General features: G+C 40.0%; 2 protein-coding genes, 2 long non-coding RNA genes, 1 other non-coding gene and 1 pseudogene across 11 annotated transcripts; 2 read left to right on the forward strand and 4 right to left on the reverse strand.

The window, feature by feature from the left end:
- Nucleotides 1–23,443: 23,443 nt before the first annotated feature.
- Nucleotides 23,444–29,037, reverse strand: LOC125965424 (uncharacterized). Of its 2 annotated transcripts, XR_007479284.1 has the most exons (3): nt 25,821–29,037; nt 24,865–24,945; nt 23,444–24,653 (listed from the first exon to the last, which is right to left on the reverse strand). It is a non-coding gene; the product is annotated as an uncharacterized LOC125965424 (long non-coding RNA). The 2 variants fall into 2 exon arrangements; XR_007479283.1 differs by lacking the exon at nt 25,821–29,037 and having other exon boundaries at nt 24,865–25,655.
- A 13,962-nt stretch (nt 29,038–42,999) lies between these two features.
- TRNAE-CUC (transfer RNA glutamic acid (anticodon CUC)) lies at nt 43,000–43,072 on the reverse strand. The gene has a single exon. It is a non-coding gene; the product is annotated as a tRNA-Glu (tRNA).
- A 6,824-nt stretch (nt 43,073–49,896) lies between these two features.
- NAMPT (nicotinamide phosphoribosyltransferase) lies at nt 49,897–97,407 on the reverse strand. 4 transcript variants are annotated; one of them, XM_033439101.2, is made up of 13 exons: nt 97,250–97,407; nt 87,338–87,726; nt 86,637–86,740; nt 80,328–80,484; nt 78,267–78,370; nt 75,961–76,089; nt 70,484–70,642; nt 69,775–69,911; nt 64,892–65,117; nt 63,026–63,145; nt 59,370–59,510; nt 58,060–58,194; nt 49,897–52,555 (listed from the first exon to the last, which is right to left on the reverse strand). In XM_033439101.2, the coding sequence occupies exons 3-13, from the start codon at nt 86,691–86,693 to the stop codon at nt 52,445–52,447; spliced, it is 1,476 nt and encodes a 491-aa protein (XP_033294992.1). In that variant the 5' UTR covers nt 86,694–86,740; nt 87,338–87,726; nt 97,250–97,407; the 3' UTR covers nt 49,897–52,444. The 4 variants fall into 4 exon arrangements, with proteins under 4 accessions (XP_033294992.1, XP_033294983.1, XP_004263410.1 ...); XM_033439092.2 differs by having other exon boundaries at nt 86,637–86,795; XM_004263362.3 differs by lacking the exon at nt 97,250–97,407 and having other exon boundaries at nt 86,637–86,795; nt 87,338–87,853.
- Nucleotides 97,408–115,108: 17,701 nt separating this feature from the next.
- Nucleotides 115,109–115,969, forward strand: LOC101275721 (la-related protein 1B-like; annotated as a pseudogene).
- A 9,482-nt stretch (nt 115,970–125,451) lies between these two features.
- LOC101282862 (all trans-polyprenyl-diphosphate synthase PDSS1-like) lies at nt 125,452–126,898 on the forward strand. 2 transcript variants are annotated; one of them, XM_049714923.1, is made up of 2 exons: nt 125,452–126,303; nt 126,483–126,898. In XM_049714923.1, exons 1-2 carry the CDS (start codon nt 125,469–125,471, stop codon nt 126,611–126,613), a joined length of 966 nt encoding a protein of 321 aa, XP_049570880.1. In that variant the 5' UTR covers nt 125,452–125,468; the 3' UTR covers nt 126,614–126,898. The 2 variants fall into 2 exon arrangements, with proteins under 2 accessions (XP_049570880.1, XP_049570879.1); XM_049714922.1 differs by having other exon boundaries at nt 125,452–126,287; nt 126,369–126,898.
- A 2,965-nt stretch (nt 126,899–129,863) lies between these two features.
- Nucleotides 129,864–135,486, reverse strand: LOC125965428 (uncharacterized). 2 transcript variants are annotated; one of them, XR_007479290.1, is made up of 2 exons: nt 135,314–135,486; nt 129,864–132,760 (listed from the first exon to the last, which is right to left on the reverse strand). It is a non-coding gene; the product is annotated as an uncharacterized LOC125965428 (long non-coding RNA). The 2 variants fall into 2 exon arrangements; XR_007479291.1 differs by lacking the exon at nt 135,314–135,486 and adding an exon at nt 132,909–135,307.
- Nucleotides 135,487–144,179: the final 8,693 nt, after the last annotated feature.

The following is a 144,179-nucleotide window of genomic DNA, read 5'->3' on the forward strand; positions in this document are numbered from 1 at the left end:
GTCTTTTGTATGGATCCACATTTTCACTTGGCATCATTTCCATTCCTTTACCTCCTCATTCTTACCTTTCCGAAGGACTTTACCATTTATTTTGTAGTGTGGAACTGCCAATGAGAAGTTCTTATCACTTTTATATGCCTCAGTGTGTTTATTTCACTTACGTTTTTATTTATTTTATTAAAAATTTTTTTATTCATTCATTTTTGGCTGCATTGGGTCTTCGTTGCTGCATGCTGGCTTTCTGTAGTTGCGGTGAGTGGGAGCTACTCTTCCTTGCGGTGCGCCGGCTTCTCATTGTGGTGGCTTCTCTTGTTGCGGAGCATGGGCTCTAGGCATACAGCCTTCAGTAGCTGTTGCACGCAGGCCCAGTAGTTGTAGCTCACAGGCTCTAGAGCGCAGGCTCAGTAGTTGTGGCACACGGGCTTAGTTGCTCCACGACATGTGGGATCTTCCCAGACCAGGGCTCGAACCCATGTCCCCTGCATTGGCAGGCAGATTCTAAGCCACGGTGCTACCAGGGAAGCCCGCACTTACGTTTTTGAAAGATACTCGCACAGGGTATAGGTGTTTTTTTTCTTTCAATACTTTAAAGATGCTGCTTCATTTTTGGCTAACTTGTATAGTTTCTAACATCTTGCTTATTTTTGTTCCTCTGAATATAAAATGTGTTTTTTCTCTGTCTTGTTTTAAGATTTTCCCTTTAACACTGGTTTTCAGAAATTTGATATATTATGTGCTTTGGTATAGTTGTATTCATATTTCTTGTGCTTGTGCAAGGAGTTTGTCGAACTTCTTGGATCTGTTTATAATTTTTGTCAAATTTTATAAAATTGCAGCTATGATTTATTCACATAGTTTTGTTTCTCCCTCTCTTTTCTCTCATTTGGAGACTCTAATTATATGTGTATTAGGCCGCTTGATGTTTTCCCACAGTTCAGTGATGCTCTGTTTATATTTTAGTCTTCTCCCTGTGTTTTATTTTGGGTAACTTCCACTGCTATGTCTTTAAATTCATTAATCTTTTTCTTACAATGTTTAATATGCTTTTAATCTCATTTTTTTGTACCACAAATATTGTAAGTTTCATCACTAGAAGTTGGATCTTTTAAAAATATCTCCAATGTCACTATTTAACATGTTCAATATATTCTCCAGCCTTCTGGACATAAGGAATATAGTTATAACTACTATTTTATAGTAGTTATATACTGTATTCCTGAAGTTGTGGCCTGTATTTTGAAATTATAACACATCTCTGTGAGGTAAAGAATCTGATTGGCTCAAAAAAGCTTAAGCCTTTATCTCCTATGTAATATAACCTTTAAAAACCTCTAAAGACCTTTTGTGCTAATTGGGCTGCAGGGCAGTGGTATTCAAATTGAGAACTGTTGCTTTATAAGTTATATAAATGGTCGTTTTTCTTTGTCAGACAAAAAATCCTCAGACTCCATGTTTGTATCTTCTCCCTTTATGCGCAAGGCAAGTATATCAATAAACGTGATAAATTCCTTGCCTTCCAGAATGTTGCTAGAGATGTATTATTGGCAAGAACAAAAATGGATCTGAAGCATCAAGTTCTAGGGTATGAGTCTACACACAGAACCAACAAAATAGAGCAAATGGATTTGGGTGACGGAACCTGGAGACATTTGTTAGGATTCTGGCACTGGAGGAACGTGTACTTCTTGAAGGTACATCTCAGCGTGTCAGAGGGGCTGGAAGCCACAGGATTAACACACACATTGTGGTTCATCAATTTTACATGTTGATAAAAATTTATAACATGGTTTAAAAGGAAACAGATATATTATGATATAAAATGAAAAATTTGCAGGATTTTAAGGTAAAAATCAGACTTAGAAAAAGTATTGAGCCTTGGGTTACCTTAGGCCATGCCCTCAGAGTTCAGGAGGCAGAGGAGGTCTTGATTGTTCTCCTGCATGGATAGGGCTATTTCAGTGGAAGAATTGAAGAGGCTTGCTCTAAAACTTCAGTACCCCTACAAGGAGGAGAGAAGAGCCCCTTATGGGAGGACTGCCACTGTGCAGGGGGCATGGAAAGAGATGTTGATGGGCTGAACCCATGCAGATACCCTGAAGAGCTACCAAAATGGGGACAAGATCAACTCACTCACCCATCCATCCCTCCTTCCCTCCATCCACGTATTGAACCATCTATCCCTCCTTCCCTCTCCATCCACCCACCCACCCACCCACCCACCCACCCACCCATCCACCCATCCACCCATCCACCCATCCACCCATCCACCCATCCACCCATCCATCCATCCATCCAACCGTGCATCCATGCATCCAAGTAATCAACCAACTATCAGTCCATCCATCCATCTTATAAGCCTTTATTAAGTGCCTCCTGTGTATCTAAGATACTAATACTTGATGAAAACGAAAATGGATAAGAAATGGACTCTGATCTCAAGGAATTTAATGTCTAGGGCAGGAGTTCTCAAAGTTCTTCCTGCTGCAACATATATAATTACAAAATATCTGCTAAATTTATGAGCAGTGCCAGATATTGTTCAAAGTGGTTGACATGAAATAACTCATTTAATATTTACAACAACTCTTTGATTAGGTACTATTATTATTTCCATTACACAGCTGAGGAGCAGGTGGACTGTGTTCTCTGGGCTGAGAGTCATTGTCTAGAGGGACAGGCATGTTTATAAATAATTATAATGCTATAAGTGTAATTGGAACAGAAGAATAGTGAGACTAATTGTTTCTAAAGAAGCAGGGATCCCTGATTCCATATGGAAGACCAACTGAGCATGGAAACCCCAACATGGAAATTCCTTTTCTTTCCCGCTAATTATCACAGAATCACAGAATCTTGGGCCTGCTACACGTATACCTTGTTTTATTGTGCTTTGCGTTATTGCACTTCACAGATACTGTGTTGTTCACATATTGAAGATTTTCCCCGCGTTGAGCAAGTTGGTCAACACCGTTTTTCCAATAGCATCCGCTCACTTTGTCTCTCTCTGTCATAATATTTTGTAATATTTCAAACTTTTTCATTATTATTATAGTTGTTATGGTGATCTGTGATCAGTGATCTTTGATGTTACTCTTGCAAAAAGATTACGACTCACTGAAGATTCAGATAATAGCATTTTTTTAGCAATAAAGCATTTTAAAATTAAGATACGTACATTTTTTAGACATAATGCTATTGTACATTGAATAGACTACAGTCGGTACGCGGGCCTCTCGCTGTTGTGGCCTCTCCCGTTGCGGAGCACGGGCTCCGGACGCGCAGGCTCAGCGGCCATGGCTCACGGGCCCAGCCGCTCCGCGGCATGTGGGATCTTCCCGGATCGGGGCACGAACCTGTGTCCCCTGCATTGGCAGGCGGACTCTCAACCACTGCGCCACCAGGGAAGCCCTAACTGTATAACTTTTATATGCACTGGGAAACCAAAAAATTCATGTGACTCACTTTATTGCAGTATTTGCCTTATTGAGGTGGTCTGGAACTGAACCCACAATATCTCTGAGGTCCGCCTGTTTGTGACTTGTCATAGCATTTGGCCTGTTTTCAAAAGCTTCAGTGGCAAAGCACTCCTGACCTCACAAGGCCTCCCATTTTGTCTTTGGCCAGGCCTGAATGGTGGGAAATACTGTGTTTTATCAAAATCTACCTCCTGATAATTTCTGAAAACCAGCCCTAGTTCTGTTTCTTAGGGCATTTTTTTCTTAAGTTTCTGTGAATGGATTGTTAATAGACATCATATGGGAAATAGAAGAGAGTTGTGTACACAATAGATATGGTAAATAAATTCTAACACAGGTTTCTATATTAGAGGATTTTCTCAGAATCTTGTTTCCTTTTGTTTGTGGCTGTGCCACACGGCCTGTGGGATCTTAGTTCCAGACCAGGGATCGAACCTGCGCCTGCTGCTTTGCAAGCGGGGAGTCTTAATCACTGGCCCACCAGGGAAGCCCCAGAATCTTTTGTATGCTAATGTGCTTTGTGAATGTAGGAGGGAGATTGCCTTTGAGGCATTTTCCAAATTTATTCACCCTCCCAACTCTTTTTTTTTTTAACATCTTTATTGGAGTATAATTACTTTACAATGGTGTGTTAGTTTCTGCTTTATAACAAAGTGAATCAGTTATACATACACATATGTTCCCATATTTCTTCCCTCTTGTGTCTCCCTCCCTCCCAGCCTCCCTATCCCCACCCCTCTAGGTCACAAATCACCGAGCTGATCTCCCTGTGCTATGCGGCTGCTTCCCACCAGCTATCTATTTTACGTTTGGTAGTGTATACATGTCCATGCCACTCTCTCACTTCATCCCAGTTTACCCTTCCTCCTCCCCATCTCCTCAAGTGTGTGCTCTAGTAGGTCTGTGTCTTTATTCCCGTCTTACCCCTAGGTACTTCATGACCTTTTTTTTTTTTCTTAGATTCCATATATATGTGTTAGCATACGACTCTTTTCTTGATAGGCCCGTATTTACATCCCATTGGAAACAGCTGGGGAAGTAAGGCTCTGATGTCTCTCAGTTAGAATTAGCCTGATCCTCCTTTCCCAGGCCAGCTTTTCAAATGCTTGGGCTTGTGCTCCAAAGATAGTATTTTCCAAACTAAACATCTCTGCAACTTTCAGCTTCCTTCATGGTTAGGTTTTCAGACCTTTCTCCCTCTGGTCACCCGTCTCCAGTTTGCCAATGTCCCCCCTAAAGTGTGCGGTTCACAACTGAATATAATAGCCCTGTGCTAGTCTTTGGGTTGGTTCCATTGGACACAATTAGAACCCTCAGAACACTGTCATTCTGCCGTTTTATTTTCGACCTGACTGGTGGGGGGGTGAGGATTAAGTGACTCTCAGCACAGAAATGATGGATGCCAGGCCAAGAGGAGCTTTTGGAATTTGGAGCTGTTCAAGGAAAAACTAGAATGATTTTTATTTTTTGAAGGTTTGAAACGTCCTAAATAAGCACAGGTTTGAAAGCCTATTATGTGCAAGGCGCTATGGAGGGTAGAAGAGATGTAAGCCATTAGTCTTGCATGCAAAAAGCTGATTGTTGAACTAGGGAGATGGTTAACGGAAAAGGCCCAAAATGCAAAATAGCATCAATTATGCAGATTAAGTAGGGTGGTAAGGATTTGAGGAAGATTCACTGTTGGCTGTTTTTGTATTTTCTCCACAATATCCCATATATCCAGTGAGGGTGAGTAAACATTGCTGATGGGCTGAAAGAGACATGCCTTGCTTTGAAGAGTCTATAGCTTGGTGGTGAAGTGAAGGTTTGATCAGTGACTATTTTTTCCCGGTGATATTCTATAGTATTAGAAATGTGTTTTCTGGAAGAAAATAATGTTTACTCCAAGTCAAAAGTGATGTCCTGAACTGGAGTGAATTTCTAAAAAAGTACTATGTGTAAGAGCCAAAACAGAGAAGTTTTTTTAGAGTACAAAGTATTGCTCAGAATAAGCTAAGGAACACAAATATTTTCTTCTCAAGGCAACTCCCGCCCCCAAGGCAGCGCAGTGTGGTGGCTAAGAGCACAGCCTTTGGAGCCAGACCGCCTGGTTTCCACTCCTGTCTTCCACTTCTTAAGAGAGTGACCCTGGCTACGCACTTAATTTCTCAATGCCTTGTTTTCTTCCTTCCCTTCCCTTCCCTTCCCTTCCCTTCCCTTCCCTTCCCTTCCCTTCCCCTTCCTTCTCCTTCCTTCCTTCCTTCCTTCCTTCCTTCCTTCCTTCCTTCCTTCCTTCCTTCCCTCCTTCCTTTCTTCCTTCCTTCCTTCCTTCCTTCCATATGGGTCTTATCTCACAGTATTGCTGTGAATGTTAATGAGGTTCTATGTGGAAAACAGAAGACTCAGGATATCCCTTTTTATTTACTTACTGCTATAAAATCCATCACCCCAACACTTAGCTTAAAAACCAGAATCGTCATGTACTTTCTTTCATAGTTTCTGTGGATCTGGAATTCGGGAGCAGCTTAGGTCGGTGATTCAGGCTTGAAATTTCTTGTTCAGGTGCAGCAGATGTCTTCTGGGGCTGAGGTCATCTGAAGGCCTAATTGGAGCTCGAGGATCCACTTTAACTCACGTGGCTGGCAAGTTGGTGCTGGCGTTGGTGGGAGGTCTCCACCCACCTTCAGGTGGGCCTCTCTGCAGGGTCGCTTCAGTGTCCTCACAACATGGCTGGAAGCTTCCCCTAGAGTAAGAGCTCTAGGAGACCAGTGTGGAACTGCAGTGTCTTTTTTTTTTTAATATTTTATTTATTTGTTTGTTTGTTTGTTTAGGCTGCACCGGGTCTTCCTTGCAGCGTGCAGACTCTTAGTTGTGGCATGCATGTGGGATCTAGTTCCCTGACCGGGGATCGAACCCGGGGCCCCTGCATTGGAAACGTGGAGGCTTACCCACTGGACCACCAGGGAAGTCCCTGCAATGCCTTTTATGACCTTTATGACCTAACTTTGGAAGTCACACACTGTCACTTTTATTCTACTCTTATTCAATGGGGAGGGGACTACACAATGGCATGATTACTAGGTGACCATCGGTGGGGACCATCCTGGAGTCTGGCCGCCACACCCTTCGAGGAAGTACCATGTTCTACTGTGTGACTGATATTAGGTATAGGATACTTAAATACATAAATTTTTTTAAAAATTATTTTTGGCTGCTTTGTTGCTGTGCGCAAGCTTTCTCTAGTTGCGGCGAGCTGGGGGTTACTCTTTCATTGCGGTGCGCAGACTTCGCACTGCAGTGGCTTCTCTTGTTGCGGAGTACAGGCTCTAGGCATGCAGGTTTCAGTAGTTGTGGCACGCGGGCTCAGTAGTTGTGGCTCACGGGCTCTAGAGCGCAGGCTCAGTAGTTGTGGCGCATGGGCTTAGTTGCTCTGCGGCATGTGGGATCTTCCCGGACCAGGGCTTGAACCCGTGTCTCCTGCCTTGGCAGGCGGATTCTTAACCACTGCACCACCAGGGAAGCCCTTAAATACAGAAAATTTTAACATCATGTAGTCCATATAGATACTCAGCATTGTTTTCTCAAATGAGAGTTTTGTTAACATGACTCCATTGCTATAACTCACGTTATCAGGGGTTTTGGTTTGCACTCCCCTCAAAGTAGAGCCTGAGACAAGGACTTGGGTACCAGAAATTTATTTGGGAGGTTATTTCAGGAAGCAGGAGGGAGGGAGTGGGGATGTGAGGCAGGGAAGAAGGGAAAGCCAATATAAGGGTGTGTTATGGAGGTTGCTTGCTATGGTGAATGTGGACTTGATTCCTCTGGGACCTGCTGAGTAGCGTGCAGAATTCCTCCCAGCATTATCCTCCTGAAGGGAGCATACACTAGCTTCCGACTCCACTGACTGAGGGTTTCCCCTGGGAGGTGAACTTCCCTGCATGTCAGATCTGTACCTGCAGTCAGGCTAAGAGGCCCCTACAGTGTTAGGGAAGGCTCTGAGATAAAATGGAAACCTCAGCTCTTACTGGAGGTGGGATGCTGTCAGCACAAGGTGGGTGTGAGCTCACAGGTGGGCTGAGGGATGTGAGTGGACCCCAGAGGCGTTTGCTACATCAGGTTAGCAGAACCTGGGGATTAAGTGGATGTGTTAGTTCAGCTCCCCCAAGTAGCAGATGTCAAGAGAGGATTAGATGTGCAAGGAATTTAATGGGAAATATGCCTTGAGGAAGATGGGGGGATCTGGAAGAGACTGGGAGAGCTATCAGACAGTAATGCAAGTCTGAGCTCTGGGGAGGAGAAGGGAAGGAAGAAAGGCTGGGTAGAAAGAGTCTTAGATTGTGGGGCAGGATTAAGAACGGTTCAAGCCAAAATCTCCCATCAAAAACATCCTGGGCTTCGCAGGATGCCTGTCCTGGTGTCTAGCCCGTGTGCAGCATGGCCTCGGGTTCACCTTAGCTTGGGCATCAGGCAATTATGCTCCGTCAGTCAGGTCTCAGGCATGTTCTCCTGGCAGCCATCATTAGTTTTGTGCATGGACAGCACAGGTAGTTGCAACAAGTCTTGTGCTTAGGGGAACCAGAGGTCACTCACACTGAGATACTAAGATCTATCCTTCCTCCTTTGTCTGCCATAGTGTCTGAAACTCCTCCATAAGAAAGGAATCCCCTTGTTTAATTTTTGCCCTCTCTTCCAGCTCAACTCTGAGAGGAGTTACATACTGAGTCACTAACACTTTAGTATGAACAAATTATCCTAGTTATTTTATTCTGTGACAGACAGAAAGAATCTGGGACAATATGAAAGCATGTAGGATTTGGGTGAATAGCACTTAAGGGAAGGGACACAAATGTGAGGGATAGGGGACCTCACTGGGTCCACTTTCCAATTCCTGCTGGGAATGGAACCAACATTCAGACTCTGCATAGTGAAATAACAAGAGAAACGTGCTTTCAGCAAGTGTCACCGCTCTTTGCCCAGCACCACTGTCCCCTACCGCCTTAATATTTTGAAGGAGGGTATATTTTTCTGGGTCGTTGGAGATATTAAGTGAATGTTGTCAAGGTGGTTGGAGTATTTGAGTTGGGAAGGAGGGAAGAGACTCTGAGATTTTTCAGAAGTTGGTCCATGAGTCAACTCTATCAGAATACCTAGAGCTCAGTAATGGACATTTCTTGCTTTCCCTCCCCACCCATGTCCCCCAACCCCAAACTAATTGAATTAGATTCTCTGGGGATGGGGCCCAAGAATCAGTATTTTATAAGCATTTCTGGTGATTTTTGTGAACACTAAAATTTGAGAACCACAGGTTCAAGGGGACTGTAGCTTCTAACACATAATCACAGCTGACCCATATCTTCTCACCTGAATTCCAGACACCAGCTGCCTCTGACTTCCAACTGTGTCATTGACATTCTTTCTGAGATATGTACTGGGCTTCTCAGACTCAACATGTCCATAGCCAAATGCCCAGTTGCCTACCTGGCCCTCCTAGGAGGCTTCTCCACCAGCCTTAATAGCACCACAGTTAATGGCAACTCCATCCTTTCAGTTTGCTCAGGCCAGATGCTTCCTGCCTTCTCCCTTTCTCTCTCTTTTTATATCCATCCAACTAGCTCAGCTTCAAAATACAGTTGACCGTTGAACAGCACAGGGGTTAGGGGCGCAGGCCCTCTGTGTGGTCAAATATCTGCATTATAACTTTGTAGTCAGCTCTCTGTATCCATGGTTCCGCATCCTGGGATCCAACCAACCGTGGATCCTGTAGCGCTGTAGTGTTTACCATTGAAAAAACTCTGCATATAATGGACCCAAGCAGTTCAAACACGTGTTGTTCAAAGGTCAACTGTGTAGCCGGAATCGTTATACTTCTTTTCACCTCTGCTGCTACAGCCCTGTTCTGGTTGCCATAATCACTCCTCTGGCTTTGTATGATAGCCTCCTAAGGCTCTTCCTGCTTCTGTCTTTACGAGTTGTCCCTTCCTCTCACCTCTAGGCTATTCTCAGCAGTCAAAGTGACCCTGTACTCAAATCCACACCATGGATCCCCATCTTTCAAGCAGGAACCAAAGTCTTTATAGTGGCCTACCCTGGACCTTTTCTTCTACAACTCTCCTCATTTGCCCCGCTCCAGCCACGCTTGACTCTCTGCTCTGCTGGAATGCATTAAGCATGACCCTGCCCCAGGACGTTTGCACTGGCTGTTCTTCCTGCCTGGACCACTCTTCGCTCAGATATCTGAAGAGCTCCCTCCCTCACCTTCTTTCCTTAAAGTTACCTTCTCAGGGAGGCCTACCATGACCACTCTATTTAAAGTTGCAAACTTTCACATTCTGGATCCCCTTTACCTATCCCCCCCACTTTTATTGAGATATAGTTGGCATATACCACTGTATAAGTTTAAGATGTACAGCATAATGGTTTGACTTACATATATTGTGAAATGATTACCACAGGAAGTTTAGTTAGCATCCATCATCTGATACAGCAAAATAAGAAAATATGAAAAGAGAAAGCAAAAAAAGAAAAAAACATTTTTTTTCTTATGCTGAGAACTCTTAGGATGTACTCTCAATGCCTTTCCTTTATATCATACAGCAGTGTTAACTACAGTCATCATGCAGCACGTCACACCCCTAGTACTTATTTATCCTGTAGACGGGAAGTTTGTACCTTTTGACAGCCTTCCTCCTACTCCCCCTTCCTCCACACCCCAGGCTTGGGTAACCACAAATTTGTTCTCTTTTTCTATGAGTCTGAGTTTTTATTTTTTTGTATGTTTTAGATTCCACATATATGTGAGATCATATGGTATTTGTCTTTCTCTGCCTGATATTTCATTTAGCATAATGCCCTCAAGGTCCATCCATGTTGTAGCAAATGACAGGATATCCTCATTTTTAATGGCTGAATAATATTCCATTGTGTACATGTATACATATATATACGTACACACAATGGAATATTATTGGATATATATGGATATATATATATGGATATATAATGTTTTCTTTATCCATTTGTCTCTTGATAGATGTTTCCATGCCTTGGTTTTTGTAAATATTGCTGCTATGAACATGGGGGTGCAGATATCTTTTCGGGTTAGTGTTTTTGTTTCCTTTGGAAATAGTCCCAGAATTGGGATTGCTGGATCATATGGCAGTTCTATTTTTAATTTTTTTGAGGAACCTCCACACTGTTTTCCATAATGGCTGCACCAGTTTACATTCCCGCCAACAGTGCGCAAGTGTTTCCTTTCTCCACATTCTCACCTGCATTTATCTCTCGTCTTTTTTTTTTTTTTTTTTTTGCGGTACGCGGGCCTCTCACTGTTGTGGCCTCTCCCGTTGCGGAGCACAGGCTCCGGACGCACAGGCCCAGCAGCTATGGCTCACGGGCCCAGCCGCTCCGCGGCATGTGGGATCTTCCCGGACCGGGGCACGAATCCGTGTCCCCTGCATCGGCAGGCGGACTCTCAACCACTGCGCCACCAGGGAAGCCCTCTTGTGTTTTTGATGGTAGCCATTCTAACAGCTACCAAATGGCAGCACCAGAATTTGAGCTAAAGCTGTGTTAGTTCAGAGGCCTTGTGGTTAGCCAGTACATTGTTGCTTCACAGTGTAGACATTCCTAATGATTCTTAACCGCTGTCCTATGCCTCTTTAAAAATCAGTTTACAAGCTTAAAGCTGTGGCTCACACACTATTTGTTTTTAAAAAGGTTTATTTTGATTTTACTACTATTACTTCACTGTTTATTTAGCTAAGGGTTTCTGTTGGCAATGATGGGAGCGTGTGCCCCTTATCCTTGGGCATTTCTGAGATTTGAGAATCTGCTGATCTGTTGGCACCGCCAGTTCTTAAGGCTGGTGGAAAGAATCCTTTCTGTAACTTCAAAGACTGTTTCCTCTCTCCTTCCACTGGACTTCTGTGACTCTTTAGCGGTCCCTCTGAAGGCAGTCAGCAGGGCTGCCTTTTTTTTTTTTTTTAATTTATTTTTGGCTGCGTTGGGTCTTCGTTACTGTGTGCAGGCTTTTTCTAGTTGCGGCGAGCAGGGTCTACTCTTCATTGTGGTGCGCGGGCTTCTCATTGCGGTGGCTTCTCTCGTTGCGGAGCATGGGCTCTAGAGCGCAGGCTCAGTAGCTGTGGTGCATGGGCTTACTTGCTCCGTGGCATGTGAGATCTTCCCAGACCAGGACTCGAAACCGTGTCCCCTGCAACGGCAGGCGGATTCTTAACCACTGTGCCACCAGGGAAGTCCGGGCTGCCTTATTATATTCTACTTAATTCAAGACCGCGGATTTCTTGAATATTTCTGCCCTCGGCTCTGAGGGCACAGAGGATTAAAAACATGGTCCTTGCCTCCTCGGCTCATGGTAGAGCCAGGGAGAATGATGGAAAATGACACAGCAGCAGAGACAGTGTCTCCTGGGCTGGCAGGCAGGAGCTGAGCCCTGCTGCGGCAGAGGCTGGCGGGACAAGTCTGCCCAGCATAGAGAAAACTCCCTGGGGAAGGTGAAGTGCAGGGTGCAGGTGGGAGGGGAAAAGCAGCAGCAATTCTAGCAGTAAAGAAGAGAGCTCGAGATAGGGCTGGGTACAGTCACATGTGGTTTATTTGGGGGATGCTAGAGAACTCAGTGTGGGCGGGGTGTGCTGCAGTGATTGGATTCCAACTGTGAAGAGCCAGGGATGACTCTGTAACCCTTATGGAAGGTTTTGAAGGAGGGGATCCACGACCTGCTTCAGATTACAGTCTGCAGGTGGGGGGTGGCAGGGGTGGGTGGGTGGGGATAAGGGCCCATTAATCCGTCTAAACCGCTTTTCTGGAAGGAAATCTCTGCAACAGAGCAGAGCATTTCTCCTTGTGTGCTGGCTAGTGCCCTAAGCCTGTCAGTGCTCTGCTTAGAGTAGACAATCAGTAAATACACAGTGAAAAAAATGTTTACATACACACCCCCCAATTTATATTTCTCTCTCTTTTTTTTTTCTTTTAAGTAGGGCAATTAAGAATAGATTCAGACAGCAGGAGGAAGTTCTCTGATCTCACACTGACTGCAGAGGGCTATAGGCTTCAGTTTCTTTGCACATTGAGGGCGCTCATCGTGAGATGAAAGCATTTCCTCCTCTTCCTTTTTCATGGGTTTTATCAAAATTTTGACTGCTCCAAGCATCTTCCTCATCAGCACAAATGCATTTGGTATGGAACTAATAGTAGAATATTTTAGGGGTGCATTAACACGGAGATCCTAATGGCTAGCTATCTGGGTTACCAATGCTACTGCCTGCATACAGGTAAAGGGGAAAAGGTAAAACAGATTCATTTTTCTTGCATCCTGGATTTCTTTTAATTTTCTCAGACATAATTCATAAATTCAAATAGACCAAAAAAGTATATGCTTTAAAGAAAAATGGGAAAACAAGAAAAATCCCTACCAACTACAGTTTTGAAGAATGGATTTTTTTCCTTGACTTAATTAATATTCATTTTTAGTAGAAATGTGAACACGTGCCTACCACATTTTGTTGATGCTTGTGGATTTATTTTTAGGGAGAGGGAGAAACAGAGAGGAAGTTAGACTCAGAGACCGTCAGACATTTAGCTCCTTATCTACATTAGAGAGTTTATTGAGATTTAGAATAAAAATTAGCAAGAAGCAAATATTATCCACAAAACGCCAAAGCTTAATCTGTGGCCAAAAGACTTGGCCTGGCACTTAGAGGTAAGGTTTAGCCCCTTTCTCCATATGAAGAAAGCACATCTATTTCCTATTCTTTTGGCACCATTTTCCCAAAGCACACACACTCATTAACTGATGGTTGTGATGGAATTCTGTCCTATTTAGCTTCAACCGCGAGATTCTTAACCATTTAAAACTTATTCAGAAATAAAAACCCGCTCTAGTCAATGGAGAAACCACTTTATAGGTCTGTATTATGCTCTGTTTATATTTATTAAGTCCTCATTGATCCTGGGAAAATGATGAAGTCTTACATTTTTGCGTTGTTTTATTGCTTACAAAGCATGTTTCATTCATTACCCTATGGAAATCTTAATACTCTAAAAGGAAGACATTTTTATTTGATAACACAGTTAGGAAACCAGAGATTCTGCTATCTCTTGAGATCACTGGGCTAGCATTTCACAGTGTCAAGGTTTGCTCAAGAAAAAAAAAAAAAGAAGGAAAGAAAAGAAAAAAAGGACTGACTATAACACTGCAGTAAACCTGCGAATCTTAATAGGGAAATCAGTTGTGTTCTAATTTCTAAGTACTTGATTCAAGCAGAAATTGAAATAAAAAGTATAAAATTTAAAATGAGCCACTCACATTTATTGATGACTTACTTACCATGTGCTAGGCATTGAAAAGTACATGCATCATCTCATTTAATTCTCCTGACAACCCTAAGAAGTGGAGAAATACAGTCGCTTCAGATTTTCTAGATGAAGAAAGAGTTGAGAGAAAAACAATTAAAAATAACGTTTACTGAGGGTTTCCTCTGCGTAGTCATAGTGCTATATGTTTTACATACAATTTCTCAGTTGTTCCTTAAATCTGTGAAGGAGAAACCCATTTTATAGATGGTACAACCAAGGCACAGGGAAGTGAAGTATCTTGTCCAGGTTCACGTAGCTAGTTAAGTGGCAGAGCTGGGATCTGAACCCAAATAGTATTCCGCCCAGAATCTGGGCACTTCCCACCTAGCTAATGCTGCAGGCCAATCTCTTCTCATTCTGTTTTGGTCAAAGGTTGGGAAGATGTGTGTCATTCAGGGTACTCAGGGCTCTTGGGCATGTCACGGGAGCAGCATCATACCTTCTCGGACAGGCTGGTAATGAGCCGCCTTTTCCTACAAGAAAAGGAAGAACTTAATAGGAACTTTTACAAAGACTTTGGTGTGGGGAGAGTCTGTCTGGAAATACCACATTATTGGGGCTTGAGCAGTAAATATGCTTCAAAGATTTTCACCGTAAGGCAGGGGTTTGGACCAGTTAGAGGCGTGTTTACTCCCGTGAGTCTGAAGAGAGAACAAGGTTAGGTTAAGTAGATATCAATAACAGTTGACGATAAGCAAAAAACAACAACTCTGGGACCGTGGTTGTCACAGTCTCTTAAATAGATTATCAGGCTAATACTTACTACTTGTTTATTTTATATTATTTGTTATTGGTTTCAGGTGCACAGAATTGGATTACTATAATCCTGCTTTATAACACACTGCACTGGTCCTTGCGACTTGTTTATACTGGTCATTGTTTTAAATAATTCTATTTTAAAGCATAGTTTAGTGCTTCTAGGTACTTTGGACCCAGAGCTACAGCTCTGGCGCATGGTTCATCTGTGGAATCTTTTCCCACATTCTGGACATAAAACCTAGAAGGAAGTAGCTTTGGAGAATCAGCCCTGAAACCCAGAGGGTGGGGGCAGTGACCCTGCCATTGGTAAGAAGCTTGTCTCCTTTCCACCAGGGGTTAAGGTCTCAGGGCAGGGTCAGCCAGGGGCTTGGTAAAGACAGAGTATTCATGACCTCCTCTGCACATTCCAAGGAGATGAAACAAACAAGTGGTCATTTTCCAGGAAAATTGAGGCCATGCTTCCAGTGCCCTGAGAATCCTCATACTCAGCATTCATGTGCCAATTAAAAAAGTTGCTCATACACTCAACCCTTTTCCTTGGGAGGGCCAGCTGGGGTGAGGCCAGCACAGCTGCTTCTGAAGGGCAATTGGGGGAAATGCATCTTGCCCGTGGCCTGGTTAGAAGTCTAACCAGGCATTTACAGGGAGAAGTTGAGGTTGCCTTGCAGAGAAATTTCTTCGCATCCACGAAGACTTTCATACTTGTCTCTTCCTTCCTCATCACAACTTCTTCATTCTGTGTCTATGGAAAATATATTTGTTCCAACTTCCCTGCCCCCAAAGTGGATTTTAATTGTGATACCAAAGTGGGACATTTTGCGTTTCTAATGGTTGAGCTCATTGGAAAGACTGTTCCTCTCTCCAGGGCATTGGGGTTAGTTTTTTTTTTTCGTTATTTGTTTCCAGTTTGGCAGCACATTGCAATGGCCAAGAGCATGAACTCTGCAGTCATGTTTACCGGTTTCAAGTTCCAACTCCACCTTTTTTTTTTTTTTTTTTTTTTTTTTTGCGGTACGTGGGCCTCTCACTCTTGTGGCCTCTCCCGTTGCGGAGCACAGGCTCCGGACGCGCAGGCTCAGCGGCCATGGCTCACGGGCCCAGCCGCTCCGCGGCATGTGGGATCTTCCTGGACCGGAGCACGAACCCGTGTCCCCTGCATCGGCAGGTGGACTCTCAACCACTGCGCCACCAGGGAAGCCCCCAACTCCAACATTTAGTAGCACATTTCTTTTAAACCTTTGGCAACATATTTAAGTTTGCTAAATTTTAGTCTTTTTCTGAGATAATGGGAACTATCTCATAAAGTTGTCATGCAGATAAATTAAAGCATCCTTTGTAATTCACTTAGCACAGCTCTCAGCACATAGTAGGTCCTCAGTAAATGTTAGCTGTAGATGCTATTAGGAAACGTAGGTCTTAATATACTTGTACTTTTATTTCTCCTGGCTGGATGCCCCCAAGTAGGATTTTTGGGTTCAAGAGTGTGTGCATTACACGTTTTATTTTATTTATTTATTTTTAAAATTTATTTTATTTTATTTTTGGCTGCGTTGGGTCTTCTTTGCTGCACACGGGCTTTCTCTAGTTGCAACGAGCAGGGGCTACTCTTCGTTGCGGTGCGCGGGCTTCTCATTGCGGTGGCTTCTCTTGTTGTGGAGCACGGGCTGTAGGTGCGCGGGCTTCAGTAGTTGTGGCTCACGGGCTCTAGAGCACAGGCTCAGTAGTTGTGGCACACGGGCTTAGTTGTTCCACGGCATTACACATTTTAAATAATGGTGTCTGATTACTATCTAAAAAGTTTGCAGCAATTTATAGTCCTATTAATTAGCGAACAGAGTAACCTTCTTCTCCAAACCTTACCAACATTGGGAGATAAGGAATCATCTCAATTTTGGCTAATTTGATGGGTGGAAACGGTTTCTTATTATTTTAATTTGCGTTTTCCTGATCTTTAAAGAGACAGTGCATCTATACGTAGATTTATTGGCCATTTTCGGACTCTCTTCTACATCTGAACAGTCTGGTTTGTTCACAGCTTTTGTCTATGGGATTTTACAAATACTGCTATTTTGAATAAACAAATATTACTAATTTGTAAGAAATCTCCATGAATTAAGGATATTATCTGTGTTGAAAATATGTCTCTCATCCTATTATTTGTCTTCCTTTTCTCTTGTGATCTTTTGTTATACTGCCATTTACATTTTTTATACAGAGTGATGTAACCATTTTTCTTTTATGTCTCCTGGGTCTTCTCTTATTTATCAAAGATGTTTGAGTGCCGTGTATATCCTAGAATCATACTCTTGTTCTCATTTCACTACAGCAATGGCTCTCAGTTTTCTGTGGGCATCAGAATCACCTATGAAGCACTTTAAAACTGTGTTTTCTTGGGCTTGATCATAGGATTTCCAGGAGTGGAGCTTGGATGCATGCTTATGAAAAAGGAGAGTCTCATTTTGAAAAATGAGTCCTTCTTAAAAGTAGGTTCTTTGTTTCCCCCATCCCCACCCCAAAAGCAGGTTCTTAAATTGGCAAAATGTTGATATAGTTGTTGAAGTTGGATGCTGTTATTGGGGCCTAGTAGGTGGCCCCAAGATGTGCCTCAATGGCATACTGATAATTTTGAATGAAAGTTATTTAAGAAATGGCCAATGCAAGAGGGACACTGTGACCCTCTGCTGTCTCCTCCAAAGCAGGAGATCAATCTCTCATGTGAAAGGTGTACTCCTTACACCTGCAGGTAGAAGGAAACCCTTATTTCCAGAGGTAGGGAGTTTGGGCCCAGAAGCCTGTAAAAGTAAATCTTGTTACTTCTTTAATTTACTACCCCAAGCCCAAACTCTGTTTAGATTTTTCACTAATTGAGCACCTCAAACCCAAGTTTCTTTGTTGTGTCAATTCCTCACAAATTTGTTGCTTCTTTGTCTAAAAAGTATAAAAGCTGCCTACTTTGGCTACTTCTTAGGTTCCATTTCTATGAGACCTCTGTGCACACAATTAAAATTAGTTTCTTTTCTCTTAATCTGTCTTGTGCCCATTTTATTAGTCCAGCCACAAGAACTCAAGAGGGGTAGAGGGGGAATTTCCTCCTCCCAACACTATAGATGGAATGTTTGTATCCACCTGAAATTCATATGCTGAAATGTTAACCCCCAGTGTGATGGTTTTAGGAGATTGGGCCTTTGGAAGGTAATTAGGTTATGAGGGTGGATCCCTCCTAAATGGGATTAGTGCCCTTATAAAAGAGACCACACAGAGCTCCCTAGCCCCTTCCCTTCCCCTATGTGAGGTTACAGCGAGAAGAGGACTGTCTGTGAACCAGGAAGAGAGCTTTCACCAGAACTCAACCATTCTTATTTTTTTAATTAATTAATTAATTAATTAATTTTTGGCTGCCTTGGATATTTGTTGCTGTGAGTGGGCTCTCTCTAGCTGTGGCAAGTGGGGGCTACTCTTCATTGCGGTGCGTGGGCTTCTCATTGTGGTGGCTTCTATTGTTGCGAAGCACGGGCTCTAGGCATGTGGGCTTCAGTAGTTGTGGCACACGGGCTCAGTAGTTGTGGCTCCTGGGCTCTAGAGCGCAGACTCAACAGTTGTGACACACGGGCTTAGTTGCTTCACGGCATGTGAGATCTTCCCAGACCAGGGCTTGAACCCGTGTCTCCTGCCTTGGCAGGTGGATTCTTAACCACTGTGCCACCAGGGAAGTCCCAGAACTCAGCAGTTCTTGCACCCTGATCTTGACCTCCAGCTACCATAACTGTGAGAAATACCTTTCTGTTGTTTGTAAGCCACCCAGTCTATGCTCTTCTGTTACAGCAGCCCAAATGAACTAAGACACTGGGTGATAGGCACTTGAGAATTCATTATCTGTTCTCCTTACTTTTGAATATGTTTGAAAATTTCCATGAGCAGTAACCTTAAAAGAAAAAGTTCTGATAGCGTGTGAAGCTTATCAAAGTTGCTGTCCTAATCAGAGTTGGCTAAGCAGCAGAGATGTTACATCGAAGGTCAGCTAGGAAGGGACGTGGCCTCCTCATGGTGATGTTGAGCAATAGTGCAGCCGCCCATGTGGGCGCTGAGCCAGAGCACGAGCAGCCTGCCAGGGCTGTGCTGGGTCCTTGGACCCTGAACAGTAGGGCCTCCTTTCTTTCCGATTGCTTCTCAGCTTCTCTCTCAGTTCTGCAGGACCCCGTGAAGAGGCAGGAGCAGATATTTCTGTTCCTTGGAGAGGCAAGTAAAAAATGGAAGTCAGTCTTCAAGTCTCTCTTTGGGAAGGTAGCAGCAGATGATGGGAGTGGTAGTGTTCTCATTTGCCATCAGACTGGCCTCTCTCTCCCTCCATTAAAAACCCTTTGTCAGTCATCTTACACGCACTCTAAACCTTCCATTTTCATCTCTCTCTCTCTTTTATCCCCAGCATGACATTCTTTTCCTAGTCATGGTAACTTCTTGGTCTTGACTGTGATTTGCTTACTTATGCAAATCTGCAATGAAGTGTTAGGAACAGTATTAAAATAGAGGCCCTACCGCAGTGACACTTCCCTGGAGCCCCGTACAGTACCTATTATTAACAGGACGCACAGTTGAAGGAGGGGATAAACACAAAACACACATAAATCAACCTGGGGTGCTTCACCCAGACTTTCCCAATCCCTAGTCCTCACCTCGTGCAAAATACTACTCAAAACACAGCTCAGGGGAGGCCCAGGACAAACTGGCTGTCCATTTGTCAATGTGTAAGGCTAAAGATAACCAGGTAATTAAAGGGAACCATCAGTGCAAAGGAGGAGTTGAACCGTGAAGAAGCAGAACAACCTTCTGCTAGGGGAAAACGAGATAATGCTGGGGAGGAAGAGAACTTTTGAGGTGGTCTCAGTAGAGATGGGAGAGATTCAAGAGGACATTATATCCATAAACTGAAAGCAAGTTGCCATTGAAAGGGATAGTCAGAAAACTAGAATTCTTGAAATTGAAATCTTGACAATATGATTATCAAAATTAATTTCAGGGACTTCCCTGGCGGTTCAGTGGTTAGGACTCCATGTTTCCACTGCAGGCGGTGTGGGTTTGATCCCTGGTCAGGGAACTAAGACCCCACATGCTGTGTGATGTGGCCAAAAAAAAAAAAATTTTTTTCAAAATTCCACAAAAGTCTGAAAAATAAAATAGATGCAGCCAAGGACTGAATTCGAAATCTGGAAGATAAAGTTGAAAAAAGAAATCTTCTGAAACTTAGAGACATGATGTCAAAAGAGATAAAAGAAGGTTGGGAAAAGATGGAAGCAGTTTGCCCTCCAATTCCTCTAATAGGAGTCTCGGAAGACGGAAAGAGAACACGGAGAGAGGATGTGACTTTTCTCAAAAGAGAGAAATGACTTGGTCTTCAGATTGAAAGGGCCCATCTCGATACATATTGGTGACACTTCTGCCCTACAGGGATAAAAAAAGAGTATCCTTAAAGTTTTCAGAAAGAAAACATAAAATCGCCTGACTAAAGCCACAATGGCTCAGAAGACTCCAATCAGCAACACTGGACGTTAAAGAAAAGGGAGCACCAAGTTCCAGGTTCTGAGGGAAATGATTTGAACATATAAATATACCCCAGCTAGGCGAAGCCTAAAAATACCTTCAGACACAGGCAAGGACTCTGAAAGATTGTCTTCTCTATCCTTTTTCTAGAACAGCTACTCAGCGCTGTACTAGAGCCAAGCAGAAAAGGAACCCAAGAAAGAGAAAAACATGGGCTCCAAGAAACCAGTCTAGGAGGACAGTGACATGACATCCCAAGACAATGACAGTTGCGTCGCACACCTAGACAGCAGTGAGTCTAAATTAGAACAGAAAGTCAGAGGGCTCCATGGAAACAGTTTTCAGGAAGAAAGTGGGTAATATAACACAAGTCTTGTGATTAGGATCTAGAAGTCTCACCACAGCCTTCGATCAATGAGATGGTGGCAGAAGTCTTTTTTTTCTCCCCCCACAACAAGAAAAAGAATGGCCACTAGATATTCTGAGAAATAAAAGGAAACACTCTACAAGAAAGTCATGGTCTGAATATGAAGCAAGTCAGATTTTGAGCAGTTAGTGTATATGAGAAATAGTGATACACCCTCTGAATTAAATAGCAATACAATCTGTCGATACAATCTGTTTGAACTTGTAATGGGTACTCGGTATACACATTTGCCTGTGTTGAGTGTGCTTTTTTATTCCTGAAAGTGGTTTGCCATTTTTATAGCATATTTTCTTTACATATCAGCTTTTCCCTAATAATTTTTTTGAAGAATCACCCAGAGAATAAACTTAGGTGTAAATTTTGTTCTCATTGTTTCTCTTTCCCTCTCAAAAAAAAAAAAAAAATATGATTTTGTGGTTTTTAACATAGTATTGGTGACTTTGGATTTGTTTTTTTGTTCTCATGTCAAAGCTTATATTTATTGTCTTTTATATTTTTTATTTTTTAAGTTAATGTTTATTGGAGTATAGTTGATTTACAATGTTGTGTTAGCTTCTGCGGTACAGCAAAGTGAGTCAGTTATACATATACATATATCTACTCTTTTTTAGATTCTGTTCCCATATAGGTCATTACAGAGTATTGAGTAGAGTTCCCTGTGCTATACAGTAAGTTCTTATTAGCTTTCTATTTTATATATAGTAGTGTGTATATGTCAGTCCCAATCTCCCAATTTATCCTTCACCCACCATTCCCCATTGGTAGCCTTAACTTTGTTTTCTACATCTCTGACTCTATTTCTGTTTTGTAAAGAGGTTCATTTGTACCGTTTTTTAGATTCCATATATAAGCGATATCATATGATATTTATCTTTCTTTGTCTGACTCACTTCACTAAGTATGACAATCTCTAGTTCCATCCATGTCGCTGCAAATGGCATTATTTCATTCATTTTTTATGGCTGAGTGATATTCCATTGTATATGCATATCACATCTTCTTTATCCATTCCTCTGTCCATAGGTATTTAGGTTGCTTCCATGTCCTGGCTATTGTAAATAGTGCTGCAATGAACATTGGGGTGCACGTATCTTACCTTATCTTTTATTTATTTATCTATTTATCTATTTATTTATGGCTGCGTTGGGTCTTCGTTGCTGCGTGCAGCCTTTCTCTAGTTGTGATGAGCAGGGGCTGCTCTTCGTTGCAGTGTATGGGCTTCTCACTGTGGTGGCTTCTCTTGTTGCGGAGCATGGGCTAGGCGTGCAGGCTCAGTAGTTGTGGCTCGCGGGCTCTAGAGTGCAGGCTTAGTAGTTGTGGCACACAGGTTTACTTGCTCTGTGGCATGTGGGATCTTCCTGCACCAGGGATTGAACCCGTGTGCCCTGCATTGGCAGGTGGATTCTTAACCACTGCACCACCAGGGAAGTCCCTGGGGTACATGTATCTTTTTGAATTATGGTTTTCTCTGGATATATGCCCGGGAGTGGGATTGCTGGATCATATGGTAGCTCTATTTTTAATTTTTTAAGGAACCTCCATCCCATTCTCCACAGTGGCTGTTACCAGTTTACATTCCCACCAACAGTGTAGGAGGGTTCACTTTTCTCAACACCCTCTCCAGCATCAGTGGTTTATAGATTTTTTTTTTTTTTTCAGTACGCGGGCCTCTCACTGTTGTGGCCTCTCCCGTGGTGGAGCACAGGCTCCGGCCGCGCAGGCTCAGCGGCCATGGCTCACGGGCCTAGCCGCTCTGCGGCATGTGGGATCTTCCCGGACCGGGGCACGAACCCGTGTCCCCTGCATCGGCAGGCGGACTCTCAACCACTGCGCTACCAGGGAAGCCCTGTAGATTTTTTGATGATGGCCATTCTCACTGGTGTGAGGTGATACCTCATAGTAGTTTCGATTTGCAGTTCTCTAATAATTAGTGATGTCGAGCATCTTTTCATGTGCCTCTTGGCCATCTGTATGTCTTCTTTGGAGCAATGTCTGTTTAGATTTTCTGCCGATTTTTTGATTTGATTTTTTTTTTTTGATATTGAGTACATGAGCTGTTTGTATATTTTGGAGATTAATCCCTTGTCGGTAGCTTCGTTTGCAGATATTTTCTCCCATTCTGTGGGTTGTCTTGTTATTTTGTTTATGGCTTCCTTTGCTGTGCAAAAGCTTTTAAGTTTAATTAGGTCCCATTTGTTTATTTTTGTTATTTTCATTAGGAGGTGGATCAAAAAAGATGTTGCTGTGATTTATGTCAGAGAGTGTTCTGCCTATGTTTTCCTCTTAGAGTTTTATAGTATCAGGTCTTACATTTAGGTCTTTAATCCATTCTGAGTTTATTTTTGTGCATAGTGTTAGAGAATGTTCTAATTTCATTCTTTTACATGCAGCTGTTCAGTTTTCCCAGGACCACTTATTGAAGAGACTGTCTTTTCTTCATTGTATATTCTTGCCTCCTTTGTCATAGGTTAGGTGAACACAGATGTGTGGGTTTATCTGTGGACTTTCTATCCTGTTCCACTGATCTATATTTCTGTTTTTGTGCCAGTACCATACTGTTTTGATGACTGTAGCTTTGTCATATAGTCTGAAGTCAGGGAGCCTGAGGACTTTGGATTTTGATTGGACAGTCAGTTAAGCTCAGCATCTGGAAACTTAAACTTATGGACGTGAAGAAGCATAAGCTTAAAAAAATACCCATTAACCTTAACGTCGGACTCATATTTTTGTAATCTTTTTGAAGTGTTCCTTAGTAACTAATAGGTCTTGTTTTGAAGATATATATATATATATATATATATATATATATATATGTATATGTATATGTATAAAATTCAGCCACTCCTCTAGTTTCCGTTCACTTTTTTCTGCTAACTCCAAGTAAAATGAAATGAGAGAAGTTTTTAGAAATTTTATTTTTTTATTGAAGTATATTTGACATACAACATTCTATTAGTTTCAGGTATACAACATAATGATTCAACATTAAAGAAATATTTACAGCAGTTAAATATTTGTGGGATTATTTGGGTTGTGCGATTGGAATGGTGTGTGTGTGTGTGTGTGTATAGTTTCCTTCTTGATGCCCCACTTTCCACCAATCATTGCCTTCACACTTGCAGACTCTCATTTTTTTTAAAGGACCTCACCTACTTACTGATAGCAGGTGTAGGTTTTCTTGTTGAATGCTCCTGCCTACAAGATTTTAGTTTCTCAAGGACCAGGCCTAGGCCTCTATCCTGTTCCTCTTCCTCTGGCCTGGCTCGCCCAGCCTCAGGGTGCCCCCACCAGGTCCTGGAGGGTGTCCTGGGCAGATGAGAGCCTCTTGGCCCTGTGCCCCTTGATCCCTGCACTCTCATGGGCACCCCACATGGGGTGAGGGAGAAGGGGAGGCAGCTGGTCCAGGTTCAGGTAAGCATGGTGATGGGAACCCACATCGCAAGAGCCTTGAGTTCTCTGTACCAATCATTAGACTTTCAAAGTTGCATAAAGTATAAATCAGAGGCCCAAATGCTTACTAATGTTGATTCAGCACAATAAAGTAATCAATAAACAAAATAGTCTGAGAGGAACAGACTAACCTCAGAGCCTCTTCCCATGAATAAGTATTTGTGGGGACAAAGCATTTTTGGAGAAGTGAATCAGCTCATTTATTTGTAGAGATTTGGGGAATTATCATAAGAGCCTGAAAGGGTAATGAACATAGGAAACTCTCAATGTTGGTATCATCATGAAAAAGCCTTTCATGGAAGGGAGAGAGACTAGCACAAAATGTGTTTCCTCCCCTTAAACCATAGATTCTTCTCCTTGCCATGCTTTCCTGCAGACAAGGAAGGCCTCTAGCAGAGAGAGTGAGAATAGAAAGGGAAAGGAGAAAATGGAGAGAGGACATGGGAGGTGGTAGTGAGGATGAAACCCCGAGAGGCAGTGAGTACTTCAAGCTGGACCATGAGTCATAGAGTGACACGTAGGTCTGTGGGTCAGTTTCCTTTCTTTGCCCCCAGATCTTGGCATTATCTTGACTTTCATCTCTATGTTCTGCTTGTAGCATCTATATTCCAAAGGGCAAGGCCATTTTTAACATCTTCATAGCTCGTACATGCTTCCTGTTGGAAGGCAAACTCGTTAGAATATATCTACGTCCCAAATTAAATATAGTTTTTTGGTAAACATTTTTGACAGGATATTACGTTGAACCATAGGAAACTGCCATTTTTACAGACCCCCACAGCAGTCACACATTAGCAATTTCATATTGTTCAGTCTAATAATTTTGTCTTTGAAAGTATTTGGCTGTAAGTTATGCCTTTAATTTACCATTATTTGGAATTCCCTGGTGGTCCAGTGGTTAGCACTTGGTGCTTTCACTGCAGTGGTCCTGGTTGGGGAACTAGGATCCTGCAAGCCAAAATAAATCAATAAATCATAATTTACCATTAGCTAAGATTTCTCTGCAACTACTACATAGAGGCTGGGAATTTACGTAAACTGAGAACTTGTAACCTACAGATTATTATTCGAGGTAATGACACTTTAGATGCTCATAATACGAAAGGGAATAATTAATGGAGTTGACTTAAGTGGCATCTGTAAACTGTCCTTTAAACATTTATTAGCTAAAACCTCCTCGTTGTTTTTATTTCGGGGCTGTGGCCGGTTGGCTTCTGGTGGCAGGCTCTGATGAGTGATTAGTGTGTGGGAGGTTTATTCGAGGAGATGCTGGGCTAGCACCCATGGGGGAGGGGAAGGAGCCACACTGGACAGAGGCTGGGCTGTAGGGTTGTCACAACCCGACTCAGCAGCCGCATAGAGAGCTCGGAGCAAGGATGGTCTTCATGCTGTCCGGTTTGGGGTGCCGGTCGCTGGAGGCAGGCTGCCATCTGCCCTGGGAGGGGGCTGTCCAGAGAGAGCCAGCAGCTGAGGGCTTTAGCCAACGATGTTCCCAGTAGCTGGGGAAACAACCCTGTTGTCCCGACGTGGAGATCTAGTTAGCAAAACACAGCATCCACGACAGTGCCATTTTTTTTAAGGTCTTCTCGTAGCACCCTAGCACTGGGCCTGTGGGGCAGAGGGATCAATGGCCTGTGTGAGAAGCTGATGGGGCTTGAGGCTTTATTTTAAATAGACTTTTGGCTTTTAGGGAGAGAAAGGCTTTCAAACAGACTTAAGAGGAAAAGGGAGGGTATTGGGTGAGACTTGCCTGCAGATGTCAAGGTGGAGGGAGCTCTGGGTAGGGTCCCGAGTCCTGCCTGTTGGATCCTCACTGGTCTTACCTGTGAATCAAGGCGGGCACAGACCTGATGAACCCCATTTCTTCCTCCAGCCCTAGCACTGGGCAGTGCTCTGAGTCTCACCCCAGTGATCCCAAAGTAGAGCAAATCAGAGTCACTAACAGATTCAGATTTGAATTAGGCAGTTTGCTAATCTTTTCCTCGTTCCTTGTTCGCTCCTGGGGATTGGTGAGGCAGGGTCCAAGCCAGGCCATTTTACAGACAATCACATTGCTTTCTCCTTCGTCTGGCTCGGGACTCTGCACAGGCACATGTATGAATAGGACAGTCCGTTTCATTACTGAGGAGCAGGCAGCAGGTCACAGAAAGAAAAAGAAGAAAGAAAAATTGGAGAGGAGCCAAGAATTAGAAAACCAGCGGCTGAGTCGCACGCCCACTGTGCTCACTTGGGCAGCACATGGAATAATACAGAGACAAGTAGTGTGGCCCGTGTGCAAGCATGACACAGCAACGCGGGAAACATCCTGTATTTTTTCAGGGGTGATGAAAACGTTCTGGATATGGATAGCAGTGAATGGTTGTACAATAATGAGAATGCCCTTAATGCCAGAGAACTGTGCACTTAAAATGGTTAAATGGTAAGTTTTAGGTTATGAATATTTTGCCACAATTTATAAAAACCAGACATGGCCATAAGGGATGGAGGGTTGGATAAAGATGTCATAAAGTAAAAGTCATGCAATTACACTGATGAAATCAATTACAGCCAAAAAATAGCAGATGTCAAAACCCACGTGCAGGCAGTGACGTGCACACCCCGGTATAAATACAAAGTAGTGGAAAGAGCCAACCTGGATATCAGCTGGGTTCAAAGCCTAACTCTGCCACTTCCTAGCTGTGTGACCTTGGACAAGACACCTAACTTCTCTGAGCCTGTTTCTTATTTATAAAATCAAAATGATGACATTGGGGCATCCCTGGTGGCGCAGTGGTTAAGAATCTGCCTGCCAATGCACGGGACACGGGTTTGAGTCCTGGTCCAGGAAGATTCTACGTGTTGTAGAGCAGCTAAGTCTGTGCACCACAACTACTGAGCCTGCGCTCTAGAGCCCGCGAGCCACAACTACTGAAGCCCACGTGCCACAACTACTGAAGCCTGCGTGCCTAGATCCTGTGCTCTGCAACAAGAGAAGCCACGGCAATGAGAAGCCCTCGCACTGCAACGAAGAGTAGCCCCCGCTCGCCGCAACTAGAGAAAGCCTGCGCACAACAACGAAGACCCAACGCAGCCAAAAAATAAATAAATAAACAAAATCTATTAAAAAAAAAATTCAGGATGCCTGGGCTTTAGTCATGGTTCTGCCACTGTGAAAACATGGGCAAGTCACTCACCCTTCCTGGATTTTGATTTTCTTGTTGTGAAACAAGAGTTGTACTCAATGACCTCTATGATTAGTTCCTGCTCTAACTTGCTTTTGAGCTTCACAATTTCAGAGCACTCCAGACCTTTACTGGAAAGTGTGTGTCCAGGAGAGGTGAAACTCAGAAGAGCCAGTTCTGTTAGTCTGCTAGGGAGACCATAACAAAAGTACCAGGAACTGGGTGGCTTGAACAATGGAAATTTATAGTTTCATAGTTCTGGAGGCTAGAAGTCCAAGATCAAGGTGTCTGCAGGGTTGGCTCCTGTGAGGGCTTTGAAGGAGAACCTGTCTCACACCCCTCTCCTAGCTGCTCGTGGCTTACCAGCAGTCCTTGGCGTTCTGTCTTCTCTGCCTTCATTTTCATGTGGCATTCTCACTGTGTGTCTCTGTCTCTATGCCCACATTTCCCTTTTTATAAAGACACTGGTCATATTGGATTAGGCCCACCCTAATGACCTCATTTTAACTTGATTACCCTTGTAAAGACCTTATTTCCAAGTGAGGTCTCACGCTGAGGTACTAGGAGTTAGGATTTCAACATATCTTTTTTGGAGGACACAATTCCGCCAGCCCGTAACAGCAATCACAATACGTGGTTAAATATTTCTGTATGGAAGGAATGAAGAAGTGGACTAAAAATAGGTTTTTGAATTTTTTCAATTAGGTGATACCTTTTTTTTTATTTCTCTGGAATATACCTGAAGTTGAGTTTGTCAGGTATTATCGGGTTTGAGATGCAGTGTCCTTTCAAATGGTTCCCTCTGAGGAAATTTTACGCGTTCCTTTTTTTTCTTCTCCTCCCTACTTGCTTGTTCCCCTCATTCTTTTGTGTCTCCAGCTCTCATTGCATTAATTCTTACTCCCTTCTCCTTCATCGCCCTACCTGGATCTCAGAAAATTAGGGAATATCTGTTCTTTATTCACCCTGCAGAGTAAAAATGCAGCCATCATTCTCACTGAATCATGACGTCTGCTTTCAAAGCCTCTTTTCTTCCTCCCCGCTTTTCCAGGGACTCAGAAACCTTGGGCCTGGAAGGGACCTGAGATGTTTTCTGAGCCCAGAGGTGGCTTGGGTCTCCTCGAACGGCCTGTATTTTTAGGCTGGGCATGACCATCTCTCCACTTCTCAAGTATATTAGATATCTCTTTCTTATGTCAATTTAAAATCCGTTTCCCCATTCTGTCACCAGTGAGCTCTCTAGAGTGTGACAGAATGAAGCCATTGCATCTCCCATGGGAAGCCCTTGGAAGCAACACCAGCTATGCAGGTTCAGACTCCTCGTAACATTTGAGAGGTAGTTTTCTCTGGTTCTACTAGTTATTTAACCAGTCAGCTTCAGGGTCTGTGACTAATTAGTTGAGGTAACTTGGGTAGGTGATATAACCTCTTTGAACATCAGGGTCCACATCCTTGAACTGAGTTACAGCTAAAAGACTTGAATTTAAAGGGCCTGCTTTCTTCCTGTCTAGATTCACTTTTCTGAATCTCAGAAGATCATAGTACTGGGGGCTTCCCTGGTGGCGCAGTGGTTAAGAATCCACCTGCCAATGCAGGGGACACAGGTTTGAGCCCTGGTCCGGGAAGATCCCACATGCCATGGAGCAACAAAGCCCGCGAGCCACAACTACTGAGCCTGCACTCTAGAGCCCATGAGCCACAACTGCTGAGCCCGTGTGCCACAACTACTGAAGCCCGAGCGCCTAGAGCCCGTGCTCTGCAAGAGAAGAGTAACCCCCGCTTGGGGCAACTAGAGAAAGCCCGCACACAGCAATGAAGACCCAGTGCAGCCAAAAATAAATAAATAAAATAAATAAATTTATAAAAAGAAAAGATCATAGTACTTACCTTTCCTCATGGGACTGCTGTGAAATCAAAGGTGATAGTATTTGTCAATTTTTGTTGTTGTTGCTAGTAACTACTGCTGCTGCTGCTACTATAAAGGGCCTGGCAGGAGTTCCTCTTTCTAGGCTGGGTTAACAGCAGAAGTAAATGAAAAACTTTTGCTGCAAGTCACCCTGAGCTTATAGGAAGTGGTTGGGGACAGGATGTGTGGGAAAGCCAGGAGGGTTATTCAAAGAATTATTTCCAAAAAAAAAAAAAGAATGATTTCCAACCTGTGACCCAAGTTATGATTGTTAGCCAACTTCTAGAGCTGTCTGGGAAATGGCCAAATTCAGTTCTTAGAAGATCAAACCTGGGAGAAGTGCATTCACTGTTTTGGAACAAATTAAGCAAAACACAGGATGACTGGCATCCTTTTGATCCCCTCCCTCATCCGTATCAAGAGCTAGCTCCCTTTGATTTCAGAGACTTTAAGAAAAAAGGTACAGAAATGAGTTCTTTTGTTAAAAAAAAATCACAAAAGAAAATAATAGGGGTTTGTATCTTCCTGGCTGGCCCTCTTTTTCACACATTTCTCTTCTGGCGTGAAGCAGAACAACAGAACTCTGTGTGGACAGATTACAGTGCACTTACCAACAGAACTGAATGGGCCCTCCCTCGTGGATGTGGCTCAGAGACTCCCACTTGGTGGCACTGATGGCCAGTTGGGTCCTTTCCATGGAACCACTGAGCGTTATTTCATCCTTGGGGTTTGCAGGGTGAGTTTGCAGCCATCCTGGGCTTCTTGTCGCTGTAGTGTCTAAGAGAGCATCTGGTGGTCTTTTCAGCCACTCTAATGAAGAGAGAAGAGAGGTTGCTTTCAAGAGCCCAAGGGCTTCGCATCTGTCATGCTTACACACGAATGATTTTAGTATCCGGAGAATCACATCAGGAGCTAGTTAAAGCCATTCCTAAATTATTTATCTGGGTCAGATTTTGGTTCACTCTCTTATTCAAGATAAAGAGACTGTTGCTCTGATACTATCATAAAACCTCTTAACGAATCTTCCATGTTTGCTCGGTGCCTTTCTGATACCCTAGTGATTGTTAATTTTTGTTTGGGACCTGACCTTGGTATAAAAATCTACAAAATTTACCCAAATCTTTATTACCTCTACGTGTAATCAGCTGAAAACTTGTTATGTAGCATTGGTGAAACCACCTGGTAGTGGTATGAATGTATATTTGGAGATGACAGAACTAAGGAATTTGAACCTTTATCATTAAAATAAAAACCCTAAAGTAAGCAAAATATATACATAATTTTTAAAAGATTAAGGTGCCCATATTAGATCAGTCATTCCCAAACTTTTCTATTTATCAGGGTTACTGCAGTAGCTCCTTGGCATAGCCTTTCAAAATCTGTTCTTTAAAAACTCCACTGATGATTCTGATAGGCTCCATTCCACAAAATAGTCTTTTATATTTTTAAATTCAAACTGTGTCAGCACTGGCCCTTGTGCTGTTAGTTGTTCTCACTAACCCAATTAATTCCCTTCATTTTAGTTATAAACCATAAGTTGAACTTATTTATTGCATACTTTTTTTTTTGCTGTACGTGGGCCTCTCACTGTTGTGGCCTCTCCCGTTGTGGAGCACAGGATCCGGACGTGCAGCCTCAGCGGCCATGGCTCACGGGCCCAGCCGCTCTGCGGCATGTGGGATCTTCCCGGACCGGGGCATGAACCCGCGTCCCCTGCATCGGCAGGCGGACTCTCAACCACTGCGCCACCAGGGAAGCCCTATTGCATACTTAAAAAAATATATATTATTTATTTTTGGCTGTGTTGGGTCTTTGTTGCTGCGTGTGGGCTTTCTCTAGTTTCAGCGAGCAGGGGCTACTCCTCATTGTGGTGGGCAGACTTCTCATTGTGGTGGCTTCTCTTGTTGCAGAGCATGGGCTCTAGATGCATGGGCTTCAGTAGTTGTGGCATGTGGGCTCAGTAGCTGTGGCTCCTGGGCTCTAGGGCTCAGGCTCAGTAGTTGTGGCACACGGGCTTAGTTGCTCCGTGGCATGTGGGATCTTCCTGGACCAGGGATTGAACCTGTGTCCACTGCATTGGCAGGCAGAGCCTTAACCACTGCACCACCAGGGAAGTCCCTATTGCATACTTTTAAAACATATAGACTAATTTACAAAATCTTAGCTAAGGAATTCTATTGCTCACAAAGTAATTTCTCCTTCATCCCTTGTTAAGCTTTTTTGTCTTTAATCCTCTTCCAGCTAAAAACAAAACAAAAAAACCCCAAGAAAAACAAGAGGAGTGAATAATTTGAGAAAAATCCTTTAAGTGGCCATGTACATGTGTTTTCATGCATGCAACTGTGTTAGCCTGGGGCTTTTGGGGTTGCAATATCAGAGTCTACCTCAAATGAGCTCAAGCAGAAAAGTGAATTTATCGGCTCATGGAACTGGAAAGTCCAGGGATGCAGCTGTGTCAGCTTGATTCAGAGAATTCGAATCACCCCAACTTCCTTCATAATCTGAGCCTTCTTTTCTCTCCTTGGACATAGGCTTCCTCCATGTGGCTAAAAGCAGTGTCCACAAGCGGCCTGAGATTCACAAACCCATAGCCAAGTACCCTAAAAGAAAGACCTCTCTTCTAATGTCTGCTTATTAATTCTATGGAAGACTCCATTTATTAACTCTGCTTGGGTCCCATCTCATTGCTGTGATGGTGCACTGTGACTGACAGCACCACCTAGACTATATGGAATGTGGAGGAACTCTCCAGAGAAAAAGTTACTCTAGAGTAGAGGTTAGCAAATTGGTTTCTCAAGGGCCATAGAGTAAGTATAGTAGGCTTTATGGGCTACATAAATCACTGCTGCACCTTCTTTTTCTTCTCCTACTAAGCTTTCTTTCACACTGAGGAAAAAGTACTGGGAGTAGGATCAAAATTGAGCAGAAAAAGGAAAATAGGGACAAAGGAAAGCGGGAATGCAGAAAAAATGGGTGAGGGTAAGAAATAGTTTAGAAAGTATTAAGGAGCATAATTTAGAAAGTATTAAGGCCATATTCCTTATTCCAAAAGAACAAAATGAGCTCTAGAGCTGTGAGGCTAGAAAAATGATTATTGGCAGCCACCCTTTGTGAGAGTAAAAGGAAAATTCATTTCACTTAAATAGGAGCAACTGGAAAAGACTGTGGTCAATGTCCATACAAAGTTCTTATAAGAAAAAATATAAGGAGCAGAATAACGTTCCTTCAGATGATGAAAGCACACAAGAAGGACATGGTCACGAAAGAGATGAAAACCATAAGCTAAATTAAAAAAAAGCTAAAATGAAATAAGAAAATGATAGAAGCGTGGAAGAACAATATAAATCAAAGGTACAGAAACTCATACGTGAAGTATTTGGAAAAATAGGAATATATGAAAATAAAGGTGACAGAACTACCTCAGACAAGTATTGGAAACTTAAAATCATTTCAGAAATAAAGATTAAACTATACTGAATACAAGAGCAAATAAACACATATAATTCATTTTATTTATTTTTATATATTTATTTTTGCTTTTTTTGAAATATAGTTGATTTAAAATATTATATTAGTTGCAGGGTACAACACAGTGATTCAGTATTTTTATAGACTATAGTCCATTTAAAGTTATTATAAAGTATTGGCTATATTCCCTGTGCTGTACAGTATATCCTTGTAGCTTATTTATTGTATACATAGTAGTTTGTACCTCTTAATCTCTTACCCCATCTTGCCTCTCCCCCCTTTCCTCTCCCCGCTGGTAACCACTAGTTTGTTCTGTATGAGTCTGTTTCTGTTTTGTTACATTCGTTTGTTTTATTTTTTTAGATTCCACACCTAAGAAATGACATACAGTATTTGTCTTTCTCTGTCTGACTTATTTCACCTAGCATTATACACTCCAGGTCCATCCATGTTGTAAATGGCAAAATTTCATTCGTTTTTATGTCTGAGTAATATTCCATTGTGTGTGGGGGGGAGGGTGGGGGGGAGGGAGGGAGATATCACATCATCTTTAGCCATTCATCTGTTGATGTATACTTAGGTTGCTTCCATATCTTGGCAATTATAAATAATGCTGTGAACAGTGGGGTGCATATATCTTTTCAAATTAATGTTTTTGTTTTCTTTGGATATATACCCAGGAGTGGAATTGCTGGATCATATGGTAGTTCTATTTTTAGTTTTTTAAGGAACCTCCATATTGTTTTCCATAGTGGCTGTACCAATTTACATTCCCACCAACAGTGCACCAGGGTTCCCTTTTCTCCACATCCTAACCAACACTTATTATTTCTAATCTTTTTGATAATAGCCATTCTCACAGGTGTGAGGTGATATCTCATTGTGGTTTTGATTTGCATTTCCCTGATTAGTGATGTTGAGCACCTTTTCATGCACCTGTTGAGCCTCTGTATGTCTGGGAAAATGTCTATTCAGATCATCTGCCATTTTAAAAATCAGATTGTTTGGGGTTTGTTTGTTTACTACTGAGTTATATGAGTTCTTTATATAGTTGGGGTATTAACCCTTATAGGATATGTGATTTGAAAATATTTTCTCCTATTCTTTAGATTGTCTTTTTATTTTGTTGATGGTTTCCTTTGCTGTGCAGCAACTTTTTAGTTTGATGTAGTCCCACTTGTTTATTTTTGCTTTTGTAGCCTTTTTGCTTTTTGTTGCCTTTGCTTTTGGTGTCAAATCCAAAAAATTATTTCTAAGACCATCATCAGGGAGCTTATGTTTTCTTCCAGGAGCTTTATGGTTTCAGGCTTTATGTTCAAGTCTTTAATCCATTTTAGTTGATTTTGTGTATGGTGGAAGATAGTAGCCCGGTTTCATTCTTTTGCACATGGCTGTCCAGTGTTCTCAATACCACTTATTGAAGAGAATGTCCTTTCCTCAGTGAGTGTTCTTGGCTCCTTTGTAATAAATTAATTTACCATATATGCATGGGTTTATATTCGTGCTCTCTATTCTGTTCCACTGATCTATATGTCTCTTTTTGTGCCAATACCGTCCTTTTTTGATTACTATAGCTTTATAATATAGTTTTTAAAAATAAATCTCACTTTATTTTTTTATAAATTTATTTATTTTATTTATTTACTTTTGGCTGTGTTGGGTCTTCGATGCTGTGCACCGGCTTTCTCTAGTTGGGGCGAGCAGGGGCTACTCTTTGTTGCGGTGCGCGAGCTTCTCATCGCGGTGGCTTCTCTTGTTGCGGAGCATGGGCTCTATGTGCGCAGGCTTCAGCATTTGTGGCTCACAGGCTCTAGAGCACAGGCTCAGTAGTTGTGGTGCACAGGCTTAGTTGCTCCGTAGCATGTGGGATCTTCCCGGACCAGGGCTCGAACCCATGTCCACTGCATTGGCAGGCGGATTCTTAACCACTGCGCCACCAGGGAAGCCCCTATAATATAGTTTTAAGGCAAGCAGTGTGATGCCTCTAGCTTTGTTATTCTTTCTCAACATTGCTTTGGCTACTCAGTCTTTCAAGGTTCCATCTGAATTTTAGGGTTGTTTGTTCTATTTCTATGAAAAAATGCCATTGGAATTTTGATAGGAATTGCATTGAATCTATAGATCACTGGGTAGTATGACTATTTTAATAATACAGATTCTTCCAGTCCATGAGCACAGATGTTCTTTCCATTTATTTGTGTCTTCCTCAATTTCTTTCATCAATGTCTTACAGTTTTCAGAGTATAGATTTTTCACCTCCTTGGCTAAATTTATTGCTAGGTATTTTATTCTTTGTGATGCAATTGTAAATGGATTGTTTTCTTATTTTCCCTTTCTGATAGTTCATTATTAGTGTAAAGAAACATACTGATTTTTGTATATTGAGTTTTGTATCTTGCAACTCTAATGAATTTATTATTTTTAACAGTTTTTTTATGGAGTCTTTAGGGTTTTCTATATAAAATATCATGTCATCTGCAAATAGTGACAGTTTTACTGCTTCCTTTCTGATTTGGTTGCCTTTTATTTCTTGCCTAATTGCTCTGGCTAGGATTTCCAGTACCATGCTGAGTAAAAGTGGTGCGTGGGCATCCTTATTTTGTTCCTGATCACAGCAGAAGAGCTTTTAAGTTTTTTCCCATTGTGTATAATACTAGCTATGGATTTGTCATATATGGCCTTTATTATGTTGAGATATGTTCCTTCTATACCAACTTTGATGAGAGTTTTTATCATGAAAGGATGTTGTTGAATGCTTTTTCTGCATCTATTGAGATGATCATATGATTTTCATCTTTCATTTTGTTAATGCAGTGTATCACACTGATTAATTTGGAGATGTTGAACCATCCTTGCATCCCTGGAATAAATCCCAATTGATCATGGTGTATGATCTTTTTAATGTATTGTTGAGTTTCGTTTGCTAATATTTTGTTGAGGATTTTTACATCTGTGTTCATCAGGGATATTGGCCTATACTTTTCTTTTCTTGCAGTATCCTTGTCTGGTTTTGGTATCAAGGTAATACTGGTCTCATAAAATGAGTTTGGAATTGTTCCCTCCTCCTCTATTTTTTGGTAGAGTTTGAGAAGGTTTGGTATTAATTTGTCTTTAAATGTTTGCAGAATTCACCAGTGAAGCCATCTGGTCCTGGACTTCTTTTGTTGGGAGGTTTTTGATCACCAAATCAATCTTCTTACTAGTAATTAGTTGGTTCAGAATTTCTGTTTCTTCCTGATTCAGTTTTGGTAGGTTGTATGTTTTTAGGAATTTATCCATTTCTTCTAAGTTGTCCAATTTGTTGGCATATAATGGTTTGTAGTAGTCTCTTATGATCCTTTGTATTTCTGTGGTTATCAGTTGTAATGTCTCCTCTTTCATTTCTGATATTTATATGAGTCCTCTCTCTTTTCTTGGTGAGTTTGGCTACAGGTGTGTCTATTTTGTTTATCTTGTCCAAAAACCAACTCCTAGTTTCATCACTCTTTTCGATTGTCTCTCTTTCTCTTTTTATTTGAAATCTTTCTCATTTCTTAATGTAGGCATTTATCGCTATGAACTTCCTTCTTAGAACTGCTTTTGCTGCATCCTATAAGTTTTGATATGTTGTATTTCAATTTCATTTGTCTCACAATATATTTTGGTTTCTCTTTTGATTTCTTCTTTGACCCACTGGTTGTTCAGTAGCATGTTGTTTAATCTCCACATATTTGTGAATTTTCTACTTTTGTTCTTGTAATTGATTTCTAGTTTCATACCATTGTGGTCAGAAAAGATGCTTGACATTATTTCAGTATTCTTAAATTTATCAAGACTTGTTTTGTGGCCTAGCATGGGATTTATCCTGAAGAATGTTCCATATGTGCTTCCAATAGACTGTTTTGTTTTGTTTTTTCCTCCCCTGTGCTATGTGGCTTGAGAGATCTTAGTTCCCTGACCAGAATTTGAACCCAGGCCCCCTGCAGTGGATGTGCAGAGTCCTAACCACTGGACAACCAAGGAATTCCCTCCAACAGACTTTTAAGAATTACAAGACAATTGAGGAAATTTGCACACTGACTAGATAGGTATTTGATGATATTAAACATTGTTATTTTTAGCTGTAATGAAATATATTACAAACAATGAAATTTGGGTTTCATTTAGAATGGGGTGAAAATGAATTCCTTCTCAATTCTGATATTCTATCATAGGAAGCAGCTCATTGATTATGCTAAAAATTTGTTTGGAATAGATGCTACTATTCCTCATTAAGAAATGTGCTTATAGATATATGGGTTATTTAAGTGTCAAAAACTTTTGAAAAGGAGCTAGCTCTGAACACAAACATATAAATCTTCAGATATGTGATAAGCTGTGGAAACAAAAAAGAAGTCATCGACTATGCTATAGAATGCTATCTTTCTCACATTACTCTGAAAAACAGAGATAGGCTGAGAAACTAGTTCTTTTTAGTCTACTTAAATCAAAACAGAAATACTAGTTCAAATTATTTGGAAAGACCTGATTTGTTCTTTCGGGCTAGAGCTTCTTTAAGCAAATGTGTAAATTCATACACTGAAAGACAGTTTTTCCGCAAAGTACTAATTATCACTCCTAATGTGGGTCTCTTAGAGTGAAAGTGTTAAGTATAATCTCTTTGAATATTCTATATATTCCATATATCTCTGTATATCTGTACTCTCTCTGCATATTCTTAAACCAGTCAATTTAGAAAAGTTTTCAAAAATGAGATTGGATCAGGATATGTGCTGAATTGGCACCTGGGCAGTTAGATTGCTTTGAGTATTCCAGTCTGAGGAAGGACATATTCCGATCAAAGGGATCTGTCCTGTGTCTAATAGGCTCAGCCCCCTTTACCGGGGTGTGAGTGCAGGATCTCCAAGTGCGCAGTCTACACAGGTTGCTCCCAGTTTCCCACGGTACCACGTACACTGGAAAACCTTTGAGAGCTTAAGGAAGAGGTCAGGGTGGAGAGCCCACCTCTAGCTCTGTTCATGGTTTTGCTCTTACGGGTTGGTTGGTTGCAGATTTGTTAGGGTGCCCTCACCTCCCTCTTTATGTTCTTTGCCCTCTTTTCACCCACAGCCCGAGCTGGCTGAGGTAGCTGTCTGGATTGTTGGTGGACCTTCTGGATTGCCTGCTCTTTCTTTCCCCACTTGGAAAGCTCTGCACATGATTTCTTATTTTTCACCCCTTGTCCCAAATCTGCAGGCAGTCAGCTGCCTGAGAAGTTGTTTTGATGAGGTTGATACAGCCCTTCCCAGCTCCGACCGGCTCCTCAGTGAACAGCCTAGGTCAGAGTCAGAAGGAACTAAAAACAGATGGAAATGCCCTAGCTAGTCATCCTCAAGTAGCTGGGTCATATGAGGCACCCGAAGAAAAGTAATAGAGACTGACGTACAGCCCTGAGACCTGCAGGCGCTGCTTGATGGAAAGCCGGTGTGTGATTCTGGCAGCAGAAGAGCAGTAGACACGCACGCATTCACACACACCCATACTGCACACACTTGACCAAGCACTGCAGAACCTCGTGGAAAAATAAAGTGGCAGTTGTACGTCTAGAGTTTGGCGGAGAGTGGCTCTTGGAGGGGCCTTCCTGGAGGAATGATAGCAGGCCAGATCTGGAGTGAGATGCTGCACGTGGACAGGCACAGGGGTGAGGGAAAGAAGGAAGGACTCTTCGTCGTGGCTGATGTAGTGCAGTCAGGAAGGTGAGCATGGTGGCTTGTGGAGTCGCACAGCCCTGGCTGGAAGTCTCACTCTGTTCCTTACTAGCTGGTTACTTTCTCTTTGTTTTCGTCAGTTGTTTCACCTCCAAAGTGGGGATGATGACTACCACAGAGAGCTGCTGAGGGGGTTAAGGAAGGCCATTCACGCAAAGTACCTAGCATAACATAGAGTACCTAGCATAACATAGAGTTAGTGAGCGTAAGTTTTCATTTCTTTCTTCACCTAGGAAATGGCACAGTGAGAAAGTTTGTTTACTCACCACATTCCTGAAGCTCATCTGGTTATAGTTGGGGCCCCTAAGTTTGGCTTAGGAGCCCACATGATGTGGGGCTTCCTGGAGAGCTATGATCTTGTGCATATAAGACCGGGGTGGGTGATGCTGTACTGGGTCCATTTAGGCCAGTGGTTTTCAACTGCAGGTCATGACCATTAGTGGTTCAAGATCCCAATTCTGTGGGCTAGAACCAGCATTAAAGAAACCCAGTAGAGTAGGATATAACCAAACAGCAGATTTGGCTGTATCAGAGGGCACTGCACCAAGTAAGGGTTTCAGTAACATACGTATACGTGCGTGACGGAGTTGCAGTATGAAATGTGTTTCTTACTGAAGGTTGTTGTCAAAAAGAAAAAAACCACCAAACAGGCAAAAATTATGGTGTGGAGGATCAGAGATTTTATTTAGGGAGTTCTGACTACCCTGGGAGTTCAGTCCTTCTGACCAGTGAATTCCTGCGGAGATCTTTGTACCATTTGTAGTAATCTGGGGGTCTGTTGGGGAACGATCTCATTTGACCATTTTTTGCATAAAGCAGCTGGAAATTCTAGTCTGGAATTCCCCACAAGATGCAGATGAATGAGGGCTCCTTGAATGGTTGACCCATTCCCACTGACGTTTTTGCCTTAAAAAGCATGAGTATTTGGCTTCAGGTAACGAGGACCTGGGGGCACGGAGTAGGAGAGGCAGGTGGAGGGGTGAGATGTGGCTGGACCGTGAGGGATGGAGGGAGGAATAAGTGAGTGCTGTAGGATTATGAAGCGCCATTCGCTCAGCAGGTACCTGGTGAATGTCTTCCGGGAGTCAGGCCCCAACTTAGGCCTGAGACAGGCATGCGCGGCTAAAAGGTCAGGCATTGTGCCTGCCAGCACAGAGCATAGCATCTAGTGGGGAAACAGATAAGGGCCTGCCAAAGTAGTTATTTATTTATTCCAATGAGCTATATTTTTTGCCTATTAAGAGTTAATGTGTCCCTGGATATAACATGGCACTGAAATAGCTTTTTAACTGTTTGTGGCACATATATTACTTTGTTCTCTCTTCCTAGTTTCAAAACTAGCTGACAGGGAATGAGGTATTTCTCCCTCTCTGTGCATATACATACACACACACGTGCACACACACACGTACACATACGTACACAATGCTAAATGAAGTTGCTTGTGAGCTTTGGGATCCTGTTTTTTTCAATGGGCTAGTGACTCCCAGTGGCAGAAAGCTCTCCTCACCTACCTCCAGCGGCTGGAAAAACTCATTTCCAGAGGAGTCCTGGGCACCTCGCTGTCCTGGCTGACGAGGCCAGCACTTGTAATTCTGTTTATCAGAAATGCTTTTTGTCATTTCTTGGTAACAACAGCAATACTTGCCCCTTGTGGAGAACATAGATAGCATAGACCTAGATCTCTTTTGTACATGGAAATTATTGTTAGAAACCTCTTTAGAGGTTAATTTTTTCCAGGTTATCATATGTGAAGAGGAGAGGAAAGAACATTTTAAAAAAATGAAGCATAGTTGATTTACAATGTTGTGTTAGTTTCAGGTGTACAGCAAAGTGTTTTATATATGTCATCTACTCTTTTTCAGATTCTTTTCCATTATAGTTTATTACAAGGTATTGAATATAGTTCCCTGTGCTCTACGGCAGGATCTTGTTGTTTACCTATTTTATATATAGTAGTTGGTGTCTGCTAATCCCAAACTCCTAATTCATCCCTCCCCCACCCCCTTTCCCCTTTGGTAACAAGTTTGTTTTCTATGTCTCTATTTCTCTTTTGTAAATAAGTTCATTTGTATCATGTTTTAGATTCCACATATAAGTGATATCATATATTTGTCTTTCTCTGACTTACTTCATTTAGTATGATCATCTCTAGGTCCATCCATGTTGCTGCCAATGGCATTTTCAGTGTTTTTTTCTGGCTGAGTAATAGTCCATTGTGTCTGTGTGTGTATATGGGTGTGTGTGCATAACACTTTTGTCCATTCATCTGTTGACAGACATTTAGGTTGCTTCCATGTCTTGGCTATTTTAAATAGTACTGTTATGAACATTGGGGTGCATGTATCATTTCAAATTAGAGTTTTCTGTGAATATATGCCCAGGAGTGGGATTTTTGGATCATATGGTAGCTGTAGTTTTAGTTTTTTAAGGAACCTCCATACTGTTCTCCACAGTGGCTGCACCAATTTACATTCCCACCAACATTGTAGGAGGGTTCCCTTTTCTCTACACCCTCTCCAGCACTTATTATGTGTAGACTTTCTGATGACCATTGTATTGACAGATGATTTGTAGACCATTCTGACTGATGTGAGGTGATACCTCATTGTGGGTTGATTTGCATTCCTGTGATAATTAGTAATGTTGAGCATCTTTTCATGTGCCTACTGGCCACCTGTATGTCTTCTTTGGAGAAATGTCAATTACGGTCTTCTGCCCATTTTTTAATTGGTTTGTTTGTTTTCTGCTATTGAGCTGTATGAGCTGTTTGTATATTTTGGAAATTAAGCCCTTTTCAGTCGCATCATTTGCAAATATTTTCTCCCATTCTGTAGGTTGTCTTGTTTCGTTTACGGTCTCCATTGCTGTGCAAAGGCTTCTAAGTTTGATTAGGACCCATTTGTTTATTTTTGCTTTTGTTTCACTTGCGAAAGGACACGTTTTGCTGTTACTAGATGGAGGTGGTTTGAAGTCATTGTCCTCTTTCCTCCCTGTAGGAAAAATGCTGTGACCTTTGTTTCCTCAGGCAGGCTAGGGTGGTGTCAAGTTGTATAAACCTCACAGAACCATTCTTGGCCATCTTTCACAATGCCCTGTTCTCTAAGCAGAAAGGACACTGCTGGTGAAGTTTTAGGATGGAGGTAATAAGGTTTGTAAAGTGCTTATAGTTCTGCATCAATATTTGGGTAGTGGTTTATATAGAGCAGTGAGTCTCAACCAGAGATGATGGGTGTTTATGAATTCTCTGGTGGTTTATCCAAACTACACAGACCTGCTGTACAGCACAGGGAGCTCAGTTTGGTGCTCTGTGGCGACCTAGATGGATGCGATGGGGGTGGGGTGGGAGGGAGGTCCAAAAGGGAGGGGATATAGGTGTACTTATAGCTGATTCACTTCATGTACAGCAGAAACGAACACAACATTGTAAAGCAATTATACTCCAATAAAAAAAAATTAGAAACAAACAAAAACAAAACAAGAAACAAACTACACAGACACTTGTAACTGTCATATCCAGGAACGTATCAGATGTTCAGGAGTAAGTGTATGTTTCAGAAAAGCCCCACAGGTAATTCTTACCCTACCCTCTCCTACTCCACCTACTGATGCAAAGGGGAATGCATGTAAACACTGCTCAAAGATACAGACAGTAGAGTTGAAAAATACAAACATGGGAAGCTAAAGGGTTCAGGACAAAAATAAACAGGAGGCACTATTTCTCAGATACATCTTTTCCTGCAGTAAAGCGTCCACTGACATCCCTAAATGTGGCTTCCTGGGCATCAGCATAATCTGAGGGGAGACAGCTCTTTGCCAGAGGTACATATTATCCCCAAAGCTTGGTAAATACAGCTCTGAGCCAGAGCAGGGAGGCTCTCTTCCTTGTGCCACACTTGGTTGGCACGGCTTGGGAGCCCAGTGATGTAATGTGTAGTTTCAGCCCGCCTTGTTCAGAAATCCCAAGCAAACAAGTCCTCTGATTTAAAGGTAAATAGCAGCAATTATTTTCAGTAAACTGTTTAATTAAAAAAAAATTTTCATCCTTTTGGCATCTTATACTTTAGACATGTCTCTTGTAAGCAGCAAATAGTTGGATTAAAAAAAACATTCTTTCAACTGATTGTGTGTTTGTGTAGGATATGTTTATGTACTATTGACATATGTTATATATATTGAATGTATGTAGCATGCATCCTATTATTATTCTTTTGCTGTTTTTGTCCCCCTTGTTTTTGTTATCTTTTCTCTCACTTTTGGCCACCTTTTGAAAAATTTTGATCTTTTCCTGTTAATTTGAAAGTAACATACTTTGTTCCTATTCCTACTAATTCAATATACATACTTAACCAAAGTCTAAAATTGATCAATAAGTTTAACCACCTTCTGACGATTCAAGTGCCGTAGAACACTGAATTCCATTTACCTTGCTCCTGAGTTATGCTATGCCTATAGATTTTAAATATTTAATTTAAATCCATAAGACACCATCGTTGTTTCATACAGTCAATTTTGTTTAGTCGCCCCATATATATTTACTACTTCTATTGCTCTTCATCCATCTCTTAGAATTTTCTTTAGTGAAGGTATGCTAGGGACAGCCTTTGAGTTTGGTGATCTGAAAATGTATCTTCATTCTTGAAAATTATATTTCATGGGAGTAGGGTTCTACGTTGGTAATTATTTCCTCTTAGGTCATCGCATTGTCTCCTGGCTTCCACTGCAGCCTGTGGCATCTTAGCTCCCTGACCAGGGATCGAACCTGGGCCCTCAGCAACGAGAGCACAGAGTCCTGACCACTGGACTACCAGGGAATTCCCACAATCTCTTTTTCTCTGGCTGCTCTTAAGACACTTAGTGTACTATTGTTGATTTGCACTTTCACTATAACATGTCTGGGTGTGGCTTTTTAAAATGTATCTTGCTTGGGATTCACTGAGCTTCTTTAATCTTTCACTTGTTGCTTTCTATCAGTTCAGGTAAATCCTGAACCCTCAGATCTTGAAATATAGCTTCTACCCCATTTTCTTTCTTCTTCTTCTAGAGCTCTGATTAGACATACCTTAGGCCCTTCCCCTCTCCCATGTTGCTTACCTTCTTTTTGATTTCGTCCATTTGTTTTGTGTTGTGTTCGGAATAATTCCTTCCAACCTGTCTTCCCTTTGGTTCCCTCTATGGCTGTCTAATCTGATAATCTGTTTCTGTATTTTTTATTTATACAAGTTCCATTAATCCCTTTTTCAAATCTGTTATTAAAAAGATTTCCTATTCCAAGTAGCCTCAAGCTATTTCATTAACAAAAATATTATGCATATTTTATGTCTCATAATTTCCGTATCTGAAACTTTTGGATTTTTTTGGTCACTCTCATTCATGGTGTCCTGTTTCCTTGTGTGATTACTTTTTGAGTTGCTCTTTTTCCTTAGAATATTATTTTGGGAGTCCTTTGAGGCTTAGGATGAAACAGTATCCTTTCAGAGGATCTGCATTCTGGCCAGCATTTAGGGAATTCCCCCAGTCCAGTTTAATCTAAATTTACAGCTTGAGGCTTTTGTAACATGTACAGGGTGTGAATTTGGGTTGCAACTAGGTGCAAGGGCTAGCTTGCAGTGACAGTTTGTCAGAGGTTTTTCTTAACTCGGTCTGCCCAGAGCTAAAGCAACTTTTCTTGCAGGGCCCTAGTGGTGTTGGGGTAAAGGTTTACTCCTGGTTCACCATCATCCGGAAGTAGCCCTTTGCAGGACCTGCTTTATAAAGGGTCTTTGATTTCTGTTCGCATGTCCCGTCGGGCCCTGGAAACTGAAGCTCATACTCCTCAGGTTTGGTAGATGCCCCGGGACAAAAGTACCTTCCGTACTTGCTTCTCTATTCCACATCCCATTTTCACTTGGATTTTGACCTAGTCATTTCTTGCTGATGTTTGTTAGTTCAATACAAAAAAAAAAAAGTTACCCATTAGTTTTTGTTGGCTTTTAGTGGAAGGCAGTCAGAATTACCTAGTCTGTTTACATTTCTGGAAACAGAATCGTCTAGTTATAAAAATACAGAGAAAGCTTTTGTCAGAAGTTTGGTGTTGCTTGGTTTACAGAGAAGATTCTGCTTCTCCATCTGTAAAAGAGACATTTAAAATAGCCACCAATTTTGGAATCTGCATCAATGAAGTCTGCAGAACCCCTTGCGAGTTGAATTGAAATCACATTTACTTACTTTGCCTTGTTACAAAAACAATTTAAGGTGATTAAAACCTTAAAATTTCTAAGAGCACCAGTAGACGTTCAAATAAAGAGGGAAGGGCATTTGGTAGAGAGCACCCTTAATCTCTGCTCTGCAATTACAGGCATACATCATTATTTTCCTGTGCTTGTTTTTTTACAAATTGAAGGTTTGTGGCAACCCTACATGGTCAGATGATGGTTAGAATTTAGCAATAAAATATTTTTTAATTAAGGTATGTACATTGTCTTTTTAGACATGCTACTGCGCACTTAACTGACTGCAGTATAGTCTGAACATAACTTTTATAGGCACTGGGAAAGCCAAAAGCGAGCCAGACTCGCTTTATTGTGACGTTTGCTTTTTTGAGGTGGTCTGTAAGTGAACCCGCAATATCTCCGACGTCTGCCCGTAACTAGGAGTTCTCATGGTGGAGTCTGTGTAGCAACCCCCTTAAGTTATATGCAAAATGTTTTATTTGCAAATAAGAGTTTTTCTCTGAAGAAGGCCCACAGCTGTAAGCACAGTCTCAGAGGTCTAAGGTCCAAGGAAAGTTATGAACTACTTAAGTACATACAAGGAAATCTTAGGCAAATAATTTATCCTCTTTATATGTTAGTTTTCTAACCTATATTTTGATGAAACAAACACTTCTTGAATTTACTCTAAGGGTTTTCCAAAAAGACAGTAATATGTGAACATGCTTTGAAAAAGTTATCCGTGTTTAAAAAAACAACTTAGTAAAACGTTCTACTTGTTTTTTTTTGTTTGTTTGTTTTTCAACACTTATTAAAGTGTTCAGGGTACTACAAAGGGTACCAAAACACTGTGGAAAAGTGTTCATCTTAATGACATTTATTCAACAAACATTTAAATGTACTGAATGCAGGAGATACAGATGAATAAAACACCATTCTATATTCCTCATGCAGGACCCAGAACCATGGATTGTAAGAGCTGTTTTAGAAATACACTCAGTACCTATGGAGGCCAGAGGAAGGGCATGTGGGGTGGGGATGGCAGATGAGCGAGCTGTTGCATGATTCTTGGGGGTGTTACCACCTAACACCTAAAATGAGTTAGTCAAATGCAGCATAAGTAAGGAGAGGAGTGGGGAAATGGTGTGATGTGTGTGCACGTGCAGGAGTGTGTGTAGGCAGAGCAAGTAGGTGATGCTGGCACAGAAAACAGAGGGCAAGACATGAGGCTGCGTGTGTGGCAGGGGCCAGATCAGGGAGGGTTTTGTGGGTTAGGTTGGATTCTGAGCATTATCGTGGGCTAAAGACAACACCAAATGCTTTAAGCAGGGGACTGAAATGATTCGATTTTGTTAGAACACTTTTTTGGCAGTACACAGCAGCGGGGGGAGGCGGCTAAGGATGTAAAATCTAGTTAGATATGTTTTGTATTGCTTCAGGAAGAGATTTGTGCGCCTAAAGTGGGAGTGGGAGAGAAGACAGATTATAACATTATTTAGTAGGTAAATCAATAGGAATGTGTAATTGAGGACATGTGCAGGGTAATGGAGAGGGAACTCTCGCTCGGGCGGTTGGCTGAACCCCCAAATGAGGTAGAGAATCAGGAGGAATATAAGTTTGGCCTCGTCGTATGTGAGTAGGTATCTGGGTGGAAATGCATCACAGGTAGAAAAGTCTGGGCTAGAGAGAGAAATGCGTGGAGGCTTGAATAAACAGGTGATTGCTGAGAGCAGGAGTGGCTGAGATCAGCCGAGATAAATAAGGAGATAAGCAGGACACGCCAAAATTGAAAAGGTAAGTGTGTGAAGAAGAGCCCCAGAGAGAGAAGGCACCTGAACTGTTCCAGCACAAGATGAAGCAGTTTCAAGGACTGAATTACTAACAGTGGCAAATGCAGGGGAGATCCTCCGGTAAGATAAGAACTAAACATATTCGTTTGACAATCAAGAGGCGTCTGTTTTGTTTAATGAGGGATGAGAACCAGATGGGAGATGAACAGCAAGTGAGGCAGTAAATGGAGAGGAAGTGTACACAGAGTTTGGATATGAAAGGGAGAAGGGCGACTAAGCTGGTGCTATCAGGGAGTGACTTTTTTTTTAAGGACTGGAGAAACAGGAACATGTTTGTTGGCTGAGGAGGAAGGACTAGAAAGGGAGAGGGAGAAGATTAAGAGTTGTTTTTTCCCAGGCTCAGAGTTCAGGCTACTTAGGAAGAGCTAAAAAGAACTAAATTCGTAGTCAGTCCATCAGGAGGGCTCCTCAGCCCAACAGCTGATCCATCCATCTTAATAAAAACTGCAGAACGTCTTCCCTAGTTTACCTCAAAGAAGTAACAGCTCAGTAGGCAATTATAATAATTAGATAAGAAAATAAAGTAAGTCAGGATAACTATATTTTTAATAGTATTTTGCTGCCAACAAAAGAAAGATGCTTCTTTGGGATGAACATAAATCAATGTAAGCCAAAATTGTATTTTTCTGCAAAGATTATGCTATAAACTGGTAGAAAAGTCAATTGACAGCTTATTCTACTCGCCAAGAGAACAGTATGAGCCCTGAAAAGTGGTAAAAAGATCCCTTGTGAATATACCAACTAAGTCACCAAGAGTCCTGTATATACCAATAAGGTGAGGGGTCAGTCAGCCCACGTGAGAGCACGCAGGCAAAATTCTCGATTACCAAGGACCCATTTTCATGTTAGTTAAAAAAAATTTTGGTGAAGTTGGTAATTGGAGTGAGTCTAAAATTCCATTCAAGAATATATTTCTCTTTGCTGGAATAACAAATAAATAAGTTTTAATGGAATGAAGAACTGTGAACCAATTAAGATAGAGTTGTCTCTGGGGGGAATAAATAATAATTAGAGAAACTTTTGAATAAAATAATTTGAGGTGGGAATAACCTGAATAAGAGGTGACCGATTTTAACTGGCGCAGAATGCTTTGGTTTCTTTAAAAAAGAAAATGTGACTCTTAAAACATTAAAAACAAAAATTCAAAAATGTATTTAAAGGCTGGAACACTGGGCCCTATGTCAGTTGAAAGGGGATGCTGCAGCAAGCTAGCAAAACCAAGAAATTTTAAACCGAGATCATTCCTTCCTTCCGTCTATTCATTAACTCAACAAATAGTGCTTAAGCATCTGGTAAAGGACATCAAGCCTTTGGCAATACACAAAGCACTTTTTAATCAGTTTGTTACTCGTCCACGCATGTTTGGACCCTTCCAGGAGGCAGAGCTCCTCCTCTTGCAGGCTTGCCTGCGTCAGCGGTCTCCACTGCCTGATCCCTTTGAGGCTCACACCCCTCCTTGTTGCTGCCCCCTGCTCCCTTCCCTTCATTCACTGAACACACTGCCACCTGACTTAGTTTTCCTCTCCACTATGACTCTGGATGATCTTAATGTCCACCCGTCCAACCCACTTGTCTTTTTAGGCTTTGTGATCTTGTTTTGTCTCCAGTGATCTTCCTTAACTTCATGTAGCCACTGCAAGGTCACTCCTTGGATCGTACTACACCACGAACTTGCTCTTCTCAGATCACTAATCCAGGCATCCTGGTCTCAGGCTAGCATTTTCTGTCCTTCCCAAGCTGCTTGCTCAACAACTCCCAGTAGACCAGAGCTGTCGTCAGACTGTCCATTGGGCTGTCTACTGTCTTCCCAACACTGTGTGTTGCCTTGACGTCCTTACCTATTCAGTGTAAGTACCGTAGGACCCTTTTCAACAACTCAATTTTAATAATTATTCAGTTATTGTCCTTTGTTCTAGTCAGACTTATCTGGCAAAACTCCAAGTTATCTCTATTTTCTGCGCGTCTGTACCTAGGCATCAGGGTGTTACTAGGGAGGGCAACAAAAATAAAACCACAAGAGGCAAATTTTCAGTGTAAGTTCTCAATCACCAACTAGTTGGGGAACTACAGAATGGTGTGGGGGACCCAACACCTCTGGGCACTTTACTCTCCACAATAACTGTTTTAAAACTTGCATTTTCAACCATCTGCCCTGGTCTCAAATTTCAGAGAAAACCAAAGCCTGCATACGCACTAGCCTCTCCTTTCTTCTAGATTAAAAGCACTCTGTCCATCGGAAGCCAATCCTTTGGACCCCATCCTCCTCCACTTTCTTTGGAACCCAGTACCATGCTGATTCTTTTGACTCTCTGGTCTTCCACTTCTCCCTTTTTCCTGGGTCCTTCTCAGAGATAAAGCAGTACCTAAAAAGGGAAAGGGAGACACACTGTTGTCTCATTCTCTCCTCCTTCACACTTCCAACATTTGGGAGCTGTGCAAAGGGTAGCTTCTTTCTGACATCTACCTCCTCTACTACCTGGAAGGGCATGTCTCTAAGCTGCCAGTTATTTCCAGGAGGTCAAATCCAATCGATGCTTTCAAATCCCTCACTCTACTTGATTTCTCAGCAGTATTCAACACCTGTGCAAAAAAAAAAAAAAGCCCTTCCCTGGGCTTCCATGACTTTCCTCCTCCTGGTTTTCCTTTCTTTAGCTACTGCTTGTCAGTCTCCTTTGCCTGCTGATCTGCCACTTAAAACTTTTGAGAGTGCCTATGGTGTTGCCCTGGGCCCTCTCTTCTTTATAGCAGAGATCCGCACATTTTTTTTTCTTTAAAGGGCCATATAATAAATTATTCTAGGCTTTGCAGGCCATAAGGTCTGTCACAACCACTCAACTCTGCCACTGTGACATGAAAGCAGCCATGAACAATAGTTTAATCGACATGGCTCTGTTCCAATAAAACTTTATTTACAAAAACAGATGGTGGGTTGGATTTGGCCTATAGCCTGTGGTTTGCCATGCCATACTCTATACTCTGCCTAGAGAAGCATCCTCTCTTGAGTCTCCAATGACCATCTATACATCACATTCATATCCAAATCAGTATCTCCAGCTACCTAAAATCCACATTTAAATGTCTCAAAGGCATCTCAAATCTTACCTGAGGAATTGTGCTCTTTGCCCCCAAATCTGATCTTCCTCCAGTGTCCTTAGTAAAAGGCACTGCCATAGAGTGCACAAGGCAGAAAGTAAGGCATCCTAGATGTTTCTCCCTCTTTCATTCTCTAATTCTTTGAACTGGAAGAATACCTAAAAAAGGTATCTCTGTAAATGCCATTATTTGAAGCACACAGTCAAATTTAACATTTCACTAATAGAGCTAAACTTTATTTCCATGTTTATTACATGTTTATCTTTGATGTTGAATACATATTAGATTGATTTAACATACAACTTGGGAGAAAAGCTGACATTCTCCATTAGATGGGTTAAAAAGGAATGTAAAACTACAAAATACTTGTTTAAGTTTGAATGCTAAATTATGGCAAAAGAACAATAATTACCTTGCCATTTTTCTCTTTCTAGTTTTCCAAGATGGATTTCATTTTAAAATGTTTTTCATGACAATTTATTTCAAGAAAGGAAATAAGGGATAATCATTAAAACCATTTTACTTTAAGTATAGAGTACAAATAAAGAGTCTTAACGCAGAACTCCTATCTCCTATTTAAAATACAAATAATACTTCAGGATATTATGAACTGAGGGGGACTGACTGTTGTAAACTGCAAATCTAATGACTTGAGCAAACCCACACATGCCATTTGCTTCTGTCTGCAAGAGTCAGGCTAATTTAAGGGTGACACAACAGAGTCCTATTTGATATCTATGTCACCCAGTTTCTACTCAGAATGGGGATGGCCAAATACTAAGTGCTTACGTGATGGAGATTCAGGATTCATCAATTCCAAGTGGCTAAGAGCTAACAGAGTTAATCATTCCATCCCCCAATCTATGGCCATGTACAAGTGTACAGATTTTAGCATTCACTGAAAGTTTTAAAATAAAACTCCTCTAGATACTCTGAAACGGCTGAAATTCACAGTGTATAAAGACTGTTATCTGCAGTATAATTGCAGTGTTTCAGCAAAATCAAAATTATGGGTGGTTATCAAAGTTGTTATTGGTAATAGTTTCTTCTTCTTCTCTATAAGCCCCTTAGCATATTTTGTGAAGAAAGGTGTGTTCTTAATACTCCTACTCTTTACTTAGATTTAAAAAATAATAAATCAGCTTAAAATTATTTTCTACCAGGGATTACAGGATGAAAACTCTTACTAGAAGTGTGAATGATGCCTACTGTTCTCATTAGACAGGTGTTTAGAATCATCTGCAAAATCCCATATTCTTCTTAATAATGCATATAAAAGATGTTTAATAAAGATAACTCGCTTCTAATTAGGTTACTCTAGTGATAAAATATTTTCTCATGTAACTGTTTAGGCCAAATGATTTATGGCTTTTCCATTTTTAAAATTTCACTTTTAATGTCATGTTGTTAAAGCTTTTCTAAATACTCTTCTAATATCAGGTTCTTAAATGAGAAAAAGACAAAAGAGCGAAAAACTCCGTCTCAAGGCACACTCCTTTTCTTACAACAGGGTTGACACACTTTTCTGTAAAGGGCCAGATAATAAACATTTCAGGCTTTGTGGGTCACAGGGTCACTACTGCAGTGACTCAAGTTCTGCTGTTCTTGTGAGAAAGCAGCCATAGACAATATGTATTTATAGAAAGAGTAGTCCGAATTTGGCCTGCAGGCCACAGCTGGCCAATCTCTGCCATAGAACAGAAAGGACATCTAAAACATCCTGGTCTCTAGTCCAATGTGATGACTGACTCAGAATCTAGCAGTTTAATCACTCTAGAACACGTTGATGTTGAACACCGAATTTAGCCAACTTTCCGCTTCTGGTTCAGATTATTCAAACTCATGTCATCATGCTTTTCATTTGGGATAATTTATCTTCATTTAAGAACTTGCCTGAGCATTATTTATTGAGGGATTCAGTTTAAAATTAATAAATGATGTCCATAAAATTGAATATCCAATTTAATTTTTGAAAAAAATGAAAAATATAACAGAATCAAAACATTAAAAATAAGTACACTCACTACCCATTCCAGTAATTCATTTAAGTCATATCAACTATAGAATAGGAAAAATAAATTCAGAAGTGTAATTACTTTAAAATACACTGCTTCCATTTCTGTCAATATTTTACATTTATGTATATATTCTAGAGTGTAAGCAGAAATTCTCTCTAAAAATCTCCTTAAAATCTTGAGGTGCATATTAGAGCCACAGGCATTATCTGACATATAACATTGCAGTACAGGCCTTTCAAATTTGGCATTTCACTGGTACAATACAATGACCAACGTGTATAATCACTGTACAGTGCCTAGACATTCCAGTAAGAACCATTATTTCCTTTAATGTAGAATGATTAATACATATTCTACAAGGGGCAGTGAGGTTTAGTAATTCTATTGGGTATGTCCTGACATAATTTTCAAATTGTACAATAAAACAAACAGCTTTGTTAAGGCCATGTTTTATTTGCTGATTAATGGACAAAAGGCAATGTAATTTATTTTCAAGTATTTTCTTGAAAGTCTGTGCTCATAAAAATCATGAAAAGTTGGAAAGACTGTTAAATCACTGAAACTTTAAATATATCTTACACAATCTTGTTTGTACAAAAATACAAGTTAAATATAAACATAAAGCAATCATGATAATTTTATGCAAATCTGTTTTATGTGATCTTCAGTTATATATAAAAGTTTCTTGGTTCTGTTTGTGAAAAGATCAATACCAGATTGAATTACTATCTATTGGCAAAGGGCCCTAAAAAGCTTACTTTAGCAATTATCTTTTACATGGTTAAGAGCATTTCCTAATTTGAGATCACCTAAACACTGGAAAAAAGAAAAAATGAAAAGGGCAGTATGTCCATAAACCAACAAATAATGTGGCTGAAATGTATCATAAAACACAAAGAAACCCCACACATCTGTACAATAAACATTATGTATTACATACTCACACACACAGGTGTATACGTGTGTGCATGCACGTAAACACACACACACGCACACGCAGGCACGCACACACATACCCAGTCATAAAACAAAGCTTAATGAGGTGTTGCTTCCAGTTCGATATTCAGCTGTGCATTTTTTCTTACTTCATCAAATGAATAGCTTTTTGTCACCTTCCCATTCTTGAAGACAGTATGGAGAAGATCCTGCACAAATATAACAATATTAAAGTTTAATGATATTAGACTATCAAAATTCTTAAGTAATGCTTTGATGAATGAGGTTAGTTAAATACACAGAGATGTTGATATTGTTCAAATTATGAAATGATTTTATTCACAAAGAATGCTGGTAGAGCAGGCATGATCTAAAATGGGATGTAGAGATATTTAACTTTTATGGAAAGGAATGATCTGAGTAGTACATTCTTAAAACAGTTTTCCTTAAAGGAAAAATGAAAAAACCTAGTTGACCCATCTCTTTTTTTTCAGGTGGAAGATGCTTACTGCTTTGGTTGCCCAGAAGAACTATGGCTGTCACTGATAAGCATGACTGACAGATCAGCAAGGAAAGCCTGCCAGACCTTCCCTCATTCCTAGCCAAGACTCAACACCGATTAAACTTCTCAATTTGGAATTTACTAAACTTTCTAATCACGAGTTTTGGCCTTAAAGAAGCAAGCAAGCAAACAAAGCCAACACTGAAAACAAGCAACCAAACCCAGAACAGAAACATAAATTGATTTCTTGACTAATGCACAGCCACTGATTTTAAAAACTCTGTGTATATTCCGGAAGTCACTGATACGTGTAATCCATTTGATCCACACAAGGATAAAACAAAGACCAATTACGAGAATTAGGACTAAATTCCCTTTCGAGTCTGGTAAAGCCATCCCTGTCTCACTAAGGAATTATCTGCCTCTAGTTTTTCCTGAAAAATCCACAGAAGTAATCTACTATGCCGAAGTTTTCCATCTCATCGGAAGGTGAGGAGCATACAACGTTATCTAACATTTTTGTCATTATATTGTTTCCTTTTAATCCTATGTTTTATTTTTTATTTAAAATTTTTTTATTGAGGTATAGTTAATTTACAATATTAGTTTCAGGTGTACAACATAATGATTTATTATTTTTAGATTATAATCCACTTAAAGTTATTATAAAATATTGGCTATATTCCCTGTGATGTACAGTATGTGTAGTTTCTTTTTTTCTTTTTTCTTTTTTTTTTTTTTTTTTTGCGGTACGTGGGCCTCTCACTGTTGTGGCCTCTCCCGTCGCGGAGCACAGGCTCCGGACGCGCAGGCTCAGCGGCCATGGCTCACGGGCCCAGCCGCTCCGCGGCATGTGGGATCCTCCCGGACCACGGCACGAACCCGTGTCCCCTGCCTCGGCAGGCGGACTCTCAACCACTGTGCCACCAGGGAAGCCCATGTAGCTTATTTATTTTATACACAGTAGTTTGCACCTCTTACTCCCCTACCCTGCCCCTCCTCGCTTCCCTCTCCCCACTGGTAAACACTAATTTGTTGTATCTGTAAGACTGTTTCTGTTTTGTTATATTCATTTGTTTTATTTTTTAGATTCCACATACAAGTAATAACATACAGTATTTGTCTTTCTCTGTCTGACTTATTTCATATAGCATAATACCCTCCAGGTCCATCCATGTTGTTGCAAATGGCAAAATTTCCTTTTTTTTTTAATGGCTGAGTAATATTCCATTGTATATATGTGCCACATTTTCTTTATCCATTCATCTGTTGATGGACACTTAGGTTGCTTCTGTATCTTGGCTATTGTAAAGAATGCTGCTGTGAACATTGGGGTGTATATAGGTTTCAAATTAATGTTTTCATTTTCTTTGAATATATACCCATGAGTGGCATTGCTGGGTCGTATGCAACTCTATTTTTAGTTTTTTGAGGAATCTCCATACTGTCCTCCCTAGTGGCTGTATCAGTTTACACTCCCACCAACAGTGTAAGAGGGTTCTTTTCTCCACACCCTCTCCAGCATTTGTTATCTGTAGACTTTTTGATGATGGCCATTTATTCTGACAGGTGTGACGTGAAACCTCATTGTGGTTTTGATGTGCATTTCTCTAATAATTAGCAATGCTGAGCATCTTTTCATGTGCCTGTTAGCCATCTGGATGTCTTCTGTGGAAAAATGTCTGTTCAGTCCTTCTGCCCATTTTTAGATTGGATTGGTTTTTTGGATATTACGTTACATTAGCTTTTTGGATATTTTGGATATTAACCCCTCACTGGTCATATCATTTGTAAATATTTTTCCCATCAATGTAGGCTGTCTTTCTGTTTCATTGACGGTTTCCTTTGCTGTGCCAAAACTTTTAATTAGGCCCCATTTGTTTATTTTTGCTTTTATTTCTTTTGCCTTGGGAGACTAAGAAAATACTACTATGATTTATGTCAGAGTGCTTCGCCTATGTTCTTTTCTAGGAGTTTCACGGTATCATGTCTTACATTTAGGCTCATTACTGCTTTTGACACATTCTGTATCTTTTTTGTTTTGTGTATCCCTGAACTACTTATAGGTGATTTTACTGTTTGTCTTTTAAACTTCCTTAGTATATGCTTGATTTGCTACCTTTACTATATAACTGCCTTTACTGATGAGGTATTTCCTTTTGTAATTATCATGTTTACTCCTATTAACATTTCTTATAAAGCTGGCTTGGTGATGCTGAACGTTTAGCTTTTGGTTGTCTGTAAAACTTCTGATATCTTCAAATCTGAATGAAAACCTTGCCAGGTAGAGAGTATTCTTGGTTGTAGGTTTCACCCTGTCATCACTTTAAATATATTGTGCCATCCCTCTGGCCAGCAGACTTTCTGCTGAAAAGTCAGATTATACAGCCTTATTAGAGTTCCCTTGTAAGTTGTTGCTTTTCCCTTGCTGCTTTTAACAATCTAATTACAGTCTTTCTTGGTGTGGTCCTCTTTGGATTTGATCCTTTTGGGGCTCTCTGTGCTTCCCCTTCCCAGGTTAGGGAAGTTTTCAGCTACTGTGTCTTCAAATATGTTCTCTGCCCCTTTCTCTCTCTTCCTTCTGGGACTACTACAATGCAAATGTTAGTTGCTTGATGTTGTACTAGAGGTGTCTTAAACTGTTCTCATTTTTTAAAATTCTTTATTCTCTTTAGCTTAAGTGATTTCCACTACTTTGTCTTCCAGTTCACTGATCCATTCCTCTGTATCATTTCATCCGTTGATTCCTTCTAGTGTATTTTTAATTTCAGTTATTGTATTCTTAATCTCTGGTTCTTTATATTTTCTGACTTTTTGTTACAAACTTCTAAACTCTCACTCTGGTTAGCCAGTCTTTTCATGAGTTCTTTGATCATTTTTAAGATCATTATCTTGAACTCTTGTACGTGGTAGGCTGGTTATGTTTTCTGACCTTTGAGAAGTTGCCTTTTGTAGAACTCCTCTGTGTCCCAGCAGTGAATCCCTTCTGGTCACCAGAGCTATATGCTGCTCTAGGGCTCCTCCTATGTGGGTTGCTTGGGTCCTTCTGTTGTGGAAGACTGACTACAGCAGGCAGTCTGGTAGATGCAGCTGGCTCCCAGTCTTGTTGGTTGCCAGGCCTTGTGTGTAGACTGCTCGCGGCTGGTTGGTGGGGCTGAGTTATAAGGCTGCTAGCTGTGGAATCCTGGGGGTGTCCCGGGGCTAGTGTCAGCCCACTGCTGAGCAGAGCCAAGTCCTGAGGGCTGGTGTCAGACTGCTGGTAGGTAGGGCCAGTTGCTAACAGCTGGCTGTGGGGTCCAGGGTGTCCTGAAGCTTGTGTTGGCTTGCTAGTGAGTGGGGCTGGATCCAAGAGCAGCTAGCTGAGGGGCCCAAGGTGTCTCCAAGGTCAGCTACTGGGTCTGACTCAGGCTCCTTTCAGACTACTGCTTCTGCCCTGCGTCTCAAAGCATGTGTAAGTTTGTGTGTGCCCTTTAAGAGTAGAGTCTCTTATTTCCCACAGCCCCCTGGGTGTCCCGAAATAAGCCCTGCTGGCTTATCTTCCAGGTGCAGGACCTGCCCCAGGCTGGAGAGGCTGAGGTGGAGCTCAGACCCCTCACTTCTTTGGAAGAACCTCTGAAATTATATTCTTCTCCTGTTGATGGGTTGCCCACTTGCAGGTGTGGGTCTTGACTATACCGGGACTCTGCCCCTCTCACCTGCCTCGTCATAGTTCCTTCCTTATAGCTTTAGTTGCAGATCTTTCCTGGTAGATTCTGGTCTTCCTCGTCAGTATTTGCTCTGTAAATAGCTGTAATTTTGGTGTGCCCGTGAGAGGAGGTGAGCTCAGGGTCTTCCCACTCCACCATCTTGAAACAATCTTATCTGTCCTTGTGTTGCTTCAAATCACACTGCTCTTGCTGTGACATTTTCTTTATAAATTTAACTTTAATCTATTGAGGAAAGGTGGTTCCTATTAAATCAAAAGGTCTAGATGATCATAAGTTGATTAGTGACTCAAATGTTCTCGAGTATCACTCACATACTCTTAAAATCAATGCCTTGTTTTACTCATAGTTATGAGCATGTCTAAAGTGACTTTTTTGTCACTTTGCCAATTCGGCAAAGTCTTGGTAGTACAAGAGTTAAGTGAAGGCTATGCAAAGAACTGCATAACAGGCTATATAAAGGAATCTAATTCTAAAAGTTTTAGGGACTTATATATATTTTTCATTAAACAGAAAAATCATATTGTATTAATTCTGGCTCAAAATCTTCAAAGAATAATAAAAGTAACATAAGCAAAATATGTGATGTGGTATAAAGGATCAAAAGTTAAAAAACATCTAAAGTAATAAGTTAGTGTATTTATGTTTAGTGTAAACCCTCCTCTGAGAATATGAATATTCATGAGTAATTTTCCTCTAAAAAAGTATTTTCTTTTTCAATCTGGTGGCTTAAAAACAGAAATTTTATAACTATTGAGTTCAGGAATATAAGTGTACTTTTGTATGTTAACGAGCATAGAGACTACTTTAGCATACTATAAATGTTTCTAGTTTGGTTGACTAAAATCAGAAAACTTGGTTAAGTCTAGGTTTCACCATTTATTAGTTATATAATCTGAATCAAGTCTCACTGTTTTCACATCTTACACTACTAAGATAACGTAACTTGCCTTTTTTAGTCATTAGAGCTGCTGGGAGAATCAAATGAGACTAAAGAAAACCATCTGAACTGGATTCTATTGTTTTGAAAAAGGGAATTGTCTTTAACAACATTTTAGAATTTGGATAGCCCTTCTTTTATCTAATAAAATTACCAAAGTTTTACTATAACATAAATAGCTATGAGCAGTCTAAGAAGAACATCCTTTAAGTATTCTTAACTATTCCCGTTCAGAAACGATTCACTGCTAATTGGCAATAAGAGTAAGATCAAATATATGCAAACTCACTGAAGCTCACCAATCACTCCCTGCTGATCACTATGTAGAAAACCATAATTTTTTTTGGAATGTTACAAAATATTTCACCCAATGTACGTGAAAGTCTCATATTTACTATCTAGCCATTTCTTGCTTTTCATCATATTTTGGAAGGCTAGGTCAGCAACTGTAAACACTTTTTAAATAAAACATAAAAGCTTCCTTTCTTAATTTGAAGAGTCAACCTACTACTGTTTAAAAACCAAACCAAACCAAAAAAAAAAACCCAAATCAGCATAGATACATACATGACCATATTCTTCAAGGTCTCCTTTTCCTTCCTCAAGTGTAACAAAATTCCCTGCTGGTGTCCTATGCAAAGATAATCGGCCCTTTTTGGACCTTTTGTTGGGATCAGCAACCGGGTCCTTGAAGACATTAATCTGGAATCCAAATTAAGAAAGTTGGAGAAATACAAGACTAATCATCAGAAATGTTCACTCAACACCCATTTAAAAAAAAAAAAGTGTGTACCTAATTTATATAAATTTTAAGGCAGTTTGTACGTATAATTAAACCAATCCACACCTGGCTTTTAGAGACAAGACTCTAGCCTGTTTTGGAGGACAGAGTCCTCTGTGATGAAGAAGGTATGAACAAAATCCAAATCTTGGATATCCTTTCTTGCCAGTGTAAATACTAACACTCCATCTGTAGTAAGTCTTTGAGGTTAACAATGTGACCCTTAAGGTATCTCCTTTTGTATTATGCCTTGCCCTTAAACTGATCTAAGTACAGCACATGTGTGTTACTGAAAAATCAATCTATGTCAACTCAATTATATAATCTGCGGCAAGGGAACGAGGAGTTTACTATGATAAAGCCTTTCCTATTTCATAACCTTTTCCCTTTTGTTACTTTTTATTCTATTACCTTGTTACTCTCAGAAGCAAAGAAGACCTAGAGAACCTAGAGCACAATGTTTCAGGATCAGAAAGGAAGAAGCAACTGGAGATGGCTATAAGAAGAGAAGCAGAAGAGGCAATCCCAGAACTCGCCAAAGAAAGATGGTGGTGAACTAAGGTAGGGAACCAACCCCTGTGTTCTTAGGATCCCCTACACACACCCTTTAATACACAGACTCTCAAGAGCTTATGAAGAGCTAGGGAGACTGTTGTTCAGCTGCTTGCAGCTTGGGTTCCCTTGTTTTAAGGCTACCAGAACACGATTCTAGTAACACAACTCACACGTCATAGTTCACCTTCCTAAAACATTCTTTGACAGTGTTTACATACGTGATGGCTAGGTTAGCTGACATTCTCGTTCAAATATGGTCAACTTTTTGATTCAAAGGTATATACTGAAGTAGTGGAAATGAATTGACCTGCATCATCTCTCTTAAATAAGCTCTCATTTCCCCAAATCTCCATTTTTTTCTGAAGTCAAGTTATCACCCCCTGTCTCTTTTCCTTCTTTGTTTCTGCCTCAAGGTCAGGGGTACCTGACAATACAGTAACAGTTCAGGACCATATTATACTTGGACTATTGTGTTCAATAAGTACATTCAACATACACACATAAATATTAACAACACAAGAGTAAAAGTTCAATGACATACCCCAAGGCCATTGGTTACAACATAACTACATTTAAAGGAACAATTCAGGAGATCTCTTGTTAACTTCTGTAGCAAAGCTCCACCAGAACCAAAGGAAACATTTTCTATGCTCCATTTTTTTTGCTTCATGCCTTCCACAATCTAGATTAAAAATAAGATATAAATAAATAAATTTAAGCCAAGTAATTTGGAAGAGGAAGGAGCTAATTATCCATGAGCCATATTGATGAATAAACCATCCAAAGCTGTTTTATAACACAGTAAATAATAAGATAAGAATAAGGTCTACACAAAGTTACATTCCACTCTTTTCTTTTAAAAGACCCACCAACCCCAAAAAAGGGCAGCCCAAGGGATAAGTGTAGAAGGAGGGGATTTCATTCAAAGTTCCTGAATTTGTGTTGTAGTCACAGTGATTGTGGTTTAGGTTGGGGGAATGGAGGAAATGAGAGGGAGAAAAATAATAGCTATAAATACCTAAGGTTACTTGAGTAAACTCTCATCTACCTCTTGCAGTTACTGCCCAGATGCCAGTAGCACAAGCAATGGGGCCTGGATGTTTGCCCCAAATTACTAGATTCTAGAAATGACACTCCTCATCACTAATAAATCTCAATACATGTTATCACATGTCATATGTAATGGGGCATTTAAAAGTCAACGGATATTGGTGGTAAAACAGTATAAAACACCCTCTCCTGCGTAACAGTTGAGACACTGGCAGTCATCTTACTCTGGCTGGTACTCCAGTGCCGTAAGCAAAATTATGAACTGATTGGGTGTTAAGATTTATCATTGGATCATTTTTGGGAGAATGATCATCTAAAAGCCAGAAAGAGAGACCTATATGAACAGAGAGTTCCAGCAACTAGAATAGTTAATTTAAAAGTTGCATTAATTTATTAATCTACATTATTATCATCATTTGTATTTCTTTTTCCTAAGCAGGACTTATTTACCTAGCATTTGTCTTATTTAACATATTCCATCACTTTTATGGTAGAAGGTGGCAAATAAAATTTAATAACCATTTTTAATTTTATAAGAATAGTCGAAAGGAAGTAACTGGAAAGTCCCGTTTCATTTTATTTAAACAGAACTTTCAGAAGTGATCAGAAAACCGTAAGCAAGTCTAATAGTTTTAAGTGAATCATTAATATAAAGTTGCCATATTCCTCCCAATACCAAAAGTCTCAAACTGACCTTTTATCTATCCTTATTTTCAACCTTGCAAGACACAGATAGATAAACTCCAAGGACCTTCATCTTTTAACAAGCCCACACTTAAAAAAATATCTCAGCCATCTAATTCTCCTGGTATATGTCAGGAATCAAGATGGAAACATATACAATTTATTTTAAAGTGATTCCTTAGGTTGTACATAAACCCAGTCTCATGTCTTTTATTACTATACCTGAGCCCAAAAGTACTCAAGGGCCCTGAATTCAGATTTATTTTTCACTGAACTAACTGTAAACTAAGTATAACTAAAATAATAATAAAAACCTTATAAGACAACACAAAATTAAGGCATGTTCTAAAAAGTGCATTTCAATACTGAAGAAATACAAGGAGTAGAACAAAAAAATGGGGGAGAAGAAAAAAAATGGGGGAGAAGAAATGGAAACAGATAAAGATGGAGGGTAAGGAGATTTGGGTAAAATATATAGAGAAAATAGTTTCAGAACTGTCACCTGATTTTAGGTAAGCCTCAGAAGCACAAGAAGGAGTAAATCACAAAGAACAGTATCACCTAATGTCATATCTCTGTATTTTAGGACCAATAAGATATTCTTCCCATATAGCTTTGCCAAAAGTTGTGAAATTTAGACAATTTAAAGTTTAAGTGAATTTTTCTATTGTTACAGGAAATTATGGAATTAGAGTAAAAATTACTGTTTAAAAATATTTGCACATACAAATCAGAAGGAAATCTGACTAGACATAGCAAAAATGCTATATGAATTTCCTTTTCTTGCTTCTAAAGACTTACTTTGACCCACCTACAGTATGAAGAAAGCAGGTAGCAGGTATTACCCCCTTTAGGTGAAGAGTGCATCTGCATTAATACCAACTATTCATTCTCTGACCATTCTGTTTAAGGTTTCACCAATGCCAGAGAATATCTGTCTCAATATTTAACTTCTTGATCATGGAGTTTAAAAAAAAAAAAGTTCGAGTTCTGAACTGATTCTCAACTTTAAAAAAGAAAACAAAAAGAAAAAAAGGAAAGCCAAAGAGCTTCAGTTTTTAAAGGGAAGTTCAAATACCTGATGGAACAACCGAACTTAAAGAGCTGCCCCTAAGAACAAGTAAGGGTAGGTATAAGCAACGGGAAGCGTACTGGGCTAATGCGTATTCTGATATACAGTACCCTGCCCACATTTCTTCATTTGAAAGGGGGATAAGTATGTGTGAGGGTACCCGCTACAATGGAGGTATGCGTACTAGTTCTTAACTGATACCAAGGTCAGAAACCTTCAATTCAGCTGAGCGACAGGACAACTGCAATTAAACATGCCAGCTGAGATTTCTATGCTCAGGTCCTCTTCCTTGCTGCAGATTTTTCTTCCTTCCTTTTCACATCAAAGCCTTAGAAGAGCTGGGGAAGTTTCTACTTTTCTTAGGCAAGGCAGTTTGGGAGAGTTGGTAGAAGAAACCTCATTTCTGTTATTGCAAGACATCTATTCCAGACATCATTTTCAAACTCTAAATGCATATCGCCACGGAAGTACTGATAGTGATATGCAATAGTTCTTTTATTTATTTAGTTTAATTTTTTTTTGTTTTTGGCCACCCTGTGCGGCATGTGCAATGTCCCCGACCAGGGGTGGAACCCTTGGCCCCTGCAGTGGAAGCATGGAGTCGTAAGCACTGGACTGCTGGGGAGGTCCCAATAGTTCTTACTTCTAAATGAATCTTTGGAAAACAAACTATTTATAATTTGGGTACTGACCTTAATCTAACCACACTGAACTCTTTCAAACAGAAGATTCCATCTGAAACTATATACATTAAAATTTCAGTGCTTTATAGTAGCTGACAGTCTACAGCGTGGTATCGCTGATAGTCTTTAATACCCAAAATACTCCATAAAAATTGAGTTCCTTAGAAGCTTATCCGAGAAACAAAAGAGGAAAAAGTTTTAAGATAGCATAAAACATACGCTATTTGGCTAATAGTGGTAACAGTCAATGTTAAAATTTAGAAGAGGTGACAAACCATTCAATAATTTTTGAAAAAGCACAGATGAATATCATTCAAGTTTCACACTGTTAGAATGAAGCTCCATTCTATTAAAACTGAGACCTATTTGTACAGTGTCAAGACTTTTTGTTGTATATACAAAAAATATTCCTTGACTGGCATTTTCTTGTTTCCTAGTGACACTTCTTTGGGCTCATCATCCAGGGCGGCCAATGAGGACTGGCAGTATGGTTTGGCCGGTACTTCTGTATTTTAAGTTAATATATTTTAAATATACTTCTATATTTTAAATTTTAAGCAATTAACAGAAAAGACATAAACCATCTTAAACACTTATTAAAAGAATCACAGCTGTACTTAAATTATTAATGTGTTCTTTATCAAACTAATAAAAAGGAGTTTAATTATAAGGATTGCTTTATTGAAACTTTTAATATAAAATCCGTACCTCTTGTAAAGTATTAATATCCACTCCATCCCCTTGAATAACTCTAAGATAAGGTGGCAGCAACTTGTAGCCCTTTGAGTTCTCAGTAACAGGGAACTTCTTACCTAAAATATCCAAAACCTGTATGGAAAAATACACAGCCAAACACAAAATAACTAATACTGAAAAAAAAGTGTTAAAGCTTTCCAAAGTTTAAAAAAACCCAAGATTGTTAGCAAAGCAAGGTCGAGAATATAAAAATTAATCAAATTAAATTTTACAATACTATGTATAAGCCTTCTAAAATTTTGTCTCAATTCCTTTTGATTATGTTAGAAACAGGCATGCAATTTTCTACCAAGTCAACTTATACTGTAAAGTGGCTCAGAACACAAGTAGTTTTCCCTCACATTTTTCAAATTAGATTCAGGAAAAAAAAAACCTTTAACATTAGGAGCTTACAGTGGTAAATATAATATTTTTCAAAGGTATATAAAACATCATTTAAAAAAGATGATTATACTTTTGATTTGGATTTTTTTCTGCTTGTGCCCAATAATTTAATTTGTCTGACATAAATAATTTGTCTGACACGAATCCACCTGAATTACAAAGTTCAAAGAAATCATGATACACAGATAAAGCTGGAAATGAAGCATATATAACCCGTAGTTTCTCTGAGGTGCTTCTCACTTAACAATGACACCCATTTTTAAAACCAAATTGCTTAATATGCCAAGTTGTCCCACTTATTCATTAACTACTGCAAGTTTGGGAGCAGCTGAAATACCTCAACACTGACTGAAAATTTCTCAGAAAGCTTGGTCAGAGATTCCAAAGATCTACCCAACAATCACTCCCTTTTCCTAAATAAATTGTTCTAACAATGAAAACATTCCATACTGATAACTTTGTTGATTCTTGAAACTAGGTTTGGATATTTTTATTAGGTAACAGGAAAAACATGCAACCTGTTCAGTTTGCTAAAACCAAATCTGTTCATATTTCAGGCTAAGATCAGACCTTCAGATGGCCTATTAACAGGATAGGAAAAGACCTCCTTGATTCTACACCCCACTTTCTTAAGGGGTAATTCATCACCTAATCATCAGCTGGGAAACAGTGTGGTAAAGAGGGAAGGTGACAGCCACAAAGACCTACGTTGGATACTTGGCTTATTTTACATGTCATGTGACCTGAAGCAAGTTTATTTTAACCTCTCTAAGCTGGTCTCTTTGTCTATAAAAAAGAGATTGTAATATTGATCATAGGATTTTCATAGAGATTAAATAATGACACAGCTAAAGCAAAGCACGCACAGCACTATACTTTCCTAGTAGTAAGCATCAATAACCTGCTGTTATTAGTGCTTTTCAGAGAAGGTAAACCGACTCCTAAACACTAAAAACAATGCAACAAGGCTATATTGAGAATCAACAGTATCTGTAATGAATCTCTACTTGAAAACTATTTCCAAATTATTTTTATTCCACATTACATTGCACATATTTCTTTTGCACTAAAACCTTCAAAGGTACTGCAATGATAAAGGAAAAAGAAAGAACCCACAAACTTGGTAACCAAATCACAGGACTGGTTAAAATGTTAACACTATTAATTAATTTTGAAGGTAAAAAGAAAATATCTATTCAACAGTACTTAACTGTTTCTTTGACAGTATATAAATAATCCATAACTCTGGATATCCTTTCTCTGTTATTAATGCGTGACCTTGGGCAAATCTATTACTCTCTGGGTTGCAACTCTAAAATAAGGGGACTAGTCCAGAGAGTTCTGAAATGGTGTGTGTATAAATGAAATTAAAAGTAGTGTCGATGCAGCTGGTCTATAGGCACTTTAATAGTCAACTTACGTATTAAAATTTACCTTTAATACAGTGTCAAGAGGATTTCCAGAATCAGGTCTGATTATTAGTGGTGCCTCTGTACTTCTTGATACTATTAAATGTCTTAGATCTTCACCCCAGATTTTCTCACACGCATTATAAATGTCATAGCTATCGCTGACCACAGATACAGGCACTGATGAAAATTGTGTTACTATATGTTCAAAAGCATCTTTTTCATGGTCCTTCCCCCAAGCTGTTATGGTACTAGAAAACAAAATGAAAATACAGATTTACTTAGGCAGACACATTATATGTTCCTGAATCATATCTCATGTTTACTATACTACACCTTCAACACTGCAGAGAAGGTGAGTGATTTAGTTTAATAAATGCACATCAAAAGGTTAACTGAGTATCTGAGCCAAACCACTCCTTGGCCAATTTTTAAGACTATAAGTAATCTCATTCCTCTCCAATAGTTATTTAAACTCTTAAGTCATGTTCAACCAACTATAAAACTACATTATCTTCTTTTTTAGTATTCCTGAACCTACCTCCTGAACCTACCCATTTAAAATGAGTGAGCTAAAAAGTACCTGCTGCAGACACTTTCTACGTTACACTGAGATGTTAGAAGGAATGAACACATACTCCCATTATTCTGCTAGGCCATGCAAGCATTTGGCTCCCTTCTGTGCATTTTCAAAACCATATACCAATAATAGAAGGGACACATTTTATCTTTCTTACATTTCAAAATCTTACACTTAAAAGCAATTACTTAGGCAATTATTTATACTACACCATGCATAGATACAGTAAACTAACTCTTTACCTGTTATATCTTCAGTTGGCCAGTAACAGGTAGTCATTTATTTCACTTACAGATTATCCACTAGTACTTAATATATGCTCCGGGAATAAGAATTATAATATTTAGTTTCAGCAAAACATAATTAAGATGGGAAATAAAGCGTGTGAGTTTCTATTAGGCAAGTATTATTATAGTGATTTTTACAGTCCTCAATAATGGTGGTTCTTTTTGAACAGATTAATGACATGTAACCTAAGTACTTGCTGGTTAACCAATATATAACAAATTTTTTTTTCAATTCTTAAAGAAAACTTCATAATGAATTTTAGAATTGTTACCATTTTCTCATGCCAAGTAGTTTTTCTTTCTCCCTAATTTGCTAGTCTTTGCCTCTACCCCATTTTCCGAAGTAAAATGATGGAAAGTAAAACAACCCATTCATTTAACCCCATGCAGATATAAGATTATCTCAAAACTGTTTGAAAAGTCATACTAATTTATTTTTGAAATTGTTGTTTTATTCTTATTTTTTTTCTAAAGGACTGAAGTAAACAACTTTTCTTATGCGGGGGATGGCAGAGCATGCACATTTCAGGGGTGTAAAGACTTAGCTACCCAGAACTACTCTCATCTGAAATGGGGAGAGAGCATATTTATATAAAACTCATTTTACAGTGAACAAAGTAGCTATGATGCCAACTCTCCACTTAATGCAAGTATCTGCAGGCTAAAGGGAAAATTAACACATGGATAAAGAGAAGCCCCTTCTTCATATCAAGAATTGCTATGGTCCCCTTTATAAGGGAGAGAATTAAGCTCAAAAAGTACCAACACTGGAGAGCTTTGCAATGTAAGAACAAACTCTTAGAGTTAAGAGGTCACTGTTTATGCCCTTATTTTTTACTAGCATTGTATCAATACAGTCAACTAACTCTGCACATCTAGCAAACTTAATGGTTCATTTTTAGTCTTTATCTTACTTGCTCTTTGGCATGTGAACTTTCCTGAAGCTTTCTTTCCCAATGACTTCAATGACATATCCCATGTTTTGATTTTTTTCCCCATACTTCTATGGGTCCTCTTCAGTTTCCCCTAGATGCTCTCCTTTCTCAATGTGACCTGGGGCACTGGTCTCTCTCTATACCTCACTATGTGAAAAACACTCAAAAGCTTTTAAAATGATTTTTTTTTTTTTTTTTTTTCTGTACGCGGGCCTCTCACTGTTGTGGCCTCTCCCGCCGCGGAGCACAGGCTCCAGACGCGCAGGCTCAGCGGCCATGGCTCACGGGCCCAGCCGCTCCGCGGCACGTGGGATCCTCCCGGACCGGGTCACGAACCCGTGTCCCCTGCATCGGCAGGCGGACTCTCAACCACTGCGCCACCAGGGAAGCCCAAAAGCTTTTAAAAAATACCTTTGTAGTGAGAGTTTCCAAAATCTGTACCTTAGCCCAGGTCTTTTTTTTCTGGAATACAGATCCATTTTGTTAGGGAGGAAAATGAGTTTCTTCATCTCATCGTCCCACAGACATTCCCCATAGCACCCTCCACATAATCTAATCATAATAACATCTAGTATAATATTTGGTATATGGAGATCATAAATATTTGTTCAATGAATTCTACTTAATTTAATTTGATACCTTTCCAAAGTCTGAGGAAGCGTTATGTAATTGAATATTTTCAAGTCCAGATTCATATATTCTTTAAGAAAATATTTATAACAATAATGGCAATGTTCTAAATTTTAGTGTTTTCTTATTTTAAAGTTATCTTGGATGTTAGTTCATTTTCCCTCAATGACCTTCTGATGTAGGAGATGTAAAATTTTAGCTCCTCCTGCATGGAGGAACTGAAGAACAGAGAGATAAATGACTTGCCCAAGGCCACCCAGTATGTCAGCTGTAAGGTCACTCAGATTTCCCAACTTTCAGTCTACAGCTCTTTTCACTATACTTTGCTATTGTTTAAATGACCTGTCTATTTAAGAACATCTGACACATTAAAGAGTCAAATTTGCAGGTGTAGTAAATATTACAAGACTATAAAAATACAATAGATTTTCAACCTGTTTTAACATAAAGCCCTAAAGAAGATATCACCTTTATTCTCAGATGTATAGTATCATACTCATGATGTTATTACTCTGAAACAAAAGCATCAATGAAGAGTCTAATATATGGGTACTACAAGAAGTTTTTTAAAAGGTGTACATATATCTAAGACCAAAAATAAAAATACTGCAACCCTAAAATCCTGGTCTGTTAATGTCACTCTTATTTTCCCAGTTTCACCAGTCTTGAAACTTACATGTGAAAGTATTCATGTCCCTACTAATAAAGCAATGCTAATATATGTTAGCTGAATGTACCCTCTACTGAGCCCCAATTCAAATCATCATGTTCCAGCAATTTCATCTCCCTAGCCAATGCTCATGTTTATCCCCTTCTTTCCATTTATTTAGCCACTTGGATCTGAACCTCATCATCTGTCAAACTTATTGCAACAGCTTCCTATAAATCCTCCTAACTTTTCATTTCTATTTTTCAATTCATAAGATAGCCCATTATTACTCTTTCGACAGTATTTCTCTGATGACATCACTTCTTTGCTCAAAAACTTCAATGCCCACTCCCATTTGAAAATGGAATTAGAATAATCTAGCATGATGAGCAAATAGTTAACATTTCAATATCAAAATAAATTTGAGGGTGTTTACTAACCTGTCTTTCCACTCTACCCTACATTCCCTACAAAATGTCCCTACAAAATACATTTCAGCCCTTATTCCCTAAACACATCCATATTTGCCTCTTTCATCCTTGCTCTTTCAGGACAATGCTTAACACATGGTAGGCATGTAATAAATACTTAGAGAATGAATAATCTAATGTCTGCCATTAAATTTTACCAATCATTCAAGAAGTCAAGATTTGCATACCATCTCTATAAAACCTTTCTTGATCCAACCCTATCAGTGGAACATGACCCTACTTCTCCTTCCTTTGCACTGCTAGAGCACTTTAATTGTACCTCTTTAAAAGCACTTAACAGAGCAGAACGCTGCTAGTGTACTATTTTTAATCCAAAAGATAGGATTAATTCTTTACATCTTTCTATCCCTTGTAGCACCCAGTAGACTGCCTGAGATCAAAGCTCAGCTTTATTCACTGCTGGTTTTAACACCCTGCAATATTCAAGTATGAGTAGAATTTAATAAACTGCCCCGAATTAATTACATTAAATAATTTTTGTTATAAGAACCAGAAATAAGGTTTGGCATACATTTTAAAAACTCCACTAACTTTCAATAAAATTAACTCTAGGATCAGAGCAGCTATAGCCTAGATCATAATTGTCTTCTAGTTTAACTTGAGATGCTTTAGTAAAATCAGATAAGGAAGCGTAAGAAGACTCTAACACTCTTCCTTTCAACAAAAGGGCTAACTTGCGGGCTTCCATGGTGGTTGAGAGTCCGCCTGCTGATGCAGGGGACACGGGTTCGTGCCCCGGTCCAGGAAGATCCCACATGCCGCGGAGCGGCTGGGCCTGTAAGCCATGGCCGCTGAGCCTGTGCGTCCGGAGCCTGTGCTCCGCAACGGGAGAGGCCACAGCAGTGAGAGGCCCGCGTACCGCAAAAAAAAAAAAAAAAAAAAAAGGGGGCTAACTTGCTCATCTATAATTGAGGGTACTGGGTTCAGAAGATAACTTCCAGAACAAAGATAAGTGAAGTCATGTAGAAAGCAGGGAAAGGGAAAACAGTGACCAGGTTTCACAGTGAGGGCTTCTAGACTTAATGAATACAACCTATCTGCACACGGCAATAGAGAAGCTAAAAAAATCCTTACAATAAAACCTACAGAGCAATATATATGAGTTGGAAAAAAGCTCCTAAATTGTTTCTATTAGGACAGTTACAAGTTCTCTACCTCCCCGAGACCAGTCTTTATACAGAGTATGAATACTGAATTAGTATTGCTTAAATTCATGAAGATTTACTGTACTACCTGGCTCTGTAGTTAAACAAAACATCACTGAGTTACCAGAATGAAAAAATTTAGTTATAGAAAACCAAGGTTAGATAATAGGAGGATGAAAACAGAATTTTACCTGTGTTCTGCCGCTGGAACAGAATAGCCTGGAACAGGATCTTTCGTTCCATAGTATTTTTTAATTAAAGCAATTCCTGCTACTGTATCTGTTCCTTTGAAGTTAACCAAATGAGCAGATGCTCCTATGCCAGCAGTCTGGAAAATAAACCATAAACCAAAATCCAAAAAAAGAAAAAGAAAAGACCCATACTTGAGGTATAGAGCATAGCCCCCAAAGCAATTATCGTCTTCAGTTATTCCTAAAGAGATATTTAACTATTATCAGAGATAATAGTTTCTTATGACAAAGATCCAGTTTTTCCTAAATATTTAAGGATTCAACTGTTGCCTCCTCAAAGAGACCTATTTAATAGCGATCCACCCCCACTTCCCATCACCTCCTTTCCCTTACTCTGCCTTGGCTTCCCTGTAGCATTATCTGACATCTGCTAATATTTATTTTATCTGTTTATCCATCTGTCCATCCATCCATCCAATACGTAAAGGACAAGGATGTTTACTGAAGGCTGTATTTCAGGTATTTCTAAAATAGGCTAACACATCTTAGGTATTTAATGTATATCTCTGATTGAATCTCTGGAATTTCAAAATGTGGCCTGCTTAGAAGCAAGATCAATCCCAGTAACTTCCCAAAAACTTTACAGTGGTAACCGTAACCTAACCGACAATCCACATTTTATTAATTGAAGTTCACTTCAGTTTCTTACCTCTTGGGAAGAGACTCCTCTGTAGCCAAAATCATGTAACTTGTACTCCAGACCATCTAAGTTACCAGACGTTTCTAACAAATATTTGGCCAATATTTTCTTCTGCTCTCTAGAATTTGTGGCCACTGTGATTGGATACCAGGACTGAACAAGAATAGTCTGTAGTAATAAAATCAACCACAAACATTAATACATAAAAAATTGGGTTCTTTCTGAGGAAAATCCTAGCTTTCTCTGGAGGTATGTCCTGGACTTCCATACTACTAGAAATACCAATTGGACATTTCAACTGTATGGCAGGACGCCTACCACATGCATTTCAGATACAGTGCCGAGCTCAGCTCTCAAATCCGCAACACAGAGGATAAGCAAACTCGGTCCTTAACAGTAAAGAATGTCAAATTACCTATTTTCCATCCAAAGCTCCAAAGAAGCAAATAATATTTGGAAAGACTATCTGTGATGAAGAACCAATGTATTTTTTTATTTTCAATCTATTGTGGACCAATAGTTTTATAAAATATACTCACACTTGGATGTTGAGGCAATTGCCATCAAAGTTTCTAAACGCTTATCCTTGATTTCCGTATTTAATGTGGACCTGCATCAAACAGTTCATGGACCAGCACTGGTCTTAATAGTCTACATCTTAAATAGTCTACATCTAAGTAAGTTATTTATTTACTCCTCTAGGTAGTACTGGATCTAATTTTTCCTCGGATCTAACATGACTACTGGTAGGTTATGTACTTGAGGTATTTTTGTGTAGCACTAGACAATTCTATTCATTGAGCTATGCTTTATGTCCTTGGCTTTTATCAAAAGTCATTATAAGAGAGCCACATGAAACATTTCTGCATATGCTATAAACTTGTGAGGTCGCTGTCTATTTTGTAACTCAGTTCCTATTACACAGGTTCCCAAGTGAGGAAATGAAAGAATTGCTGGGTTCCTACTTTCTGCTAAGAACTGTCCCTTGCTTTCCCTTTTTTCCTTGGCTGCCAGGAAACTCCAAAGAAAGTCTGATGCTTAATCACAGCAACTATACTAATTATTATAGCTTAGGAATTCACTCCTCCATTCTAGGATCGTAATTTTCTATCTTTTATTTTGTAAACCAGATAGTCTGCTATTACAAGCAGCTTCAAATTTGTTTTAGAAAGAGCTGCTAAGCTGACAACAACATCTGTGCTCACTCAAAAAGCTATTTACTTCCTTAATTAAATTTTACAAAACAATCTTTTGCTGAATACCAGCTAAGTGACCAATAAATAAAATAAGTAAAAACAAACAAAAAGATTATTTAACCTTGGACTTCCCAACTCAGTCACCTAAGAAAAACTGCAGCATTGGATTCCTATGATTGATTAACTATGGCTCCAAATTCTTTGCAGCTCCTCCCATCAAGAGATGGAATCTATCTCTTCATCCCTTGATTCCAAGCTGTCCTTTTGATTTCCCTTTGACCAACAGAATGTAGCAGAAGCCATATTTATGACTTCCAAGCTTCTGTTTCAAGAGGTTTTATAGCTTCTACTCTCATTTTCTTAGAACCTCGAGACTGCTGTGTTATAAAGAAGCCTAAGTCATGAAAAGAGGTCCAGCAGTCCCAGTTACCTGAGCTGAGGCCCAGACATGGGAGTGAGGCCATTTCAGACTGTTTTATCCGAGCTGAACCCTCAGCTGAACGCAGACTCATATAAGTCCAAGCAAGACCAGCAGAGAACCATCCAGTCAACCACAGAATCATGAGAAATAGCAGTTGTTTTATTTTGGGGTAGTTTGTTACATAACAGTAGAAAACTGACGCAACTCCTAACTTGAACTCTATGACAAATCACCTCTGTCTAAGCATTCCGCTCCTGAAATTATTCTTTCGTAATTGCAGTGATTCCACTGCCAGTGCCCATGATTATCCTGCTTCTAATCTTTAGCTTCTCTGACTTACTCTTTATACTGCACTGGTTATCCTTCTCAAGTTAAGAGTTTTATTCAGGTTTTGCCATTCCTTAAAATCCTTTAATGGCTACCTATTGTCCACAGAGGAAGACAGCCAATTCGTGTTGAAATTTGAGGGCTTTTACAAACTTGCCTTGTTTACCATCTAAAGATTTATCCCTTATGGTATTTTCCACTTTTATGCTATAGTCTCCCTTGGGCTACTTGCCATTCTAAGAATACCTCACCTTTTCCTGTCCCTTATTAAAAGCTTATTTTCCACTTCATGATATCTTAGACAGAATTCCCTATTTTTGCTACCAATTCAGCATTCTTACTTATATTAGTGGTTAGTTAAGAATAAATTGCTCCTCCTCCAAAGGCCCTTAAGTAAGACATAACTTACTCTAATTTCTGTGCCCAGCAATTTTTGGGTATATAACTGTAATCAATACTCATTTGCTGAAGTTAATTCAATCAACTCTCACATTTTTAATTTAACTTAGACTGATATTATCTAGGAGTATGAGAAAGATAGAAAACATAATGTGAAAAACTCTAGTTGAGTTATAAAGGTAGAAGATTGACCTTACCCCTCGAAAAATGCCAGGGAAGGAGAGAAATAACTATGAGACACAGTGATCCTTCACATCACCATTTCCTTTTCATAGTCCAACAAAATCAGCTTAAATTATACTCTTAATAAAATCACTCCCCTTTAAAAAAGATCACTGTAGGTGTAAGCAAGGGAAAAAAAGGCAAGTTAGTTTGGGTTAATTCAAGGTCTAACAAAGTGGCCTTGTTGGAAACTTCTGCAAAACAGCAATTTGCCCACACAAATCAAGATAAAATTTTTAGCTGAAAACTAAGACTAAAGTAAATGAACCTGCAAGTTTTATTTAAGAAGTGTTCATTATAATGTTACTGTCCAGGATAAGGAATTTTAAAGAATAAGAAATGGTGTGGTATAGTCGAAAGGGGACTGGACCTACACTGTTAACTAGCCTGTTCACCTCTCAGGGCTCAATTTCCTCATCTGTGAAATGAGGGCATTTGATCAATGTAATACTTTTAAAGTCTTCTTTTTAACAGCAAAAAGGTATTGTTTTGTTTTTTTGGTTGGAAGAAATGGTTAAGTTTAGCCCAATATGTTCATTCTTCAGCCCCTCACAAGTCTGAGACACCTCTGAAGAACACTTAGACTCTCTTAAACATGTTTTAAAATCTGATTTGAGGGCTAAGGTTTCTTCTAGCACCGATACTAAAATTGATAAAGCAATTCAATAATTTTAGTGGATTTTAAAATTCAGTGTACAGTGAATCAAAGAATGTTATTAATAACTTTGCACCGGGAATTCCTTGGCGGTCCAGTGATTAGGACTCAGCGCTTTCACTGCCCGGGTTCAATCCCTGGTCAAGGAACTAAGATGCAACAAGCTGCGCAGTGTGGCCAAAAAAACCCACAAAAAAACACCCCCCCCCCCCCCCCCCACACACACACACACACTTTACACATACTGGCAAAGGGAACTGGAAGGAATACTACTTAGTACTGTTATTTAAAATGTTTTAAATCAAGGATTTCCTGAAGAAAATCTCAAGTTTTTAAATAACAAGTTTGTTGGATTTGGTAACAGATTCCATTTATGAGGTGGTAAACTTGGGCTGGAGATGGATAAGAGGAAGATGAACCTCCTCTAACCCCACACAGAAACCCATGAAAGAGGCAAAGTGACTCTGAGAAAGCGGCTTCTGGAGACTCGGTATTTAGATTACACACAGTTTTTTATAAAACATAGGCTCTGTCACAAAGGGATTGTTTCAGAACATACATTTTTGTGCCTTAGATAAAAATACCTACCAAGGAATGAAATTATTTAAATAATATACATTAGAATAGGAGGTAAACTCAATAAGCAAATGAAAACAGGGAATTTTTTTTCTGCAAAATCTAACAGCCTCATATTGGATTTTATGTTTAATAATTTTTAAACTAAAAATATTTTTATATTTGCTAACAAACTGCTGTTAAGATGGCCGTATATAAACTTTTTTACTTTACGGTTTTTTTATAGTGAAATACACCAAAATAACGATTATTAAAACAGGTAGTTAAAAAAAAACTTTTTTTAAGGCTAGTGTTTTTCACTTTCTTAAGAGGATAAAGTAAAACATACATGAAAAGCAAGGCAGACTTGGAACTAGTTCTCTGCTGAACATCTGCTTTATGAAACTCCAATTCAACACAGGGGAAGAGTACTTATTGACTAAATCCTCAATCAGAAAACTAAAAAGAAAAAAAAGTGAAGCAAGGTGATTCACAAATGATGATTTTCAAAATAAGATTTATCTGTGTGGGACCTTTTGGCACTGAGCGTAAAGGATACACTAGATGATGCGGTTCAGAGCTCTTCTACTCTTTATAATGCCTTCCCCTCAAAATAAAACATCTGCCAGTAAAATAGCATGAGAACTGTTAATAATATGTTTCCTTTTACTCTGAGTTCATGAGTTAATTCAAAGTTTTAAGACATAGAAGTAAACTATTTTAAATCTTTACTTTAGTTAATTGTTCACTGTTTCAGAGCCTGTTAGGCTATTATAAATTGATGGCCCACCCAGAGTCTAAAAAGAAAGTTCCTGTCGACTTAGCAAAAATGTATTTCAAAAATATTCCTGACCTCTTACTTTTTCTAAACTTTTTCCAGTCTTTATAAATGAACCTCAAATGTATTATTTTATAATAGAACAAATTAGTTTAACCAATACATTAATAAGACAAAAAGTACCAAGCACTAAGTAAACACCTCTCAGATAGTGGGGTGACATTATTCTACGGTTACTTCCTAGGATATTTCTTCTTATAGATAAAAATCTAAGCTATTGATAATCTAATTAGATTATTAATGTCAAAGCGATGAGGCTGTGAAAACATGATTGCTTAAGTACAGATACCAGGAAAGCAAACAAAGCCCTGTAATATAAACTCACAGCCTATAATGTACTCTCCTTTTGAGATTAGAAATTAAAACCATCAGTGAATCTTGAATATATTTAAATGAGAAATACCAGGTGGTAGAGTCTAGGCCCTAAACTGATTAGGTAAGAATAAAGAAAACACTTACTAAGAAGCTGAACAAAATTCTTTTAGTCTAACTGGAACAGAACAGCCATAAAATGTCTTAAGTTACTAAAAATACACCTGTGCTGTTTTTGTAATCTTTCTCTATGATGGTATATATTTAGGATTGCAACAAATAAGATGGAGGCCAACTGAGCTTTAACAGTAATAATTCTTTACAATTTGATTTTAAGATCTCAGAAGACTAGATTTTACTGGAAGGAAACTTAAAGATTATTTAGTCCAACTGTCATTTTATAGGTGAGGAAATTGAGGCCTGGAAAGGTTTAGTAAATTTTAGGAGGTTACATAACTTTATTGGTAGCATTTTTTAAACTAGAATCCCAGTTGAATGGTTTTTACATCTACAATTAATGTTAAGTAAAAGTGAAAAGCAAAACAAAACAAAACAATTCACCTCAATCCAATTTGTAAGCCAGTAACACTCTGGATCTGTGTTTTCCACTGTGAAGAGAACATTTCCTCTGGGAATGACAGAGCCCTCAGGAACAGCTTTTACTTCTATTGGAAGATGCCCATCATATTTCTGGTAAGAGACAATAATGAAATTATTAATTCAGCAGGTGGTATGCCATTACCTGTTTAAATAAGGTTCTTTATATTTTACAGAAGCTAAACTTACTGTCATAGAAATTGCAATTGTAGATCTTATTATATTGCTAGTAATCTGGTCAGAATATCCTTATCCTCCTGAAATAAAATTAGCTAAAATGATTAACAGTTTAGTACTAGCATTAAGTTTTAAATTTTATGCTGTAAAAGTACTTCTGCTAAGAAAATTTGTCACTTGAAGAGAATTTCAAACTGATTTCAAAACAAAAAAGTTGCTTTCCTATTCCTTCCAAAAAAAGAGTTTATTCCAACATATTCTAAGAGGACTATCTCTCTTCTAAGTAGGTCATTTTCATAAAAGAAAGGCTAAAGACTGAAAGATAAAATAATGGACTGCTATTAGAGAGCACAACAAAATGAACAAACAAATAAGAAAAAGAGAGCACTCCTTGCCAGTAGAAGAATCTTAAATAGGTTTTCTCTATACTGGTAGTAGACCTGATACCATTTTGGTAGTAGACAGACCAATCATAAGTATACTTTCTAGAGCTTTGGCAGTCAATATCCAAGTGCAACAATTCTCTCCCAAATTAGGCTGAGGATATAGTGGCTACATGGTATGTTACTAGATATTTAATTACGCCTCCCCCTTTTTAAAGTTAAAAGCTGTGGCTAACTTTTGGCTAGTAAGGTTTATTTATGTGATTTGGGACAAGGTAACTAGAATAAAAAAAAATCATGTTACAGCAGAAAGAATAATGCCTTAAAATCCTAGCTTGGATGCAAAAGCAGGTAGGAAACTGTGGGCAAGTAATTTAGAATCGCAAGGTCTCAGACTCCATGCTTGTAAAAGGGGTTACACAAGATTATCTCTAGGGAATCTATGAATTCCTAAGATTCTCTGAATATAAAATAAAAAGGTTTACCACCCTGACCACTGAGAATTCTATTACTAAGCACAGCACTTAACTTACCTATAACTATAATCCTCACAACAAACCAAATGGGTTAAGTGTCAACCAAATGAGTTAGCCAACATAATCAAAATATGTTAGCCAACATATTTTACTGACCTTACTCAAGATATGGGAAAACTAGCAGCGTGCTTACTCAACTTCTTCAAAGACCAGTAATTACCAAACAGTAAAATTCAATATTACGATACAGGCAGGAAAGTTAAAGTATTTCTAATTACTTTGTGTTTGATAGTTTACAATGAAAAAGACATTCATTTTAAAGATAATGAACACTTAACATAGCAAGATGCCAATAGATCCCATTCCCAACCTATCTTTGTAACAGAGAAAACCACCAGGGGACATTCAACACTTATGACTCAATTCCCATGTCTTTGGATGCCCAAAAGTTTAAGCAAGGAATCCAAACATGTTAGGTAGGAATATTACAGTACAATAAAGAATGAAAATTAACTTCATAGATTTGCACCAAACCATTCTTCTAACTATTCAGTAAGGGAAATGTCCTAGAAGTATTGCATAGAGACAGACTCACAGCATCTATTTTCTTAGATAATGTACAGTCCAGAAAATAGGCTTAAATTTTCAAATTGCCAAATAATCATGCTCTTTCTTAATTATAATGTATTTTCAAAGAAAGGATTAAATTACCTTTCTGAAAAATGTTATTTAAATTATAATACATATTACAACAAATTACTTAGATATGCTATAGATTTTAGATACTAATGATGTGTTACCAGGAAAAAAAAATTAAACATTAACTTTTCACAACAATGTCTAAATAGCCATTATATTTATAGGGTCACAGACAGAAAAGAGTTACAATTACAGTTGACCCTAGTACAATGCTTGTGTTAGAGGCACCCACCCTCCTCTGCACAGTCAAAAATCCATGTATAACTTATGGTCAGCCCTCTGTAACTGTGGTTCCTCTGCATCTGTGATTTTGCATCTGCGGATTCAACCAACTGCAGATTGTGTAGTACTGCAGTATCTACTACTGAAAAAACTCCACATGTACATGGACCCATGCAATTCAAACCTGTGTTGTTCAAGGTTTGAATACCTGTGTTGTGTACAGTCTAATCTTCTATTCAAATTCCATGGCAAGAAATTCTGAACTAAAAGCAAAACCAAAATACATAGGTCAAAACATGAAACCATTTTTTACCTCAAGAATGTAGTTCCATCCCTTTTCATTAAAGACATCGTCTTGGAAATGCTCTTTGTACACCTCTTTGGCTTCCTGGATCTTCTCTTTGGTCACTACTTTACCTAAAAAAATAAACATCTCCTGTTTACATTTCTAAAGGCATGCTGTGAGTTGCTGAGTTGTCATAGGATTAATGTCTCTAGCTATTTCGCCCATTCTGTGGATTTAAAAGACAAGAACTGAGGTTAAATGATTCACCCAGAGTCAACAGCAGAGTCAGAAAAGGAATTTGCACTTCTAACCACTCGCTCTAAGCATAAATGTTAATTTCTTATTTGAAAAGCAAATTTGCAATAGAAGAGATTATTACATGTATAGTATTTTTAAAAAATCACAGTAATAAATTAACTTTTGGGAGATTTTTTAAAAATCTCTATTAATTTATACAGTCTTCAGATTTGAGAGTAAGCCTTTGATAGCTGGCTTTCCAGGTGAATCTGCTCACTTGATTCATAAAGGATGTCTTTGGGGCTGATAATCCAATAATTTTTACAATGCCTAAGTTTTTGCCCCCCAAATATACTTTTAGCTAACTTTATCTGTAAAATGAAGATAATAGTAGAGTACCTACTTTTAGAGTGGTTGTGAGGACGAAATGAGTTAAGACATCTGAATTAAAGCACTTAGAATAATGCTGGCCTATAACACACAATATATTTTAGCTGTAATTAATAACATTTTATAAAGTTTTTAAGCTGTAGAAAATTGAAGTGTGACATTAGTCTTTGGTAACTTTCTCTAAATAAGATCGCTAGTAAATTCATTTAAAATATCTTGGGTAATCTTGTTGCAATGAAGTACTTTGGATATCCAAGTAGGTTTTCAATAGTATAACATATCTGAACTATCTGATCTTAAAATTGCCAAGGTTACAGAAAAACGTCATCATCTGCATAAAATTCAAGTTATTCTGTATTCAACTCTGAGATTACTTTTATGTGAAAAGGTTAGAAATGAAATTTTCCAAAATGTATAAAAAACTTGGGCACTGTTTCCCCCCTCCAAATACCATTACAAAATAAGACTAGAAATGGACTTTCAAATAAGAAAGCACAGAAATTATTTCAGGGATTTTTTTCTTCTTTAAAATGCATTTGAGGGACTTCCCTAGTGGTCCAGTGGTTAAGACTCTGCCTTCCAATGCAGGATGCAAGGGTTCGATCCCTGGTCTGGGAACTAAGATCCCACATGCCGTGGGGTGTGGCCAAAAACTTAAAAAAAAAATGCATTTGAGACTAAGTCCACCGTTACAGGTAGTTTTGAAAAATAGGCCTTTAAGGTAAAACTGACTAGCAAAACATATTCTAATTATAATTGCTACCACAATTCAAAATGAGTTCCCAGGTCAGTAACAAATCCTTTATTTTGAATTAATGACTAACGTCTATTAACAAACCAGATTAGCCTCAGAAAATTATTCACTTTTCTAAATTTATTCCCAATCTTACTAGTTTCAGAAAATCTTTGTCCTATTTAGAACACCAAGCACATAAGTCAAATTATAAAATTTAATGCTTTCAAATTAACAGATTTCTAAAAATTCCAAAACAACCCCTAAAATAGTTAGGGTAATTAAATAAACATCAAACTAGGACTTCCCTGATGGCGCAGTGCTTAAGAACCCGCCTGCCAAGGCAGGGGACATGGGTTCAAGCCCCGGACCGGGAAGATCCCACATGCCGCGGAGCAACGAAGCCCGTGAGCCACAACTACTGAGCCTGCGCTCTAAACCCGTGAGCCACAACTACTGAAGCCCGCGCGCCTAGAGCCCGTGCTCCACAACAAGAGAAGTCACCGCAATGAGAAGCCCGCGCACCGCAACGAAGAGTAGCCCCCACTCGCCGCAACTAGAGAAAGCCCGCGTGCAGCAATGAAGACCTGATGCAGCCAAAAATAAATTAAAAAAAAATCAAAATTAGACTATTCAAAAAGGTACTTAAAATAATACAACAATATAGGAGGAAAACTATGATGAGGTATATAAAAGCAGTGTTTTAAACATATTAGGAAAAACAATACCTTTTAAGTACTTATTAAGAATGTACTGCAACCCATAAAATACTGTTTCCTCATATTTCACCTTCCTTATTTTGGAGTTTTCTGTCTTCTTTTCACGGCATTCAAAGTAGGAATAAACTTTGCTTGTATTGGGTGGGTACTGTTTATAGTGAGTAACCTATATGAAAGAGAAAATACCTGAATTAGAAAATACCAGAAGAATAGAATGTAAATTATGATAAAAAGAGCTTGAAATTATTTAAAACCAGAGAAACTATAGCAGAAATACAAATCAATAAATTGTTATTTTATAAATAGTTCCTGCATTCACAAATATATAGTCTGTACCAACTGTGTATCAGGCCCTGCTTCAGATGCTGAGGATGGGGAAGTAAAACAGACCGACTAGGCCTTCCTCCCATAGGGCTAGTGAGGGCTGAGAGATCATAAACAAAATAATTTGAGCTAGATGGATGCTATGAAAAATTAAAAGAAAATGATGGACTAGAAGGGGCCTGGGAGACTAAAGAGGAGGCCAAGAAGGCTTCTCTGAGATAGTAACATGTGAACAAGATTTACTGACGAGGAAATAGGAAATATCTTGACTTCAGGGACGAAAGAGAATGAAGACCACTGTGGTTGGTGCTTAGAGAATGGGGAGCGGCACATGGTAAGGTCAGAGAGAGAGAGATGCACAGACAAGATCATGTAAGGCTCACAGGCTACCAAGGAGCCTGAATTTTACCTGAAGTGCAGTGGGAAGCCATTAGCATGCTTTAAGCTGGAGTGAATATGATCTGATTCACCTCTGACAAGGATCAGCTTGGCAGAGATGGAGAATGGATTATGGGGTGACCAGAGTGGACACAGAGCATTAAGAGGCTACTGCCAAAGACTAGGTTAGGTGAGAGACTGGCTCAGTATCTTTGGAGAAGTAGGCTGATAGATTAGATTTGGGAATAAAGACGGGAAGGAATTAAGGATGTCTCCTAGATTTTTGGCTTGACAACTGAGTGAATAATGGTCCCATTTACTGAGATGGGGAAAGCCATTGGAAGGACTGGGTAAGGAAATCAAGAGCTTAGTTTTAAATATGTTAAGTAAACACTAACAAAAAGTTTCATAATATTCAAAATTAAAGTGACCTGCCAAAAGGGAGCCCTTAAATCATGTTTTTTTCAGCACTGCTTTGACTTACATTACTAGAGAAAATAGTTGTACAATAAATTTAAAATTACTTATAAGATGAAGAGAAAAAAAACAAATTTCTCATAATATCCTCAGCTAACATTACCCCTAAAAATGTTTCCTCAAGTGGCATAGCCTTCCTGCAACTAACAGAGTACTGCCAGTACTTAAATATATGTGTGGTAAGAACAGAGGCACAAAGGAAAATGTAGCTCTTCTAATAAAACTTAGTTTCACAGTTAGTTATGTGGTTGATTTACTTCATGAAAAAATAAGCTTCTAAAAACTGCAATCCCAGATATCCCTGTATAACAGTTCAAGAGAGGTATGAGAAATATTTAAGTTGCATAGAATCTTTCTGTGACAGCGAAGTATAATTTTCTCCTGAGCTTCTCTGGATTTCCCATAAGGGTGACGTGATATATTTCCAAGAGCTTTCCTCCCACAATGGGATCACACGACCAAAGGCAACTACTACTAACCACCTTTTACAGTTTAATCACTAAGAAATAATCACAAGCCAACATTTTAACAGCACCATGTGTATGGAAGAGCACGTGGAATAACAGACTCAAAGTCACAAACTAAGCTATGTTACCTATGTAATATCTAAGGGCACTCATAAGAGGAACTTCCATTGGCTAAGACTCTCTGCCTCTTCAAAGGTGATGTGCCAGAAACAGCAAAAATCATAACTGATTCTTTCTTCTTTTCAATATTATTCAAGATTTGTCAAGCCCTGGACTTCTGTTGCCCCAGAAAATAATTCATTGCTATTTGGCTTTTGAAGTAATAACTTCAAAATACAACTTAAGGATTTTTGGATTACATTATTTTGGTGAAGGTGATAAATTGTAAAACCAGCCATTATCATTATGCTGCCTCTTCCCTTAAATCGGGCAGAGTTCCTGGCAACTTGTACCTTTTTTTGCCGCAGCTTTAAGAGAGATTTCATAAACTGACAAAAAGGATACCAGTTTCTGGTATTTTTGTTTTGCAAGATACTCTACAATCATTACTGACCTAATCCAATCTTCCTAGGAGGTATGTTCATGATTTACATGCAGGATTTTATTTCTGTTGCCTGAGTTTTTCCTATAATTTATAATATAAAACTTACTGGAAAAACTCTATCCTAAGAATGAACAGGTACTCTCTGACATACAAACTGCAGCAGGACCACGTGTCTCACAAGGCTTAGGCTGCTGCTGTGACCATACTTAAGTGCCTGTTCAGAAGCGGTGAAAGAGAAGCAACTATGAAAAATAGGAACAGCTCAGAGGAAGACACTGCGTAGCTAAAAGTCCAAGGCAGGACTAACTTGCCCATAAGATTCTCATCTATCCCCAAATCTTTTCCTCCAAAAAGCCCCAAATTAAGATTTGTTATTCCACTACTAATGAGGAAGCAAGCTCTTCTTTAAAAAAAGCTAACTTGGGTGCTTAATCATCATACATGAATTATACAGCCTCTTATAACTTTTCTAAAATCAACTTTCACCCATCTTAGATTGTAAGGGACATCTTTCATATTTTATAATATGTAGTAGGTCTCCAATATTTATTAAATTAATGCATGAAAATGTGCTGAGTTCTAGATAACCATTTTTAAATGACCTTTTGAGAAGCAACCCACACTGGACGGCACATTTCATAACTAACATGTGATGTGGTTTAAACTGTAAATTGCTTAGGGATTACTTTCTTGTGCTATACATTATCTTTTCCAACTAGGGCTCAATTGACAACATCATCCATTTTAATCTGCTAACAGGTAAAATGTTCAGAAATGTTAAAATGATTCTCTGCTGTAGTTTGTTACAAACATTATCTACATAGAAGGGGAAGGAAGAATGGAACAGAAATGAATCTTTTAATGATCCGGTTATTCTGAAACTGATCAATGGCTATCCCAGAAATAACTGAAAAAAATGACCTGTCTCTTTTACAAAAAAACGTTCCAAATGCTTTTTAAGCACTGCAATGGCTAAGGCCAGCCCAAACGCACCTTTCTCTAGCTGGCTTAGCACAATGTAGATATAACACAGTAGATAATTTTACTTTAAACCATTTTGAAAACATAAATGGTTAACACTTAAGATTAAGTGTCCTTTTCATTTGTAACAAGAACCCAGGATAAAAATAGAAGAAACAACCACATTCACCTATTTCCTTAGTTCATCAATATGTATAATAAAGTATGAGATTACAGAAATGAGTATGTATCTTAAATGCCTCTCCTTTGGCCCAAATTGTCCTGATCCCTCTGGAAAGGATACAAGTGAAAACAAAATTCCCACATGTTGTCATGCACTTGGACACTATCCCATCTACTTGCAAAACACCTTTCTCTAGTGCCTAGACAGCCAATTATCCTTGCTTCAGTTCTAGAAAAAATAAATCAACAATATCCTGCTCTCTTCCACCAATACATCTAAAGCTGTTAGCTCCCTACTTTAACTGGCCAACAGTATGTAAGTACTGATAAGGATATGCATGTAACATTCTCATGTAATTTCCTAATAAAAGTGTAATTTCACTACTTCTAGACTCAAGATTACCATTTCTGTCTCCTCTTCATCTAAGAAGATAAAAAGCTGAAAATACTAAAGAGGCTATAAGGACCACTAAAAGTGTAAGGAAAATGAAACTTAAACGACTAAATTGTGAGTGTGCAATACACTACTTATTTTACTGTATTGCTGTAAACCACTGGTATAAAACATATCATCCTGACTGAATCCTCTTGAGGGTTTTTTTGTGGGGAAGGGAGGGAAATGAAATATCTTACGCAGGTGATAATCTTCTTAAAAGGTTTTATATTCGAAATGGGATAAAATACACCAGTCTGACCTGAAAATGTACAGGAATAAACTTTACTAAATAGATGCAAATTCTGATAGTGTTGTTAAGTATGCCTTGCTAGCAAATTAGAAAACTTTAAGGTAACCACTCTTACCTTTCATCCCAGGAAATTGATGTTAAAGCAATTTACATTCCTTATATATAATGGCTAGAGGAACTACAAACGAAAGAAGCTTGCACACTGTTTTGTAATGTTTAAACCATTTTGAAAATATAAATGGTTAACACTTAAGTGTCCTTTTCATTTATAACAAGAACCCAGGATAAAAACAGAAGAAACAACCACATTTACCTATTTCCTTAGTTCATCATTATGTATAATAAAGTATGAGATTACAGAAATGAATATCTATTTATTTAAATTTATTTATCGTATTTATTTATTTTTGGCTGTGTTGGGCCTTCGTTGCGGTGCGCGGACTTCTTATTGCGGTGGCTTCTCTTGCTGCAGAGCACGGGCTCCAGGCGCACGGGCTTCAGCCGCTATGGCTCGTGGGCTCTAGAGTGCAGACTCAGTAGTCGTGGCCCATGGGATTAGTTGCTCCGCTGCACGTGGGATCTTCCCGGACCAGGGCTCGAACCCATGTCCCCTGCATTGGCAGGCGGATTCTTAACCACTGTGCCACCAGGGAAGCCCTGAATATATACTTTAAACGTCTGTTTTGTTTTTTTTAAAAGTTGGACCAATCAACCTCCGTTTATATTTCCCATTTTCAATAAAATAAGTTACATTAAAAAATCTGAAAATTATTTTAAAGATTTAGTTAAGGACAAAGTTCTAGAAAACTATGCATGAGACCATTCTAAAATCACTATTAAAAATACTCAAAACACTATAATTGAACTAAGAGACCACAAGAGGAGCACAAGTAAAAATACCCTTGATAGCACCATGATATCCTTGCAATTGTGTAGATTTCCACTTTAAAATTCCATTTAAAAGACCACTTGTTAAAGAAACTTGGTTCTACTTTAAATAATAACCCACCTAAATTATCATAAGTAGAATCTTAAACCAGCTGGGAAGGAAAGTTCAACAGAGAACTTAAGTAAAATGGGATTCTCCAAAATACTTTATTGGAATATTTAAGAAAAAACAAAAAGCAACAAAAACCACAACAAAAACCAAAATCTGAAAACATTATGCTTTAATCACTATATTCCAAACTACCATGCTGCTCAAGTAAAAACGAAAATTTATTCTGTGAAAGTGGAGTTTCCAGTCTGACATGTCATCTTTTAGGTGTCCTGGCTAACAAAGCTTGTTAGCAAAGTATAATCCAGTTTATTTCATATAATTTGGAAACTAGGGGAAAGGATATTTGCCGGATTTCTCTTTAATCACTCTTCCCTTTACTAATGTGTGTGAGTTTCAAATAAAATTAACGGGTCAGCTATACATGCAAGCGTCCAATAGCCATAGTAAGAGAATGTTGCGTCGCTTCTCTCTCAACAAGTTCTCCAAGGTTAACTACAGTTCCTTTAACACCTCGTGTTTCACTTTCCTTTTCACAGAAACCTCACAGGGATCCTAATGGAATAAGGGCAGATCGGCCTTTCCAAGAAGAGGTACGGAGCGTGAGTGATCACCAGGAGCAAGGGAGTCTGAAACGGAGGCCAGTGGAATGGGACGGGGGATCCAGCCGGGCCACAGGCACAGGAACGTGGCTGGCTGCTCTGGCATCCCTACTAGGACTTCGCCCACCCGTTCCTCGGGAAGGGGCGTACCTGCCGGCTAAGGCGTGAGCGCGCTCGACTCAGCTCCGCGGGGGAAACCCCACTTCTCAAACCCGGCTCAGTCTTTCCACCGTGGAACCCCAGGGGCCGTTACCTAACTGACCCGCTCCTCGGGCGAGCCCTCGCTCAGCCCGGCCCGGGGCCAAAAGGCCGTGCTCCTGCGGAAGGCGTGAGCTCGGCCGGTGACGCCCCAGCCACCCCGGCCGCCGGCCCGCTGAGCCGAGCTGAGCCGCCCCGAGCCCCGGGCAGCAGGCGAGCGGCACCAGCTCGGGCCCGCCTCAGCCCCTCGCCGCGCCCCCCCCAACCACGCACCCCCAGGCCCCGCCTCCTGCCGTCTATCCCTCCATCCCTCCTCCATCCGCCTCCTCCCTACTGCGGCGCCAGCCTCACCTGCCCCTAGTCGCCGCCGCCGCCGCCGCGCCTTCCCTCGGGGCCGCCTCGCGCCACGACCCCAGCCCGGCCGCCCCTGCCCCGCAGCCTCGCGCTGGTCCCCGACGCGCCCTCTCTTCCTCCGTCACCTGCCCCCGCCCCGAGCTTCTACCTTGTACGAGTCGGTGGCCAGGAGGATGTTGAACTCGGCTTCTGCCGCAGCATTCATCTCGGGCCGGAGTGTAGGGGCCGCGCGCCGCGGGCTGCCCGGCGCGGCTGCGAGGAAGGAGAAAAATGGGCTTCACCGCGCTCCGTTGCTTAAGTCACCGCTCTGTCGGAGAGGGAGGGTGAGAGGAGGGGGAAACGGAGCCGGGAGGAGGGACCAGAGGAGGGCAGGCCTGGGAGCCGTGACGCGGCGGGGGAGGCGGCGCGCGCGCTCGCAGTCTAGGGACTCCGGCGGCCTCCTCACCCCGACTCCCCGCCCCCGCCCCATCGCCCTGGCGGGGACGCGAGGGGCGGGGCGCGGCCGCGCGTGCGCAGCGCGCAGGGGGCGGGGCGGGTAGGACGTGAGGCACGCTCCCTTCTCGGAGACGCCCATCCCGGGAAGCCTGAGGCTGCGAGGCCGCCCCGGCCCTTGACCCGGGCGCCGGCTTGGCTTTCGTTTCCCTGCCCGGCGCAGTGGGGCGGGGCCGAGAGGGGGCGTTCCCAGCCTCGCCACCTCTGCGATTAGCCGGTTCGCCCGCCCCGCTGGCACCTTCCTATCCTACCCAGTCCTGGCCCGTTTTCTGAGTCCTCTTGAAGTCACGCCACCCGGCTAGGGGCCAAGGAGCCTCCCTCTGCCCGTCTCTCCGTCCCCCTCGCGCACGTACTCACCTTTGTCTCTGGCTCGGATTAAGGATCGAGCCTTTTGCCTCCATCCCTCGTGTCCCTCCTGGTCCTCCTAACCCTCGCTTTAAAATCTGAAGAGCGGCGGTGAGGAATAGGTCTGGGGGTCCCCTTTAATCTGACGCATCGACTCCGCTTTCCTCCGGCTCTATGGCTGAGCTCTTGATCCTTTGAGGATGTTTAGACTGTCCCCGAGAAAATAGACTGCGCCCAAAGTCGGGGGTTGAATTCAATCCTCACAGATAATCAAAGGACAAGACCTAGTTGAATCTAATATTGCCGAGAAGTAAACGGCAACGAGCCAAGTCTTTGACAGGGTGTGAGACTGACGTTTGTCATCGTTGTAATCGCTCAATCTTGGGAAACGGGTTGGCAACCTGGAAATAAAAAAACGAGTGAAACGACGTCGGATGACTTCAGCCAAATGCGGACCATCTATTTGCGCAGTTCTCATACGTGGTTGCATTTTTGCGTAAAACTAAGATTCCCTTTGTCCCCATGATCAATAGCTGTTTTTTTTTGTTTGTTTGTTTTTTTAAGATTTAGGTTTTACAAGATACAAGTAGCTGGGAAAAAGCGATTTAATGAAAACCAGTACGGGAACTTTACAGATTGTCATTCAAATTAGTGAAAGTCTCATTTTATGGGGGTGGGGGGTCGGGGTGGAGGCTGTGAATTGAGAGTTTCATTGCCCGAAAACTGACACCGCTTCAATTAAAAGCAACTTCAGTCCAGACAATGTCACGGAGTCAGTACAGATTCCTGACAAATGCCTCCATCTATAGGTAGATGCAGCACAAGCAAAGATCACAGAAGTAGTGAGATATCCCTAGGCACTCAACAAGGTAGTGAGATATCCCCTAGACACTCACCAAGGTAGTGAAAAATGCTAATGCATTTAGAATTATTTTCAACAACAAGGTTTAAGACAAACGAGGCTTTTTTGGTTGACCTTACGTGTGTTTACTAGGGGAAATTACTTTTAAAACTATTTAAATAATTGAAATATAAAAAATTTTATTAGGGGAGATTCTGTTACATTAGTTTAAGCAGTGCCATTCAAAGAAGAAAAATAATCCTTTTTGCTCCTCTTAATTTGGAGCTTTTTTTCCTTCATTCATTTTAAATTTCTATAACCTACTTTACTTAAATGATAAATGCTTTTTGCTTAGCTTCCTGGAATCCATGTATGTATATAACTGACTATTGTTCTATGCACCTTATGCAGGAAAAAAAAAAGAATTCTGATTACAAAGAGGGCTTTGTTTATGGTAGCATTTTTTTAAAAAAGCAAAATAAAATTTGAACTGCATTCTTTGAGCTGAAGTTACAGTTTTAAGGTGAAAAGCCTTAATATCAGTGCAAATAAAAATGTTAATATTACACTGCTTGTTAAACGCAGAAACTCATAAAGCCTGCACCCATATTAGCAACTTAAACCCTCACAGCAGCCTCCAGAGAGGAAAATGAAGTCATGTTACCAATAGAAAATGACCATTTGTCTAAGGTAGAATTAGACACACTCTATATGTAACTACATGGTTAAGCAGGAACAATTTTGAGTTAGTCAGGATTTACAACTATGAAATTATCACCAAATACAAAGTCAAGGTTTCATTTTGAAATGGCCTCCCCGAAGGACAATTTAACAGCTAGCATTTAGTATGTTTATCTAGTAGCATATAAAAGATCTGAGAAACTGTTTCTCATAGGTCCCCGCAACATGACAAATAATGACGAAAACAAAGACTCAAATGGGCCCCCTCACTTTGTTCAAAGTCCTGGATTAATCTGCCACTCCTACCAAACAGCCCGTCAAGCTTGGTGAATTGGGCATCCAGCTCCTTGTCTATCCTCCTCAGAGAGCTATGAAAGGCCTGTGACTCATACATTTGATCAAAGTGGGTTTTCCTGCACCACCCTGTTTCCACACACCCTTCCAGACAGCCTTTGGTACACTTTTGTATTTCAAAGTTGCCTCGGATATTCTAATCAAACCTGAGTTCACCTCAGTAATAACACTGGAGAAGTAGGTGTGGGACTCACCCACCCGGAACGCCTGACAATGGTCCTATCCATTACCCTACATAACTTTCTCTAGCCTAACCAAGGAGCAAAAGCTGTCACGAAGACAAATGTAAAAGAGGAATTTTTAAATTAAACTTGAACCTTTTTCTTATTCAAACTTCCATGGCCCTTTGGGGACACCCCAGAGTTCTAATTTTGTAAGGAAAAGGTCTCATCTACAGAAAGACATGGGTCTTTGTGAATCTGATTATCAGCGCTGCCCACCCCTGATTCAGTTTGCTGGGTCCTCTACGATCACATAGAGACGCACAGAAAACTGCTGAGTCTTCGTCTAAAAGTATAGAAATGATACAGTAAATGTAACCCACATACAGGAAGAATTAGCACACATACATGGATTGTTCATAGACCTTCCATTACAAAATGTTCTGGTACACTTTCTATGGTCTTGAGGTCTGACTGTGCTACACTCTTCTAACCAACTATTTTCCTGGGCAAAGTAAGGAAAATGTGTACATGTTATGATGCTATGAGTGGGGATTTGGATGTCATAATTACTTATAAATTTTGCTGATGGCCACTTTTAGACTCAATGGCCACAATCAATGACTGAGAGAATGAGACTGTTAGGACTATAAAAGACTGTCAAGATACTTTCATGCAGCGTTTCCCTAAGAGAGTTTTTATCACTGATGGTAGTATGTGGTACATATCAGTGGTACACAGATATGCATTTTTATTTCAATTATTATGTATGTATTTTATTTTTTTGCGGTACGCAGGCCTGTCACTGCTGTGGCCTCTCCCGTTGTGGAGCACAGTCTCCGGACGCGCAGGCTCAGCGGCCATGGCTCACGGGCCTAGCTGCTCCACGGCATGTGGGATCTTCCCAGACCGGGGCACGAACCCGTGTCCCCTGCATCGGCAGGCGGGCTCTCAACCACTGCGCCACCAGGGAAGCCCTATGTATTTATTTTTAATGAGTTTTAGAAAAATGTAACTAGCACACAAAACTCAATTTTTTTCTTGGGAATCATTACTTAGGATGAAGCCAAAGTTGATGGGCACTTGGACTGGTGAACTTTGTTATTTTCCTTGCCTTTCCTAACCTGTCAGCTGCTTTCATATCTTCAACAGAAGACTGGTTTCCTTGAAGAAGCTAAACAGAAAAGGCTACATACTGTATGATCTCATGTATATAAAATTCTAGAAAGGCAAAACTAGTGTGAAAGAAAGTGATTGTCAGAGGTTGAGGCTAAGGGAAGCTGACTGAATGCAAAGGGGCATGAGGAAACTTTTTGGGGTAAAGGAAATGATATGTGTGATAGTGATTACACAACTGTTCACATATGTCAGAATTAATTGAAGTCTATACTTAAAATTGGTGAATTGTGTATATATTATATCTCAAGAAAACTAAAGACTGGTTTTCTTGAAATCATTTAAAATATTTTCCCCCTCTTTTCCCATTCTGTTTTCTTATGTTTCCATTTCCATGTTCCCATTTTACTTTACACGATTTGGAGATAAGCACCATTTTGCTCTCCTTAGAGAAAGGATAGTTGTTAGAACAAAAAAACTTACAATTTGTATGGAAACACAAAAGACCCCAAATAGCCAAAGCAATCTTCAGAAAGAAAAACAGAGCTGGAGGAATCAGGCTCCCTGACTTCAGACTATACTACTGATACAAAGCTATAGTAATCAAAACAGTATGGTACTGGCACAAAAACAGAAATATAGATCAATGGAAGAAGAAAGAAAGTCCAGAGATAAACCCATGCACCTATGGTCAACAACTCTATGATGAAGCAGGCAAGAATATACAATGGAGAAAAGACAGTCTCTTCAATAAGTGGTGCTGGGAAAACTGGACAGCTACCTGTAAAAGAATGAAATTAGAAAATTCTCTAACACCATACACAAAAATAAACTCAAAATGGATTAAAGACCTAAATGTAAGACCTGATACTATAAGACTCTTACACGAAAACATAGGCAGAACAGTCTCTGACATAAATCACAGCAAGATCTTTTTTGATCCACCTCCTAGAGTAATGAAAATAAAAAAGTAAACAAATGGCACCTAATTAAACTTGAAAACTTTTGCACAGCAAAGGAAACCATAAACAAAATGAAAAGACAACCCACAGAATGGGAGAAAATATTTGCAAATGAAGTGATACACAAGGGATTAATCTCCAAAATATTCAAATAGCTCATGCAGCTCAATATTAAAAAAAAAACCAAACAACCCAATCAAAAAATGGGTGAAGGATCTAAATAGAAAGTTCTCCAAAGAAGACATACAGATGACCAAAAAGCACATGGAAAGATGTTCAATATCACTAATTACTAGAGAAATGCAAATCAAAACTACAATGAGGGCTTCCCCGGTGGCACAGTGGTTGAGAGTCTGCCTGCCTATGCAGGGGACACGGGTTCGTGCCCCGGTCCAGGAAGGTCCCATATGCCGCAGAGCGGCTGCGCCCGTGAGCCATGGCCACTGAGCCTACGCGTCCGGAGCCTGTGCTCCGTAAGGGGAGAGGCCACAACAGTGAGAGGCTTGCGTACCGCAAAAAAAAAAAAAAAAACTACAATGAGGTATCATGTTACACCTGTCAGAATGGCCATCATCAAAAAAAAAAAATCAGCAGTAAATGCTGGAGAGGGTGTGGAGAAAAGGGAACCCTCCTACACTGTTGGTGGGAATGTAAATTGGTACAATCACTATGGAGAACAGTAAGGAGGTTCCTCAAAAAACTAAATGTAGAACTACCATATGATACAGCAATCCCACTCCTGGGCATATATCATAATTTGAAAATATACAGGCACCCCAATGTTCATTGCAGCACTACTTACAATACCCAAGACATGGAAGCAACCTAAATGTCCATGGACAGGGGAGTGGATAAAGAAGATGTGTTTCATGTATACAATGGAACACTACTCAGCTGTAAAAAATAATGAAATAATGCCATTTGCAGCAGCATGGATGGACCTAGAGATTGTCATATTGAGTGAAGTCAGACAGAGAAAGATAAACACCATATGATATTGCTTATATGTGGAACCAAAAAAAATGGTACAAATGAACTTATTTAGAAAACAGAAATAGAGTCACAGATGTAGAAAACAAACTTATGATGACCAGGGGGCAAAGGAGGGATAAATTGGGAGATTGGGACTGACATATGCACACTACTATACATAAAATAGATAACTAATAAGGACCTACTGTATAGCACAGGGAACTCTACTCAATACTCTGTAATGACCTATATGGGAAGAGAATCTAAGAAAGAGTGGATATATGTATATGTATAACTGATTCACTTTGCTGTACATCTGAAATTAACAGAACATTGAAAATCAACTATACTCAAAGAAAAATTTAAAAAAAAACAAGAAAGGATAGTTGTGTTGAAGTTGCTGAACATTTATAGAAGCCCAATGTCAAAAGGAGTTTCTTGCTATTGAGTAGGAAGCAGGAAAAGGAATACAATTAAGTTCAATAGGAATATAAAAACACCTAGTATATACATAGTAATGTACAAAGAAGCATGAAGACTTCAAAAAGAAATGTCACATTTGTCCTCTGTTCTTTTCCAAAGCAGCTATGAAGTGACTGGGATCTGGAGTTGGGGGAAATAAAACAACGCAGGTAGCTGATTCATAATTCCTAGTATATTCAGCATTGGACTGTAAAATCAAGGTAAAACTGCATATAGATATGACAATCAAGGAACAATCAAGGCCTGGATAAAGATCAACCACCTTCCACCCAACGTACACACCCTGGACTTTTTCTCTACCAAGAACTGCTCCACCCGTGAAACTTTACATTGCAGCCTTGCTTTCTCTGGTCAGTATATCCTGCTTTTCTCATTCACTCACTCACTCTCCTCCTGGAACTTTGTTGCTCAGCATTTGGCCATAAGACTTCACTTTCCTCCTTATCTAGACCTAGCCCTGTTCCTTCTAGTGTCAGCATCATCTGTGGCCCCCTTATTTCCTAGTTGGCCCTCAGATCCTTACCTTTTTTGCCCTTAGAGTATCCCGGCTGCTGAGCACCAGTAGGAAACATCACACAGCCATGAATCTGTCATCCACAGCAGGACAATGTGGTGCTGCCTGGCAGTCCTTTTATAACCCCCATTCAGCAGTCTTTCCCATTGTGCTCAGCAGTGTTTTGAAATGTTTACCTCCTTCCTCAAACTCTTTACCCTCAAACAACTGTCTCCCTCTTAGCAGACGATAGAGTCCCCTATGTAAGAAAAACCAAGGTCATCAATAGGAACTCCCTAAACTACCATAGCTATGAGAGCAGTGGTCTGTCTTTTTTAGAAGTCTATTCTCGGAGCCACGTGTAGTGCAAGGCACACAGCAGGGGCTTAGTAAATATTTACTGGCTGAATGGAGCTATTTCTATCACCAGCAAAAGTAGGATGGACCTTGTGGTAGATTATATCATCTGCCCATGTTCAAACTCCCTCTCTTTTGCATTGTTCACCCGTATTCAAAGTCCCTCTTCCACATCGTCGTGCTATCAAACTCAGGCATGACCACAGGAATTGCTTTAGCCATGAAAATGTGGACTGAGCTGATATGCAACACTTCCCTGCAGGAGCTTTAACTCAGGTGTGGTTGCCATTCTCTCTTTTCTTTCTGCCACCAAGACTGCAGGGTTCCAGTTGGGGGCTGAGCCATGATCCTAAATTCTGAAATGTGGGTGACACCGAACCAAATCAGAGCCAACAGGTGCTGGACGTGTAATGTGAGTGAGAATCAACTTTTCTCGTTGTCAACCGTGATGATTTTGGAGGTTGTCACCACAGCATAACTAGGATTATCCTGACAGATATAAGCCTCTACACACGTTTTCTTCTTTCTCCAGGCTCAGGGAAAGATGCCCTTCTCTCTGGCCCGGGCTAATCTCCCTCACCTATGCTCTGGATCCACCTCCTGCCCCTCCCCCCGCCATCTCCTTAGGTCCAAGGTCTTTTAAGTGTTCTGTTCTGCTGAGCCACACCTATGATACATTAGACGCTTGTATAAGAAGTCATTGTTCTAGATTTCCTTTTGTTTCTCCAAGTCACACCAACCTTGTGGGATAATCAAGAACTTGGGAAACAAACAAAATGGTTTAGTATTTACAGTCTTCTCTTCCCCTTCCAAATTATTACAGCTCCTCCCTTCCCAAGGTTTCAAAGACACTCATTTCAATGCATTGACCACTCTTGGATTGGGGGTCATTCTCTCTGCTCTTTGCTCTGACGCATGGTAGCCTCTTCTAGCCTGCTTGTCATCCTTCTGCAGCCACATGCCCTGCAGTTGTGCTCAGGCAGTGGCTTTGTACTTCTGTAAATGGTAGTGCTGGGTAAGGCTCTTGGCCCACTAGTGATTACAGCTCATAATATACCTTTAAAAAGAATTCTGGCTTTCATTGTCCTCTCATCTCAAATACTTGGGACAACTTTCCAAGGGCTTACATAGAGGGTGTTGGGATGGTACCACCCTGTTTCAATAAACAGACCTCCCCTCACTTTTCTCAGATAGGATACTTTCGGTGCCAGGAGTGACACTATTGCTATTAAAGGTGGCTTAAGGAATAGGGGCTTAATTTCATCTACAACAGGAAGTCTTGGGGTAGGTTTTTCAAGGGTGGGTTCAGTAACTCAAAAATATCGAGATTCCTGGCTCTTTCTTTTTTCCCCCTCTGTTATCCTCAATATTATTAAAGAAGTGTCTTTGTCACACAAGTCACAAGATGATTGCCACAGCTCCAGGTATCATGACTTCACACAAAAACATGCAGAAGTGAGAAAAGAAAGTGAGGTTTTGTTTCATGTGCACGTCTCTCTTTTTATTAGATGGAAAAATCTTTCCCAGAAGCCCCCAACAGACTTCCCTTGGGCCCTACTGCCCAGAGTTGGATGTATGCCCACACCCTAGATGCAAGGGAGAATGCAAAGGTGAGAATGTTGGCATATTCAGTTTCTGGAATAGGAGGAAAGCTCCACCGTCAAGGAAGAAGGGGGTTAGAAATGGAACTATCAATACCATATGACCCAGCAATCACACTCCTGGGCATATATCCAGAGAAAACCATAATTTGAAAAGACACATGCACCCCAAGGTTCATAGCAGCACTATTTACAATAGCCAAGACATGGAAACAACCTAAATGTCCATCAACAGAGGAGTAGATAAAGGAGATGCGTTACATATAGACAATGGAATATTACTCAGGTATAAAAAAGAAAAAAATAATGCCATTTCCAGCAACATGGATGGACTTACAGATTATCATACTAAGTGAAGTAAGACTTACAGATTATCATACTAAGTGAAGTAAGTCAGACAGAGAAAGACAAATATGACATCATTCATATGTGGAATCTAATTTAAAAAATGATACAAATGAACTTATTTACAAAACAGAAACAGACTTATAGATATTGAAAACAAACTTACGGTTACCAAAGGGGAAACACAGAGTGGGGGAGGGATAAATCAGGATCTTGGGATTAACATACACATATCACTATATATAAGACAGAAAACTAATAAGGACCTACTGTATAGTGCAGGGAACTCTACTCAATACTCTGTATATGGGAGAAGAATCTCAAAAAGAGTGGATATATGTATTATATGTATAACTGAATCACTCTGCTGTACAACTGAAACTAACACAACATTGTAAATCAACTATACTCCTATAAAATTAAAAAAAAGAAATGACTGTTGCGTGGGTAATGACAATAATCTCCTTATCACTACCTGCTAGAAGTCCAGGTGCCTCAGGGATCTCCCGTCACAGAGTGAATTCATTCTCTCTCTACATGAAGGAATCTGTACCTAGACTTTGCCTCTTCTGTCTCCTTCCTTATTAGAGGGTAATAATCTCACCATTCCAAGTAGTTCCATCATTCCTAAAGTTCTCGTCATAATTTCTTCCAACAGCCCGAGGCAATCTTAACGTCAGTGGAACCCTAGTGGCCTGCCTGGTACTCAGAAGCAACCCAAGCAGGATATGTAGGTTAAAGTCCTGTTTCTGCCACCCATCCTCCCATCCTTCCCCCACCCTCCCCAGTTTTGCTACTTTAAAGCAAGCAAAGCCACATTTATTCCCTATGCAGGCTCAGAAAAATGTGTGTTGGCTAGCAAAAAATGTTTATACTTTTTTCCAGAGTGATCATGAGTATTTCTAAGGAGTAATCACTAAACAATGACCTACTCTCATATATATTTATTCAACTACTCTCATTACTTTATAATCTTACATTATGTGCTCACTGTATCATTATACTGAATCTAATACAGTATTGGCTCTTATATTGTCAATAATAGTTTTCAGTTACCATCTGTATGCTTTAAATGTATTAATGCTTAGACTTTAAAAAATTAAGAAGAGTTTCTATTCAATAAATTGTTATCACTATCATTTCAAAGCATTTATTAAGCATTTCATTCCATGTGGTACTATTCTAGCTAGTATATAAACAAAAGAAGGCAATACCTTTTGCCTAGAGGTTGAATAGTAAACATAGGAATTGTAATTGATTTAGTTAATATAAATATTCATAATTTTCACTGATAAAGAGGGAGACCAAGCTCAGCCTGGGCTCAAAGAGATGGCTGCATCTTAGAAAGGCCTTTATTCCATTTCCTGAGTACTTACTATACTCAAGATCTTCGTGGGCTTACAGAGAATATGATAGAAACTCTGCCTTCTAGGGGCAAACAATCTTATGGGGAAACCCAAGAACTAGTTTTCCCTCCTTCTGAAGGTCATTTCACATCACTTCAGAAACCGTACTTTAGCCTTGCTCTGCTGACATCCCACCCTGAACCACTGCTTACCTGCTGTTCTTAGGGCCCAGGATACACAGGCTGCAGCCCCCTGTGGGCTGATGGTACCCTGTCTACAGGGTCCTCCATGGAAGGCAGAGAAACACTGGACAGACGTTACCTCTTTAAATTCATGTCCCTTGTCGAGCACATCATTCCACATAAAATCTGTATTAGGATGCAGTTACACTAGTTGGCTGTAACAGAAACAAACAAACAAACACAATGGCCTAAATGATATTTAAGTTTACTTCTTTCTCTGAGAATAAGCAGTGCAGAGATGATAGAATGGTTCAGGAATCCACGCTCTGTCTTGTTTTGTCATCCTCAACGTGAGGCTTTGATCCCATGGTCTGAATTGGCTATTTCAACTCTGCTCATCAACTTTGCATTGGATGGCTGCTGTATGCAGAACAGACTGTAAGGGGTAAGAGAGTAAGTGAGGAACCCAACTAAATGACCACTGTAGTCCACATGAGAAATGGAAGTGGCTTGGACTGAGATCGCAGGAATGGAAAGAGAAAGAAATGGACAGATCTGAGATATCTGCAAGTAGAGTTAACAGGCCTTGTTGAGACATAAGATGTGTGTGCAAGAGAGGAGGAGATGGTTGAGGGCTGTGTGAAGAGTGGAATTGATGATTCTTAGGCTTTGGCTTTAACTGCTGGGTGGTTCCATTAAATGAGTTGTGGACAACTTCAGAAAAAATTTTAGGGGAATCAAATTAATAAGAGTTAAATTTAGGCAGTTAAAGCTTGAGATTTCTATTAGACAATTATGAGACGACCTGTATGTCTACTGAGTTTTTTTGTTTGTTTTTTTGCGGTACGCGGACCTCTCACTGCTGTGGCCTCTCCCGCTGTGGAGCACAGGCTCCGGACGCGCAGGCTCAGCGGCCATGGCTCACGGGCCCAGCCGCTCCGTGGCATGTGGGATCTTCCCGGACCGGGGCACGAACCCGTGTCCCCTGCCTCGGCAGGCGGACTCCCAACCACTGCGCCACCAGGGAAGGCCTGCCTACTGAGTTTTGACTACTATCCGGATTTCTCCTTCCTGTGCCCTGATGCCTACATGGATACCTGGTCCCCAAATGCTTCCATAATTAGAAAGAGTTGTGTTGCTCTCCGTTCTTCAGTTTTGTTTCTGGGGTTTCCTGGCCATTTATTTCAGACCAGTCTTTGTAGATCTCAGTTTCCCCAGCTTCATTCTGCCTGGTGCTGGTTTCCTGTCCCCAGAGTGAGTTCTGATCCTGTGTTTCTATAGTCACAGGGTAACTTGAGACCAAGTCTACACAAATCAAGCTGTTGGGAATAGACAAATCGTTTTTTGAAAAGAAACAATTTCTTTCCAATTCTTGCAAAATTTCATCGTCTATAATTTTCTTCTTTTGGTGTTGTTCATTTATTGGCATATGCAAAGAAAATGCATTTTTAGAAAATGTCCAAACACTAAATAAATATTAGTAAGTTGGATATTTACTACTGATATTTTCTTATTTTGAGAATATCTATTGCAAATGAAGAGAGAGGCAAAAGAGAAGCTACTATGTTTTTTTTTTTTTCCAACTATCTGTGACCTGCTCACTGTACATCAACTATATTATATAGACTTTCTGTTGGTAATTTCGTGCTCCATTTTTTTTAACATCTTTATTGGGGTATAATTGCTTTACAATGATCTTTATGTAAAAAAAATAGCTTAAGGGTATCTCCATGGTACTAGAGCTGGTCCAAAAGTAGTTCCATTAGGTTGCTGAAAGCTGATCAACCTATAGGGGACTGTGAAACACTAACTAAACCGACAAACAATAGACTGGTCTCCTCAAGGGAAAATTTAATACATTGCCATGTGAAATAAACCCGACTTAACAATGGGATCCTGTTATCTGTACAGCAGGTTCCCTCTAAAACCAGTTTACGTGTTAATAATTTGCTTGACAGATACAGAATAGGACACAGAGTGTTAGATGCTCTCAAAAGATATCTCCATTAAGTCATCTAAGTCTGGGAAATTAGCTTTCTTTATTCTGAGGATACTTTTATCCAGATTAGAGCTCTTGGTCTTCTAGAATCAAAGCAGCCTCCTCTTGGAGAGTATTGGAAAACAGTGACAAATTCCACAGGTACCATTTCAACGTGACAGGCAAGCTACAGAGCAGTTGGAGAGAAGGAACAGTTTCATTTTATATTAGTGGCATTTGAGCCATGTCTTCTTGACACAGGGATTGGTCATTTCCAACTCTACCAACAACACATCTGTAAGTTGTCTCTTCAGCTATTGGTATTATGATTACATTCTGTTTTCACTTTCAGGTGATGACTTTTTCCTTATTCTACACCCACATTCTGGATATTCTAGTGTAGTCCTTCATGTGCCAACAACATTCAACTTTTAAGAATGACTTTAGGGACTTCCCTGGTGGCACAGTGGTTAAGAATCCGCCTGCCAATGCAGGGGACACGGGTTCGAGCCCTGGTCGGGGAAGATCCCACATGCACGGATCAACTAAGCCCATGAGCCACAACTACTGAGCCTGCGATCTAGAGCCCATGAGCCACAACTACGGAGCCCACATGCCACAGCTACTGAAGCCCACGTGTCTAGAGCCCGTGCACCGCAACAAAGAGTAACCCCCTCTCGCTGCAACTAGAAGCCCGCGGTCAAGCAACGAAGATGCAACACAGCCAAAAATTAATTAAAAAAAAAAAAAGAATGACTTTAAAGCTGTGTGCCACAATCATTACGTTTACTAGGAATTCACAAGGCTCTTCTCAATGAAATTATTCAAACTAATTAATGATGTGTGTGAATCTACTGAAATGTGATGACTTACATAAATTGGGAGGGAATAAATACCCCATGGGTGCCTTGAATTCCAATTAGTAAATGGATATGTGTTCAAAATCAATGAGGAAATAAATTTATACATTTCACACTTATTTATCCTATTTGTTTTTACCCACTTAGAAGACGTTTATATTATTTTTGATCTTGCAACAAAGGCTGTGCTGCTGGAAATATAAAAGTGGAGAGCTGGAAAATTATGCCATACATTTGATCATATGACTTTTGTACGACTTAAACTTTTTAAAATTAAACAAGTATTGAACACATAAGTTATCTAGAACATTTATAGAATTCAGAAGTAACTAGGGTAAAAAGTATAAGCTGATTTTTATGTTCTAGATTGCTATTGATATAAATCTGTTTTTTAAACATGAATGAGCATTGACTTTTCTAAAATACTATTTTCTCCTTTAATTTTTCAGTGCCATAAATTACACAGAGTGATTACCCAATAGTGGACTGACCTTGTTTACCTAGAATAAACCTTACCTTGCTCATGTTGTATTATTCTTTAATATATTTCCATATTCAATTTGTTACTCTTATATGTGGGACTTTCACAGGTATGTTCAGGAATGATATTAGCCTAGAGTTTTCTTTTCTTTTTTAATACTATCTCCTTGTCTGCTTTTTTTTCTTTTTTTCTTTTTCTTTTTTTTTTTTTTTGTGGTATGCGGGCCTCTCACTGTTGTGGCCTCTCCTGTTGTGGGGAACAGGCGCCAGACGCGCAGGCTCCCCAGCCATGGCTCAAGGGCCCAGCCGCTCCGCGGCATGTGGGATCTTCCTGGTCCGGGGCATGAACCTGTGTCCCCTGCATCGGCAGGCGGACTCTCAACCACTGCGCCACCAGGGGAGCCCCCCTTGTCTGCTTTTAATATTAGAGTTATACTAATCTCCAAGAATGAGTTCAGAAGCTTTGCATATTTTCCAATGTTCTAGAAAATTCATACAACATAATAATTTCTTGTTAGAATTCTTCTGTGAAAGGCCTTGGCCTGGTGCATTTTCATTCTTTTTTAATAACTTTTCTATTATTGAGAAATTCAAACATATACAAAAATAGAGAGGATGACATAATGCAACTTGATGCTCCCATCACCCAGCTTCAACAATTGTCAACTGACAGTCAATTGTTAAATCTAGTACAGGCATACCTCAGGGATACTGTAGGTTCCATTCCAGACCACTGCAATAAAGCAAAAACTGCAATAAAGCAAGTCACATGAATATTTTGGTTTTCCAATACATATAAAAGTTATGTTTACACTACACAGTAGTTTCTCAAGTACGCATTAGCATTATATCTAAAAAAAAATGTATGTACTTTAATTAAAAAAACGTAATTGCTAAAAAATGCTAATTATCACTTGACAACACAGGGTTGTCATGAACCTTTGATTTGTAAAAGGTTTTGTGAAGTGCAATAAAGCACAGGGCAAAAAAATGAGGTATGCTTGAATTTTAAATATTATTTCAAAGCAAATTCTAGATGCTACATGATTTCATGTGTAAATATTCCAATATGGATCACTAAGAGATTAAAAACTCTTTATGAAAACATACCACGGTACATTTATCAAACAAAATATATCAATTCCTTGAATATATTGCCTGAATATTCCAAGGAATATTATTCTTTGAATAACAATAATTCCTTGGCTATTTGAATATATTCCTTAATATAATCAAATCAGTATTCAAATTTCCAGTTGTCTCCTAAATGACATTTTACAATTTGTTTGAATCACAAATAAGGTCCACATCTATACTAAAAAACTACAGTCAGCAAAACAGCATAGTACTGGCACAAAAACAGAAATATAGATCAGTGGAGCAGGATAGAAAGCCCAGAAATAAACCCACGCACCTATGGTCAATTAATCTACAACAAAGGAGGCAAGACTATACAATGGAGGAAAGACAGTCTCTTCAATAAATGGTGCTGGGAATACTGGACAGTGACATGTAAAAGAATGAAATTAGAATATTCTCTAACACCATACACAAAAATAAACTCAAAATGGATTAAAGACCTAACTGTAAGACCTGATACTATAAAACTCTTAGAGGAAAACATAGGAAGAACACTCTTTGACATAAATCACAGCAATATCTTTTTCGATCTGTCTCCTAAAGTAATGGAAATAACAAAAATAAGCAAATGGGACCTAATTAAACTCAAAAGCTTTTGCACAGCAAAGGAAAGTAAAAACAAAATGAGAAGGCAACCCACAGAATGGGAGAAAATATATGTAAATGAGGTGACTGACAAGGGATTAATCTCCAAAATTACAAACAGCTCATGCAGCTCAATATCAAAAAAACAAACAACCCAACCAAAAAGTGGGCAGAAGACCTAAATAGACATTTCTCCAAAAAAGACATAAGATGGCCAAAAGGCACATGAAAAGATGCTCAACATTGCTAATTATTAGAGAAGTGCAAATCAAAACTACAGTGAGCTATCACCTCACACCAGTCAGGATGGCCATCAAGAAAAAGTCTACAAACAATAAATGTGGGAGAGCGTGTGGAGAAAAGGGAACCCTCCTACACTGTTAGTGGGAATGTAAATTGGTACAGCCACTATGGAGAACAGTATGAATGTTCCTTAAAAAACTAAAAATAGAGTTACCATATGATCCAGCAATCCCACTCCTGGGCACATATCCAGAGAAAACCATTGTTCGAAAGGATACACGTACGCCTATGTTCACTGCAGTGCTGTTTACAATAGTAAAGACATGGAAGCAACCTAAATGTCCACTGACAGATGAATGAGTAAAGAAGATGTGGTATATATATAAAATGGAATATTACTCAGCCATTAAAAGGAATGAAATAATTTGCAGCAACATTGATGGACCTGGAGATTATCATACTAAGTGAAGTCAGTCAGTCAGAGAAAGATACATATCATATGATATCACATACATGAGGAATCTAAAAAAAATGGTACAAGTGAACATATCTACAAAACAGAAGCAGACTCACAGACTTAGAAAACAAATTTATGGTTACCAAAGGGGAAAGGAGGTGGGGAGGGATAAATTGGGAGTTTGGGATTGACATATACACACTGCTATATTTAAAATAGATAACCAACAAGGACCTACTCTATAGCACAAGGAACTCTGCTCAATATTCTGTAATAACCTAAATGTGAAAATAATTTGAAAAAGGATACATGTATATGTATAACTGAATCACTTTGCTATATACCTGAAACTAACACAACATTGTTAATCAACTATACTCCAATATAAAATTAAAAATTAAAAAAAACAAACATTAAAAAAACATATAAGGTCCATGTATTGGAATTGTCGATATATATATTTTTTAATTTATTTAATTTATTTTTATTTGTGGCTGTGTTGTGTCTTCAGTGTTGCACGCGGGCTTTCTCTAGTTGCGGTGAGCAGGGGCTACTGTTTGCTGAGGCGTGCGGGCTTCTCACTGTGGTGGCTTCTCTTGTCGTGGAGCGTGGGCTCTAGTCACACGGGCTCAGTAGTTGTGGCACGGGGGTTTAGTTGCTCCGCGGCATATGGGATCTTCCCAGACCAGGGTTCGAACCTGTGTCCCCTGCATTGGCAGGTGGATTCTTAACCACTGCACTACCAGGGAAACGCTGTCTGATATATTTTTAAAGTCTGTTTTAATCTTGCTTTTCTTTTATAGTTTTTATTCTTTCAACTTACTTGTTGAGGAAATTAGGTTGCCATATAGTTTCCTGTGGTCTGAATTAGTTTTATCCAATAGAAATAAAATGAGAGCCACATGTGTAACTTTAAATTTTCCAGTATCCACAATAAGAAATGTAAAAAGGGACAGGTGAAATATATTTAAATAATATATTTTATTTAATCTAGTATGTCCAAAATATTATCATTTCAACATGTAACCAATATAAAAATTATTGAGATATTTTACATTCTTTTTTGGGGACACAAATCCAGTGTTGTATTTTACATTTATGTCACTTCTTAATTTGGACTCAGTTGCTCGAAGTGTCACATGTGACTCATAGCAACAGTACTGGACACCACAGGTCTGGCTTTTGCTGAATGCATCCCTGTGATGTAGGTTCCCGTCTTCCTCTAGACTCTGTATTTCCTGTCAATTGGTAGCTCCTTTAAATCTAGAGGCTTGATCCTTAAATGTTTTATGTAGTCTCTTGGCAAGACTACGTCATAGGTGGTATGTTCTTCCATCAGGAGGCACGTATGTCTTGTGTTCACTCCTTTTGTGATGTTGACAGCCATGGAAGCTTAATGTTTACATCTATTAATTCACCTGGGGGTCATTCACTCTATTAACTCATTCGATCACTGTTTTTCAGCTCTTAGCAGAAATATGTCTATAGAGGGAAGCTGCCCATCATAAACTATTTGGGTATCTGGATATATAGTTCATACAAGAAAAGCAAAATAAATGCTTGATTCTGCTTTTTCTATTAGCTAGTTTTCAAAATAATGAGTTGATTTTCTAGTATTCTCCAACTTAGACCAATACGTTTTATTATTATTATCTCTTCTAGCTATCCCATTGCTGTATATTAAAAAAAAATCACTCGAGCTTTAAAAAAATGTTCTTTCTCTCAGTTTCTGTGGGTCAGGACTTCAGGAAGGACTTACCTGGTGCTCTCGGCTTAGGGTCTCAGATGGAGGCTGGAGCTGGATCAGTGGAGGGCCGGCACAACTGAGGATGGCTGGGCTTTCTCCCTTTTCTGTATCTCAGGGCCTTTTCATGTGGTCCCTCTACATGCACTAGGTTGGGAAACTCTCAATGTGTCAACCTTAAGGCAACCAGATTGCCTACATGGTGGCTGAAGGCTTCCAGAGAGAGTATTTTAGTGAGTGAGATGAAAAGCTGCATTGCCTTTTAAGACCTAGCCTTGGCAGTCACACACCATCACTTCCACAGCCCTCTCCCTCATGGGAGTGATGATTAGCCTTCTGGTCATGACTTATTTATGTATTGCATAATGACATTACCACAAGTGAGCAGCTGAAAACAACACGTGTCTATTAGCTCACAGTTTTTGTGGGTTAGAAGTCTGGACATGGCTTAGCCGGGTCCTCAGCTTCATGGTCTCATGATACTGTAATCAAGGAACTGGTCAGGGTTTCCGTCTCACAGGAGTCTTGAGGGAGGAAGGATCCACTTTCAAGCACATGTGGCTGTTGGCAGCTGTCCATTTTCCTGGACTGACTGTTGAACCAAGGATTTCAGTTTCTTTTTTTTTTTTTTTTTCCCATTTAGGACAATTTTTAAAATCAAAATTATTTATTCACATAGAGAAATTCTTTACACAATTTTTTTTTGCCTGTGAGTTATTCAGTGAGCATCTTTTTTCCACGTAGATTCCACATAATCAGTTGTTAAGTAAACAATTGGTGAAATTAGGTCAAACAACAGAAATTTAACAAGTTATTTTACAATTATAGGGTATACTTGTCATACAAATCATACAGTTCTTTTGGGGAAAACAATTTGTTTTGAGAACCGAATTAGCTCCTTAAGCTGCAACTAGAGAAAGCCCATGCAAAGCAACAAAGACCCAGCACAGCCAAAAATAAAGATAAAATAAATTCAAAAAAAGATGGGTTGCAATTTTATGGAATGAAATCAGGCACATGTAATCAGGCCCATCTTTGTTACCTTTGCCATGTTCTATTAGGTGGAAGAAAGCCCAGTTCCCACCCATATTCAAGAGATGGGGATCACACAGGGCATTTGGCCTTTCTTTCAATTCCCAATATATGCCACGATCTGTCCTGTCGCAGGGCATTTGCATAAATTATTCCTCTTCCCCAGATGCCTTTTTTTTCCCCAAGTTTACCTAGTTAATTCCTACTCCTCCTGCAGATTTCAACTCCATCCTAGTTGCTCTGTTTCTTGGGAGGGATTTGTGGAGATTTAAAACTATGCTGTCACTGTCATCTTTCCCCGGAGCATGTCTTTTTGCATAAGATTTTTAGATACCTTCTAACTTTGTTTTTTTCATCTATATAGTTTCTCTCTCTGTCTCCCTTTAAAAGTTTTGTTATGTATATTTTCCAGTAAGATCATTCACTTCATAGAGATATTGGTCTTCAATAACCTCCAGAAGTTAAAACAAACCTCCTTCATCTCTACAGCTGTCTCCCTTCCTTATGTGGTTTATTTGGTGTTTCTCTCTTGTCATCATCACACTTGCCAAAGATCTATTTCATTGCTCTTTCAAGGAAATAACTTGTGATCTTACTGAACAAGTTGTACTGTCTATTTAATAAGTTTTATATTAGTTCTTTATTAATTGCTTTTATTTTCTTTGAGTTATTCTGTTTTTCTTTTTCTAGTGTCTTGAGTTAATTTATTTATTTATTTTTTATTTTATTTTATTTATTTATTTTTTTTGAGTTAATTTATTTTTAATTGTTCTTGATTTTTAATATATTATTTAAGTTGATACATTATCCCCTGAGTATTACTTTGGGTATATTACTTAAGTTTTAGATAATTTTTTTTCTCATTTTTAGTTTATTTAGAAGCAGTTTCTAATTAGTTTTAATTTCCTCTTTAAGAGTTTTTCAGAAACATTGTAAGCGTTTTTGTCATCTTTTTAATTTCTAACTTTTTTCATTGATATCAGAGAATCAAGATTATGATTTCTGCTTTCAAGAATTTCTTGGAATTGGAGATATTTCTCTTTGACTGGGTTTATGTTCAATTTTTGTAGCTATTTCATTGGTGTTTGAAAACAATGTTCATGCTCTCTTTTTTTTGGAGGGGAGTTAAAATATATTTTTGATCAAGTTTGTTAATTATATTATTCAAATTCTTTTCATTCTTTCTTAAGTTCTGTTTACTTGATCTATCAATTTCTGATATATATGAGTTTCCCACTGTGTTTGGGCATTTGTCAAATTCTTTTTGTATTAATACTTTTATTTTATACTTTCCAAGTTATGTCAGGTAAAAGTTTTGACTGTTCTGTTTTTGTAGCTTGTTCTTTTCATCAATATAAATATTCCTCTTTTTCCAAATTTTTCATCTTGAAATTTACTGCATGTGAAATTAACATCACCATACTTGCTTCCTTCTTACTAGCATTTACGCTGGATATCTTTTTTGGAAAACTTTATTTCAACTGTTTGGGTCATTTTGTTTTAGATACGGCTCTTATGAAAAGCATATGACTGGATTTTTTAAAAAATAGGTTTTTTCTGTTTGTTGATAAAGGAAGTTAATTCATTCATATTATTGGATCCTGTCCTGACATTTTTTTTTTTTTTATGTTTCCCATTCACTATTCTTTCTTGTGGATTTTTCTCTTCCCTCTGAAGATCAAGAGAAAATCCTAAAAGTTCCCAGAGGAAAAAAGAGAGGTTACTGACAAAAAAATATGAGGCAGAATATCAATGAATTTTCCATCATCAATACAAGATACTGAAAGACAACAGACAGTGTCTCTAGTTCTGAGGGGAAACTATTTTTACACCAAAACTCTATAGTCAGCCAAATGTGACCACGTTCAAATGTGAGACAAAACAAAAAAGACATTTTGGAACATGTCACGAATTCTGCAGGACTTGGGAAATGCCACTGCTGCCCACTGCTCAGTATGGAGTAGGGAAAACCACCCTGAATGGGAGGGTCTCCTCTGGTCCAGCTCTATTTACTGTGGTCTTTTTTATTCTTGCCCAACTGTGTTCCTTGTATTTGTGGCTCCTGAGCTTGGGGCAGGGGTCAGCAAACTATGGCCCTCAGGCCAAACTCACCCTGTCACCTGTTATCAATAAAGTTTTATAGCAACACAGCCATGTTCACTTATTCACATATCCATGGCTGCTTTCACCCTGCAAGGGCAGAGTTGAGAAATTGTTACAGAGACTGCGTGACTCACAAAACCTAAAATCAGGGCTGGGACTAAGGTGTGGAAAGAGAGGTGCTTTGGGTGCAATATTAAGGAGGTGCTCCATTTTTTTTTGCGGTACGCAGGCCTCTCACTGTTGTGGCCTCTCCCGTTGCGGAGCACAGGCTCTGGACGCGCAGGCTCAGCGGCTGTGGCTCACGGGCCCAGCCACTCCGCTGGCATGGGGGATCTTCGCGGACCGGGGCACGAACCCGTGTCCCTTGCATTGGCAGGTGGACTCTCAACCACTGCGCCACCAGGGAAGCCCAGCCTTTTTCTTTTTAAAATACATTTGTGGCATGTGCTTTCTAGGGGATGAGGCCCTTCATATCAAGGACTCTTTGCCAAGATTGTTTTACATCTCCCCTAGCTCCCTTTGTGGGCTTCAGTGTTTTGCCTAAGGCCTGGTTCAAATCACAGATAAGTGAGGAAGACGAGGTACAGGCAGTTCTCACTTTTCATCATTGGTGCTGGTTCCCCTGGCACTCCCCATACTTCATGTCACTCTGCTATCCTGCAGGCAGTGGTTTTTGCATAGGTCCAAATGGTGAAACCAACAGCATGTTAGCAGTTGGAATAATACTCATGACAGTCAAGAATTTATCTTATCTCAAGGTGATTAAAGACTTGGTTTTCAGATTATATTACATCTAAAGATGATCTAACCTGTAGCTGAAGGTTGGTATTCTCTCAGTTAGCAGCCAGCAAGAAATATAAAAGCCCATTCCACATTAACCAGATAAGCCATTCTAGAATTAAGTAGATAGAAATAAATGCAAAAATAAACAAATGGGACCTAATCAAACTTACAAGCTTTTGCATAGCAAAGGAAATCATAAAAGAAATGAACAGACAACCTTCGGAATGGGAGGAAATATTTGCAAATGATGCGACAGACAAGAGCTTAATCTCCAAAATATACAAACAGCTCATACAACTCAACAACAAAAAAACAACCCAACTGAAAAATGGGCAGAAGACCTTAATAGACATTTCTCCAAAGAAGACATACATCTGGCCGGTAGGCACATGAAAAGATGCTCAACATCACTAATTATTAGAGAAATGCAAATCATAACTACAATGAGGTACCGCCTCACGCCAGTCAGAATGGCCATCATTAAAAAATCTACAAACAATAAATGCTGGAGAGGGTGTGGAGAAAAGGGAACCCTCCTACACTGTTGGTGGGAATGTAAGTTGGTGCAGCCACTATGGAAAACACTGTGGAGATTCCTCAGCAAACTAAAAATAGAATTACCATAAGATCCAGCAATCCCACTCTTGGGCATATACCTGGACAAAACTCTAATTCAAAAAGATACATGCACGCCTATATTCAAAGCGGCACTATTCACAATAGCCAAAACATGGAGATAACCTAACTGTCCATTGATGGATGAATGGATACAGAAGATGTGGTACATATGTACAATGGAATACCACTCAGCCATAAAAAAGAATGAAATAATGCCATTTGCAGCAACATGGATGCAACTAGAGATTATCATACTAAGTAAAATAAGTCAGAAAGAGAAAGACAAATACCATATATCACTTATATGTGGAATCTAAAACATGGCACAAATGAACTTATCTACAAAGCAGAAACAGACTCACAGACATAGAGAATAAACTTGTGGTTGCCAAGGGGGAGGAGGGTGGGGGAGGAAAGGACTCGGAGTTTGGGATTAGCAGATGCAAACTATTACATATGGGATAGATAAACAAGGTCCTACTGAATAGCATAGGGAACTATATTCAATATCCTGTGATAAACCATAATGGAAAAGATTATAAAAAAAAGAATGTCTATATGTGTATAACTGGTCACTTTGCTGTACAGCAGAGACTGGCACAACGTTGTAAATCAACTATACTTCAATAAAAAAATAAAATAAATTAGAATCAAGTAAAAACAACCCTAGCACTTAAAAAAACAGATGTCACTCATATCTTCTTTTGCATATCACTAAGTGATATTATTCATCTAATCAAGGGTGAAAATCTAGGATAAAGTGTGGGATAAAGGAAAAGATAAGCTAACCCAGTAATACAATTACTTATACTTCTTATAATCATTTTTTACAAATAAGTCTCAGAACAACATTTCTTCAGCAGGCCTAGAAATCAATAATCCAAATTAAAAGGGAGAGTCAGTGTTCTTTAAGAAGAATAAAAATGGAATGACTTCCATGTAATAGTTAGCATGAGTAAGAAGCTGGAATCCATTCATAACATGGAGAAGAAGGGAGGTACTGCTTCTCTACAAGAAAAATTAAAAGCAATCAGAAATAATAGAAAAACAAAAAACTATAAAAGAAAGTCAGAGTTCAATATGCACTTTAAAATGTGTAAAGCTTTTTGAATATTGGTGGAAAGGAAGAAGAATCCATTTGACCTTGACTCCAGAACATTCTTCTTTGAGTGGCATAGGGGCTATTACGACGGTACTATAAGGAAGAAAGGCACTCTTGGTTGTGACTGTGTTTCTTCTCTACAAAAGGTCATGGCTCCTGAAGGGCAGCTCATCCCTGGAAATTCTGGTAACTACTCCTTCCGTTGTCACTTCTGACTTACAGATTACCAACCATGGGGAATCACCATCCTTTATTGGTTTCCCTTAACCCTGTCCACATTTTTGTAGAAGGTCCCTTCATTAAACTCTCTTCAGTCACCTCTTTTGAGAGTATCTGCTAGTATCCTGACATCAAGAGAAAGAGAGTGAGGCAATACCTTGAATTCCATTTACGTTCCACCCAGGGATGATTGTAGGCCCATGACGTAAGTGTGAGATGAAAGGAGAGACATGAATCTCCCCTTCCCTCTGTCAGTTTCAGTCCCATGTCCATAAGCCTCTCATACTGTGCTCATCTTGTGCCAAGTATGATTCTAGTGTTTGATTGTTCATTTGTTTGTTTGCTAGGTCCAAACGGCTCCTAAACACAAACGTACCTTGGGCTTAAGCGAATCAACAGAAATCAACTCCCATACCCACTGTTAACTCATGTAGAACGACTGTACGAGTTGCTAAAAAGCTCTTGTCCTGCATCTTGGTGAAAAGATCAGGCTAGATCTGTTCCCACTCACCCCTCTGGAGACCTTCTGTGGGCAAGGCACAGCCTCCACCCCCACGTGCAGTGGCCCTTCCTGTCCGTATGTCAATGGAAAGACTGGTTATGTTGGACTTACTGAGAAACCTTTCAGTCTGGAGCTCTATACGCTGATAAAACAAAATACTAAACTTTGAATAGCCTCCAAACCACAGCATAACCTTCCAAATCAATCTGGCTTCCCATGTTGGGTCATGAGAAGGGACTTGTCAGATGTTTCCATGTGATACCAACGCATCTCAACAAAAGCCCAAATCCAGGCATAAAGCTCATCGACTAATGGTTAAATTTTCTGTTTTTCAGGAAAACACCTCTCCTGATGTTCAGGTCAGCTCAACTGTAAAGAGCATTGCCTCTCCTCCATCCCCCTTCAGGTCCACTTCCATTTTGGCTTCCTTTCCCTCACTTGCCCAGTGCCAAAGCCCTTCCAAGTCTGCTTCACTCAGCTGCCTGGAGGCAACCACACTGTTTCTCCACACCCTGATTTCAAATGCTCGAGTAAACTGATTCAGTTGTGAAATAGACAACACGGGCTTCGAATCTCCCCATTCTGGGTTCTTTTCTCCTTCCTCGGTGCCTGCTTCTTCCATCTCAAGTTTCCAAGATCTTTTTGCTTGGAAGCAAAACCACTCACCCAAAAGGTTTTCTTTTTTCAATTATGTATATTTGATCTGAGTCTCCATTCTAATAATGACAAATCTTTGCATTAACATAGGGCTTGCTTTGCAGTACTTTGACATGGTCATGGTGCTACTGTAAGATTACCATTTTTGACCCGGTGTCAGTGTGGCCAGACTCCTCTGCTGGTTATTGATATAGCACGATCACCCTTCTCAACTTAGAGCAGTGAAAAGGCCCGTTTCTATACAGCACTAACCAGGTGCTTGTCATTAAGTACACTGATCGATCATTGTGTGGGGTACTTCATATGTGCTGTTCCATTTCACAGCCACTTTAGTGTTTTTATTATCCCTACTTTAAAATAAGAGACTAAGCCCGTTTCTTCTTCCTAATGCTACTAAGTGTCTATTTCCTTCCTTTTCTTTTGAATATAGGCTTTTTGTTTGTTTTTAGGACAAGGATTGTTCCAAAAACTAATAATAATAACAATAATGGCTATTTATTGAGCATTTACTATGTACAAGGCATTGTAACGAATGTTCTATAAAAATTGCCTAATTTACTCCTTTGAGGTGGGATTACCTTAGAACAGAGAGATGAGATACTTTGTCTTGAATTACACATCTAGCAAGTGATAGAGTAGGGTTTGGACCTGGAACCATCTCACTCCAGCTCCTCAGTACCAAAATCTCCCTAGTTTCTAGGTGGACCAATCAATACAGTGATGAACAATTTCACTGAAACGTCAATAAAAAATAAAATGATGTTGTAAAAAACAAAACATGTTACAAAAATCACTCCCTGTTGGCTAACTGCGTAAGAGAACATCTGTGGAACTGGAAAAGAAAAATTTAAAGTATTGCAAATAGTACCTAATAAGAAAATTGGAAACACAGCACTCATGATTTTATCTGAGTTGAAAGTACACACAAAAATTCAGCAGTGCCTTTGGTCTGGCTGTATTCCTTAACTGATCTGTTTCTTCCCTCAGGGAAATATTAAAAAAGTCTCCTACATCATCTCCTTAAAAAGTGGCTTACCCGGTAGATTCTTGAAATTCTATGTAAGAGCACTGGAGGCTAATTAATTGGTTGCTTGCCTTATTTCACTCTTATTCTCCCTGCCAGATACAACTCTGATGTTTATAAATCTAACTTTATACAGTCTCCATCAAAGACATGTTGGCCTCATGTACTTGGAAAATAAGATGTCTTAAATTGAATGGGTCTCTCATGCTGAACATTTTATGCTATTCTTTCATTTTTTTCTTTCTCCAAAGTTTATTTTCTCTTCTAAAAAGAGTTCCTTAAATTTGCTACTTATTCTTTTTTGCTTCTTCTCAAATCCTTGTTCACTTCCTCAAAAATAAAATTAGAGCCATTCCCCAAGGGTTCTTCTCTGGTTCTGTGTCTGTAATTCCATTTTAAATCAGTGGTCTCTTGCGTAAATTCTCATATCCTGACTGACTCCCTAGGACAAGCTCTTCGCTCTCTCTTTTCTCTCTGCTCTACCATTCTTCTTATTTTTCATGTCATCAATTATTTTCTGATATATGTTTCTTTATCTTTTTCAACCTTTTTTGCTCTACTCTTATGGTCCTTTCATTGCTTCTGCCCTTTTGGTTGGCAGGACTGAGTAGCCCAACTACAATATGACCCAGCAATTCCACTCCTAGGTATATATCTGAAAAAACCCAAGAACTGATTTAAAAAGATTACATGCACCCCAATGTTCAGAGCAGCATCAGTTACAATTGCCAAGACATGGAAGCAACCTAAGTGTCCATCAACAGATGAATGGAAAAAGAGGTGGTGTATATACACACACACACACACACACACACACATATACATACAATGGAATACTACTCAGCCATAAAAAAGAATCAAATTTTGCCATGTGCAGCAACATGGATGGACTTGGAGGACATTGTACTAAGTGAGATGAGTCAGACAGAGAAAGACAAATACTGTATGATATCACTTATATGTAAAATCTAAAAAATAAAACTAACTAGTGAATAAAACATAAAAGAAGCAGACTCACAGATACAGAGGACAAACTAGCGGTTACTAGTGGGAAGAAAAGGGGAGGAGCTATATAGGGGTGGGGGAGTGGGAGGTACAAACTATTGGGTATATAAGATAGGCTACAGGATGTATTGTACAACATGGGGAATATAGCCAATATTTTGTAATAACTGTAAATGAGTGTAACCTTTAAAAGTTGTATAGGGACTTCCCTGGCAGTCCAATGGTTAAGACTTTGCCTTCCAATGCAGGGATTGTGGGTTCGATCCCTGGTCAGGGAGCTAAGATCCCACATGTCTCGTGGTCAAAAAACCAAAACATAAATAAAGCAATAAGAAGCAACGAAAAAAAGAAACCAAAAAAAAAAAAAAAAAAACCAAAACATAAAACAGAAGCAATACTGTAACAAATTCAATAAAGACTTAAAAAAATCAAAAAATAAATAAAAAATAAAAATTGTATAAAAATAAAGAAGCTCTTACAAAAAGACTGAGTAGCCCATTTCTGCTTCTCGTTTTCTGTATGATTTGAATTAAACAAAGTATTGATTTCAAGCCCATTCCCCTTTTCCTCTCTCTCTTCTTCCCCCAGGGATGGAGGATTGGCTCCTGGTGGCTTATGAAACTTTTGTTTCTTTCTGCATGACTGTAGAACAGTGGCTATCAGATTGACCTGTGAAATTTTCCCAGATAAATATTTCTCACCTTCCTATTTCTTCTACCCTTATCCTGATATTCCGGGAGTGGGGTAGCCCAGGAAACAGTGAGCAGACACACGTGTTTTGACAATGCTTTAAATGTGGTTTTCCTGCAGTGAACTTCTACTCTTCAGCCATGCCACTGACTGAGATCCTCCACTCTAGAAGCTTCCATTTCCTGAGTCAGAAATAGACACATTTGTTTAAGGCGGTATCCTGTCAGTTGATGAATGGGCCATCGGTTTAGTAAGCAGTAAGTGGAGCGCTTCTGGAGGGAAGATGTTAGTGACATGGGAAGGATGAAAATCTTCTTTTTCATCTGTTATAATCACTTGCTTAATGCAAGGGTTAAGGTTGAGCAGATATTTATTTAATTCTAATTAAGAGTAGTTTCAGGGCTTCCCTGGTGGCGCAGTGGTTGAGAGTCCACCTGCTGATGCAGAGGACACGGGTTTGTGCCCCGGTCCGGGAGGATCCCACATGCCACCGAGCGGCTGGGCCCGTGAGCCATGGCTGCTGAGCCTGCGCGTCCGGAGCCTGTGCTCCGCGACGGCAGAGGCCACAACAGTGAGAGGCCTGCGTACCGCAAAAAAAAAAAAAAGAGTAGTTTCACATGTTGCAAGGAACTTATTTCTTGATGGAAGACCTTAAAAAAATTGCTGTTTTGCATTCATATCAGACCAAGTCTCTGGTTCATATATAGTGTCTGCCCCAAATTCTTCAAGATTTGGAAGTCTACTGAGTCCAAAGAAAAATACTGAAACAACTAATATTCAAGCAATGTCTAGAGGTTATCTTCTGGTTTGGCTGACTTAGACTCAAAGCCTCGGATAGAAGTAAAAAGAGGGACACTGTGTATCTCCAGTGAAACTGAAGGAGTCAATGTCTGTGCCTGATGAGGCATTAAATCAACTGAATCCTCCAGAAGAACAAGACTTGATTTTCTTTTATTTGCTGAAGAGATGCAACAAATAGGAGGATGAAAAAACACATTTACTGATTGGTCTGATAATGATTCAGACTGTGAAATTGATGACTAAGATTCAAACAAGATTTTGATTATAAATGAGATGCCACTTTACCTGAGAAAACATCCTGGATGAGATCAAACAGGCAACCACAAATCTATGGCAAAAATTACATCTGAACTTGCTTAAGTTATCAATGGTGGTCTCTATTATAATGAACAAGATTTATGCATGGAAATAGATGGAAACAAACATAAAGACAGTCATAAAGAAATTGACAAGATGATCTAAAGTTCATATGGAAATTCAAGGGACCCAGAATAGCCAAAATAATCTTGGAAAAGAAGAACAAATTTGAAGGATTACACTTCCAATTTGTAAAACTTACCACAAAGCTATAGTAATCAAGACAGTGTGGCACTGGCATAAGGATAGACATTTAGATCAATGGAATAGAACTTAGAGCCCAGAAATAAACCATGCGGTAAGCTGATTTTTGAAAAGGGTGCCAAGACCATTCAATGGGAAAGGAATAGTCGTTTCAACAAATGATGACAGGACATCCAGATGGCCACGTGCGAAAGAATGAAATTGAACCATTACCTCATACCATATGCAAAAAATTAACTAAAAATGTATGGAACACTGTGATATTATGTTTTATAGTAAGAAATAGTCTTCACCCTGTTTCTGGCGCAGAACTCCTCAAACCCTTGGAATTTCCAAAGTGATGAGAACAGTAAAGGTATCTTTTGTTATGCTACTGAAGTGACTTTTTGACTTAAGGATGGGGCCTGTTTGCTAATCAACCATGTGATTAGAGGGCTGAAACTTTTAGTCCCACCCCCTGACCTCTGGGAGGGGCGAGAACCTTGAAGTTGAATCAATCACCAATTGTCAATGATTTAATCAATCACAATTATGTAATGAAACCTCTGTTAAAACCCAGAAAGTACAGGGTTTGGAGAGCTCCCTGATTGGTGAACAGATGGAGGTGCTGGGAGGGTGGTGCGCTTGGAGAGCACATGTGAGCTCCAAGCCTCTTCCCACGTAACCTTGCCTTACACATCTTTTCCATCTGGGTGTTCCTGAGTTACATATTTTTATAACCCCTCTAGCAAATTAATCGAACTTGAGGAGGAGGAGGTTGTGGGAACCTCTGATTTATAGCCAGCCAATCAGAAATACAAGTAATAACCTGGGCTTACAACTGGCATCTGAAGTGGATGGGTGGGGCAGTATTAGAGAATTGAACCCTCAACCTGTGGAATATGATGCTATCTCTGGGTAGATAATATCAGAATTGAGGTGAATTCTTGGGCACCCTGCTGATGTCTGATAATTGTTTGCTGGTGTGCAGGGACCTCCCCGCTGCCACCCACATTGGATTTGTGTTTGGGGGAAATAGCCTCCTCAATTCCTATACTTCTGGTGTATATGAATGAATTCCTGGTTTTCCATATATGTGCCTCAAGTCTGGCTGATCAGCACATTCCATGGTTTAGGGATGGGGACAAATCAAATTTAGTCACTGGGATTAAGCTTATGACCTTTGTTTGAACTACTGAAGTGGAGTTCTCTTTGCTGCTGCTAAACTGAATCTGACAGTGTAAATATCTAGAGCTGCTCAACCCTTATTGCACATTCACAGCCTAAAAGCATGGGTAGGATGGACACAGTAGAGAGATGCAGAGGGTCTGAGCCTTGGGGACATCATATAGGGTCCTTGTTAAAAGCATATCAGCAACAGCCCTGGACCTTTCAGTTATAGAGGTTGATACATATGTTTTTAAGCTTAAACAAGTATAAACTGACTTTTCAACTGTACCGAAATGAATCCTAAAAGTAGAATGATGTCTTGGCTAGTTTCTATGGCTGTGTAACAAATGACCCCCAAACAGGATGGTTTAAAACAAGAAAATTTCATGGTTCAAAAGAAGAAAACATTTATTTTGCTACGGTCTGGGCAAGGATTGAAGGTGGTAGCTTATTTCTTCTCTACTGGGTATTCAGCTATGGTGGTTTGAACAATGAAGGCTGGAATTATTTAAAAGCTTGTTCACTTACATGTCTGGTGCTTGGTCTGGGAAGGCTCAAACAGTTGGGACTGGAGAAGTTGGGGGTCCTTTCTCTCTAATTCTCTTTCCCTCCCCCCTCCCTCCTCTCTTCCCCTGTCTCTCTCCTTCTGTCCCTGTTTCCCTCCCTCCCTCCCTGTCTCCATGTAATCTCTGCATGGCAGCTTCAGGATAGCTGAAGTTCTTAGATGTCAGCAGGAGACCCCCAAGGGAGAAAGAGCTGGGGAGAAACTCTAACGTTTTTTACGGCCTAGCCTCATACATCATGCAGAGTCACGTCCACCATAGTCCAAGGCCCACCCAGATTCAAGAGGAGCAAACACAGACAGAGGAGTGGCAACATCATACTGTAAGAAGAACACGTGGTTGGGATACACTGGTGTGACCGTCTTTGAAAATACCACTGGCCACACTTTGTGGGGTATTTGTAAGGATTAAATGGGGAGTTTTTCAAAAGACTATATTACAAAGATATAATACAGAATGGAAGACCAGAATGAGCTGAGGGACCCTAAGGAGACCAGTGTGAACTGGAAATAATTCTGTGGCCAAGCCAGGAAGATGCTAGAGAGAAGAGATGGAAGAGGAAGATGGGTGGAGAAAGTAATTACCCAGGTTTTACCATGTTGAGCTTTAAGGGCAATATACACAGAAATTCGGTAAAGGAAATGTGAAAATAACATTTATGTCATAAATCCGTTGTTCTTTTTACATATGCTAGCATTTCTGATGAAAATTGTTTATTTACTTATTTTTGCACTCATGCTTGAGTAATAAGAGAGGGTGGGAAATGGTGCCAGCTTCTCCTCTTGGTTCAAAATGCCTGTGACTGAAGCTTTACTCTATTGATCCCATGACTGGAACCAATTGCCAACACTTCAGAATTCCAAAAATGTATCTTCAATGTTTTTTTTGAGAAATCATATAAGTATTTTGGAAGTGTAAGCTGTAAAATTAAAATTACAAAGTGTGAGCCAATGTTGTATAAAATATGAATGAGATTATTGCTGAAGAATGAGAATAGAGGGTTAGGAGAATAGAAGGATAAAATGGACTAAATTGCAACTAAATTGATCGACTAAGTCATAGTAATAAAAAAAAATCCCCTTTAGATGTGAAGTCTAAAATATTCCAAAGGAACTAGCTTTCCAACTTGATAAAAGTTATTTTGCCTCCTCTGAATGTCAGTTTCTTCATGGACAATATGAGCGAGTTGGGTTAGAGGGTCCTGACTCTTGTGGGGAGGTTGTCAGACTTCTTTCATAATCAAACAAGAGTTCTGGACGCTCTTCCCAGAGAAGATGCACAGATACGCACATTTTCCACATGATATCAGGGCTATGGCCTCTAAGTCCAGGTATAAAATTCCTGGACCCCTGGCTTTCTCTGTCTTCTTCCTCTAAGTTCTGTGGTCGAGGAGACTTGATTTTGATACAACTTTCATACCTCCCCAGCTGTGGAAAGACTGTTAATCCTCCTTGAGTTCATCATCAATTCTTGGACCCAGGGCCAGCTTTTTTTTTTTTTTTTTTTTTTTTTGTGGTACACGGGCCTCTCACTGTTGTGTCCTCTCCCGTTATGGAGCACAGGGTCCAGACGCGCAGGCTCAGCGGCCATGGCTCACGGGCTCAGCCGCTCCGCGGCATGTGGGATCCTCCCGGACCGGGGCACGAACCCATGTCCCCTGCATCGGCAGGTGGACTCTCAACCACTGCGCCACCAGGGAAGCCCAGGGCCAGCTTCTTGAGGTGTTACGTGTGCAATCACACATGGCCCCATGCTCAGAAGAGCCTTACACTTAGTTTAATGCTCTATTGCCGCCATCTTGACATTCTTAATAACTTTTGGACAAGGAGTCCTATATCTTCATGTTGCACTGGGCCCAACAGATGATGTAATGGTCCTGCCCTGGCCGTCCTCTGAGTCGCAACCCTTCCTTTTCATATTCCTGAGAAGTGGGCATCCAGTCTCTGTGTGGACTCATAGAGCAAGGAGGAACTCCACACTTTTCGAGGCAGCTGTGTCAATCCTAGGTAGACCGGAGGGCTAGACATTTGCTTTTATATTGTGCTGAAATCTACCTCTCTATAACTGCACCCACGGATCACAGTTTTCTGTGTCTTGTGTGATGTTTCTTCTGACATAAGAATGTTTTACATCTTTTAAGACAGCTACCATTCCCTGCCACCTTAAAAGAAATCTATTAAATTAAGGAAATAAATCTTCCCTTCTTTGATTGATCCATGGAAAAAAGAAAGGCTGTAGAAAGCTCACACAAGATGAAAGACCACCTGAAAGGGCCAAATATGAAAAGGAAATAAAGTGATTACGATTGACACCGGAAGATGAAAAATCAGGAGAAAATTAAAGAGGATCAGTAGGGTTTCTGCTTCTGAAATGGAAACAAGCTGTAGTAGTGTTTTTTGCATCATAAAAAAGTCCCCAAAGAACAAACTATGCTAATGCAATTTGCTCTCATTTTGAAATTGGTAGTGTTAAGGAACAGATCTCTTTTTTGGTAAGGAAATGACTGAGCTTTGGTTATTTCTGAGGCTCTTCCTTTTCTTATTTTTTATTTTATTTATTTATTTTTTTTGCGGTACGCGGGCCTCTCACTGTTGCGGCCTCTCCCGTTGCGGAGCAAAGGCTCCGGACGCGCAGGCTCAGCGGCCATGGCTCACGGGCCCAGCCGCTCCGCGGCATGTGGGATCTTCCCGGACCGGGGCACGAACCCGCGTCCCCTGCATCAGCAGGTGGACTCTCAACCACTGCGTCACCAGGGAAGCCTGAGGCTCTTCTTTTTGAATAAGTATCTTAAACAGCAAATAACATAAATAAATAGGCTTTAGCACCACTGTGCCAAAACGTGGCTATTTGTTACGTGCCCTGACAGAGTATGTCCTTCCTCGGGAGAAACTTACATTTTATTCCCCTGTGTTTTGTTCATCTGTGTGCTCTGGCGTATAGTACAGTGCCTGGCACACAGAAGGCTGTCTGTAAATCTTTGATTCTGTAGTGTATGTTTCTGTGTCTGTGGCACGGATGAGCAAAGATGATTCTCCATGTTGGGGGGATGGAGAGGCCTGTCTTGATGACCACACAGCTAATGGCTCCCTTCATCGGGCATCAGTTCTAACCACATGGGAGTCAGGCAGGGTACAGAAGCTGGGAAGCGTTCGAAATGACATTTTCCTTTTCACATGGTACTCATTACAAAGAGAAAGGCAGAACCTACTGTTTTTTCCATATAAAGGCATAGCTTTATCACTACAGGCACAAAGGGCATCTAGAAACAACTAAAATTGGAAAACTGGCACCCAAAGGATAGGTGACAGCAACTCTACAAAGCAAAATGGATTGGCCTAAATAACTCCATCCAACAAGCCAATTCACTCGGTTGTCAGGGAGCACAACGTGCAACTCACCTTTTCTGGGGCCCCAACCAGGAGACCAGCTTGCACAAAACCACATGTTTGGCAGAAGTCGTGTTCGTTTGTAGCACAGCCGACTGGCAACACCTGCCCTGAAATGTTCCAGGTCAAAACCGTTCTGTAGGACTCTCAGATGTCAGCAGTACACTTGTCCAGACCTAGAGAATTCAATCAGCCCGTTGCGAGCTGCTCAACACGCGAGGAAAGCAGTCTTGGGTATTATTAGTCAGCTGTTGCTAAGCTGCTGTAGAGCACCCTCAGTGGCTCCGCGGCTTTCAGAAACATGTTTCCTTCTTTCTTGCGCTACTTGTCCTTGGTGGGTCAGCCCCTCCTCTGATTCTTATTTTATCCATTCCAGGTCCCCGGGGGGAAGATATGGGCCCTCTCTGGACATACTGATCTTACTGCAGAAGTAAAAGAATAGTGATTGAACTTTGCAGTGTTCTTGAAAGGCTCTGCTGGATACAGCTGCATCACTTCTGTTCATATTCCATTGCCCTTAACACACAACTGACTATTAACATGCCTCCCGAAAGTGTTTCTGGAAAGATACATTTGGACTATGATTTTAACTTGCACTATCCTCATATTCAAACTCTGCATTTTCAAAATAACCTCTTTTTTTTAAAAAATTGAAGTATAGTTGATTTACAATATCAACTATTAGTTTCAGGTGTACAGCACAATGATTCAGTAATATAGGTATATATATCTATATAAATATATATATAGATATATATATATAAATTCTTTTTCAGATTCTTTTCCCTTATAGAAAAATAACCTCATTTTTATTATAAAACTTTTTATCATAAAATTTACATAAAGTCTGGCCAGAAACTTGTTCCCCATTCATTCATTTTTTTAAAAAATATAAACTTATTTATTTTTGGCTGCATTGGGTCTTCGTTGCTGTGTGCAGGCTTTCTCTAGTTGTGGCGAGCGGGAACTACGCTTCATTGCAGTGCGTGGGCTTTTCATTGCAGTGCGTGGGCTTCTCACTGCGGTGGCTTCTCTTGTTGCGGAGCACAGGCTCTAGCCCCAGAGTCTTCAGTAGCTGTGGCTCAAAGGCTCTAGAGCACAGGCTCAGTAGTTGTGGCGCACGGGCTTAGTTGCTCCACGGCATGTGGGATCTTCCCGGACCAGGGCTCAAACCCAGGTCTCCTGCGTTGGCAGGCGGATTCTTAACCACTGCGCCACCAGGGAAGTCCTCCCCATTCATTCTTTTTTTCCAGCTATCTATTAATGATTTTACCATTTTAAATGATTTAATGCATTTTATTTTTTATTAGTTATCATATGGGTCAAAATGTAAAAAAATATGAGCATACAATGAAAAGTCTCCCTCTCCCCACTGTAGCCTGGCCATCCAGTTTTCCCACAGGCAACCAGCATTATTTGTTTCTCCTCTATCCTTTCTTAATCTTTTGTGTAAGTATGAACAATGAAATTTCAATTCATTTCCATTTTCCTAAGAATGTGGTAATTACTAACATTGTTTTCTGTGTTTATGGGGGGGGGGGGGAGGGACATAGCCCTATCTTCCCTTTTATGCCTTTCTGCTTTGATCTCCCATATTCTGACTTGTACAATTAGCCCTGAGCAGGCAGTGATCCATTACCATTGCGTTCTTTATCCCTCTGTCCCGAGGGAGCATAGCTCACAATGTAACAAACAGTGTTTTCAAGAAGAAACAATAAAGCAAATATTACTGTACTGGGTCAGGAACTCTCCAAGTTATTTTCCATCCCCCTCTCCAATATTATTAATCTTCAAAGTCACCATGGTGAAAGGTTTTTCTGACAACATATCAAGAGAGAAAAATTTTAGCTTGTCCCTTACTCAAGTTGGTGGGATCTATCTCTTTCTTGTTTCCCTCTCTCCTCTACTATGGGAAAGACTGTTACTCTTTCAAAAGTTCACTACCAAACAATGCTTCAGATCTAAACTTTCTCATGAGGAGCACTTTCTACTTTTCATTTCTCCCCAACCTGTCTTCACCAGCGATGGAAGAAAGTCCTTGAGCGGATATGAAGGCAGGTTGGACTTAGAGAAGGATTTTACCACTGGTTTATTGACTAGATTCCATTATTTTGTGTGCCCAGAACTCACCCACTTCCTTTTCTGTGTATTGCCTTCTCCTTCTAGAAGCTATCCCTTCTTCCTGTTTAAACACATGGTTGATTTCGGAGTAGCCATGTTAGTTCAAGTGTAGTTTAGACACTGGCTACAACTGATTGGTCCAGAGGTGGACAGCAGATCCAGCCTGGGTCAATAGCATTTTTCCCAGGGAATTTAGACTTTGGTTTGAGACTCTTTCCAGATTGCTGAACCTACCAGTAACATGTAAAATTCTGTGGGTTATTTTTGCTGTTATAGGGATGGAAGAAATAGATGTAGATGGTCTGAAGAGAGAGAGGAAAGAAAGAAACAGATGAGATGGAGAGCTATTTAAAGCATTCCTGTCCCTGGCTCCAGCTGTTTCTGCCCTTGCTTTGCAGCAGACATCTTAACCTTCGTTTGGTATAAGCTATTTCAGGTTGGCTTTCTGTTACTTGCAACCGGAGTCTAACAAATACTGAGGGGGTGTGACAGCACCAACCAGCGCTGCTTTCTACTGGGTAAGGCTTTGAGATCTAGCAACATCCCCTACATAAAGCATTTTATCCCCTCTGCCAGTTAGAAATCTATACTCTTGCAAAAACTTACCTCCTCAGATCATGTTTCTAACTGAAATATTTACCTGAAATAACTTTTCTTTCATAAACGTTGAATTACAGTTGACTGTCATTGACATGTTGCTTATGTGGCAGGAAAACACTTGTTTGGGATTTTTAATTTTTTTTTAATCTAAGTATTTCCCCTCTCCTATTCAAGCAAAACCTCAGCAGTATTCTGACAAAAGCTACGTGTCTTGCATATGTAAAAAGCTGAACCCATAAAGGAGGTGATATTAAGTGCTTCTGGGGAAATGTATCAAAGCTAAGTAGGAATACCCCACCTCACCCCGAGGGATCCAGAAGCAGAGGAAACTTTATTTACCAGGCAGAGCCCCTGAGAGGTGGCAAGACCCCAGGAAAAATGTGGAAATGGTGTGTCTGGGCGGAAAGGCAGCCATAGACATCTTTGCTGAGATCTGCATGCCCCAGAGAGGCAAGGAAAGCGCAGAAAGAGGCCAATGCCCCCCACTCACGTCAGGAAGTAGAACAGAAGACAGCTGGACCTAAAGGGGCCTGTAAGGACAGGAACGGGGCATCTCAGCCCTGACCTGTGAAGGCCATGCCCACGACCGTAACTACAGGTGTCTCTGTGCACGTGTGTGGAGATAGGACTGGCGGGCAAGATGCCACCACCTCCGCCAGTGCACCCAATGCCTTGGCTCCATTGGAGGCCCCTGGAACTTCAGACAAACCTTAGGGAATGGAGGCTCTCAACTGGTAAGAGAAAGGTTCCCCCCATCTACAGAATGTAAGCCAGAAAGAGAAATTAAATGGAACAATATAGAGAATGAAGGTATATTTTGTGCTCATTTGAATCTCTGGACTGAGATTCATACATGGCTACCTGTTATTACATCACTTTATATTTCGGGCAAACAATGTATTTCCAAACACAACTATATTCAGTTAAAATCTGTAATGAAAACCTAAGAAACTGTTGCTTATTCTGTTCATAATAACTCGTGAGCACTTCTGTTGTGTCAAGCATTGTGCTAAGGACTTAAAATTCATTATTATATTCAAAATGTATAATAAGTTTAAAGGGTAAAAATTCTTATCGTTAGTATTTCATAGACGGGAAAATTGAGTCCTTGAGAGGATAAACATCTTGCCCATTTAGGAATTATAAAGGATTCCATCCTATTTGTACCAATTGCTTCTGGCAAGAGACTATTTAGATGGGATATCTATGCCAGAATAAGAGTTCTCTAGGGATTCCAAAGTAACTACACAGTATATGAAGCCAAGATCACCATTAAGTAGCTTTTATAAACTGTTCATTAGTGTGGAAAGGCATTCAGTGAGGGCCAACTTGAACCAGAAGCTGTGCCAGGAACTCGGGTTAACAATGGAATCCTCTCCTTTAAACAGACCTGGTCCTGGTGGAGCTGTTAAAAGGCTTGTCAGGAGACCATCCAGATTTAATTTCTTGAGCACACTAGCCATTAAGTCAGAAAAACACAGCTTTCAGAACTTGAAAGGACCAACACAAATCACTTCAATAGGTCACTGTCTCAGACAAGCAGGGCACCACTGTAATACTGCTGTCGGTGGCACAGTCAAGGCCCTGAGTGATCAAGGGGTCACTATCCCCCCTTGACCTTTTAATTATTTTGTCTTTATCTTGTCTTTTAATATGGTACTCTTGCTGCACTATCACACTGTTCCTCATTTCCTCCAGAAGCGAATTATTTCTTTTCTAAAAAACTCTCGCGAGGGTTCAGATTACACGAGAAAACAAAAATCAGAAAATGGAAATTTATACAACTATATACAGGTATTTGGTTTAATCAAAACACAATGCCGGCCGCGACTTTCAGACGCGGACCATGGCCTCGTGCTGGTGGCGGTGGCGGCGCGGCTTCTCCTGGAGGCCGGCGGCGCGGAGTCCCGGGCCCGGCTCCCTCGGCCGCGCGGGACTGTCCGGGCTGCGCGCCGCCGCCGCCGCCGCTGCATCCCGCGCGCAGATGTCCTATTTTAATCTTGTGAAGAGTTTAACATCTGCCTTTCCAAATATGTATAGTATATCACGGTTCCATCACGTGACGCCAGCAGTGTGCTGCTGTAGTAGAACACGGAGCGGTGAAAAATACACTGATCCTTTTAACCTTGGCTGGAGAGACTTGAAAGGTCTGTACGAGGACATCAGGAAGGAACTATTCATATCTACAACAGAACTTAAGGATATGTGTGAATACTACTTTGATGGAAAAGGAAAAGCCTTTCGACCAATCATTGTGGTGCTAATGGCCCGAGCCTGTAATATTCATCATAATAACTCCCGAAATGTGCAAGCAAGCCAGCGTGCCATAGCCTTAATTGCAGAAATGATCCACACTGCCAGCCTGGTCCATGATGATGTCATTGATGATGCAAGTTCCCGAAGAGGAAAACACACAGTTAATAAGATCTGGGGTGAAAAGAAGGCTGTCCTTGCTGGCGATTTAATTCTTTCTGCAGCATCGATAGCTCTGGCACGAATTGGAAATACAACTGTTGTATCTATTTTAACCCAAGTGATTGAAGATTTGGTGCGTGGTGAATTTCTTCAGCTCGGGTCAAAAGAAAATGAAAATGAAAGATTTGCACACTACCTTGAAAAGACGTTCAAGAAGACTGCAAGTCTGATAGCCAACAGTTGTAAAGCAGTCTCTGTCCTGGGATGCCCTGACCCAGTGGTACATGAAATTGCCTATCAATACGGAAAAAACGTGGGACTCGCTTTTCAGCTAATAGATGACGTCCTGGACTTCACCTCGTGTTCTGACCGGATGGGCAAGCCGACCTCAGCCGACCTGAAGCTCGGGTTAGCCACCGGTCCCGTCTTATTTGCTTGTCAGCAGTTCCCAGAAATGAATGCTATGATAATGAGACGGTTCAGTTCACCAGGAGATGTGGACAGAGCGAGACAATACGTATTACAGAGCGATGGTGTGCAGCAGACAACCTACCTCGCCCAGCGGTACTGCCGTGAAGCAGTGAGAGAGATCAGTAAACTTCGACCATCCCCAGAAAGAGACGCCCTCATACAACTTTCGGAAATCGTGCTCACAAGAGATAAATGACAGCTCGTTCTGTTATTTCTGGCAGCTATTTTACCAGACTGTGCCTAAAGAATTCTGTGGAGTATACTTTGCTTCATGTGCAGGTAACCAAAAAATCATTTTAAAAAATCATTTCCACCTTATTAATGGGACTTTTTTTATTGGCAAAGTTTTTCAGAAAACTTTTTAAATGTCATTAAACCATCTGAATCTGTCATTCTAGTCCTGTAAACTCTAATCGCGGTACTTGACGGTTAGATGTGGTATTGTTTACACGGTTAATATCCACATGTAAAGCCATTACACGAATAAATAATCAGTGTTAAAATTCAAAAAAAAAAAAAAAAAAAAAAACACAATGCCCCCATATTAGGGTTCTCCAGAGAGACAGGTCCAATAGGAGTATGTACATAGAAATACACACACACACACACACACACACACATATATATATATACACACACACAGGCACACACACACACATATATATATACATACATACACATATACATATATATAAATATGGAGACAGAGAGAGAGAAAGAGAGAGAGACTAAGATTGAAATTGAATGGTTGGCTTTAAGGAATTGGCTCACACAATTGTGGGAGATGGCAAGTCTGAAATCCATAGGGCAAGCTGGCCATCTGGAAATTCAGGTAGGAGCTGATACAATTTTAAGTATAAGCTATACAGGGAAGGCCACTCAGGCTGGAAACTCAGAGAAGCTTCAACTGGCAGTCTTGAGGCTAAATCCCTTCTTCTGGAAAGCTCAGCCTTTCTTTTATGGCCTCCAGCTGGCTGGAGGATGCTCCCCTGCACTGTGGCAAGGGAGTCTGCTGTGCGCAAGGTCTCCTGCTTTAAATGTTAATCACTTCTAAAAACATAACTTTAGAGCAACAACCAGACTGGTGTTTGACCAGACCAGCTACGATCACTGACCCAGAAAGTTGAAAAGGAATAAGTTCTGCCAAAGACAGACTGCATGGAATTTTTTTTTTTTTTTTTTTTTGCGGTACGCGGGCTTCTCACTGTTGTGGCCTCTCCTGTTGCGGGGCACAGGCTCCGGACGCGTAGGCTCAGCGGCCATGGCTCACGGGCCCAGCCGCTCCGCGGCATGTGGGATCTTCCCGGACCGGGGCACGAACCCGTGTCCCCCGCACCGGCAGGCGGACTCTCAACCACTGAGCCACCAGGGAAGCCCTGCATGGAATTTTTAGTACGTGTTCCACCCAAAAAGTTTCCACGGTCAACACTTATTTGTTTAAACAATTTCAAACATATTTATTTATCGATGAAAGCCTTTATTATGCTCAATATACTGGGAATTCCTCAAGTAGGGGGCTATAGTTTGTGGTGATCTCTGATTTTTATAATCATACAATCTTTTTGTGTGAAAGTCATCTCCTCTCTACCAGTGTTTCTTACTTTCTTTTTATTGAAGCATAATTGACTTACAATATTAGTTTTAGGTACACGACAAGTAATTTGATATTTTTATACTTTATGAGATGATCACTGAGATAATTCTAGTTACCATGTCACTGTACAAAGTTATTAAAATATTAACTATATTCCCTATGCTATACATTATATCCTCACGACTTATTTATAACTGCAAGTCTGTACCTCTTAATCATCTTCACTTATTTTATCCATCTCCCCCTGTACCGCCACGCCTCCTCAACCAGTGATCACCAGTTTGTTCTCTGTATCTATCATTCTGTTTCTGTTCTGTTTGATTTGTTTTTTTATAACCCATATATTTACAGATTCCACTCCCGGAGAGAGTTCCAGCAGTTCCCTGCCCTGTTGGCAGATGTATTTCATTCTCGTACAGTCTAGGTGCCCTTTAAACTACTGTAATTTTGCTTTCACCCTCAGGGTGGGTGGATCTGTGCGTGGGTCCCTCAGTAATACCCGTCCAAGTTGGGGGTGGGGTTCCCCTAGATACCATGCCTCTGTCTACCCTACCCATCTCTCTGTGGTCCCTCTATTGTCGGTTGTGCAGAAGCTATTCAATCAGCCATAAGTTCTCTTTCAGGAGGAATTGTTCTATATGTAGGTGTAGATTTGGTGTGTCTGTGGGAGGAGGTGAGTGCAGGGTCTTCCTATGCTGCCGTCTTGTACGGGACCCCTAAACCGTTGTTTCTTGATGCAGAAACAGTGTTTTTGATCAAAATCAAAAACAATCTCTCTTTTTTGAAGCTGAGGAAACTGAAGCACAGAGAGGTGAAGGGCCCTGGCTCACAGAGAGTTGGTGGCAACTCCAGACCCAGGTTTACTGACTTCAGTGTTCTTACCCAAAGGAAAATATAAAAAGCTAGTAGTAAGTGGTAAGGATTGGGGCCATTCCTCGGGAGGTGTTTAATTTGGGGCCGGCAACTGTGATGGATTCTGTACCTCTCTAGCATTTCTATGTAGCTGAAGGTAGACCTGATGAATACGTATTAAATGGAAGATGGGTACATGATGGAACTGGAAGCCCAGCTGGCTTTGTCTTGATGATGATCGTGTGTGTGTGTGTGTGTGTGTGTGTGTGTGTGCGTGTGTGTGTAGATTATCAACTGGTGGAACCCTCTTTTTTTTCCCTAGGGCCAGTGACAGCCCAGTTGCCAGCAGTGGGTGGTGGGAAAAGCTGTTGAGTGGGTCAGTCTTGGGGTTTGAGGCAATTGCCTACACTTGCTATACTTTGAACCCAAAGATGGAAGAAATTCCCATCTGGTTAAAAAAAAGATGAGAAAAATTACAAAGCAATGATGGCATGCCACTCAAAGAGGAGGGTATCAAAGTTAATAATTAACAGAGGAATGTTACCCCCAAAGCTCTTTCCAAGAGAGTTTAAAAATCCTTCTTCTATTGATTCTTTTTCCTTGGCTATTGGCTTGGGCAGAGGATTAAAAAGCTATGATTTCAGATTTGATATATTCTCCTCCAGGAATAGACATCCTCCCAATGTGTGAATTTCTTGCTTTTTTTTTTTTTTTAAGTTGAAGTATAGTTGATTTACAATGTTGTTTTGGTTTCTGGGTTTTTAAAAATTGAAGTATAATTGATTTTTAATTTCTTAGATTCATTTTAATCTTTACTTTAAAGCTTCCTGGGAACTCTTTGGGTATTCCATGGCAGATGACATTATATAGCCCTGTATGTATTTTCTTTTATGACAGAAGCATCAAACATAGGTGTCAGTATCTATTTTATTATACAGTGTTCCTTAACACTCTAAAAAAATTGGATAGGACTGAGACATACTAAAACCATAAAACTATCCCATAGGGCCAGTAATGCAAACAGATCAATATTTTGTTTGAAAATGGTCTGGATTAGTCCTTCAGAAACTAATCTTGAAAAGTAGGAGATAATCACCATTGCACACCCCCTTTGTCTTTATAATTGTTATGGACTTGCCCCCAAATCCTCTTAATTCTCCTGAATTTTTCTATCAGGTTTAAGAGACGCTAAAGTTTAATATTCATGGTATAAATCAGTTCTTGGTGGGGTTCTTACCCCTGCACTCTACCTGAGGTCAGCATGGTGCCTGAAAAATGCAGAGCAATAGATGCTATTGGCGTTTGTACTTTATTTAAACCTGGTGCTTAGGCTGGGTTTCCTCACAGCAGAGCCTTCAGGAGGGATTCGTGCACAAGTGATTTACTGAGGGAGTGACCTCTGGTGAAGTTTGTATGGGAGTGAGGGCAGCACCACAGAATTGTCAAACACTGAGCCTGGGGGTGGGCGTTGTATCCCTGTATCTCTCAGTTAATGGCTGCGGATCACCCCGAGGGAGCGTGTGACCTCTCAGTCATTTCTGGGTGCGGGGGGTACCACAGCAGTTCTCTGAAGAAGGATGCAGCAGCTGGGGAAATTGTGCATTTGCCCAGTAAATGGGATCTAAGTAGGTCACCAAGAACATCTATCATACCTAGGCAGACTTAAAGGTCCTGAATCCCCGCTTCCGTTCTTATTCTCCTGGCCTTAGCTTAACCACCTAGAATAAACACTAAAGGCATCATAAGCTGAAAGAGCCAGCTCTTGGCAGTCAGCTCCTGCCTGCACCCTCAACCATGTAACCCAAATATCAACTGGATTTCCTAACTCTGAATCCAAAAATTTAAACTTACGTCTTCAACCCTTGAAACCCTTTGCTATTTTCTAGTTTTATCAACTCTTTACTCAATTGACACCTTTTGTGATGTCAGATGTCAGGGGATTTTTGCCTGGATATCATAGAGTTTTTCATTCTGACTCTACAGAAGCACCACACAAAGGTTATACAAAGCTCTCTGCTTATCCAAATGAGACATTAATGAGAATTTGGCTAAGCCTGACCACTCTGAGATCCATGGGCTTTATTCCCTTTTCACTTCCGTGATGCTTTTCATTTGCTGTGAGACAGAAAAACTCTGCTGCATTGGCACAGGCAATACTCCTAACCCTCCCAACTGTCTTAAAAAGTCAGTAGAGGAAATGGAAGGAAGAGTTCCATATTCTTACTGTGGTTCAAAACAGATCCCAACTAAAGATAGTAGAGGCCACATACAGTCTCCGTCACATATTCTTCTTTGTTTTTGTTTGTTTACAACTCTTTAAAAATTTAAGAACCAGTCTTAGCTCTGAGGGCCATACAAACACTGGCCTCTAGTGGGATTTGGCTCATGGACTGTAGTTTGCGAACCCCTGCTATATCAAAGACCTTACAAATGCAGCAACGGCTCCAACAAAATTGAAAAAAAAAAACCATTTAAATACAAGTCACAGCCATTTGAGAAGCAAAGGTGCTGATTAAACAGCTATCAGAATCTCAAAATCAACATTAAACGTCTTGCTAAAAGCAGGCACATTCAGTAAAAAGAACCAGAAAATGAATTATTTCACAGCAGAACTTGTTGCCCCAAACAGGAAGTTACATAGTTGGTGAGACCCTGATAATATAATCAGGTACAATTATTGTAAGAAAAATGCTGGGACAAAATGCAGTACGAGAAATTAAAAAGGTTTCACACTGTCAAACAGTGTGATAAGTTGAAGTACAGTTGTCCCTTGGTATCCATGGGGGATTGGTTCCAGGACCTCCCCATGGATATCAACATCCACAAATGCTCAAGTCCCTTATATAAAATGGTGTAATATTTGCATACAACCTAGGCACAACCTTCCAAATACTTCAAATCATCTTTAGATTATTTATAATACCTAATATAAAGGAAGTGCTACGTTAATAGTTATAAATACAATGTTAATGCTATGTAAATAGCTGCCGGCAAGTGACAAATTGAATTTATGCTTTTTGGAACTGTCTGGAAATTTTTCCAAATGTTCTTGATTTGCGGTTGGTTGAATCCACAGCTGTGGGACCCACAGATGTGGAGGGCTGACTGTATTGATGACATGTTACATGATCTTGAAGAGGTTTCGTGAAACAAATTGAAAGACCACGTGGCTTCTTTATCTAGACTGAGTCCGCAAATTTCACCAATAAATGTGATACTGCAACATTGGTAAGATTTACAAATAACTGTGAAATTCAAGAACACAAAGAATTGCCCATAAAAATCAAAGGCCAGGACATAGATAATATTTGGCCTTCATATCTATAAACAAAAGGTCTGTCTTGGAAGAACAGTGTTGATTTCTGAACTGATGGAGCCTTGTCAATGGTTGGTTTTGATCTTTTTTTTTCATAAATTTATTTATTTATGTATTTTTGGCTGCATTGGGTCTTCATTGCTGCCTGTGGGCTTTCTCTAGTTGTGGCAAGTGGGGACTCCTCTTCGTTGCGGTGCGCGGGCTTCTCATTGTGGTGGCTTCTCTTGTTGCAGAGCACAGGCTCTAGGCGCGTGGGCTTCAGTAGTTGTGGCACAGGGACTCAGTTGTTCCGCGGCATGTGGAATCTTCCTGGACCAGGGCTCGAACCTGTGTCCCCTGCCCTGGCAGGTGGACTCCTAACCACTGTACCACCAGGGAAGGGAAGCCCCTCAATGGATGGTTTTATGAGCGCTCTGGTATCTTGTTAAAATTTCCTCGCATTGTCACAACACACTGCCTTCTTCACAGAGAAGTACTGTTGTCAAACACTCTTAGAGATAAAATGAAAGAAAGTTTTGGATGATGCTACAAAATGGCTTTGATATATAAAGGCTAATTAACTTGAGAATATTTGAAACTGTGGGAAAATCTGGACAAAGACCACATATTCTGCTATACATAGAAATTTAGTGGCTTACCAGAGGAAGAGTTTTCAGTAGAGTTCTTGAGCTGATAGGTGAAATTTAGAAGTGCTTTCAAGATAAATTGGCCAGATTTTACTAAGTGCTTTGAAGATGAACAGGGGCTGCAGAAAGTAGCCTTCTCAGCAGATACTTTTCATCGTGTGGACTAGTTGAACAAGTTTCTGTAAGAAAGTGTTTTGCCTTCAAATGACAAGATGCTTGAATTTAAAAGGTAACTGAGAGGGATTTTGGATTCAGGTAATGATGGAATAAGACCCTCCTGGAAAACTCCCCTGCAGTAAACAACTATAAAACTTGGACATAAAGCAAAAAGCAATGACCTGAAGGCACTGGAGGGAGAAGAGAAGCATACAGAAACTGATGAGAAATAAATACTTGGAAGAGGGGAGCTGTATGGTAAGCTCCTTGTATCTGTGGCTTTTAGCCTGGGTGCATGGCCAGCACATGTTGGTGAAGGTGTCAGGAGAAAACCCATGGTCTCTCTGATAGGGTAATCCACAGATGATGGACAGAGTCGGAGATTCCCTGAAGAAAAAGAGATAGAGAGGACTTTCCCAAATTCTACTAGTTTCTCTGACTAATTCCTGAACCACAGACGCATGAAACAGACTCAAGGTATCTTAGCTAAAGATAGATGATCCCAACTGAGTCTGGAGTTGCTGTTCAAGAAACAGAGTTCCATAAGCAAAAGAAAACCACTTATTAGAGTAAAACAACAAAATCAAGAATTTACACAACCATTCACAAAGTCCAGGGTAAATCCAAAGTTTCCCAACAAAACTAACCAAGAAAATGGAATACATCCTCAAGAGAAAAGAAAATCAACTGAATCAGAACTTGAGAGGAACTAGATATTACAGTGAGCAGACAAGGACTTTTAAACAGATATTATAATGATTTTCAATGAGATAAAACAAAGTATGAGCTCAATAAATAAAAAAATGGAAAATTTCAAAAGCAAAAGAAAAACAAAACCCCAAAACCAAATGGACAATACTTGAATGAAAAAATTCAGTATTTTTTGAAAAATACAATATTTGAAAAAAAAATTTACTGAGCAGTCTTGACAGCTGGATGGAGATGACAGAATAAGTGAACTCAAAGAACAATAGCAATTTTCCAACGTGAAGAATGAAAGAAAAAAGACTGGGAAAAAAACAACAGAACCTTTTATATAAATATCAAGTATTCCAACATATGTGTAATAAGAATCCCAGAAGAAGAGAGAAAAAAGTTCAATAAAAATGACAAAAAAATTTCCCCCAGTTCGATAAAAGGCAGAAATGTATATATAGAACATGCTCAGAGGAATAAGCATAAATAAGCATAAATGGAATAAGCATAAACAATCCCACACTGCGGCATATCATGGTCAAAGTGGTGAAAACCAAAGACAGGAGAGCAAGTCTTCAAAGCATCAAAAGAAAAACAACACATTCTTTACAAGGGATCAATAATTTAATTAATGGCTAAGTCTTCAACAGAAACCATGGAGAATGGAAGAGAGTGGAACAACATCTCTAAAGCACTGAAAGGAAAAAAATTGTCAGCTCAGATTCTATAACCAGAGAAAATATCCTTTCAAGAATAAAGATATTTTTAGATGAACTAAGACTAAAAGTATCATCACCAGCAGATTTCCACATGCTGAAGGAAGTTCCTCAGGCTGAGGGTAGTCACAAAAGAATGAATAACATAAAAACTGTAAATTTAAAAGAATAATTTTTCTTTGTTTTCCTATTAATTGGTTTATATGAATCACCTAACTAAAGAAAAAAAGAGAATGGTGTCTTGTGTAATTTATAACAAATGGAGATGTATTATGTATGATAGTTATGTATAATAAATCATGGAGGGCATATGGAACTAATGGCTCCATGGTTTCTGTATTTTATTTGAGTGGTACCATATTAATGCAAGTGGGCTATGAGAACTTAAGGATGTATACTGCAATCCTAGAGCAGTTACTAAAATATTATTATAATGCCTGAAAAAAAGTAAAAAGCTAGAAAAAAATATAATGTAACATCAAGACATTGGGTATCAAAAAATAAAAGGCAGTTCCCACCTCTAAGAGATGCGAAACAAATGAAATAAGCCATACAATTACCCCGGGTAACTGTCAAAGAGTTTTAGGCAATGGTGCGGTGAAAGAGAAGCCAGAAAGAACCCAGCTGCTCCCTGAGCTGAGGACTCGGAGCCGGGAGAGTGGAGACATCTGCCTCAGAAGTCAGGAAAAAAACAGTCCTGGACTAAACACTGCTCTGCTTCCACCTAAGAAAGCTTAAAAGCAACCCCTGAAAGGATCAAACTGTTGTCAAGTAACCAAACTGTGTCTAAGAACAAAGATCAAGAATATTTATAGGAACACAGATTAAACAAGTTAAAATTAACATTACCTGGCAGGTGTATTAATTTTCTATTGCTGCACAGCAAATGACTGCAAACTTTCTGGCTTAAGACAACACCCATTTATTACCTCACAGTAATGTAGGTCAGAAGTTTGGGCAGGGCTCAGTTGACTTCTTGGCTCACCATCTTACAAATTAGTAATTTGTTGGCCAGGGCTGTTGGCTCATGTGGGGCTCAGGGTCCTCTTTCACATTCATTTGTCTACTGGCAGAATTCATTTCCTTGCAGTTATAGAATTCATTGAGATTTCAACTTCTTCAAGGCCATCAGAAACAACACTTCTCTGACTTCCTTTGTCTCTGCCCTCTAGATTCCTTCTAAGGGCACACCTAAATAGGTCAGGCCCACAAAAGACAATTTATCTCTCGGTTAATTCAACTGATTTGGGACTTAAATTTCATCTCTGTCAATATGTAATGTAATCACAAGAGTGATATTCTTTCATCAGGCAAGGGGATTATAAGATGGTGTGGGGCATTGGAGTCATCTTACAATTGTGCCAGCTACACTAGGCATGAGAAAAATATGACCCATAATGATGAGAAAATTCAATGGACTGAAATCAACTTAGAATTGATACAGATGATAGAATTGGTAGAGTGGGATATTTAAACAGCTATTAGAGCTATATTCTATAAATTCACAAATCTAGAGGCATGATTAAACACATTACGTAAGACATAAAACAATCCAAATGTAGCTTCAAATGATGAAAATTACAACGACTGAGATTAAAAGTGCACAGGATGGAATTAACAGCCGATTAGACATTGCAGAGAAAAAGACTAATAAGTTTAAAAACAAATCTTCACAGGGCTTCCGTGTTGGCACAGTGGTTAAGAACCTGCCTGCCGATGCAGGGGACACGGGTTTGAGCCCTGGTCCGGGAAGATCCCACATGCCTCGGAGCAACTGAGCCTGCGTGCCACAACTACTGAAGCCCATGCACCTAGAGCCCGTGCTCTGCAACAAGAGAAGCCACCACAATGAGAAGCCTGTGCACCGCAATGAAGAGTAGCCCCTGCTCACAGCAACTAGAGAAAGCCTGCGTGCAGCAATGCAGCCAAAAATAAAATTATAAATTTATAAAAAAACAAATCTTCATAAACAATCCAAAATAAAACATGCAAAGAAAAGAAGAATAAACAGAGAAATGGGAAAACTTCAGTAGACTTAACATCAGTGTAACTGGAGTCCCCAGATTTAGGAGGGAGAGTAGAAAAGAAAATTTGAGGAAACCATATTTGAGGAAATACAGTTAAATGTTTTCAATTTTTTTTTTTTTTTTTGCGGTACGCGGGCCTCTCACTATTGTGACCTCTCCTGTTGTGGAGCACAGGCTCCGGACGCGCAGGCTCAGCGGCCATGGCTCACGGGCCCAGCCGCTCCGCGGCACGCGGGATCCTCCCGGACCAGGGCACGAACCCGCGCCCCCTGCATCGGCAGGCAGACTCCCAACCACTGCGCCACCAGGGAAGCCCTTCAAAATTTGATAAATACTATAAATTCATAGATCCAAAAAGCTCCATGATCCTCAAGTATAAGAAACATGATGAAAATTACACCAAGGCATTTTAACCTTGTATCATTAAATCCCATGATAAAGAGAAAATCTTAAAGCCATCCAGAGCAAAAGACATATATATATATAGGAGTGAGGTTAAAAATGACAGCAGACGCCTTGGAAATAATGCATGGGAGAAGACAACGGAGCAGTACCTTTAAAGCATTGAAAGAAAAACCCTGACAAGCTAGACTTCTGTACTCAGCAAAACGATCTTTCAAAAATTAAAAAGGTAAAATAAAGCCTTTGCTTCAGATATACAAAAGCTGGAAGAATTTATCTCCAACAGTGTTTCACTAGAAGATATCTTAAAGGAAGTCCTTCAGGCAGAAAAGACAAGAATGCCAAATGGAAATCTGGATCTACACCAAGAAATCGTGAACACTGGAAATGGTAACTAGGTGAATAAATAGAAAAGACTTTTCATTATTTAAATTTGTTTGGGAGGTTGCTGACTGCTTAAAGCAAAAATGATAAAAATAGATCATAGGGTTTCTAACATATAGAAGTAAATGTATGACGAAAACAAGAAAGCCAAGAGAGGAGAAATAGAAACTCTTAAAAGGTTCTCATATTGTGAGTGAAGTGGTGCAGTATCACTAGAAGGTAGACTGTGGAAGGAAGTTGAATATGGATACTGTAAACCCTTAAACAATAACAACAAAATATTAATACAAGTAATTATAGATAGTAAACCAACAACTGAGATGAATGTATTCATAAAAATACTCAATCTAAAAGAATACAGAAAAATTGGAAAAGGGGATAAAGAACAGATGGGAAAATTGAAAATAAATAGCAAGATGATAGATTTAAACCCAGTTATATCAATAACCAAATTAAATGTAAATGATCTAAACACTCTAATTAAAAGGCTGAGATTGTCAGATTGGATATGAAAGCAAGATCCATCTATATGCTGCCTAGAGGAAACCCATGTTAAGCTTCAAAATATAAAATGGGTTATAAGTATAAGGATGGAATTAGATATACCATACTAACATTAATTCAATTCAAGCTAAAGTGGCTATATTAAAGTGGCTATGATAAAAGGGTTATCAAGAGGATATAACAATTGTAAATACTTATGCACCCTAAAACAGAGCTTCAGAAATGCATAAAGCAAAAACTGATAGAACTGAAAGGAGTAACAGACTAATTTACAATACAGCAAGAGATTTCAAAATCCCCTGAAAAAACTGATAGAACACTAACACCCAACTGACCTAATTGATCTTTTTATAAACCATCACCCACAACAACAGATTACACATTCTTTTCAAGTACACACACAAAAAATTTATCAAGGTAGAACAAGTTGTAGGCCATAAAAAGGTCTTCATAAGTTTAAAATGATCCAAATTATACTAAATATATACTCTGACCACACTGGAATTAAATTAGAAATCATTAGAAATCTATGTGGAATAGCCCCAGATATTAAAAACTGACACACTACTACATAACTCATGGGACAAAGGAGAAATCAAAAGTGAAATTACAATTTTGAACTGAATAAAGATGAAAATACAGCATATCAAAATCTGTGGGATGCATCTGAACGGAACTTAATGTAAAAGTTATAGGGCTAGACACCCATATTAGAAAAGAAGGAATCAAATCACTGACTTCAGCTTGAACCTTAAGACATTAGAAGAGGATCAGATTAAGCTTCAAGTAAGCAGAAGAAAGGAAATAAAAATGATTAGAGCATTAATCAATGACTTAGCAAACAGAAAAATAATATGATATAATCAATGAAACCAAAAGCATATTCTTAGAGAAGGTCAATAAAGTCGATAAACTTCTAGACAGACTGATCAGAAGAAAAAGTGAAGATACAAATCACCAACATGGGGAATGAAAGTGGTAACATAACTACAGATCCTAGTTATCAAAAAGATAAAAAGGGAATATTATCCATTATCTCAAAACATTTGACAACTTAAATGAAACAGACAAGTTCTTTGATAGACACACTACCAAAGTTCACTTAAGAAGAAATGAAAAACTTGAATACCTCCATCTATGCCAAAGAAATTGACCTTGCAGTTAAACGATTCCAACAAAGAAAACTGCAGCACCCCATGTCTTCACTGGTTAATTCTACCAAATATTTAATGAAGAAATAATATCAATTGTACTCAAGCTCTTCCAGAAAAGTAAAGAGGAAATAATTCCCAACTCATTCTGTGCTCTAATGAAAGAGCACAGTTTTGTGTATATTTTGTATATATTACAGTTTTGTGTATATTTCTGTAGGATAAATTTTAGAAGTGGAATTGCTCATTCAATTAGAAACAGTGTAAGGGTAAGATCTTTCAGCAAAAGGCAGACAGCCCCTAAGTTCTGTTTGTCAGAGAGGGTCCTGTTCTTTCCAGCAGCCACAGCAAAGAAAGGAACAATTATTCACAGGATTTAATGTACCCTTAAGGAGAGACCTTCAAAGGAAAAGCTGCCTTTGGGAAAATCAGTGGAATAAGCACCAAAGAGAAGCAGAGCTCAATCAGTTCAGGTGAGAGTCGACCTGTTATAAAGAGAGAAGACCCGACTCCTTTCCTATCCTTCAGGAACAATAGTTGCAGTTTTCTGGAAAGAACCCAGGCTGGGGGAAGGTCTCTGCTATCCACCAGCCTGACAGCACACACCCTATGGAAGAACTTTAGGGTCACACAGCTTTCCCGCATATAGGGGAGGTCTGAGGAGTGTGGAGGTGTGAAAACAAAGACTGAAGGTAGTCAAACCACCTTATCAGTATCAAAAATCATAACAGTGAGGTCTGACCATGAACCAGACACTGCGCTACATGCTTTCCATAAATTATAATATTGAACTCTCACCATACTTCCAGCAGGAGGTATCATTATTATGCCTATTTTATGGATGACGAACCAGAGGAACAGAAAAGTTAAGTAACTGGCCCATGGTCACACTAGGTCATGCTACAAAATGGGCAGTCTAGGATTTAATCCAGACCTGGCACAGAAAGCAACTACTAAGTGTGTTCTGAATGAGATGCCCAGACTTGCAGATTAGGACAGGACAGGGACGTTGACAGCGAGGGGTCTGGAGTAACGCTACAGCAACTGGTAAGGGCAAGGGGTCAGAGCCTCACCAGCATTCAGAGTAAGAACAGGTGTCCAAGGTGTGCCTGCCCAGATACTCCAAGTCTGGAAAGGGGCCACATAAACTCTTGTCACCTGTCAGGAGCCAGGAAGTGAGGTTCCAGTGAAGAGACTGGGCTCATTTTTCCATCAATGAAAAGAAAGAGAGGGTCTGCCCTTTTGACTGACCTTCCCTCTATTGTTTGCCCATCTGGATCTTGGAGGACATATACTCTGAGGGTTCGTGACTAGACCACCACTCTGGGGATTACTAAGCCATCCTCTGTATGTAGCCACAGGAAGACCTCACTGTCTTCTGAAATGTTGCAGCCCTCCCTGTTCATTTCTTAAAAGTCATGGCCAAATCATTCTGTGACAGTTTACTAAACGCTTACAATTCTCAACGAGGAGACAACTGCAGCAGGATGGAGCTCTGCTTTGGGGCTACAATAAAAGGCACATCCCTAGTTTTTTTTTTCTGTTTTGGAGATAACTGCGATGGGATCAGAAGAGTCACTAATTTTTAATGCCACTGAAGGCAAAATATACGGCGCACGATCATAACAGTCATTGCATCATTACTGCTTTGCTATTTTAAAAGCAAGAAGAATGTTAACATAAGCTCTTTTCCTTTTTTCTTAATAGATCTTTATTGGAGTATAATTGCTTCACAATACTGTATTAGTTTCTGTTGTACAACAAAGTAAATCAGTCATATGTATACATATATCCCCATATCTCCTCCCTCTTGAGCCTCCCTCCCCACCCTCCCTGTCCCACGTCTCTAAGTCAACGCAAAGCACCCAGCTGATCTCCCTGTGCTATGCGGCTGCTTCCCACTAGCTAGCTATTTTACATTCGGTAGTGCATACATGTCCATGCCACTCTCACTTCGCCGCAGCTTCCCCCTCCCGACCGAGTCCTCAACTCCATTTGTAGATGTATGTCTACGTCTTTATTCCTGCCCTGCCACTAGGTTCATCAGTACCTTTTTAAAAAATTTGATCATCTATTAATTCATTTCACAAGGATTTATTGGGTGAGGGCCAGGCTCTTTGCTAAGTGTTGCAGGTACAGAAATGAGAGTTGATGCCCTAAATTTCACACAAAAGATCTGGCAAGGCTGTGACTTCAAATGGCAAGGTAATTCGGCAATCCAGAGAATCAAATCATGCTTTCAGTTTGCAGCTCCCTCTGCTCTAGAGTTGCGAGGGATAAGAATTTTTTTGCACAGTCACAGAAAGTCCCTAGTTTCAGTTCAAGGCATGAGCTGAACTGAACTGAACTCAGTCATTTGTCATTCCCCTTCTTTAAGCTTCTCAGCCCTTAAATGATTCCATCACCCTCAAATTTCTCATGTCCTTCAAACCATTTTACGATGGCAGCCATCTGGTTTCCCCAAAGCTATGCCTTCAATGGATACTTGACTCCTGGTGACCACAGATATTAATTCAGTTAGCAGCTCCTCTCCCACATGACCTAGGCTGCCAGTTAACCCATCTCTGGTTAGTGATGGGATCTGTAGTTGTCTTCAACAACTAAGACAGAGAACCAGTCTCACATTCTATGTTTGTTGGTTGCAACACACTCCTGGAACCAAGTTCTTTCATCAGGGTTCTTGGTTGCAAAACCCGGAAACACACTCTGGTTAATTTAAAAGGAAAAATGCTCTATTAGTTGAATATTTGGTAGCTCCTACAGATCACGAGAAGACCAGAGAACTGGATTTAGAAAATGGACAGGAATGGAGGCTGGGCAGCTGAGATAAGCAGAATCTGTTTACAATGTTAACACAAGTACTACCACCACCTCTCCCGGAGCCTGGCTGCCACTTCTACCACAGGTATAAATCCTAAACATTCCCTACTTCTTTGTACCATTTAACCTCAGTTTCAGGGAGAAGCAGCTGATGGGCCAAATCCAGGTCTAGCACCCAAGCCCTAGCATCCAGGGGACCAAGAGAACAAGTAAATGGACCCTCACTAAGACTCAAGCAACGGCAGTTTCTTCAACACAGAAAGGGGTTCAGTCAAAAATGACAAATTTCTTCTATAGTTAATTAGACAGGAAGTAACCTGACCCATATGAATATTAGAAAAGAGCTTGGACGATGGATTGTAATGATGTGTGACTAGATGGGCACTGACAGGAAGTGCCTTTTGAACCCAGAATAACAGGGCTTGGTGATTTATTGGTTGTGAAGGGTGAAAGGGAGAGAAGGAGAGCGTGGAATCTGGTCCCAGTCTCAGGTTTCTGGCTAGGATGACTAGGTGATTGCCTATGTTGTTGATCTCAGAAACATATCAAGAACTGGGGCTGGATCCTAGGTCCCTAACTCTAGGATAGGCAGTATGGTGTAACGGTTAAGAGACTCTGAGTACAGTCTTCTTGGGTTCAACTCCTAGCTGACCACTTCCCAGCTGTATGATTTTGGATGCGTGACTTAACCACTCCACACTTCGGCATCCTCATCTTAAAACGGGGGTAGTAATAATATCTGTCTAATGAGTGGTTGCCAGGCTGAATGAGCATAAATACGTAAAGCACTTAGAACGGCGCCTGACACTATACAGGGCTCAGTAAATGTTAGTTTCTATTGTTAGCTATTATCCATTCACTGCTCACTCCAATTAATTCAATGAGTTTGGGGGGTTCGCTATATCCCTATGAAAAGGTTGATCTGAAAAAAAAAAGAGTCATATTTAGCAGTTCGGGTTTACTGGTCATGCTGTCCACCACGGAGGAATGTAAACCAGCCTGAGGGCAGCCACTTACAGCCACTCATAAAGTGAGACAGAGTAGCCACTTTGTGTAAGACAAGGTTCCAGAGCATGTTGATAAGAAACTAAGAAAATGACCTCTGCAGATCTGAGACTGTGTCTTCTGCATGTTCTAATTTCACTTTCAGAAACCACTAAATTACAAGTCACTTATAACAGGGGAATGACACAGCATTTTGAAACCACTACTCCAGCGTGAGCCCGTCAAACAGGTTTCTTACATAACAAGAGCTCTGGCATCTCACCCAGGCGTGGCTCTTTGCCAGGTCCTCCATCCGCTAGAAAAAGGTACGGAGATATTTGGACAGTCATTTCTGAACCACGCTTAGGACACAGGGCAGTGTGCAGGCCAAGGCAGTGGGAGGCCAGTTCTACTCTGGCTTCGAGGGACTCTGGAATATTCGAGGTTGAATGCAAGTGGAAGGCAAATGCTTAGATATCCCTTGTGTTTCCAACTCCATCAGGGCATGCCTGGGGGAGCTTCAGGTCTAGGCCTTTCTGGAGCCAACAGGACCTTCAGAACTTGCAAATCTCCAGGAGTTTCCTGAACGGTCTTCAGTTCTATATCAGCTCATAAAGGTTAGAACTACCCCCAAGAGCCTTTCCTGATGCCCAGAACCAAGAGAAGCTGGGTGTAGCACTTCCACCCCCACTGCACAGTAGGTCTGAATTTCCTAAAGGAAGAAAGAACCCAGGGCCAAGAAAGATAAAGATCAGCTTTCAAGCTGGAAAATAAATATCCTTCTCTGTAGACTAATGTAAAAACAAACTAAAAATTTACCAAAACTTTTGGCATTAAACATTCTATTCATTTTCATTCTGAATTGCTAGGATAATCATAGGACACTTGCATTGCATACGAGGTCTGGCTGGAAAGAGCTAGTCAGTTCTATAAAATATACAATCTCTCTACTTTTCTGAGTTCTCTTACTCAGACATAATTGGCTTTGAGACGGGATGGTTCCTCAATTGTGTGGTATGATCTAAAATTTGGAGTGTTTTTACGTTACGAAAATTATCAGCATAATGCTATTTTTGACAGTGCTCTGAAAAAGGGAGACAGAATTTAAGCCTCATATCAAGAGAGCAAATTCTCCATTTTATGAAGCTTTTTCTTGCAGTTTTAGCGGAAGGAATCTTATTGAACAGGTAAGATATTTCTAAATACCTTAATATTGAGGATTGCTACTACTTCTTATCAGGTACTGGCCTTGGCACCTTGCATACGTTATCTCTAATTCTCATAATAAACCTGAAAGGTAGAGATTATTGCTCCATTACAGAGATGAGGAAACTTGGGTTCTGAGAGTTTATTTTGGCTAGGGAGATGCAGACTTGCTACCTACCGCAAAGCACTAACTCTTTTCATTGTACCGTGACGTCTCTTCCAAAGAAAGAAAATTGT

Source organism: Orcinus orca, chromosome 9 (genome assembly GCF_937001465.1).
Source record: "Orcinus orca chromosome 9, mOrcOrc1.1, whole genome shotgun sequence".
NCBI lineage: Eukaryota > Metazoa > Chordata > Mammalia > Artiodactyla > Delphinidae > Orcinus > Orcinus orca.

Excerpts from the sequence above, each read along its gene's own strand:
- LOC101282862 (XM_049714922.1), top strand. The coding sequence starts at position 125,469 with ATGGCCTCGTGCTGGTGGCGGTGGCGGCGCGGCTTCTCCTGGAGGCCG. Across the intron at positions 126,288-126,368 it reads TAGCCAACAGTTGTAAAGCA|CTAATAGATGACGTCCTGGA; the intron begins GTCTCTGTCCTG and ends CTCGCTTTTCAG.
- NAMPT (XM_033439101.2), bottom strand. The coding sequence starts at position 86,693 with ATGAATGCTGCGGCAGAAGCCGAGTTCAACATCCTCCTGGCCACCGAC. Across the intron at positions 70,643-75,960 it reads GGCTTACAAATTGGATTGAG|ACTATTCTTGTTCAGTCCTG; the intron begins GTGAATTGTTTT and ends TTATTACTACAG. Across the intron at positions 58,195-59,369 it reads TTGTAACCAATGGCCTTGGG|ATTAATGTCTTCAAGGACCC; the intron begins GTATGTCATTGA and ends TTTGGATTCCAG.